Source organism: Cibotium barometz, chromosome 11 (genome assembly GCF_041138505.1).
Source record: "Cibotium barometz isolate CiBa-2024 chromosome 11, ASM4113850v1, whole genome shotgun sequence".
Classification (NCBI taxonomy): Eukaryota; Viridiplantae; Streptophyta; class Polypodiopsida; order Cyatheales; family Cibotiaceae; genus Cibotium; species Cibotium barometz.
Window position 1 is genome coordinate 41,931,488 of NC_141056.1, and position 131,494 is coordinate 42,062,981.

At 43.0% G+C, this 131,494-nt stretch overlaps 1 protein-coding gene across 1 annotated transcript; it reads left to right on the top strand.

Moving 5' to 3' along the window:
- The first annotated feature begins 61,180 nt into the window (after positions 1–61,180).
- Positions 61,181–121,152, top strand: LOC147634184 (Small GTP-binding protein). The gene is given in 13 exon segments (XM_086805334.1): positions 61,181–61,588; positions 72,684–73,443; positions 75,838–75,994; positions 102,108–102,162; positions 115,675–115,742; positions 115,850–115,954; positions 116,151–116,199; positions 116,201–116,227; positions 116,363–116,408; positions 116,411–116,474; positions 120,206–120,346; positions 120,459–120,518; positions 120,611–121,152. Coding segments are annotated over 13 exon segments (1,962 nt in total). The 5' UTR covers positions 61,181–61,324; the 3' UTR covers positions 120,777–121,152.
- The last annotated feature ends 10,342 nt before the right edge of the window (positions 121,153–131,494 follow it).

A 131,494-nucleotide genomic window follows, 5' to 3' on the forward strand; every position in this document is an offset into this window, starting at 1 on the left:
TGCCAAGAAGAGCAAATGTACTTTCTTTACTCATCAAATTGAGTATCTTGGGTTCATCGTCTCCAAAGATGGCATCTCAGTAGACCCCGCCAAGGTCAAAGATATTCTGGAGTAGCCACCCCCTAAATCAGTTCGTGACGTTCGTGGGTTTTTGGGAATCACGGGATGGTACAGGATTTTTATCAAAGATTATGCCTGGTAGCTGCACCTTTGACGGATCTTCTTAAGAAGGATTGCAAAATAGTGTGGCTCTGCCAATCCATCAAAACAGTTTTGATTAGCTCAAGGTCATTATTACTTCTGTCCCAGTCTTGAAAATTCATGATTTCACCAAGGAATTTGAAGTGGTTACTGATGCCAGTAGTCTAGCACTTGGTGGTGTCTTAGGCCAAGAAGGAAGACTAGTCGCTTATACTTCCCACCACAAGCTAAAGAAGCAATATGAAGCAAATTATGCCACCCATGATTTGGAGCTCTTAGCAGTTGTTCATTGCCTCAAATTATGGAGACATTATGTCTTGGGGGGCAAATTCCAGCTTGTAACTGACCACAAAAGTTTGAAGTGGATCTTCACCCAGCCTACCTCAACAGCGGCAAAGGAGATGGATTGAAATTCTACAAGAATATGACTTTGACATCAAATTCTGCCCTGGGAAAGATAATGTGGTAGTAGATGCACTTAGCCACAAATCTTTCTTAAGTGCAATTTCAATGCCAAATAATCCCATACTGGTCAAGGTGGAAGAAGTCTCATCTCATGATACAGATTATCAGAGGATGATGAAGTTAGTAGAAGAAGGGGGAAATTCAGAGAAAGAGAAGAATCTAATCAAGGGATACTCCACTCATGAAGGAAAATGTTAAATTCAGACTTTTTACGTTTCACTATCGTCATACATTTGTGGTCATGGACTTCCTACGCCAACCTGATACATATGACATAATATTGGGATGACCCTTCATAAGGGAATCCAAATTAGTGCATGATTGGGCCTTGGATCATGTATATGTATGCAAGGACTCACAATTCTTGAAGATTGATCTAAGAGCATGAAAATCACACCCCATGGAAGGGCAATTGTTCGGTAATGACTCGGCCACAAAACGGAGCGAACCACATCCCTTCAGGTATGCCAACCTACAGAGGGGGAGACCAAGGATGAGGAGGAAATGAGAATGTATGCATCACTACCTCCCTCGAACTTCAGTGAAAATTGGATGCATGTGTTGGGTACCACTGATGTAATGCAACCCAAGGGAACCCAATATTTGGAATCTAGAACCGCCCCACGACTTCTATCTGCATGGTTAATTGGCAAACCATGCATGAGGAATCAGAAGGGGAGACATCAAGTACAAAAGGTAATGTAACACGAAGCCGTAACCACTGTTCAACGTCTCAGACGATGACAAGACAGAAACGGTACCTAGCCCAGCGAAACGCCCTACTACGAAGCAGACCTACGGATGCCCAATGGTTGAGATACCTTGAGGCTACAAAGGTACATGATGAATTCTCAAAGGATTGGGGTGAGGAGTTAAGCAAAATATCATTGGAAGGGAGGCACCAAGAGAAAATAACCCTTCAAGAAACCGATACACCCAAGCTTACAAAAGTGAGATGCCGAAAATGCAACAAAGCCTTAGCTGAGGTAGAGTGTGAGGCCAAGAAGATCATGGTAAAAGCCAAAAAGGACAGCTTTCAGTACCCGACCATTTTAATAACTATATAGTAGATGATCAGAGAGTGGTCCGGCTAACAGCCACTACTAGGGTAAAAGAGGAAGGGATGTCGGCATCATACGATGGTCCGACAGAAGTCAAGGAGGTTGATATTGCGGGACCAAGGGAAGAAGCATGGCCCGTATATATTGCTAAGGATTTGACTTCTGTAGAGGAAGAAGAACTCATTGCTCTCGTCAAGGAATATAAGGATTGTTTTGCCTGGAATTACAAGGAAATGAAAGGGGTACCGCCGGAGGTGGTACAACATACGATTCCAATCATGGAAGGCTCAAGATAAACCAGGTAGAAACCATACCAAATGAATCCAAAGTATGTAGCAATTGTAAAGGAGGAAATTGATAAGCTCATTGCTGCTTTTTGCAGACTTTATCTATGAGATCGAACATATGGATTGGTTGTCACCTATTGTGATAGTGCCTAAAAAGAATGGGAAACTGAGAGCATGTGTTGATTTTAAAAAAGTAAATGCGGCCACTCGAAAAAGGACCATTACCCATTACCTTATACGGCTTATACGGAACATGTCTTAGAAAGAGTGGCTGCTGGGAGGGAAGCGTACAACTTCTTGGATGGGTTTTTTGGGTACAATCAGGTGTCCATAGCACCAGAAGACCAACACAAGACAACCTTCAACACAATGTGGGGGACATTTGCTTACAAGGTCATGCTGTTCGGTCTCACAAATGCCTCGGCAACCTTTCAACGATTGATGTGCACAGCTTTAAGGACTACTTGCAAAAGTGGTTGGAAGTGTTTATTGATGATCTATGTGCACATTCTTGATGGGAAGATCATTTGACTTGCTTGAGGAAGGTGTTTGAACGTTGCTGATTATATCGGATATCATTAAACCCCTTGAAGTGCCAATTTTGGGTCAAGCATGGTGTGATATTGGGGCACATAGTCTCAAAAAAATGGTATATCCACTAATGATAGCAAGGTCAAATTGATCCTGGAGCTACCACCGCCTACCAATTACAAAGGAGTACAAAGGTTTATGGGTCATGTGGGTTATTACCGATGCTTCATCATATTTTATGCTGAGATAGCCAGACCCTTGTACAAACTTCTAATTGTCTTTGAGTGGACCAAGGAGTTTCAAGAGGCTTATGATCGTTCCGAAGCAAGCACAGCTGTTTTGTGACCCCCCAATTGGGATCTCATATTTCATGTACACATCGATGCATCAAATTTCACTATTGGTTGTGTGCTAGCCCAACCTGGTGAGTTCAAATTGGACTATCCAGTTTGCTTCGCTAGTCGTCTCAGCAGTTGAATGATGTAGAGGTGAACTACACCACTACAGAGAGAGAGAAGGATTGGCCATGGTCCACGCAGTCAAGAAATATCGACATTATCTCTTGGCCAACAAATTCATATTTTTTGTAGACAATCAAGCCTTGCTATATCTAGTGAATAAACCTTGCACTACGGGAAGAATCACTCGTTGGCTATTATTGCTGTTGGAATTTGACTTTGAAATTTAGAATTTGGAATTTGACTACGGTAAGGAAGGGAACACAACATGTGTTGGTTGACCACCTGTCCAGAATTCCAAATGGAGAACCAGCTAACTGGTGTCGATGATGACCTTCCTGATGCTTGTTTATTCAAGTTGGTAGATCTCAGAGTATCTAGCTTATGGTTTTTCGTAGGACATACCCTTGAACAAGGATAAGATGCAGAGGCTTATCAAGCTTGTGGCACCATATTAATTGATTTTGTTGGAGAGCTATATAGGCTAGGCAAAGATAATGTACTCAGAGACGGTGCGTAAGAGAGGATGAATTCGTGACCATAGTGGAAGAATCTCATTCAGGGATAGCAGGCGGGCATTTTGCTAGAGAACTTACAGCTTGGAAAGTGCTTCAAGGTGGACTTTGGTGGTGCACTTTATTCAAGGATGCCATAGAGTTCATCAAAAGATGCGAGGAATCCCAACATTTCGTTGTTCCTCAACAAAGAGACAAGATGCCACTAACCCCCATTATTGTAAGGCAACCATTTGAGAAATGGGGGATAGATTTTGTGGGACCGATTAGTCCAGCGGCACATCCATCCCAAGCCCACTACATAATTGTGGCCACCACGGACTATTTCATAAAGTGGGGCAGAAGCCAGAGCTTCAAAGAAAGCTGATGCGTGAATAATTGCAAAATTTGTATATGAGCAAATCATATCGAGATTTGGCTGCCCCTTAGAATTAGTGAGTGATTGCGGCTCACATTTCATCGATGAGGTTATTAATCATTTGCTTGCAAGATTCTTAGTAATCCATCAAAAATCCTCACCTTACTACCCACAGGCCAATGGTCAAGCAGAAAGTACCAATAAGATTTTGTGTACCATCTTGACAAAAACATTGGAAGCAAATCGCACAGATTGGGAACATAAGCTGACAGTAGCTCTTTGGGCCTACCGCACATCATATATGGTAGTGACAGGATATACTCCTTTTTTTCTAGCATATGGTGTGGAAGCGGTTATGCCCATGGAATACCTAGTCCCAAGCTTAAGGATTGCTGTACAAGAGCGACTAAGAATGCATTAGCTGAAAGGCTAATTGACTTGGAAAAACTGGATGAGACCCGGTTGATAGCATCACATGGGCTCATGGTCGAAAAGTTACACAGGAAACACTGGTTTGATAGAAACCTCAAGGAAAAAGAATTAAAAATGGGGGACCTTGTCCTCATGTATGGTGTGGGAAATGCTAGGAAAAAGAAACTTAAATACCAAGGCCTGGGACCATTCCGAGTATCGAAAATCACACCTCAAGGGTCTATCCGAATAGAGACAATTGACGACATCCAAATGGAGGGCTATGTCAATGGGAGTAACTAAAAAAATATTTTAGACCATTGACCCAAGAGATGCTCTTGCAAGAACACCTCTTAAAACAACAGAAACAGTAGTCACGTTTGAGACATTCACGTCCGAGACAATCACGTCTTAGACATTCACGTCTTAGACATTCATGTCTGAGACATTCACGTCTGCAGTCTCACGTCTGAGACAGTCACGTCTTAGACATTCACATCTTAGACATTCACGTCTGAGACATTCACATCGTAGACATTCACATCTGTAGTCTCACGTCTTAGACATTCACATTTGAGACATTCACGTCTATAATCTCACGTCTGAGACATTCACGTCCGTAGTCTCACGTCTGAGACATTCACGTCTTTATGTTTCATGTCTACTCTTTCACGTTCCGACCATTCACTACTTGACGCTTCAAAACCCACCCATTCACGTCATGATTAACATACTAACACTACATTATTAACCCCCCTTTAAAAAAAAGGAAAAAAGAAAAAAATAACTTCCACCAGTCATTCGACTGACTGTACATGTGATGATGCATATGTTAGTTTCTGAATCCGAGGCACGAGAGCAACCCTCAACAACACAAGCAAGTAGTGCTACAGGGTCACCATCTAGTCAAAGACTACAGAGCGCCAGCAAATTAAAGACCAACTTCTTGGGCCCTTATGCCCAGTCATTATAGGGAACACTCATCATTCACAGGAAGGATGTCACCACACCACATGGAAAGGTAACTCTCCACCAATGCCATAATAAAGAGTGCCTCCATCTATTAGAAGATGCTGAAGTCAAAGCTAAGCTCGACAAAGTCAGCCTCCTCGACAGAATGGTAGAGGGACTACCCCTAGGAGTTGACACCGACCTCTGTGCTGAGTACGTAAGGACATACAACAAGAAGACAAAAAGAGGCAGGATTACAAAGGTGGATGGCACCACGGAAGAGCTACTCATCATAGAAGATTTAATCATAGAATCTTTACAACTCTCCCAGCCGTATAGTGAAGGCACACAGGCACACTCTTGATACAATGCTAATCAAAGAAATGCTAAAGAGAGATTCTTACAACTCAAATGGGGTGGAATACGAAAACATCAAAGATGAATCCACCGAAAAAGCATGCAGAGCAATGTCATTAATGATGCAAATAAAGCCGGTTTGACGGTACAACATGGTAGGCTTGAACAGGATAGCTAAAGCTTATGAGAGGATAAGGAGGAGGACTAGGCCTATTATCTGCATAAGGAGATGGAGAATTATTTAAAAACACATCAATAAAAAATCAACAATCCTTACCTCCTAACGCAGGTACTTAACCATGTGGCAACCAAAGAGGCCTTTAAAAGAGCCAGAACCAGAGAGGAGAGTCTATAGCTAGCTATCATCCCTGACCAAACTTTAGAAGCCACTGGAAGGATAGAAGAGGGGCAGGCAGTGTTAATGGAAACGCAGGAGCTCATCAAGGAAATAAAAAAGGACCGACAAAAGAAGTTAGACAAGAGGATGAGAGGACTACTTGTAGACGTCACAACAGAATCACAACAGCTAGAAGAGGCAGGGCAACTGAAATCAAAACATACCAAGAGGCCCTGCAGGAAAAGCTACTAAGCCCACTGTATAGGAACAACAACAACATCTCACCCCCCCAATAAGCCCCGTACAGCTCATCTTCAAAGACCTCTCTCCTCTCAAAGATTCACAACTAACAGATACATCAACAGAGGCAGCTCTGCGAAACAAGCACAAAAGGACCATGCTGTGGAAGGACCAGTAATCAAAGAAGTACCAGTTGCAACACAAGTACTGGAGGATCCAGCAAAATCTAGTAAGAGCCAATGCTTGCCAGATCCTGCCAGTCCAAGCAAAATGGGAAGGTTGGATGATAAGAAGCCACTGCCGCCGCAACTTGAATCTTTCAAGGACATGGATTCACAACGTTTCACCAGGATACATTGGAAGGATTAGAGGCACTACTCCATGATCCCCTTATAGAAATAGGTGCTGACACTAGTACCAACTAGGAACAGGAGCAAAAGGTGTGGTGTTACCATTTATTAAGAACACACATGTTACATGACAGGAGTGCCGACCTATTGAGGAAGCAGCTAGAAATTGCCAATGCACGAATACAAAACGTAAAAGCAAATCTGGCGGCAGCAGAAGACACTCATAAAGAAGTGATCATGAAGAGCATAAAGGTTGCAGAAAAACAAGAAACCAGATACAGTGCCTTGGAAAGCAATAATCTGGTTTTAAGTCAGACCATTGTATAGAAAATCAATGAAAACGTTGACTCGAATGCAAGGCTAGAGCAAGCAAAAGAGCAGCTTCAAAAAGAGATTGCACACACACAGAGCCTCTCAACTATGCATGCCAGGGAAATAAAGGAGTGCCAAGATAGTGCAAAGCATAATGAAGATATGCTTCAACAAAAATTAGAGCTCCTAATGGCCCAACTAAAGGAAGAACAAGAAAGAGTGCAAAGTCTACAAACAGGAAAGAGAACAGGCTAACAAAGCGCATGCAAAAAAAAAATCAAGGCCCTCAATGAAACCATTGTCACCAACCAAGCAGCAACGCAAAGGAGTCAAGAGATCATATCACAACTGGAAGTACAATTACATGATACACAAAGATTGGCAGCACAATGGCTAAATCATATTACTGAGGCACAACAATGGGAAGCCACTACCATGAGAGCATAGGAAGCTATAACAAGAAGGTTTGAGGAAATGGATGATGAGAGAATGATTCGGGAAACAGCCATCTCCAACCAACTCAGTAATGCTGACATCTGCAAATGCAGGATCTGGCCCGCCAATTAGCCGCACAAGAAAGGAGTCAATGCCCGGAGCCCACAGATGATCTAGGTACCCTCCTTGAGCGCGCCTCAAAATTGGGACAATTGCCAATAACTCCTCGGGCCCCTCCTCAAACTCTACCTTGTTTTTGTCTACACTGACACTCTCATTACTTCAGTATGATATCAACTTAGCTGAAGATATAGGCTTAGAAGAATTAACCCTAATTAAATAAAATACTGAAAGGGATGCTCACCCAACAATCATTATGGGTATTTTAAGGGGGGACCTTATATTAACTAACCCTCAAGACATCTTCTTCTATCCCTTGCATCCTATAGTCCTCAACCTGTGTAGTTGGTGTCGTGTGTTACAAAATTCTAACATCCTAGACAACAGTGTCGAAAAACTCGATCTGTTTATTCCAACAACGCCAGCCAACTACGAGGTGGTGGCTAATACTTATCAATGGGTAATTATAGTCATGGGTGGCTAGAGGTATACAATACTCACCAACATTTAATTCTTTGTGAGTCCACCTTATATCACCCGGTTGGCATACTTAAGCTCTATACCAATATACACAAGCATTTAGAGGCTATACCAATGTAAGCTATAATTCCTGGAATTCAAAACTTTTTTAAAGCTCATAAGCCTAGCCACCCACCCCCTAGCAATGGTCAAGGCGAAGATGAGGGTCCATCTTCAGTTTCCAAAAACACTTACCCTGTATATTCTAATATTGCCAGTAGGCTTCTTCATCCTTATCCTAGCACGCCCCCTACTTCATCTTCCCAAGTTGACTATATCTACTCTTCCTTCTCTCTGCCAGAATTAGATTTTCCCACTAACAATCTCGCCCCTGGGGACATATTGGCACCTATCCCATCTCCAGCACGGCAACCTCAAGAGGTATGTAATCTGCCTCCACACGATAATGTTGTGCCTTATACTGAACAAAATGTTTTGGATTCCTTGACAGTTGCAGAGTATGAGATGTTTATCCAAGAAGGCAATCCACTCTTAAAGCCGAAGCTCATGTTCAAAGTGCTGATGTAGATTACTCCATTCGATCCTACCCGCCACCAGATTATGCCAAAAGCATATTCTGTACTCACACCCACAAGGCAACACTATGTACCCTCTCCATGCCACACGTCCGGAATTAGAGGAACTACTTCCGTTGGTAGGAGAAGGAACATTGTGGGGAAATGTCACAAAACACACAAGGCTAGCAAACCCTCATCTCTCTGACATCCTGGAAATTTGCCTGGTCCCATTCATGATTAGCTGAGGAAGTGGCATCCTATGCATACAAGAGGTAGATACACCATCATCCACACAAATGAAGAAACGCCACAATTGCCAAATTTTTGGAGTCCAACCTACATGGAGACATGAGTTTCTAATAGTTCCTGAATACAACAGAGTTTACATGTGTGTGCCACCAAGACTGTCGACTGGATGCCGCTGGAGTTCCAAAACGCCACCAAGACTGTCGACTGGATGCCGCTGGAGTTCCAAAACGCCAAAAACAGGGACTCTCATGTTGGCTATAGTTTTCCTATATTCAATCCAGCAACATTTAGCAATATTCAAGAACAATAACAACAACTTCTGACCTGGATCATGGCTTGGCGTAGAATACCTGATCCTGCAATTGTGGCCAGTGTTAGGTTCATGAAATTATTGGTGGTCCTCATAGATCAACCTAAAGAACCTTATGATGGCTTTGAAGCATAGCATCTACATTTCGACATGAACTAAGGGCCTTCAGACAGAGGGATGATGCTGTATTACCACCGCTTAAGATGTCTTCTTGCTTATATGCATCTGACATTTGAAGACATGATCGGCATTGGATTCTAGAAGTCCCACTCAGCATTCCATCAAACACTTCGAAAACTCTAGTCCAGATGTAACTTCTACCGACATGAATTCGGTGACCAGGTCTTTCGACCTTGGTAACAAGTTCTGAGGACAGAACCTACATCAGGAAAGGGGGAATGTTAATCCCATTCGGATTAACAACATGATCCTCAATTGAGGACATTAATAAGTGTCATGCAAAGGCACTATAAAGGTTGTACATTATGAGATATTAGCCACCCAAGGCCTAGTTAGTAAGTTTTGGGCACCCAAGTTGGGCCAATTGTATATAAGGTATTTTCTCATAATGAAAAGTACACAATCCCCTTTGTGCTATTGAGAGCTCTCTCCTTATGCTTTGTGAGAGAGTGAGAGCATTCTAGCATTGTGCCTCTTTCATGCTTATGTGTTTCATGCTTGTGTGTTTATGCTTGTGTGAGAGAGTGAGAGAGAGTGTGATTGGTCTATGTGATGGTGCGAGTGACTCCACGATGACAGTGTGGAGGTGGAGCTTGGAGTTTGGAGCTTCACAAGCAAGCTTGGAGGCCTCAAGGGACTTGAGATCAAAGCATTGGTAAGTACCCCATGACGGTTGTGTTCTATTGCTCATCCACTAGGTGAATGTTTAGAGTTCCCTCTTGGAGGTGTCTTGTAAAAGTGACTCCCAAGTACACATATGAGTATGCAATCTCCACTGGGCTACCCATATAGGTGAAACTCACTTGAGATGTGAAAAGAGGGGATGTGTTGAAGACCATAACCTTATTTTTCCCAAGGTTTATTATGAGATCCCGCTATGCACACAAAAGTCCTGTAACGTGTCAAGATGCCTCTGGAGAGTCTGCCAATAAGCATAATGTTATAAGCATAATGTAGTATGGAAACAAGGATGCCTGCCTAGTGATACGCCTCCTCCCCCTCCTCTATCAATAACGGCTGAAATCTCGTAGATATAGAGGCCAAACAGGGTGGGGGATTGTGGGCATCCTTGCTTCACTCCAATGGTACTAGAGATCTCCAATAATCCTCCTAGGCATCCTCCTAGGCATCTCACCTACCCTATGACCAACTCGTATAATGCCATGATCCCCCAAATCATGTCTGCTGATGGTACCCCCAAATCCTGGAGTCTCTATAGTAGTCTGGCTCGAGGCACTGTATCAAATGCTTTGTGGAAATCTACAAAGCAATAGAGTAAGCCCGCTGGTGTCATGCTTTGGCCTCTTCTATAATGGCTTAAAGGGTGAAGATGTGATCCAAAGTAGAGAATGACTTGCGATAAGCCTGCCTACCTTGATGCTCTGTATGTATGTGAGGGATGCATTTTAGGCAAGATATAATGGGCATCATTCCCAAAAATATGCATCACTTAGGGCTATCCAAAATTACAGCTTGTACATAGTGATGTATGTGGTCCCATAAGGACACCATTAATTGAGTGATATCTCTACTTTGTGACTTTTGATGATGACTACTCTAGGCACACCTAGTTGTATCCATCAGAGGTTTTTACATTAGGCACTTTGTTTCTATGGGCTAAAAATGTGTCTTCATGTAAAGTTGGCACCCTTTGTATAGATCGAGGGAGTATATGCTAAAGAAGTTTCTATGTATATATGGCTGAAAGAGGCATAAAACATCAAGCACAGTACCTTATGCACCTCACAAAAATGTATATATGGTTGAAACAAGCATAAAACATCAATGCACAATACCGTATACACCTCAACAAAATGGTGTGGTTGAGAGAAGAACATATCTCTCATGGAGATGGCACGTTACATGGTTAAAGGCCATTATTCACCTCATGCTTTTTGGTTAGAGGTAGTTATGTGTGCGCCACTTATGTGCTAAATAGATGCCCTACCAAGGCCTTATAGAGAATTACCCTTTATGAAGCTTAGAATGGCAGGAAGCCATCTATGGCTCTTTGTATGTATTTGGCTGTCCTGATTATGCTCTTATGCCTAAGCAAACAATGCAATAAGCTTGATGATAAGGTAGTAAAATGTACTTTTACGGGATACAACTTAAAAAGCAAAGGGTATAGACTCTATCATCTGACCATAAAGTAGATTTTGGTGAGTTAGATATGTTCTCTTTGTTGAAGTTTAGGCCATGCTTTTATACAAAGAATAATGAAATGTTTGCTCACAAGACATCTTTGAGACACTCCTATCTTTGTACAATGTTGGGCATCAACCATATGTGGAGAAAATGAATGCTCAAAAAGGTGTTGCAAATTAGTCCCCATACTAGCTAGAAATTAGCTTGAATTTTAGCCCACCAATCAGTGTATTGATGCAATTGTGGATGAGGAAAGGGTAGCCATACATGCATCCAAGAGTATGCCAAAATGGTTGGTGTGCAGACATTATAGGATAGTAAATTAGCTACTCCTTTACCTAGTAGGATACATACAGGTTCTTATCATTTATCTTATTCTTTTATGGATCATGTTCTCATTTCTAGTATATACAATGAAGAGAAACCTGCTTCCTTGGAGGAAGAGCAAGAAAATGACCATTGGATACAGACCATACAGGATGAGTATAACTTAATCCTAAAAAATGACACTTGAAATTTATCAAATTTACATGATGGTGAAAAGGCCATTGGTACAAAGTGGGTTTATAAGCTTAAGCATAGTGTTTTGATTGCTCCAAGTTAAGGCTTGTTGTAAAGTATTATGCTCAAGAGATGAAGGGCATAGATTATGACGAGTCCTTTCCATCCACGTCTCATATGACTACGATTAGGTGTATCATTGCCTTCAACGTATCATGGTTGGAATGTACATCAGTTGGAGATCAAGAATGCCTTGTTGAATGGTGACTAACATGAGGAGGTTTATGTATCTCAGCCTCATGGTTTTGTTGCAAAGGGAGAAGAATCTAAAGTATGCAGGTTAAGAAAGCTTTATATGGCCTTAAGCAGGCTCCTAGAGCATATGGTATGAGAAGATAAGTGTATACTTGGTTGACTATTGCAAATGGTCAACCAAGTATATGACCTTAAGCAGGCTCCCAAAGCATGATATGAGAAGATAAGTGTATAATTGGTTGACTATTGCAAATGGTTTTTGCAATAGTCTAACTGAGAGTACTCTTTATGTAAAGAGAGGAGTAAATAATGTTTTTTGGTGATTGTTTTATTTAAAGATAGCATGTTGCTCACATGCCCTAATGAGGAGAAGATTTCAACCTTCAAGGCTAAATTACATGTGTTATTTGAGATGATAGATTTGGGCTCATTGCATTATTATTTGGACATTAGTAGTATATTCAAAGTCCATAATACAAAGACTACTGACATGGTTTGATCTTGAAGACTATAAGCCCATTGCTACACTAGTAGAGAGGTTTTGGCCTTAGTCTCCATGATGTAGGTGAACCATTTGATGCAGCACTTTATCAGTGTGCTATTGAATGCCTTATCTATCTATGCTAGACATTCAATTTGGGGTCTCCTAGTTAAGTAGGTTCATGCATAGTCTTGGAAGTAAGCATTGACAAGTTGCTAAGCGCGAGTATTCAGATACTTACAAGTCACTCCATCTATTGGCTTATTCTATGCTAATGGGGGTGATGTCCAATCGCATGTTTTTAGTGATTCCAATTAGGCTGGATGTTATGACACATGAGTGTCCACTAGTGGCTTTTTCTTTCACCTTGGTGATTCATGTATATTATGGCTCAACAAGAAGCAGTCATCAACAGGGCCACTTTGAGCTGTGAAGCTAGATTCCAATTGGGTAGTTGGATGTTATGACACACAAGTGTCCACTAGTGGCTTTTGCTTTCACCTTGGTGATTCATGTATATCATGGCTCAGTTAAGAAGCAGTCATTAGCAAGGTCACTTTGAGCTATGAAGTTGAGTACATGGCATCTTTTATAAAAACTCTAGAGTGTGCATGGCTCAGTAAGGGCCACTTTGAGCTGTGCTGGATGTTATGATACACGAGTGTCCACTAGTGGCTTTTGTTTTCACTTGGTGATTCATGTATATCATGGCTCAGTAAGAAGAAATCATCAGCAGGGTCACTTTGAGCTATGAAGTTGAGTAGATGGTATCTTTTATAGCAACTGTGGAGTGTGTATGGCTCAGATATCTTTGGCAGATGTTAGTGTGTTGGATAGTAGTCTTCCCTCCTCCATCTTCACTGGTGATGACAAAGTGCATTAGACAGTTGCAAGGAATCTAGTATTTAATGGTTGCATAAAGCACATTGGGGTACATTATCATTATGTCAGGGAAAGGCTTATTATTATAGGAGAGATTAGCCTCACTTATGTCTCTACACACTAGAATGTGGTAGATATGTTCATGAAGGCTGTCTCACAAGAGAAGTTTGAAGCTTTTCATAAAGCTTTGGGCTTATTGCCATTTGGGGATTGATCAGCTATAGGAACTTTATACATGTTCACATCATCACTACATCACGAGGGGTTTGTAGCCATTTATATGGTAGTAATGTGTGGACATAGGCTAATAATGGGTTGGGGTACTTTTTTCCTCTTTAGGAAGTTTTTTTTCCCGAGCATATGTATGCACTCTTATGAGTGTGCGTAAGTGACCGTATCATGTCACTTCACTTGTACTTCACTCATTCTCATTAATATACTTTGAGTGTTATGTTTCCATATATCTCTCCTTGCTTGATGCATCTGTGTGTGTGTTGCTATTTTGATCTCCACTCCAACACCCTCGACCTTGCATGTACCTCCTAAGGGCTTTAATGCATGCAACCTTTGCTTTGACTCCAATTTAACACCGATAAAACCTCACCTTGGCCAATATATTCTTGCCATAAAGAAGCCCAAAATCAGGCTATGAGCTTAGGGTATAATATTATATCATATCAATAAGATTCAAATTGCCATCTACACATGTAAATCATTGCATGGTGGTCTTGGTGCTCATTCTACCAATCACAAGGTGGGACTGCTTCTATCAACTACCTAATTTTAAGGGTCCCACTTTTCAAGAAGGCCTCGTATATGAATAACTTCTACATCACCTATTCCTTTCATGCCACCTCAATAAGCTGCCTACCACGAGGGCTACCTAAAGCTGCCTACCCCCACGAGGGCTACCTAAAGCTTCTCACCAATATAGCCTCCATTTGAGTTGATCCCAAACCATACTTCTTAACCAGGCAGGCCATCTCAATAAGCTACCTACCATGAGGGATACCTAAAGCTTCTCACCAATAAGCTTGAGTGTTTATGTCATACATCTTCACTAAGGTGTCCGAAGCCTCCTTGGGCATTTGCGCATCCTATATATGCATAATCATGGAACCTGTCACACTGATGAACAACCAATACAATAACTTTTTGGCTCTTTCATGCCATTCTTTATATGCTTGCACTTGTTGAGATGTAGGATTTTCTTTACCAATCTCTAGATCCTTTTCATCATCACACCCCCAATATCCTTTTTCCATAAGGAAATTGGTCATCCAAAACTTCCATGCTTGGAAGTTATTCTTGTTCAGCTTCTTGCTCATAACCTGGAATAGAATGTTATACATGATTACCTGAGCATCTTACCAAATGGTACTTTCACAATACTTCTACACTTGCTCATAATCTAGAATAGAATGTTACACATGATTACCTGAGCATCTTACCAAATGGTACTTTCAAAATACTTCTACACTTGTAGTAACATGTAATCTCAAATAGAGCGATACTCTAAAACCTATTATACTATAACTATATGTGTGAACCAGTCACATAAACATACATCCACTATTAGCTTAGGAAGTAACTTGTCTTACTTTTATTATTACTTTTATCATAGCTTAGGAATAAGATCCCAAAAGGCATGCCAGATTGGAGTTTCTCAATCTAGACGATTATTTGCTAATGTATACACACAAAAGATATATGCAGAAGGAGGAATACACAAAGTCAGTTTTGCATCTTTGTTTCGCAATTTTGTGCTGATGTATACACACAAAAGATATATGCAAAAGAAGAAATACACAGAGTCAGTTATGCATCTTTGTTTCACAATTTTGTGTGTACGATATGTAATGTTATGTAATCTATGTGATAATCATTTGAATGTTTAGTAATGTTGTAATTATGTTTAATGTTAAATTAGTAAACTCTATTTTGGTTTATCTGCCAACACTTTTGGCGATCCTGGCAATCAAATCCCCACACATGCTCTGGTTTATGATCGGAGCATCGTGCAAATTTTACATGGATATGGCATGGGTACATTTTCTACCCTTGCCCATTAAGTTGCAGGGGATTGTTCAAGTTCTCTTAGGACATCCTTTAGTCTGTCTTTGTTGTCACTCATTCCATGATGGTGTTTGTCATTTTGTCTTACATGTTGATGTGTTCCCCTTATGTGAAGATGTTTCACCTATTCTACATGTCTCTATTTTGTTAATATGTTTATGGTGTCGTTGATCACATTGAAGTGACTATATTTTGTGGGTGTTCTGCCCTAGGTTTGTTAGAACATCTTCCGTTTTCCATATTCAAGCTAGTTTTACCCCTTATGTGTGGCTATCCACGGCAGTCTTCCCCATTCATGCTCAATCGGATGTGCAAGATTTACTTCTTCTAGAAGTAGAGCATGGAAATGACTCTTATTAAGGTACTATCCATTGCTGGATCATCATTCATTTATGAATGGACCAAGATCGACATTATGATGCTGCAAGGAGCATCGGCGTTGTATAGCACTAGATAATCTATGGGAGGATGTCCCTGTAGATAAGGAATATAAGGTTGTTGAAAAAGACAAGGTACCCCTCATTGAAGAGGAGGATGAGCCCAAAGTTATAGAAGATACAGTCAGTCAACATTTGGATAGCCACTACCTAGCACATGCCCCCCATCATTGAAGAGGATGAGCCCAAAGATGTTGGGGTTATGGAAGATATAGTTAGTGAGCATTTTGATAGCAGCAGGCAAGCTGGCACACGGACGATTACCATCCCGATTGACCTATTCACTTCATTTGTCCTTGGCTTGGGCTACTCTGGCTCTGTAGCCTCGTATTATGCTTATTTTTTTAACCTCTCTTATCTCAAATTTTCTTGCTTTTTCTTACGTGCCTATTCCAGCATGTCTTGGGTTAAGGGCCCAAAGTATTTATTGAGTTTTCTACCATTTATGTAGCCTTGCATTTCAATGCCATCAATTGTCTCAATGCAATCTACACCTTTTGGGGTGTGAGTTCCACAACTCTAAATGGTCCTAACCCTCGGTTTTTTTTCTTCTTCTTTGAAGAACCAACCCTATACATAAGTACTAGATTGCCTCATGTAGCTCCTTATATTTCAAGTTGTGGTCAAACCACCACTTATGTTGGAGCTTGTTGATGATCATGCCATCTAGAGAAATTACTCTAGTCTCATCGAGCTTTTTTGATTCAACCAATCTTTCCACTAGAGCATTCTTCCTTAGGCATTCTTTAATAGCTATCCTCAAGCTGGGCACTAAATATTACATAGGCATCACTGCCTTAATTCCGTAAGCAAGCCAAAAGGGGGTTTGTCCCCTATGGCTACCTTATAAGAGGTTCTATAGGCCCACATTGCGACTGTTAGCTTATCTTCCCAATCATTTTGGTTAGCTTCCACAGTCTTGGTCAAGAATTTATTCAATTTCTGCATGCCCGTTAGCTTGAGGGTAGTAGGGTGAAGACTTACGGTGTATCACCATAAATTCCGTCAACAGGTGCTCTATTACCTTGTTGATAGCGAGAGCCCTTATCACTGAATAGATATAGGGGACATCCAAATCTGGATATAATGTGCTCTTATAAACGTTTAACTATTGTAAGAGAATTTTCTTTTTGTCTTTGCCCCTTTTATGAAATAGTCCATAGCCACAATTATGTATCAGGCTTGCGTTGTTGTGTGGCTGGGCTTATGGGTCCAATGAAATCTACTCCCCATTTCTCAAAGGGTTTTTTTGCATGATCAAAACTAATGGCACTTTATCTTGTCCACCATGGGGAATGTGGAAGCGTTGACATTCGTCATAGTGTTTGATGAATTCCATGGCATCACCAAACATTGTTGGCCACCATAACCCAACTTGCAAGATTTTCCTTGATGCTGTTACTTTGCCTACAAAATGTCCTATGGTGATTCTGCTATGCGGTTCTTCTAGAATGGTTAGAAATTCATCCTCCTTGACACATCGTCTCAACAAGTGATCTTTGCCTAACTTATACATTGACCAATGATTAATTGATAAGGTGCGGCTAACTTAATAAGTCATTTCGTATCCTATCCTTGTTTAATGGCTTATCTTATGGATATCCATAGGCAAGACACTCGGATATTTCTTCGCTCCATTATTCTGGTACTAGATCTAATTTGAATGGGGATGTATCGATAATTCATCATTAACACCAGCAGGGGCAACTTCGCCGCTTGCCACCATGACACATGTGGTTTGCCCAGTACATGTTGTGATCCTTTTCTTAAAATGATAGTAAAGTTGAACTCCATGAATAGTAACAACCAACATATAATTTGACCTGTCATTATGCAAGGCTTGTTAACCAGAAGCAACAAATCTTGATGATCTAGAAACAAGATGAACTTATTAGCCATAACAAGTAGTGTCTATACATTTTCACTACATAACCATGGCTAGTCCTTCCCTTTTCGTCATGGTGTAATTCATCTCAACATCGTTAAGCTGTTGACTTGCGAAGTCGATCGGGTAATCCAATTTATGCTCCCCTGGCTAAGCTAAAACACACCCAATTACAAAGTTTGATACATCGATATGCACATAAAACACAAGATCTCACCAATTTTGTGGTCTCAAGATGGGTGCACTGGCTAATGCCCTCTTTAATTCATCGTATGCTTGCTAACACTCTTTGGTCCATTCAAATACAATCAAAAAATTATACAATGGCTTGATGATATCAACGTAGAATATGATAAACCTCCGATAATAGCCAATGTGCCCCATGAACCGTTGTACCCCCTTGTAATTTGTATAGGTGGTGGTAGCTCTAGGATGAATTTCACCTTATTATCATCAGTGGAGATCCCATTTTTTGACGCAATGTGCCCCAATATTACTCCATGATTTACCCAAAATTGGCATTTTAAAGGGTTCAAAGATATGCAATATAATTGGCACACCTTTCAAACACCTTTTTTAGGTAAGCCAAGTGGTCTAACCATTGCAAATGTACACAGAGATCATCAATAAATACCTTTAACCATTTCTGTAGATAATCCTTGAAGACTCTACTCATTAATCTCTAGAAGATTGTAGGAGCATTGGTTAATCCAAATGGCATGACCTTATATGCAAAAGTTTCCCAAGTTATGGCAGTTTTACGATGGTCCTCAGGTGCAATAGATACTTGGTTGTATCCCAAGATCCCATACCAAAAATTGTAGGCTTTAGCGCTTGTCACTCGCTCCAGAATGTGCTCTGTGTATGGCAATGGATAATGATCCCTGCGGGTCGCCACATTTACCTTCTTCAAGTCAACACACATGCGAAGCTTCCCATTTTTTGTGGGCATGATCATAATTGGTCATACCCAATATGTATGTTCAATTTCATAAATGAAATCTGTAGCAATGAGTTTATCAAAAATTTCCTTTATAATTGCTCAATATTTCCAATTCATTTGGTATGGACACTGTTTGATTGGCCTTGAACCTTCCATGATAGGGATGGTATACTACACCACTTTGGGTGGCACTCCCTTCATGTCCTTATAACTCCAAGAAAAGCAGTCCTTAAATTCCTTTAACAGAGTTATCAATGCCTCTTCTTCTTACATAGTGAGGTCCGTGGTGGCAGTGAAGATAGGTTTGGGACAAGCATCTAGTATTAGGACCCTACACAATGATGATAGTAGCTAATGATCGTCCCCGTAGAGTAACCAGCAGGCAGCAACAGTAAGAAGTGCCCAGGACTCTATAGAGAAAAAGAGCCTATGAAGTAACACACTTCAGGACCAAATGATACAAGAAAGCATCTAGTATTAGGTGCAAACAGAGAGGGAGGTGCTCCCACATCAGTCACAAAGTAGTTTGTTGATAGGGTCACCCACTACCGCCACCCAAAGCAACAAACGTATTTTTTGTGGCTATTAAAAATATTCTAAGGATAAGATGGTTTGGTATAAAATTCTCCTCACAAAGGGGTTTTCACTAGGGGAGTCTATATAAAAGAGGCACAAGCATTTCACTTGTACCCTGATAAGAGGGTCTTCACATGCATTAAGGATCAAGTCCACTTGCATTGCATCAAAGGTTTCATTATTATGAGGCAAAGAGTGCCATATTTTGTAAGGGAAGTAGACACTCCCATTGAAGCTAAAAGCTCAATTGGTAGTAAGACCCTTCTCAACATGACAAAAAGCACCAAAGGAATAGGTATGCTTATTAGGAAATTATCACACATTTTGGAAAGCATAAATGCACAAAACATTACTCTAAGCAAGCCTAAAGCACAAGTGCATGAGATAACCATAGCACATAATAGCATGGCACCCACCACACGTAAAGATTTAAAGGCATTAAAATAAATTAAGTACAAGGCATCATGCGAAGAGCTTCATGTCCACACTAAAGAAGTAGTTAAAAGCCAAAGTCAAAGTAATAAGGAGCAAAGACCAAGAGCCAGGGAGCCAACAAGAAGAAGAAGATGCCGTTGACATCGACATCGACATCAACATCAACAAATCATAAACAATAAGCATAAGTAATCAAACCACTACCCTAACCTGAATCATATGTTGTAAAAGCCACCAAATAAGTAGACAAATTGATATGTTTTGAGAACACTCGACCATTAGAAAGTAGCCAAAGTAGCACCCTAGGGGAGTGAAAATCAACTCGACCATCTCTTAAAAAGCCTCTGAGCTACAGAGTAACCAAGCCAAAAGAGCCTTTGAGCTACCCAACCAAGTTAGAAATGGGGGGGGGTGACGATACGTTATAAACCTTACATGCAACCACCTTGGAGTAGCCTAAGAAAATGGCACCAAGGGGGGGTGTTGAGAAATGCCGTGCCATTGAGGCACAATGAAGAGATAGGGAGTGAGTATAAGTAGCCAAGCAAGAGCAAAGTCTAGCATGAAGCCACATGAGCAAACATAATTATCCCACGTTGATGTGCAAGCCAAAAGATGTACCTCCTCATATAAAAGGGGACCATTTTCAAAGCAATGAACATACCACTTGCACACATCTCAAGTCTCTTTATGTATCTAGATAATTCATCTTGGTGTCTACTTGTACTTGAGTGCATCTTTACTAGATAATTCATCTTGGTGTCTACTTGTACTTGAGTGCATCTTTACTAGCACACATTCATGATGAGTTTTCTTCATTTCTATCCACCTTAGATTAGTGTTGTCATTAGTGTAGGATTAGTTTAAGATTAGGTAGATATCTTGTCATTAGGAGAGCTTGATCTGTGTTTCTCAACACCTTTCATGCTCATGTCCATATCTAAGGATTCCTTAGGCTAAGCCCATGAGCCCTCCAAATAGTGTTGGAGATGAAGTGTCCTTCTCCCCTGCTCTGCCACCTCTCATTAAGAAGATTTTCCATGGATTCCTCACTACTTGATGAAACAAAAGAGTTAAGCCTATGCAAAGAAAACACACTCCTTTTCGTGTTGACAGTGTGAGCTCACCCAAGGCTTCTCTGGTAGGAGAATCCCAACCTTATCTCGCCAGGGAGATGTCATCACCAACAAGCCTTCTCGACCTTAAGTGTATGAAATTGTTTTAACTGGCCAAAATTTAAGATTTTCACACACTTGGAGTCTTCAAATTTGCAACTAATAGTTTTTTTGCACAATCATAGCACATGTCTACAGAATCACGGTGTGATTAAAAATCACAGGCATGATTTCAATAGAAATCATGGAATCTTTTCTAGGTATTCTCAAGTGTTTACCACATCCTTAAACCCACCTAGTCTTTGGTCCTAAAAAATTACTAGTACTTAACAAAGTGCTTCCCTAATAAGAAGACAAACTTTCATTGACTCTACCTTAAGCGAGGAGACTTGGAAATAAATGAGCCACAAAGAGCATAACCATATGGCTAGAGGAACTAGGGAACCCCTAGAGGCATCGTCCTCCAAGCCCTAAATTCATCAAATAGGCTCAACGAATAGCACCATGAACTTTGTGAAAAGGGAATAACCATTCATCACTCTTTGGGAAGAGCTTAAGTGAAGAAGCATGGTACAAGGACCATCAAGGTTTGTCCGCACTCAAAGAACTCAATACATGTTATACACTATGCTCTTTCAAATCCTTGAATTAGGAATGGCGCAAGCTACCTCCACCATATGTAGCCCCGTTATCTCTTTGTACCAAATGAGACACATCTCTTTTATAGTACCCCATAGCCCAATCCGCACATGGCAACCCATTAACCAATCTACAAGCACACATAGTGCAAGCAAGAGTACCACTTCTCCAAGAAGCCCACTTTGGATATTTCTTTAGCATATAGCCAAGTTTTAGTTCCTCTCTAGAGAATAGGGAATGTGGGGAAAGGTAAAGAACCAATCCTAGAAACCACTTCCAACCAAGGCGTTGTTTTCACCATAGAAACCATCTAATGAATCCTTAAAGTAGGCATGCCCATAACCTCAGAGTTAGGTAAGCATAGGTCTAATGCCATTAGTAATCATATAGTGGGGCTTGAAAATTCAAACCCAGATGCAGATGCCCATATGCACAACCATTCCCTTACCTTCCACTACCACGCGTATATGCAAATGACATGTTATCCTAAAAATGTTATGTTTAGGATAGCATAGAAAGTAGGAAGGGGGTAGCCATGCATATAGAACTGAGAATCATGGGATTGACTAGGAATAAGGCAATCCATATCTCAAAGATGATGACTAATTTTAATGGAAATGGTGATCGCATCCAATGCTTGGAAAAGTTTAAACAAATCTATGACCATGGGTAGGATTGATGATCTATGCCTTTAGACTTTTCTCCTTGAATGCAAATTGGCCAATGGTTTAGGTCACTAAATCCATTTGAAAATGCCACATATGAGGTCTTGACACACACCTTCATATTCAACAAGCAAAGCAAAATGGAGTCATATTGCTCAAATCTATAAGCTCAAGCAAGAGGAAGAAGAATTTATTTACAAAACTAGACTCCCATAACAAAGCCAAATATTTTCATATGAGATGTAGTCCACGAGAAAGACTAGATGACTTAGCACTCATTGACTGATTCATGGTTTACCTCAAGATTAAGAGGCTTCACAATCATCTCTATAGGTGTAGACACTCCATCTTTGATGAGTGTTGTAGGCGAGGCAAGCAAAGCACTTGTTGTAATAAGTGGACTAGTAGATAATATGCAAAATAGGAATGTAGAAATCCTCCACCCAAACTAAGAGATAGGGGATACATCATCCAAAGCCTCTACATCTAAAGGATCCAAACCATCACATAGAGAGGGATCTGGTCAAGGACATGAGCATAGATGAGTTAGAAGCAGAAAGTTTGCTCACAACAGACTAGGCTAGCATTGGCAAGGTTAGGCACAAGGGTAACCTCAAGGCAAGCCACAATAGTTCCACAAGCCATATAACCTCACTTATTCCTATGAAGATATATGTTTTGGACCACCAAACCCATATAAGCATAGAGTGTCTGATGCTAAGGAAAAGGCTAATAGTTTTGTGCTCACAAGACTGCCATAGGAATTCATTTTATTTTTTATACCAAGGAAACCTAGTAGGGTGGACTACTAGAACAGACAAATGCTCCCAGTGCCAAGGCAACCATTAGACCTACCAGCCTTAGTAGCCACTCTCCTTAATCGTGGCACAAAATCCAATGCCCATATCTATCACAACCCCTTACCAAACATGGATGTATAGGAGCATCACAATTTCCATACACACTTGTGATATTACTAACCCAACCAGTGCCTCCAAGAACCACACTAATATAATAGTACTCAATAACCTTGCCTATAAATTTAGAGACCTAGGAATATGAGATCAATGAGTACTCAGATAAATAGCAAGATGACCCAATTGAGTAGTATAATATCAAGAATAGGCTCCAAGAGATTTCCTTTCTTCATATACAAGGATTCTCACTCCTCTCTACCCTTGCACTCATACACACAAGCACAAGAGGAACATACACGAAGATGAAGTACTCTCTCCTCTCAACTCTCTCTCTCTCTCTCTCTCTCTCTCTCTCTCTCTCTCTCTCTCTCTCTCATGTACACACTACTATACACACGAGAGAGCAAGGAGATAAGAGCTAGACTCAATTAGCACAAAGAGGGATTTGTCTTTGCATTATAAGAATTTGATATTTATACAACTGGCCCTTATTCACACTTGGGCACCCAAAAATTAAAAAGAGATGAACCAAATGATTACAAGATTTACATAGGCTTGGGCATGGCTAGCCATTCTCATAATTATAACCTTTATAGTGCTATTTCATGACACTTATTATGCTATCTCATATATAGCTTATAGATGCTAAGTTATGGGATTAACATCCCCCCCTACCTGTAGATTTTGTCCTCGGAATCTATTGCTTGTAGGGCATGCTGCCTAGGTTGGATGTATAGGAGCATCACAATTTCCATACACACTTGTGATATTACTAACCCAACCAGTGTGCCTCCAAGAACCACACTAATATAATAGTACTCAATAACCTGCCTATAAATTTAGAGACCTAGGAATATGAGATCAATGAGTACTCAGATAAATAGCAAGATGACCCAATTGAGTAGTATAATATCAAGAATAGGCTCCAACCAAATTATACCTACTTATTTCAAGATATGGTACAACAATGAGTGAGAGACCTTAAGAATATGCCATTGTTCATGGCATAAAGACACAATGTTCCCTCACAAGCTCTCTACACCTATTAATGGGCTACACTACCCCTCTCCAAATGTAATGGATAATGTTTACCTTGATGTTGGGAACTTGTTGGCTCTAAACTCTGATCTTTGGAAGACTCCAAGTTACACTAGTGGTTACTAGCTCTGCTCCTTTGCGTCCTTCCTCAAGCTATCACCAAGAGATTTCCTTTCTTCATATACAAAGATTCTCACTCCTCTCTACCCTTGCACTCATACACACAAGCACAAGAGGAACATACATGAAGAATGAAGTTCTCTCTCCTCTCAACTCTCTCTCTCTCTCTCTCTCTCTCTCTCTCTCTCTCTCACGTACACACTACTATACACACGAGAGAGCAAGGAGATAAGAGCTAGACTCAATTAGCACAAAGAGGGATTATGTCTTTGCATTATAAGAATTTGATATTTATACAACTGGCCCTTATTCACACTTGGGCACCCAAAAATTAAAAAGAGATGAACCAAATGATTACAATATTTACATAGGCTTGGGCATGGCCAGCCATTCTCATAATTACAACCTTTATAGTGCTATTTCATGACACTTATTATGCTATCTCTCATATATAGCTTATAGATGCTAAGTTATGGGATTGACATCCCCCCCTACCTGTAGATTTTATCCTCGGAATCTATTGCCTGTAGGGCATGCTACCTAAGTATTCCTTATAGTGGCTCTTCATTGTCTCTAGATAATGCAAAGGGTTCTTTGTAGAGAATATAGCTTCTAGAAGTTGGTTTCTATCATGTCTTCAAAGGTATTATGCATGTATGATGGAACAAGTTAGAGCATGTGGTAATAGTACATAATAGCACTATCTAAAGGCCTTGTGTGTTGAGATCATACTTCATGCCCTCGCGGGTTGTAACTATGCATGTAGTTATCCTGGATATCAATGAGAAGAGTAATGAGGTTGAAAAATTTGATTGTGGTGACTAAGGCTCGATTTGGGATGACGCTCCATGTGTGCACCCTTGTGAGCATAAATTGATGCTACTTTTTTAGAGTTTCAAACCTGCTATGCTGAAAGTAAAGAAAGTTGTAAATGAAATGTGAATCCTGGGCCTTCCTTTCCTTAAACTCTATATTAGTAAATCTTATTTTAATTAGCATGTACAATGGATCAATTCTAAGGTGTGATGGGGACTGCCCTAGGGTGATTTTTTTTGGCGAGCAATTACGAGCGAGTAGTTTTGCAAAACTGGCAAGCGGTTGAAATCGTAACACACTCTCTTTTACTCTCTCCCTCTCTCACACACTTTCACTCTCTCCCTCTCTCACACACAATTCATGAAAAACACCAATAAGTGTGCTTGGTTGAAATTGTAACACATAGGACATTTTCTCTCTCTCTCTCTCTCTCTCTCTCTCTCTCTCTCTCTCTCTCTCTCAATATTGACACATGTACACACCAACACATTTCACACTTCTACAAGATATTGATAAAATTTGCTTCCATACATGAGACAGTGAATATAAAATTTGCTTCCATACATGAGACAGTGAATATAAAATCCTTTCAAAACAACAATAAATGTGTGTGGCAACCAATGACATGGTCATCTCCATGATTCATATTCCATGTGAGGCACTAACACTACTTGAAGCTGCATGATCTTGTTAGTTTGTGTTGGGTCGTGGAGGTCCCCCCCCAATTTGGATACTGAAATGGGTTGATCATGTTAGCCTATGGTGTACCATAAGGGTATGGCATCATTGCTGGTGTCGTTTCTACTCCTGGTGTGGTGGTGGATAATAAGCAAGTTGTCGGGTTGTATTGGTAGCTCCAGGTGGTGGTGGTGGATAGTAAGAAAGTTGTCGAGCTGTAGAAGTAGCACCATATGGTACTTATGAAGCATGCCTTGGCAACCATTGGGGTTGTCCACTCCAAGTTTCCTCCAACAAAATTTGAGGTTGCGTACTTGCTTGAATATTTTTATTGGGTTCTTTACCTTGAAACCACGTGGAACCCATGTCTATGGGCACATCTTGTAAATCAGCCAACTCCTAATTATAGCACAGCCAATCATTTTCTATGCTTATACAATGTCGGCGAAGCTCCTTGCAAGCCTTAGCTATGTCACTAATCCCTGCAAAGCAATCAAGTAATAGTTCCCCCTCCATTGTGAAAGTACCAAGGAGCCACCTGCCAAAATGATGAAAAACTTAAGATCAATGTCTTACATTATATCGAATCATTAACAATAAAAAGTGCATAGTGTGTATTCTATACCTCGTAATCTCAATGGGTCGCTTAGCTGCACCCCGTAGTGGTAGAAAGATAGTTCAAGAAAAATCTTATCAGACTCGAACCTTGAATCAGACTATGACCAAGACCAAACTCCTTCGTTAGTTTCGAGGAAAGAAGATGTGACCAGTTTAGAAAAATACACTCAAATCTCCCGCCAAATCTGAAACTAAGTTGAGACCCTTCAAACTGATCTGAGGGTCAAGGTTACAGAATTCAAGGAATTCTGTTTTGAAATTCAGTATTACGATCATGAAGTTTTGGGGATACTGATTTAAGATATACTCATTGTATTCAAAAGAAAATCAAATTGAAAACTTGCATAGAAACCCTGTTTTCTTAAAGGATTGTCTTATGCCAGAATGCTAGAGGGAGCATTTGGTATGTGTTTTTCTAAGGGAAGTTCAGTTGTAACAGCTGGCGGGGAGTGTTCAAAGGACAGCTCACACGGCAAAGCCTGACCAGCCTCGATTAAAATGGTGCGCTTCGGGTACGATGGACAAGGGCCGATGAAGCGATCCCTGAGTGAAGTGCCAAGAGTGAAGTGCCAGGACACCTAAGGAGGATATTGGAAGGTTCTGACTAGGCGATGCACGGGCTCGCGGTGCCTAGGACACCCATGCGTATGTCGTGGAAGATTGTATGATGGACAAATGATTATTGTAATCTATTACTGGATCTCGTTGCTGACCAGCTAGTCTCAACGGAGAGTCCAGAGTGATACTGTTTTTTTGAGAAACAAGGACTGGATGCAAATTTTGAGTTATGATATCTGTAACCAATAACTGTTTGTTTTATAAGTCAAAGTTTTAAAGAGGAGTGTGTGCGTATTTGTATTCGAAAGCAAAAGTTAAGAAAGGTATTCAATTATGGGTGGGTGAGTAATTGTCTGGTTCTACCGATTCCAGTGGTTGGGTGGTGGCTAACCCATGGGCCGAATGGGGTTAGGCTAGAATCAGTGGAGTTTTAATAATGAAATTGATTAATAGGAATACACTTAGAACTCGAGTAGTTAAATAAAAACCTGAAGACTTTCTCAAATGAATAGATCAATAGCTATGCCTGATTTCAGTTAGGAAAAAAGCGTTGATTTCTTCAAGTTAAGTCTGTAATAGTTTTCCTTCTATCTAGTTTAATCACGTGAAGGATAGTTTAGTCTCTTGACCCCGTTAGAAAATTCGTTTAAAAAAAATAAAAAATGTGGAATCGTCCCCGTTTTTCGGGCAAGGAAAATTTTCCCGGTTTCGTTTTCGGTTTCGGAATGACCACCAGATTAGTCTCGTGTCCGGACATTCGTGGGCGAGGCCCTGAGGAGTGGGAAACCCTGCCCCGCACAAGAGGAAGCTACTTCCGCCTGCTAACAACCGAGAATCCAGTGCGCGGAGGGGACAGTGGGATCTCACAGCTGGTATTAGAGCGTTGTAAACTTATGAAACAGTAGCAGAAATTGCCTAAAATTTTAAAGTAAAATCTGGGGAATAATGTTTTCACTTGCTAAGATTATGTTTGAAATGAGTTCATAAAATGAAAACTTATAAATTGAATTGGATTTTTAGAAGGATACCCCAAATCTGTCTAACCTTCCTGAACTTTGCCTTTGATCACCTTTGCCTTTGAAAATCCCATCAACTCCGCTACAACCCGAGAAATCAGAGTGAGACTCGCTCATCACTTTGAGGATCTATACTTTCCTGATCCAGTAGAGCGATGTCAGCATGTGTGGTTCTCTGGAGGGCGATGTATTAACGTCAATACCAATCAACGTCAGAGACTCAAATAAAATATCTCGCTAGCCATGATCTTGATAAGGCTAGGAGTTATTCATTATGTCTAACTCTATAATCATTTGCCTTGGAATTTTAGAATTTCTTGCCGAATTTTTAGACTTTTGAGCCGCTTTATTCCTAGGAGTAGAATTACAGCACCTTTATCAGGATGAATCGTGTATATCATAGCATGTCTCCATCGCAGTATCACCTTTTTATGCATACGCGATTACGGCAGTGACTTTTGGAGCCGAGACGCTCTATGTATATATCAAAAACTTTTGATAATAAATGATGTTTTGCAAAAGATTTCAAATTGATTTCGTGGTTGTGAATATTGGTTAATATAATTATCAGAGTGAATCTTGTTTTTAAGAATTATGATGGAATAATTATTGTTTAAGAAATAAATCTCAAAAATTAAATAGTCATAAATCCGATGACAAAGTTAAGTTGACAAAAATCTCGTTTTGTCAGAATCATGAGGCGCGCGGCCTGTGCTAGGCAACCGAATCCTCTTACCGATGATGAAGAGTTAGATCCTCTTACCGATGATGAAGAGTTAGATCCGGACGTTCGTAAAGCCCTGCACCGATCCCAACCTTTGGTCCATTTAAGGGTGAAGGGGAACAGTTTTAGGAGAAACAGTGGAAAAATGGATCGAGGCAATGGAAGAATATTTTGATGTAACCGGTTGTAATGAGGGAGCAAGATGGCTCTCGCCAGATTGACAATTGTGGAAATAGCCAGGGTCGCATGGAGGAACCATTGCGAGACAAACCGTCTCGACTAAAATACCTAAACCTGGTCAGATCTTAAAGCTTACCTCAGGAGGTTCTGTCCTCCAAGCTTCCTGGAAACTAAAATGAATGAGTTCTTGGAATTGAAGCAGGATAGCCGAACAATTAAAGAATACCATCAGGCATTTGCCCTTCTCCTCAAATATTCTCCACTTTTGCAGCTGATGGCTAGATTCATTCGAGGGATGAACGAGCCATTAGACACTTTAGTGAAAAATGCCAAACCAGTCTCAACGGCAGAACCTGTCAGCAGAACCTGTCAGAATGGTAAAGGACTTTGCCAAGGCATTTGTTGTTAAGGTCCTGCACCCTCAAACTTTAAAATTTTCCAAACCTCGGGAAGTGCTTCAAACTTTCCACCCCCAAAGAGACAGCAAGGCCTAAATCAGAATCAAGATACTGGGAGATTTAGAAGTGAAGGAAGACCCTTCCCTCTCAGAACACTTTCTTAGGAGCCCCACCTTTTTCAAGGATTCAGAGCTTAGAAGTGAGAACATGTGTTTTGGATGTCAGGGTTTAGGTCACGAGCTTAAAGACTACCCGAGTCCTGCCATGTCAAGAGGACAGGGAAGTCAAGGACCCAGAGTGTAGAGACCAGTCCCTTCATATCAGTTGTCTCGTCAAAATAGGGCAATCCCAAGAGGAATCTAGCTCAACCATCTGTCTCTGTTCAGAGTAATCTTAGAACTCCCTCCCAGAACTGGGGTAACCAAAGAGAAAGAGTTCCGCCCCAATCTGCACAACAGCCAGAGCAGTTACGATAGCAAAAGTAGTGGAAGAGGAAAGAAGTCAGATTTATGCTGCAATTGAGAACCAAGGGCCAAATCGTCAATTCTCTATGCCATCCATACTCCATCTGAGTATAAGGGTAAGCCATTTAACCTTTTGATTGATTCAGGCAGTACTCATTCATTTATTTTCCCAAGATGCTTGCGTAAGCTAGTCTTAGAATAGAAATCAGGGAAACCTATGCAAGTTGAATTGGCCAGTGGGAAGATCCTTTTCACTCACCATGAGAAAGATCGTATTCAGTTTAAGCTAGATGGGAATGTAACTGATTGCCAGTTCAGAGTCTTACCTTTGGGAGTTTTCGACGGAATCCTTGGAATGGATTGGCTCCACAAAAATCAAGCTGACATTCACTGTCACAATGGAACCATTTCCTTTCGTGACCTTCACGGAACCAAAGTTTAAGGAACCGGAATTTCAGGATCCCCAGATCTACAATTAGTAAAAGCTTCTAAAAAACTAAAAGGACTTAGAAAGAAGCAACTCATTTATGTTGTCAAAATGAATCTGGTAGACACAAAGTTAAAGGCTAAGAACCAGAATGGTTAAGTGAGTATGATGATTTATTCCCAGCAGAGCTATCAAAGATGCCTCCAATTCGGGAAGTAGATCATGTGATAGAATTAACCCCCGTAGCCCAGCGCACGTACAAAATGCCAGTCCCTGAAGCCATTGAACTCAAGGAACAGCTTAGGCAGTTGTTAGAACAAGGGTTTGTAAGACCCAGTGTTTCACCTTGGGGAGCACCAATTCTCTTTCAGAAAAAGAAGGATGGAACGCTAAGACTGTGTGGATTACAGAGGTCTCAATCAGCTGACAGTTAAAAATAAGTATCCTATCCCCAGAATTGATGAGCTTCTGGAAGCTAAGTGGAACCCAGATCTTCACAAAGATAGATCTCAAATCAGGGTATTACTAGATCAGGATTAATGAGCAAGATATCCCGAAGACAGTCATCAATACTCTATATGGGTACTATGAATTTACAGTCATGCTGTTTGGATTGACAAATGCCCTAGCTACATTCAATTGACTAATGCAGGACATTCTCAGAGAATACTTGGATGATTTTGTTCTTATTTTCTTTGATGATATTCTGATTTACTCAAAGAATGCAGCTGACCATGAAGCTCATGTCCGAAAAGTTCTTGAGATTCTAAGGAAGCACCAACTCTTTGCAAAAAAGAGCAAATGCACTTTCTCTATCGACCATGTTGAATACTTGGGCTTTCTGGTATCCAAAGACGGAATTTCTCCAGATTTCGCATCCAGATTTCGCAAAAGTCCAAGCAGTCATAGATTGGCCTGAACCAAAGACAGTGAATGTAAGATTCCTCCCTCCAGCTTTTAAGGTGTACATGTGTAAGAACCTCCCCTTGTGATCTTGTTATTATTCCCCTCTTTGAAATAAAAGAAAGATTCTATTCTACCCTGTTTTGACCTAGAGAGAGAAAATATCTAGAAAGAGGTAATCCAAAATTGAGATATTTTTGGATATAAAAATCCTCCTAGTGTCTAAAATGGTTTCCCCTGAAACAAAAATTCAAAAAGAATTTACCAATGTGCATTTGGAATTAATTGAAAATAAGTATAAAGGACCTTAGCCTAAGGGTCTAGATTTTCATAAATTTTTGATTATGGTCCAATTAAGGTTCCTATGGGCCAATAGGATCAATCCAAGTGTGGGGAGGAGATAAATCCAATTTATAAAAGAAAAATGCCCAAAAATAAGTAAATGCCCACTTAAGATGAAGAGTTGACTGAGTACAAGGTTTATTAGTATAAAAAACTATGAATATTACTAAAAAATTGAGATATTTTGGGTATAATGATTCAATTTTGACACCTTGGTAAGGAGAAGGGGGCTCTTCAATGAGGCACCTATTTCACATGTGTGGTGGAGTTTTAAACTCAAAAATATTGTGATATTTTTATCTCTCCTCTCTCTTGGATCAAACCAAATCAAGAGGGAGCCAAAATCTTATCCAAATTCAGCTAAACTGAACCTGAAAAATTCTAAAAACTAGTTGGACTTGGTTAGATGCCTCCCTCACCTATAAATAGATCCTTAGCCCTTTGTAAAAAACTGAAATAATGATATTTTCTATTATCCTCTAAAAATCCTCTACAAATTGAAGAGATTGGAGCTTCTCTCTCTCTCTTCAATCTTCCTTGGAGTCTTCATCAACATACCAAACCAATTGATTGGTTGGGGGCCTCTACATTGATTAAAGAATCAAGCAATCTAGGAGGTAAAGTGTGGTTTATGATTTTTTTTTTTAAAATCTCCAAATGTTGAAATTCCTAGCATATTGAAATTAATGGGTATTTTATTTAAATTCAAAGATAAATTTTAGATAAATTTATTTTATCTATGAGAAATATTTAAATGGTAAAAGAGAAATTCCTATGACATTTGGAATTCCATCATTTAGATGGAAAAAGAGAAATTCCTAGCATATTGAATTAATGGGTGTTTTATTATGAGAAATATTGATGATAAAAGAGAAATTCCCATGACATTGGAATGCAAATAATTAGATGCAAAAAAAGAGGAATTCCCATGGCATTTGAGATCCAAGAAATTAAATGGAAAGAAGAGGAATTTTTAGTATAATTCAATTTATAATTATTTATCAAAAGTGAAAATATGGGTGGAATTGACTTCTGTAAATCCCATGAATTCTTTTATTCAAAAGAGGAATATTGAATATAACTGATAAAGTTGCAACAACTGACGGAGAGTCAATGGAGGATGTCTCGCGTAGCAAGGTCGACCGAGGTCTTGACCAACCTCGGTTCAATTTAAATGGTGAGCTTCCGGTGTACGGTGGATGAGGGACCAAGGAAGTGGCCTATGAGTGAAGCGCTAGGTGACCTACGAAGGATCCTAGAGGGTGCTGACCATACGGTGCTCAGGCTCTGGGTCGTCGAAGATACCCACACGTGCGTCGGGGAAGATATTGGAACAAGGAGTAAGAGTTGTTTTCTGAAACCGGGCATGGATCTGGTTGATTGACCTTGCTGGTCCTCAACGGATAAGTCCATGGCTCTTTTATATGGATCTGTTGGTTGATCTTGCTGATCTTCAATGGAGATTCCATCTTGATTTTTATAAATGAATATATTGTCGGGTACTCTGAGCTAAGAACTATCGAAAAAGGCCCCTGAGGGGGACAGGTGGTGAGCGTTCTGGTTGCCAATGATACCATAGGTACACCAATGAAGGAATGATTGGAAATTAGGATTCAACCGGATATTTTGGAGGATTATGATCAGTGACACTATGTTTTCATTAAATGATTGTTTTAAAGATAGCTGAATCTATGAAAAAGGCAATTTCATATTGGGTGTGTAAGTGGTGTGACTAGCGTTAAATTTGCATGAATATCCAGCTAGGGGGCCTGGGAACTCTTTTCCCTAGTACCCGGGACAAAACCTAACCAAATTCCTAATTGGATCCCATCACTACAGTGGTTGGGTGGTTGTTTAACCCATGGGACTGGATGGGGTTAGGCTGGACTGATGGATTCGTAAAATGAGACTCAATTCTGTTATAGTACGATAGATGAAGTAAATCCCGGGTAGTAATTGTTCTATGAAAAAAGAATCAACGGCTGTGTCTCTCGATGGGGAAAAAAGCGTTGGTTTCTATGATCCAAGTACAAGTTTCTTCCTTGATTTGACCAAGTAACTCACAAGTTCGGTCAGATCAATTTGGTCAGTAAAATGACCCTGACTACGTGAGAGTAAAAATATCCTAGAGGAATCGCCCGTGCTTTTTGGGCGAGGGAAGTTTTTCTGGGTTCGGTTTTTGGGGAAGAACCGAGGGATTAGTCTCTTTTCCGGATATCCGTGCCCTGAGTGAGGGATCCTGTCCCACCGCGCAAGAAGTGCTACTTCCGCTGCTAGCAACCTCGAATCCAACCATTGCGCGGAGGGGGCAGGGATCTTTCAGCTGGTATCAGAGTGAATTGACTAAAGTGGATCAATTGAAAAGACAAAAATGTCAAAAATTTGTGAAGTAACAATAAAAGGTTGTAATTGTGTGATAAAATTCATACAAATTGATATTCAGAATGAAGATTCATAAAATTGAAAGTGGGTTTTCAGATGAAGTACCGCAATTGTATGGAAATCCCTGACTTGCTTGAGGCCTAGTCATGATGGTATTTATCTTATAATTCCAAGGACTGTGACTACCCGTATATACCGAGGGTATAACTGCAGCTCTTTACTAGCAGTATATACAAGTAAATCTAAGACCTTGAAATTATAAGTAAAAAGGCTATCCAAATGATGAATTCGAATGTGGTTGATATGATTTTAAAATTTTGGTTGAGAATTGATGAGTTGAATTGGATTCTGATTGAAAAAGATGATTCTTGAATTTTGGTTGAAAAAAGCGATCAGTTGAACAAAGCCAAAATGAGGATGAATGGGACGAGTCCCTATGATGATGTTCATAACTGGAATGATGAAAATGACTTCAGCAAATCACTACAAGATTAGTGGATTATGCTCCATAGATTGCTACTATTAACACTTGACCTAGTGGATCCAGTTGGATGACAAATTAAAAACCTGCATAACTGAAACTTCCATGGAGGAATGTTCAGATGGAATTTTTGGTCTGATGGACCATTATTGTGTTAAGAATATGAATGATATGTTCTGAATGAATTGTTATCTGATAATCAATTCTATATAAGGGATCTTTATCCCATGATTATGTGGAGAGCTGCTCAATCTAAAGAACCCCATAATCAGTTGGATCTAAAGTCGGATTTGAATTGTAAATAAAAGAACTTAACAAGAATTTTTGTATTGATAGGATCATGGATCGAGGTCGTCATGGTAGGAATGATAACCCCCAACTCGATGAGGAAGAGCTTGACTTGGATGTTCGTAAAACTCTTCACATAAATCGTAACCTGGACCTTTCAAGGGTGAAGGGGAAAACTTGGGCGAGACTGTGGAGAAGTGGATCGAAGCAATGGAAGAGTACTTCGATGTCATCGGGTACAATGAGAAGAGCAAAATGGCTCTTGCAAGGCTGAAGATAGTAGAAACAGCCAGAGTAGCATGGAGAAACCACTGTGAGACAAACCGTGTGGATCAAAACACTCAGACATGGAATGATCTCAAAATTTACCTAAGGAAGAGATTCTGTCCTCCCGGCTTTTTGGAAACAAAGATGAACGAATTCTTAGAGTTAACCCAGGGGAGCAGAACTATTGAAGTATATCACCAAGTGTTCGTCATGCTCGCACGAAGCATATAGAGGTCCACTACCATTTTGTCAAAGAGAAGGTTTGGCAAGAGACGTTGACCTTGTTTATGTCAACACACAGGATCAGGTCGCTGACATCTTCACCAAAGCATTGGGTACAGAGAAGCTCCCCAGATTCAGGGCTTCGCTTGGTGTAAAAGAGATGGAGTTGAGCTCGAGGGGGAGTGTTGAGATATCGAGCTCATCTAGTGAGGCGGTGGACACTGATGACCCGCTTGGGGGATAGGCCCCACACTTATACCATTGGCATGGTTGGTGAGATCATGGGGTGATATGCGGCCAGTGGGATGACAGGCTATGTGACAGCCATTCTATAGACTGGCATAGTTATAACGCCAGCTCATTTAGTTGGGTTCACACTATAGAGAACCCTAGTATGTATTTGGTTGAGCACCTTTTCATATGGTGTGTACTCCTATCTTTGTATATGGTGTGTTGAGTGTTGAGTGAAGAAGAAGAAGATTTTCAGCCTCTCACCTTGTGTGGTCTCTTTTAGGGTTTTGTGAGTGTTGCAAGAGCTCAAGCTCTCTTCTCCCCTGCATCTTTTCAGAAAGTAGATTCCTCAAAGGATGAGCAAGAGGATGACACTTCGAAGGATGACTCAAATGCAAAGTTAAATTTAAAATCCAAGCACAAGAAAACCGAAAAAAGAAAAGCTGGAAGCTAGAGAGTGTCAAAGAATGCCTAGTGGCAGAGTGGGCTAAGCTTTAAGGTGTGCAAGTGAAGGGGGAACTGGATATGGACTTTGATAGGATGTCTAGTGCACACAAAGCTTTTAAATCAAGGTTAGACCAAGGAGGAATGTAAGCTTACTCCCTACTATGCTATATGTCAAACCACCACTCATGTTATGAAGGCTTTGCCCTGCTAGTACAATCGCAGAGTGCATCGTCCTCGCAACATCAACAGGCAAAGCAAACCCATGCTGTAGTTCCAGTCCAACAGATAGCACCAGTCTCACAACCATGTCACTACAGGCATATTGGGAGGCTCGTTCTTATGGATGCAATCATGGTGGTGCGACAAGCAAGCATACCTTTCTACTACTATTACTACAAAGTAATCAATCATCATAAGATGGAGGTCTCAAAAGAGGTCTACAAAAGATAAGTGAAAACAAACATAAGTACTAGAGTACTATGTATAAGCAGTCCATAATGTGAACACAGTAAATAGGTGAGTTGGCAAGATACGTATGCCATAACTCAATTAGGCCAGGTAGGTGTAGTCTAGCTGGTAAGATATGTATGCCATAACTTGATTGGATTGGTTAGGTGTAGTCTAGTTGTAGAATAGCAAAGATCTGTCGTGTTAGCTACTAAATGCACCAGTGGTGTAAAGGTGGAACAGTCACACAAGCACATCGTGAGTGTGTTATCTCGTGTTGATCTTAACATCTCAACACTCCCCCTCAAGCTCAATTCTATCTCCAAGACTCCAAGCATAGTGCAAAATCTACACAGCTTCTCTACTCCCAAGGCCTTGGTTAAAATGTCAGCTACGTGCTCCTTTGTGTTGACATATATGAGATCAACATCTCCTTCCGATACCTTCTCTCTGATGAAGTGATAATAGACCTCTGTGTGTTTAGTCCACACATGAAACACTGGGTTCATGGGGCCAACTGTCTGCTAGTAAGGTTGTCACAATAGATGATAACATGTCTGTCCACATGTAGTCTTAAATCTCCAAGTAGCTTACATAACCATGCTACCTCACATGTTGCTATCACATAGCACCCCTGTACTTTGCCTCTGTACTTGAGAAGGCAACCATCAGGCAGCTTCTTCTTGCTACTCCATGTAACAACACCACTCCCAAAGGAAAACATAAACCCACTAGTAGATCTTCTGTCTAAGATGCTATCCACCAAGATGCTACCAGCCCAATCTGCATCAGTGTATCCATACACTTGCAATTGTATACTAGCCTCATAGAAGAGACCATAATCCACTGTGGACCTCATGTAGCGTAGTGTGCACCTCACACTATCCATAATCCACTATAGACCTTACATAGCATAGCGTGCGCCTCACACTATCCAAATGTGGCTTCCGGAGAACCTACATAAATTAATGCTCTAACCCAACTGTGTAGTTCATGTCCTACCTAGTGGATCATCATGTACATCAATGTATCCATACACTTGCAATTGTATACTACCCTCATAGAAGAGACCATAATCCATTGTGGACCTCATGTAGCATAGTGTGCACCTCACACTATCCATAATCCACTATAGACCTCACGTCGGCGTAGTGTGCGCCTCACACTAATGTGGCTTCCGGGGAACCCACATAAATTAACGCTCTAACCCAACTGTGTAGTTCATGTCTGGCCTGGTGGATCATCATGTAGATCAGGTTCCCCACTATCTTCCTATACATGTGGCATTCTCCAAAATCTCACCTATATTTACACTCAGCTGGCCATTTCAAGAATACAAAAATGGGCTTATAGCCAGCCATATCATATTTGGACAACATGTCCAATGCATATTCTCTCTGTGATAGCCATATGCCCTCGGGTATCATAATGACCTCAATGCCAAGAAAGTATCTCATCTCACCCAAATCCTTCATATCAAACTTCTTCTTGAGGAGACCATTTGCATTCTCAACTTCCTCTTCATTGTCACCCCCAACAATCAAGTCCACCACAGAGATGGTGATGACCATAATCCCCTTATCACTATTTTGCACATAGAGTAAATGATTAGCATTTACCATAGACTCAAATCCTCATAACTAAGTGGTTCTTCCAAATATACTTCTTCTTGGCAATTAACCATGCAAGAAAAAACACCTATAATTGAGAAGGTGCATTTTATGATTCTAAGGTAAAACTCTCAACAATGTCACATGTTTAGCGAGCGAAGGATAGGTAAGCTTTTAACTTGAATATATATGGCACCACCCTTGGGAAGTAGCTTGAGGACTTCGCTCCAAATCCCATCTATCTAAGCTATTGGGATCACCAAATATTACATGGTGTCAATTAGGAGGTTACACTCCAAAAATCATACGATTTTGGAGCCTCATATGATTTTTTTAATGTTTTCAATCTTTTTGCATTGGTTTTGGGAGATTCAGTTTGAAAGTTTTGGAAGGGAACAACCTTGATTTTCTTGGTTGTTTGCATGATTTTTAGGCCCAAAAAGCCTTGGATTTATTGCATGGAGTCAAGGGATTACTTAGCCTTAGGTGTTAGGGTGAGATTCACTCAAAAAGCCTTGTCTAGAAGCTCCAATCTTGTGGATTAGAGTGTGGAAAGTTGTGTTTCTTGTTCATGCATTTATTTTAGTAGCAATACAACACATGAAATCAATAAATAATAATAATCATTAAAACATTTCATTACTTGCATAAACCCTTTCATTAGGATTAGGAACATAAAATAACCCAAAAACAAGTCTAAGATACCAAGGAAAACCAAAAAAAAAAACTTATTACACAAGTAGGTCTCTCATGTGTGAGCCCACATACGCAAAAATCAAGTGTGATGAACCTACAAGGACAACCTACATGCATGTGATGTGAGACTATCTAGATGTGTCACGAGCCCACAACTAGATGTGATATGAGCTTGGTCTGAGACACATGATGTGAGCCTAGGAAGCTACACCTAATATTATAATGGGTAGTTAACACCACTTTGAAATACTTATACGGACTCACCTACCAATGTCCCAAAAAAAAAATTCATTAGAAATTGGCACCAATTCAAATAAAATTTTGTGTCCTTTAATAATCACTATTAATTATTATTGTCAAATGATCCTACTTACCACTTGGAAAAAAGTCCCGCATGAGCCTAGCTCACCAAATTGTCATACATGATGTGAGCCATGTGAGCCTACCAGATGTGATATGAGCCCACCAAATTTTTGTGGGCCTAGTTCATGAGACTTGTGTGAGCCTATTTTATCAAAAATCACATGATCCTCTTTCATCCAAAATGTGTGAGACAAGAAAGTCATAATTGGACAACACGAGCCTTACTAGATGTGATGTGAGTTAAGCTCACCAAACCTGCATGAGCCTACATTACCAAATTTTTGTGAGCCTAGCAAGTCAAAACTGTGTGAGCCTAGCTCCTCTCGTGACACTTGCATGAGCCAAACAAGTCAAAAATTGATGTGATGCAAGCCTAACCAGACATAACGTGAGCACAACCAGACGTGACATGAACCTCCCTAGACATGATATGAGGTCACCAAACCTGTGTAAGCCAAATTCATATAAACTCGTATCATGAGACCAAAAAAAGGTTTCAATGACTTTAAAAAAAGTCATTCATCTTTTTCCACTTATACAATGCCACCATGTTTGGTTCCCCGTTCTAGGTTACTTGAGTGGCCCAATCCTAAAATCACAATGTTTCATTAATGTGTTATCAATACGCTTGACTCTTTTGATCTAGCCATTAACTAATCAAGTTTTGTTTAGTCTCATTAAGTGGTCCAATCCTAAAACATAGCCATCTAGCCATCAAGTGGTCAAATTTCGTTTAGACTAATTGAGTGGTCCAATCCTAAAACATAGCCATCTATCCATTAAGTAGTTTTATTGCATTTAGACCACTTGAGTGGCCCAATCCTAAAACTACAACGTTTCCTTAATGCATTAATTTCCAAGAACATCATTATCAACAATCGTGACCAAACCATAACTTTTCATAAATGTGTTATTCTCTAATAATGACATTGTAACTTCTAGTAACGTCATTATCAATACACTTGACCAAACCATACCTTTTGATAAATGTGTCATTCTCCAATAATGACATTATAACACCAATTGAATCTTTTGATATAGCCATCAAGACAACCCCTCAGTGATGCTAGAGACCGATTCATTGAAGAGAAACTCTTTGATGCAAACCTGGTCCATGAAAAATTACTAGAATCAATAATTCAATTAATTGTAGTGCACATCAAACCGTACATCCTTAAACCCACCTAGCCTTTAGTTCTATCAAATTACTAGTACTTAATAAAGTGCTTCCCTAATAAGAATGCAAACTTCCATTGACTCTACCTTAAGTGAGGAGAATTGGAAAGAAATGAGCCAAAATAAAAACGAGACTCATCTCTTTTATTACATCCCATAGCCCAATCCACACAGGGCAACCCATAAACCAATCCACAAGCACACATGGTGTAAGCAAGAGTAACACCTCTCCAAGAAGCCCACTTTGGATATTTCTTCAATGCCTCTCCAAGGAGCCTACTTTGGATATTTCCTCAATATATAGTCAAGTTGTAGTTCCTCTCTAGGATAGGGAATCTAGGGAAAGGTAAAGAACCAATCCTAGAAACCACTTCCACAATTGAGGTGTTGTTTTCACCACAGCAAACACCTAATGGATCCTTAAGTAGGCAGACCCATAACCTCAGAGTTAGGTAAGCATAGGTCTAATTCCATTAGTAATTGTATAGTGGGGCTTGAACATTCAAATCCAGATACAAATGTTCATATGTACAACCATTCCCTTACATTCCACGACCGTGCATATATGCAGATAAAATGTTATGTTTAGGATAACATAGAAAGTAGGAAAGGGGGTTTGCCATACATATAGCACCTAGAACCATGGAATTAACCAGGACTAAGGAAATCCACATCTTAAAGATGATAATGGCAATGGTGATTGTATCTAATACTTGGAAAATTTTAAACAAGTCTATGACTATGGGAAGGATTGATGATCCCACCAAGATCTATGCATTTAGACTTTTCCTTGAACGCAAAGTAGGCCAGTGGTTTAGGTCACTAAATCCACTTGAAAAGGCCACACCTTCATAGTCAACAAGCAAAGCCAAATGAAGTCATATCGCTCAAATCTATAACCTCGAGCAAGAGGAAGAAGAATTCATTTAAAAAACTAGACTCCCATACCAAAGCCAAATATCTCCGTATGAGATGTAATCCATGAGAAAGACTAGATGACTTAGCATTCATTGATCAATTCATGGTTAACCTCAAGATTAAGAGGCTTAATAATTATCTCTATAGGTGTAGACCCTACATCTTTGATGAGTGTTGTAGGCGAGGCAGCAAGCAAAGCAGTTGTTGAAATAATAGTGGACTATGCAAGATAGGAATGTAGACATCCTCCACTAAAACTAAGAGATGGGGGATACATTATCCAAATCGTCTACATCTAAAGGATCAAAACCATCACAGAGAGGGATCTAGTCAAGAATGTGACCATAGATGAGTTAGAAGGAGAAATTTTTCTCACAACAGACTAGGCTAGCATTGGTAAGGTTAGGCCCAGGGGTAACCTTAAGGTAAGCCTCCATAAGCTAGATACCCTCACCTATTCCTATGAAGAGATATGGTTTGGCACCAAAACCATATAAGCATAGAGTTTCTAATGCTAAGGCCAAAGCTATAACAATTTTGTGCTCACAATTGCCACATGAATATATCTCATTTTTTATACCAAGGAAACCTAGTAGGGTGGACTACCAGACAGATGCTCCTAGTGATAAGGCAACCATTAGCCCTACCAGCCCTAGTAGCCACTCTCCTTAATTGTGGCATAAAATTCAATGCCCATACCTACACAACCCCTTACCAAACATGTATGTATAGAACCATCACAATTTCCATACATACAGTGATATTACTAACCCAAATAGTGACTCCAAGAACCACACTAATATAATAGTACTCAATGATGTCACCTATAAATTTAGAGACCTAGGAATATGAGATCTATGAGTACTATAAATAGCAAGATGACCCAATCGAGCAATATAATATCTAGAATAGGCTCCAACCATAGATTATACCTACTTATTTCAAGATATGGTACAACAATGAGTGAGAGACCTTAAGAATATGCCATTGTTCATGCATAAAGACACAATGTGCCCTCACAAGGTCCCTACACCTATTATAATGACTACACTACCCCTCTCTAAATGTAATGGATAATGCTTACCTTAATGTGGGAAACTTGTCAACTCCAAGCTCGTATCTCTGGAAGACTCCAAGATGCACTAGTGGTTGCTAGCTCTACTCCTTTGCCTCCTTCCTCAAGATGTCACCAAGAGGTTGCCTTTCTTCATATACAAGGACTCTCACTCCTCTCTCCCCTTGCACTCATACACACGAGCATAAGAGAAACATGTACCAAGAATGAAGTACTCTCTCCTCTTAACTCTTTCTCTCACACACACAAGACACACATAAGAGAATGAAGTACTCTCTCCTCTTAGCAAGGATATAAGAGCTAGACTCAATTGGCACAAAGGGGGATTGTGCCTTTGCATTGTGTCTTAGCATTATAAGAATTTTATATTTATACAACTAGACCTTATTCACACTTGGGCACCCAAAACTTAAAAAGATATGAACCAAATGATTACAAGAGTTACATAGACTTGGGCATGGCTAGTCGTTCACCTTTATAGTGCTATTTCAAGACACTTATTATGCTATCTCTCATATGTAGTGGAGAGATTCTAAGTTAACCTCAAAATGGGGTTAACATCCCCCCTATCTAATGTAGATTTTGTTCTCGAAATCTATTATCGTAGGGCATGCTGCCCTAGGTATTCTCTATAGTGGCTCTTCCTTGTCTCTAGAGCATGCAAAGGGTTCTTCGTAGAAAGTATAGCTTCCAAAAGTTGGTGTCTATCATGTCTAAGTATAGCTTCTAGAAGTTGTGTCTATCATGTCTTTAAAGGTATTATGCATGTATGATGGAACATAGTAGAGCTTGTGGTAATAGTACATAATACCACTATTTGAAGGCCCTATGTTGAGATCAAATTCCATGCTCTTATGATTGTAATTGTGCACATAGTTATCATGGATATCAATGAGAAGAATAATGAGCTTGAAAAATCTAATTGTGGCCAGAGCTGGATCTAGGATGATGATGCATGTGTGCACCCTTGTGAGCATAAACTATTTATGATCTCCAACACTTTGGATACCGAGTGGCCCTTTGATTGTTAAATTGTAGTCTATCCAAGTGTTTTGCTTCAAATTATGGTTTTTGACCCAAATGGCTCAAAGGCATGCAATACTTCTTTTCTCCATGCATGTGCAGATGGTGGGATTGCCCTGTCACCATCACAAATTTTTCATGGGTTCTATATCAAATGAAGCCTATTTTAGCAATGCCAACAAGTGTTTTGCTTCAAGTTATGTCTATCCAAGTGTTTTGCTTCAAGTTATGGAAGGGGCTAAGGTTAACCTTCTCGACATACATCTAGAATTTGGGTAGCCAAAGGTTGATAATTATTTCATTTTGGGAAGTATGTAATCTTTTATTGTATAATGGTTTTATATAAAAATAGTTATTTTTTCCTACATAGGGGTTGTATGATTCATTTTCTTTCATCTTTGGTAAATTACCTTACTATACATAGAAATATCCAAAGATAGCAAGTTTAGGCAAGGAGGTCACCAATAATATAGTGGGCATGTGAATAATGCATGGATCAAGTTTGGGCCAATTCAAGTTAATTTTATAGTGTTTTGAGGACTTGGATGCCATCTCACTAATGGTCACACATTCGATTTCGCTTAATGTACTCCATTACGAGCATCCATTAACAAGCATGAATGGGTTACCAAGCTTCAATTATTTAAACTCAACTTCAAGACAAAAGGTAGATGTTGCATGGATCTCAACCATTATGATGGGCGACCATCAATTCCAATGCCCATAATGGTACTAGTTATGCCTTGTGCATGCCATGGCTATCATTAGTGTATATAAAAGGGTAAATAATAAAGAAGAGGTAAAAAATAGAAGGGTAAAGAATAAAGGAGTAAATATACTAAAGTTCAATGGCTCGAGGACAAGTGTGAACCACCCATAACTTATCTTAATTTTTTGTATATGTCATTTTCTTAGCTTTATAATGAACCACTCATGCATTATCTTAAACTATGTACTTATCTTAACCATTTGTATATAAGTTATTTTCTTAGCTTTCTAATGAACCACTCATGCATTATCTCAAACTATGTACTTATCTTAACCATTTATATATAATTTATTTTCTTAGCTTTCTAATAAATTACTCATGCATTATCTCAAACTAAGTACTATACTCTTGTTTCTCTCTTGCTAATGGTTGAATCTATGCTCTAATGGTGAAATGCTTTCTTGGCTTTACACTATGCTTGTGTGTGACTTAGCTCCACTTGTTTTGGAATTGCTAATGCTAGATTCCATGCTGTAATGGTGAAATGATTTCTTGGTTTTGCAAGTGACACTATGCGTGTGTGTGACTTAGCTTCCATTGTCAGAATTACAAGAGAAAGAGTGAAAGTAGCTAAAGAGAAATCTATGTGATGGTCTATGTGGGAGTCTATGTGTGACACATGTTGCATAGGGAAAGTCTTGAGTGAAGAAACTTATTCTCTTGCATTCTTGAGTGGAATGGAGTGGAGTTGGGGAAAGAAATGAAACTTTTAACCTTGGGAGATGAGCTGTGATTGAGAAGTAATGAGGCATATAGTAAGTGAGTTGAGAGTTGAGAAGGTGGGTGGGATTCAATGGAAGAGAGAAATATCTTCCATTGTGCATATCTTAAGTGATAGAGAGAGAGATAAGCACTAACGTTACAAGGTGAATAAAGGAAGGAAGAAATTATAAACTCAAAGTCTACAATACATTGGCCATGTGGTTGTTGGACATGTCATTTCCAGCCCATTTTACTCCATTTTATGCCACTTTTTACCTAGATATTTATCTGATGTAATTAGGGATTTCCCCATATTTTTTCTAAAAGCTATTTTAGGCATTTTTATCAGTCGTGGACATTTGACCTCTAGCCCTACAGGCCAACTGGCTCTACAGATATGTATATAAGAATGGACATTGTTCATTCATAATTCATTTAATACTTTTCAATTTCTAGCTTAAGTGTTGGTTCTCTCTTAGCTATCTCCTCTCTCTTGTGTGATCTCTATATGCTTCCGCTTCATATTCACATATTCTCACATGGTATCAGAGATCTTGTGCTTCCACATATCAACAAGAATAGTTTTTACCCTGCGATTTATTTCCTCCTCTACTCCCTTGGTGGCTCTGTTTCTAGATCTATTTCGATCACAAATTAGCATTTTTCTAGCACTGATTTGGGCTTGTCTTTTGCCTCCTAGATAGCACTTCTTTGCTGCATTTTTTCTCCCACAGTAGTACCTTGCTCTGTTTTTTTCCCCCAACCTCTCTCCTTGCAATTTTACGCAATTTGTGTTTTATATTCTGTCCCTACCCCAGACTAGTGGTAGCATCATGCACTTGCTCCATTAGCCTCTCCTCCCTTACTGGTACTTCTAAGACCCTTCTTCAGGCTAAGGGCAAAAGCAAATGGCAGTCCATGGTTTCCACGAGCAACAAAGGTGACCATGAACCTGCCAAGAATCCTGCTCACAAGGAGCTTACTTGACATTATTGTGGTGTCAAAAGTCACATTCAACTTGATTGTCACAAGAAGAAGAGAGAAGATGGTTCTCCTAAGAAATCCCCCAGTCAAACCTCTTCATCCACCAACCAAACTCAAAAATCCTCTTCCACCAAGGAGACTATCTTCATCACTGATATTGAGGAGCTTCCCTCAGACTCTCCTATTCCTTCCACCTCACATCTTAGGACTATTGTTCATGACATTTGTCCCAGCTCTTCAACCGTGTCCATTGGTGATGCTTCCAAATTGGAGGCCTCTTCGGTTAGTAATGTGAGACTTAACTCTTCCCTGGGCTAGCCTTCTACCATTTGGGATGTGCTTCATGTTCTTAAGCTCTCTAGTAATCTCCTCTCAATTTTTCGGATTGCAAAGAAAGGATATGGTATCTAATTTAACAAATCCATCCTTGAGATCATCAACACCAACACCTTGCAGATTGTTGCCATAGGTATCCAAGAAGGTGGTATTTATCGGTTGACTTTGGTGGCTCTTTGAATGAGTCCCAATCATCTCATGTGGATACAAATTTGTGGCATGCTCACTTCGAGCATGTGAATTATACTTCTCTACAGCTATCTTCTTATCAGATGGTCGAGGGTCTTCCACCACTGAAACCCTCCCACTCCACTTGTGTGGCTTGTCTTCATGGCAAGCAACACCGAGAGGCCTTTCCTCACGAGGCTACTCATCGGGCTTCTCATATTCTAGAGCCCATTCATTTGGACCTATGCAGACCCATGCGACTATCGAAGGAAGAGCCATGTACTTTATGCTTACTTTATTGATGATTACTCACACAAAGTTTAGGTTTATCTCTTGGCAGAAAAATATCAAGCTTTCTCACGCTTCCAAGAGTGGGTGACCTTGGTCAGATTGCGACCACATAGAAGGTTTGACAAGTCCACTTGAACAATGGAGGATAATTCATCTCCAAAGCCTTCCATAATTTTTGCTCATAGAAAGGTATAAGTTGTCAATTTTCCACAGCTCACACTCCTCAGTATAATGGTGTAGTTGTGAACGCAAGAATAGGACTATTTAGGAGAGATGGCCTATACCATGCTTTCTTATTATGATCTTCCTCCCTCTTTCTAGGGAGAAGCTATAAGCACTCTTGTTTACATCATCAACCGTTCTCCTACAAAGGCAGTTTCTCATATGACTCTAGAGGAGTTTACTGGACATAAATCTTCCATCTCTCATTTCAAGGTTTTTGGTTGTGATGCATATGTTCATATCCCTGATTTTGACATATCCAAATTTGATCCCAAGTCGAGGAAGTGCATATTCCTTGGATATATCTCTCATTCCAAAGCTACAGGTTATGGGATCCAAAGTTACGATCCTTGGTGATTTCTCAAAATGTTCACTTTGTTGAACCCTAATCAGATGATTCTCGCTCTCATCCCGAGCTTACCATAGAGGTCCCTCCTCCTTCCTCGACCACCCCAACTCTACCACCAACTTCTCCACCATTAACTTTTTTAGCCCCCACCTCTCCACCCCCACTTCCTCGGCCACCCCAACTCCACCATCAACTTTTTTAGCCCCCATCTCTCCACCCCCACTTCCTCCTTCCCCAATTTCTCCTCGTCCTACTATTCCTGTGCAATGGAGGATTGCCCCCAAGATTCCACGATGGTGGAAACCACTGTGCGTAATTCTCATCTCTCTGATATGGAACTTCATCAGCTTGTTGATTCTTCAACACAGTCTTTGACATGTGCACAGAGATCACAAGTTTTTCATTCTTGTAACCTCGCCCCGATGAGCACAATGATATAGTCCTATGAGCCTACTATACCTAAAGAGGCTCTTGCTCTTCCTAAGTGGCGGGCGGCCATGGAGGTCGAGTTTGATTCCATTAAGATGAATCATATAGGGGAGCTTGTGGAGCCTGGCCTCTGCATCAACAAGTCATTGGGGTCAAGTCGGTGTTTAAGACCAAGTTTCATGCTAATGGATCTCTAGACAAACACAAACCCAAATTAGTTGCTAAGTTTTGTCCAAGTTCTTGTCTGATGGATCCTAACTCCCCTCTCCTCTCTTCAAGGCATGATCCCTCTCCTCTCTTCAAGAAGGCATGATCCCTCTCCCCTCTTCAAGGTGAGTACACGGTACTAGAGGCTTGTTGGTTCTCTTATCTATTTGACTCACACCAAGACCAAAATTTCTTATAATGTCAATGTTCTCAGTTAGTTTTCTTCCGCTCCTCAACATTCTCATTAGCAGGCCACTCTGAGGGTTCTCCAATACTTATATGGAACCTTGGGCTATGGTCTCTCTTTCAGATGAGGCACTAAGCTTGTTGGATATTCTAATGCTCATTGGGCACGTGATCAGGATACTTAATGATCCTCTTCTAGATATGGCTGTACTCTTGGTTCCAATGTTATTTCTTGGAGATCCAAGAAGTAGAATATAGTTTCAATATCGTCTACTAAGACTGAGTATCGTGTTTATCTAGATACCTACTGTGAGCTGTTATTGTTGTTCCAAATGTTGAGCAATATTGATGTACTCTCGTATTCTCCAATCTGTATTCTTACTAATAGCTAGAGTGCCTTGGTGTTGGCTCAAACTTCATCCTTCCATGGAAGGACCAAACATATTGAGTTCCACTTTCATTCATTCGTGAGCTATTCACTGATAGCATCATTACACTAGAGTATTGTCCTTCTTAGGACAACCTTGCTGATCTCTTCACCAAACCTCTTCCTCAAGGTACTATAAATCAACTCCTTACCCACATGGGAGTCAGACCCTTGTGATGAAGCTGAGAGGAGGCGTTGGACATGTCATCTCCAGCCCATTTTATGCCACTTTTTATTCATATATTTATCTGATGTAATTAGATTTTTTTTCATAATTTTTTTAGCTATTTTAGGCATTTTTATCAATCGTGGAAATTTTCCCTTGAGCCCTACAAGCCGATTGGCTCTACAAATATTTATATAAGCATGGACATTGTTCATTCAATACTTTCCAAGTTCTGGCTCAAGTGTTGGATCTCTCTTGTGTGATCTCTATTTGCTTCCGCTTCATATTCACATATTCTGGTGACCTTAGGAGCCTTGGTAGCATGGCAAACTTGTGTGCCTTATGAGTTGAAGTCTTACATACTTGAACACCTTAATGAGAAAAATTATTCCTAGCCCATGAACTCTCTTAGGGTAAAAATATCACCTACATTTAGGTGTGACAACCAACCTGCATTAAGGTGTGAGAACTAATATGTACTGTTGTGGAGTTGTCACCACACATAGTAACTTGGCACTAGCTCTTCTAGCTAAGTAAAAGATAGAAGACGGAGGATTGAGTGGGACACCCTCGAGAATTTTCCAATGGCACCACAAAGTGTAGCTACTCGGCTATAGATTGCAAATCTTGAGAAAGACATTTGTATACCTGTAAGAACCAGGTTTTAATAGTTAATAAAAAAATCAATGAAAAATTTCAAGGATGGTACAAAGAGGATTCATATTCCATGCTTATGTGGAGGTGCAGAGAATTAGAGTAGATGTAGGAGGAGAGTTGAAGCAGTTCTAGGAAAGTATAATGATGGTAATTATAGGGATGTTACTTTATAGAATTTATTATTTAAATATTTGATTTATGTTAAAATATCAATGTCTTTGAGCCTCTTACTTATCATAATGTTGCATTCACATTGTGCTCTTTATGTTTTGTTATTTTAATGGTTTTCTTGGGAAAAATGATTATGATCCACCTTAGCCTCATCCATATCCAAAATTGAACAAAATATAAGTCTTTAGTATAGCTTAGGAGTGATCTAGAATTTGCTTTGAATATCAAAGATTAGTCCTCCATAATCTCAAATGATTTGGAGGTTATGAAAATAAAAAAAGTTTACAATTTTCCTTCTTGGTTCAATGGGATTTATTAGATTATAGATCTAATAAATAAGGTAGCCTAGATCAAAGGATGGAGTATGTCATGGACCTATTAGTCATAACATGATCGGCATAGTATTTGAGGCTAGGCTTATACTAATGGGTGGTGTAAGATAGGGATGCTAAGGGTATTAAGAGACTTACAAGTGCTTATGGGTGTGGGTTACTAATGTGAAAATACTCATTTATAAATAGATGTGCTTTATATTCTGCTCCATGTTGTATAAGCAGGTTATTGGCTTATTCCCTTACAAGGAAGCATCACTAGGGATTAAGACCCAAGAGAGGAGGCCATGGCCCTGCACACTTGAACATTGGGCTTTGATGGAAAGGAACACCGAAGCTTGGGTGACAAGTGTGGTCATGGTATTAGTCTAGCTTCACGATGTTATAGATGAAGCTAAGGTTTGGGAGGTGAGCCACTAATCATTGTACTTGTTAGTTTATATGTGTGTGAATTTGTCTTGTCCCACATGACATTGTCCGAGCAGAGTTTGCCGCACCTCCTATGCTAGTAGAGGCCCTCTTCCAGACGATCTGCTTGATATAGAGGATCAGAGATATGCCATCAGATCGACTCTCACATAGAACTTTTGAGGCATCCAAGCAGCTCACAGAGAGTGGAGATAGGAGATTATGGTATTCACAGATGATACAGTGGCTCACTCAGCATGGTCTCGACGTAGATCACCTGCCACCTTTCCAATATGATATACATGCACCACACATCCAGCTCTCCCACAGTGAGAGGAACAGAGTCCTTCGACAGGATTTATGGTAGCGATACACTCAAGAGACTTGGATTACACCCAGTTAGCCTCTACTGCCAAAGATGCTATACTACAGAGATCAGTTTATGCGTATCTCAACGCGACGATCCGAATATATGGATAAGTACATGCCTCAGTGCCCGAGTGGTGATTGGCCAGCTCAGAGTGTCATCACACCAGCTTGAGATTAAGGCAGGTAGGGCAGCACGGATCCCCAGAGCAGAGAGGATATGTAGACTATACCAAGAGGATGTTGAGAGTGAGGCGCATTATGTATGCAGATGCAGAGCATATAGTGACATTAGAGAGAGATAGACCACCATCTTTAGTGGACATCCCTCACTCCACTAGATCATGGAATCCGCAGACCAGTGTAGATTTAGCCAGTTCTTACTAAAGACATAGTGCCACAGAGAGGCACTGATACGGACTCATACCACAAGGAGAGGTGGGCGACAGCTCCAGCTCATTGATTTCTTCTAGAGATCTATCCCTATGCCTACCCTAATACAGGAGGGGGTTACACTTTAGCGCACTGTAGACCTCCGAGCCAGACGGAGACCGAGAGCACCAGGCTACCAGACTCCCAGACTACATCAGAGGGATGTCACAGAGATACGGGCTCGACACATCAGCACCATATCCAGGAGCGGCTAGCTCACTTACACTCACACCCGGAGATCATGCTCTGAGGGATTTTTGCCTCGCCATCGCCTACGTATCACATATTACACCCCCATTATGGTACTGGTTGGAGCTAGACAGATCTGCATTGCATTCTTGTATACCCTATGCATATAGGTTGCATACTAAGCCTCTAGCAATAGTGCTCCATCCATCACACCCCCCCAACTAGCTCAGTACTTTCATAGTTTATTTCATGTTCATTTTGTCCTTTTTTTTTCTAGACACCTAGAGGACATTGACAGTTGTACATTGATTTGTCTCATAGGTCGAGTTCGGCCTCTAGTAGACGTTAATACAGCTCTCTCTCTCTCTCTCTCTCTCTCTCTCTCTCTCTCTCTCTCTCTCTCTCTCTCTCTCTCTCTCTCTCTCTCTGTCTCTCTCTCTCACACACACACACACACACACACACTTTTAGTGAAACCATTGTCTGATTAGAAAAAACAATGTACATTCATAGCTGTCCCAAAGTGGAGCAGCTGCTACTCAGTTTAGAAACATTGGGAAAACACTTCTAGTTACTGGAAGAAAGGCCTTCAATTTCATGAGAATCTCGGAGGGATTGTAAAAGGGCTCTTCAAAATTAAGTAAAGAGTCTGTATAAACTGGTAGCAAAGGAGAAAGGCAACCAAAAAGCTAGAACATTCACCCAAAGCGTCTCCCATGAAAATGAGCCCGAAGATGTCTGGACAAACCATCAAGAAAATCCCGAGAGTGATAGCAATACAAGAGAAGGTGAGGCACTGTCTCTAAAGGATGGGAGCACTACCTACGGAATGCATTGACAATATGCCTTCGTGTCAAAATCCTATTATTAATACACCAACCAGACATCTCCATAGAAACAGTCATTGCTTAAGGGGAAGTTTCCACCAAGCAAGAGATTTTGACATATGCCACAGGTGATTTGCATGATCCTCAATCCATGGAGGTAGTATGAGTTACCTACTATAAGCCTTGGAAGACAATTGGGCAAAAGGCACAAGAGTATATCCTAGAAGTTGCCTATTAAAATGCCAATCTTAAAGTCTCTCTCTCTCCTTAAGCATTGGGATTGGTTGAAACGGTTGCATCATTTCCAAAATGACCCTCCAGATAGGCTTGTGATGCATCCCCAAATTACATTGTCTGACTCCACGTGGAAAGGTGAAAACATAACCGTTTTCACCCACGATGTCATGTACATGACAAATACCCAATGTAGACAGATTGTATGCCTTTCTTAGTTGAGACAAAGCAAGCGGTCGATCAAATATCTTGCTCCAATGAATACTCTACAAAAACATTTACTTACCATGATTCAGAGGCCGATCAGACCATTGTAAATGACATAGTATAGCTTGCCAATCTTGAATGAGAGTAGTCAAATAATATGAAGAGCCTAGAACACGACCAGTGAAATGCTTAAAAGACTATATCATCATGATTAATAATCCAATGTCCATATGCATCTATTCGCATGTTAGTGCACATAGCTCCCAACATGCATCCCTATGGCTTGACTTACTCTTTAAATGCAGGTAGAAGAGCGATCTTCCTTACCAAAATATAATAATGAATATTAAGGACATTGAGCCCACCATGCATTTTAGGTGAGCACATAAGCACTTGCCTTAGCAAACGTAACAAATTTCTATCTGCTTTGGTTTTCCATAGGCATTCCGTTGCTTTAGACATGAAAATATCAATCCGTTTGTGCAACCAAGGTGGTAGCGGAAAATAAAATTGGACATATGCCATTATTATGGACTACACTATCCACAATTGCACATGTAGAGGCCATGTAGATAATTTCCAATATTCTATTTTAGAGTGCAATTTTTCCATCACCCATTGAGTCTTATCCTTCAAAGATAACTCCCAACCAATGGAATAACCCAGATGCCTGACATGACCATAAAATTATGATGCCAATCATAATTTTTCAAAGGAAGCAACTTTGATTTTTTACATGTAATCTTGTAGCCGAACCATAGAGGGATAGTGCTTTTGTGAGAACCCTTACATCAGCCTCTATATTCTTTGGAAAAAAGAAAGAGTCATCGGCATACACCTACGCCACAAAAATTGTGTACCATCCTCCATGGAGAGGCCATGTAGCTGCCTATATTGTGTTAGTTTGTCTATATAAAGGAGCATTGGGTGAGTCTTCGATAACGCACTAAGTGGATAACCCTGCCGAACAGATTTCCCAAGATGCCAAGAGGCTGAAAGTTCTTCACCCAAAATGCATTTAGTTCTTCTCTCTTGGTAAAGCTAGAAGATGACATTTTTCATTATAGGCACAAAACCTATTGTGTCTATTATCTGGGCTCATTGCTCAAGCTATAAAGTCCTAATGCACTGTATCAAAGGCCTTGGCTATGTCCACTTGCATGATGAGAACATTCCGCTGCGTATACTTGGCATATTCAATGCCAATATATACATTTGCTATATTGTCAATGATTTGTTTTCTAGGGACAAATCCACACTACTTTTTAAATGCAAACCTGCATGTAGGACACCCTTTATTCTATTAACAAGCATATTGGTGACCAATTTATATATGACAAGCATTAAAGAGATAGGAAGCCAATATAGCTTCACATAGCTATTTTTTGGGCAGTAATTTTAGCAAGCCTTTTTTCCATGAGCATGGAAACTGTCCAACATTCTAGCAATGATTTACCATAAGTAAAATTGACAATTTCAAAATATTCCAAAACATTTACAAGAACTCCATAGTCAAGCCATCCCAGCCTGAAGACTTCCATTTACCTAGACCTTTTATAACATCATCCAATTCTTCATCTATGAAGGGCTCATCCATATTATTAGCCTCTTGCCATGTGATGACAAGTATAACTTGTTGTAAGAAAGTTCTTGCGCATCAAGAGCCTCCCTGCTGGAAAGTGGGAGAGGTGTTGTGAAAATACGAGAAAAGTATTCATGGGGCAAGCATCTGCAAGCTAAGTTTTTTGTGCATGTCCAGGTACTACTTGTTCTTTTGACTTTTGCAATGCTTTGTTTTTGTCTGGAAGTATGCAAGCCTTTAAAAAAATATTTTGGCGAGTAGACAATTTTTAGCTTATGTTAACAGGTTCAGTTCATTATTGAGCTCTCTAAACTGGTTGATTTCAATGTACTCTTGCATTTTTTCTTGTTCTTTTTGTCCTCTATTCTCTCCCATGTAGGATCTGCCATAGTCTTGTCTCACACCTTTCATTGGCTATACAAATTTAAACCAAGAAATATCTATATCCTCTTGCTTGTGCATGACAGGGGGGATGTATAGCTGTACGTACCAAATCACGGAAATGAGCATGTGACAAATAACTATTGTTAATCATAAGCAACCTTTTATGAGGTAATGGACAATCATTGTCAGCCATGCCAAAGTATAGACTAAAGCCATACCGGCAGAGAGACGTAATGTGTGATCAATCCACATTTTACATGTGTATGCATCATACTGAGTAGCATTTAGAAGATACTATCTTTCCAAGCATGCCCAGTAATGCAAAACAACATTATGATGAAAAGTATAACCCTTTGAATGTGGCATGAGCTATGTCGACAAATCACATGCATCTAAAGAAGTCATTGTCTGCGTCCAATCTTGCTTTTCAAAACACATCATGTGAGAGTGGTGAGAGGTGTTACCATGAAATTCAGGCGGATTATTGAAATCCCCTATAACAAAAGCATTTGAAATCCATGGATATGTTTGTAAAGGAGCACCACATTGCAACTCTATATGCTGAGGTTTGTGATGCATAAATACTTATGCAAATTCATACAACTCTCTAGCAATCATACATTGCACCACAAGCCAATAACCATTTGGATCATTGCAAGCTAGTATAGGTTGTAACTCATGCCTAACCATTACAAGGGTGCCAAAAAAAGCTTAGGTTCTTGCATAGAAAAGATGATATACAGAGAAAATGTAAGGTTCCCCCCCTTCCAAAATAGGGGAAACACTTAAGATAGTCCACGAAGTCTTAACTTGGAGAAAATTTCCTACTCATCGACACCTTGACCATGCAGAGATTCAAGGATACGATTCATAGGTAAGACCTAATTCTATCCCGCAGGGGGAGCGTGGTCTTCTAAAAATCAAATCACCCATAGGGTAATTGATCATAAATTGGGCAACTACAAGACTTGATTTCTAGAGGCAACGCTTTTTTCCTCATCCATGCAAGGCACAGCCGCTGGTCTAGTCTTCTAGAATAGAATTGCCCGAGAACCTATTTATCTAACGTAGGGCTTTTACTTCATATGTTGGAAAGCTACCCGACTAATCGGGTCCACCCGTCCGTAGGATGGTGCCGTCGGGGCATTCCATCCTCCCACTTTCTACCCTACTCGCGTCAATTTGTTTTCTAATTAATCCTACCACACTGTTTGACATAAATAAACATGTTCCTTAATTAAGGCCCTTTTCACAAGGTTTATTTAAAACAGCCTTTTTCCACAGTACAATAATGCCAAGACAAGATCTAAAAGAAAAGTTTATACATGAATCAATTTTATACAAGCAAAACCGGCTCTCTTATTCTTTTCCTTTATACCGCCGATGATCTAGAATTCGGCCTTCCAGCCTCTACATGCTGGGAAAAACCCTACGGGACCATACACCTCATCGTCGGCGACCGGTTGGCGAGGACTCAAGCCGGCCTGTCACCCTCTCAGGCTCCATCGCTCGATCCTCCCGCCCCTCAGAGGGATGTCTGCGCACTAGGGTGGGCTAATTCACCGCACTAGCCTGGGCCCTCAGAACTAGGCAGCATCACAATCACTCGCCTCAATCGGCAAACCTCATTCTCCCAATGGTATGAGGGATACCATGGGCCAACTCCGAGCCTTACTAACGTCTCCGCCGTCCGGCTATACAAGCACAAGAACGGGGCAACATCAAGGCAGGGAGAGTTGTACCTGTACCTTAATTTAACCAAGATAGCAATCCATTTACTCAACTAAACCATAGGACTAGAATCCATGTTACCTTCTTAAGAAAACAATCTTTTTCACAAAGATTTTAGCATTTCAACTTGAGATTGCGATAAGACATTCTTTATTAAGGCATATGCTGTTGTTTTTAAAAGAATACAAACTTTAGATAGTAAATCAATCAAATAGATCACTATTAACAATTAATAGAGAAGCTGGGGCCATACCTCAACCCCTAAGAATGATATATAATTGAAAAACAAAATATGTATGTACCTCATAGAAATTTGTCGTTTATCGTTGCCTTTGCTCGTTAACAAGAGCTTTAGAACATAGAGTCTTCTAATACCTTCTCTTACGATTGAAATCATCCAATCATCCCCAAGCTTTATCTCCTCTTACTCATACTGTGACTCTTCTCTCTTTCTAAGATCTATGGCAAAATAGCCTTCTCTTACAGGGCTACGGCATACTTTTCTTTCTCTAAAAGAAAAGCTATGGAGTTTTAGTCTCTTCCTCCGAAAGAACATAGCAATCTAAGCTTCTTTTCTAAGATATTAGATAAGAATGAAGGGATATATACATCTCAAGCTCTAGGATTACCTTGAGGCTACTTGCTGCCTTCTCACAGTTTTCTCTGTGTAGAGACCCTGACAGAAACAGCAAATTGTTTCGGCCATAACTCTCTGATAAAAACTCAGAATATGGTCATATAACCAGTCAAAAGAACGGGAAGGCATCTAGTCTACAAGCTTGCGTGAGTAGAATAGGCAAAAATGTGTGTTTATAGCCACAAACGCGCCATCTTTAGAAACACATTATTTTTTTACATTTTTAGTATGCATGGACTCTAAATGTATAAAAGTACTCTAAATATGACCTCTTATCACCTAAATTCGAAATTCTATTTTTGGGGATACTTATCTCTTAATAGAACTATTCTTATGTTCTTATTTCTTTTAGGATTTTTGGAGCTAATATTTTTATTCTAACACTTTCCTAATGTTTCTAACCTTATTGTCTCACTCTTCTCTAAATACACTCTCTTTCCTTATTGAAATCTATATTAAAAGAGACACATACATACATGGCTTGGGAGGGACCTAACAGAAAACTCCTTGTCTTCCAGAAAAACTATGTTGATTATGTTCTTGCAAACAAACCACATAGGGATGTATAGTATTTACATTTAACCAAAATAGCCTCCATTTATGATATCTAGAGAAGACTCTTGTCTTCAAGCAAAACCATGCTGATTATGTTCTTGCAAGCAAACCACATAGGGATACACAGTATTTACATATAACCAAAACAACCTCCATTTATTTACATCACAGAGGCCCTGTATGTCGTAAGTAAAGCACTTGTTGGTATGAACATATTTACAATACAAGTAAAAGAGAGGCTACACCTCAACTTGCATGGTAGCCTGATTGCTAAAGTCACCATGGAAAGAGTGTTATGTAGCTTAAACATCAACCATATTTGTATGCAATGAATTTTTTGCACCATGAGCAAACAAAGAATCACCTCTCGCTATTGATACCCACATACCTACTCTTGTATGTAGCTTAAACATCAACCATATTTGTATGCAATGAATTTTTTGCACCATGAGCAAACAAAGAATCACCTCTCGCTATTGATACCCACATACCTACTCTTGTAATATTGCCTAAAGTATCAGAGTAGTCACGATCCAGAAGCTCCCTCTATCTAGTTGCGAGAGACCAGAGGCCTCTCTTCAGGAGTTATTGTTTTTTTGGGAGTCTGCCATGCATTAGAATCCAGTATATCTTTAACTTTTGCATTTACCACATGGGAGCCTATCAAGGTAACTTTTTCTTTTCCTTTATCCACGCCTGCATGCTGTAAGTGAGTTACATTCTTCTCTTTTTGAGTTTGTATTAAAGGTGTAGGAGTAACTGAGAAGAGGACATGGCCGTAACAAGCAACCACAATAAAAGCGACAGACATTCTGATTGTATATGTCTAAACATTTTACAAGTGAAACATGAACCCGCAAAATTTCCCAATTTAAGCTTAAAGAAAGCTTCATGTGTTGGGATTCCTTGCATTTCAACATTTATTTCTACTCTATTATCAGGCATTTGTTTATCTATATCTCAAAGGATACATAAAATGTTTGCATTGCCAAATCATCTAGGAGGGCACACAACCTTACCTAATGATTCAGCCAAAAAAGGCAATGCATGGTGCATATAGACTGGGATATCTACCACTTCCACCCACACAGGGCAAATGTGCTTATAGACTGGGAGATCTACCACTTCCACCCACACAGGGCAAATGTGCTTGATAAATTTCAGATAATCTTTGGTGGGCGACCAAGGGTAAACATGCACCATTTGTTGTTGAAAGAACAAACGTGACTTTTCTAATTGCATTTGTTTGTACTTAGATTTAGTGACAATCACCTCATAAAAACCTCTTGTTGTAGAGAGCAAACCCCTTCCATGAAGCATCCCCCAAGCATGGCTTTTATTCATGAACCAACATCTATTTTTGCAGGCATTTTACCAAGATCAAAGAGAACATGACCTAGAATTTTCAAATGAAAATCCGACATAGGCACATCCCATGCTTGTCGACTGTTTGCAAAACCATCCTCAAGAGTGTCGCAGAACTACTGTGGTTCGGATTCGCACAACGAAGAGGCTGCAAGTCGAAATGTAATTACTTGCATTTGGGATCAACAAACAATTCCCTTCTATGATAAGTAGATACAGATTGCACCATGAAGGAAGGGGAAGGAAAACACAGGCACATACAATAATCAACAAACACACAAAACACAAAAGATAGTACACACAAACACACAAGTCTAAAGAGAAGGTAGAGACAGAAGCAAAGAAGAAAAGGACAGAGGCGAAGGAAAGAAGAAAGCATGAACAAAAGTCGAGAAGAAAAAAGAGACGAGTATAGCAAACATGCGAAGGGCTAAGATCAAGTGAAAGAAAGTAGCGAGCACAAGTAGACAACAAGAAGACAAGAATGCATGCACATGCACACACGCAAGCTAGTAGGAAGTGAAGAGGCGGCGAGCAAAGGAGGAAATAGCAAGTAAGAGTTGGCACACAAGTGTACGGCAGATTTGGAGGACTGATGAGTAGATAAACATAGGGCCAGACCATACGAGTGGAAGTAGTTGAAAAGCATAGGTATGGCGAGCTCCACAAACCCTTTTCTTTCTCTCTCTCTTAGAGGTGGAGACTGAGGAGAACTATGTTTGCAGATGCTCGATGTATTATGAGATACGTGGGAGATTCCACTTCAGAGAGGGTTTTGGGCCATTATCAAGAGTCATCGACTATCCGGATCAACGTTGTCTTGGGCTCTACCTTCTAGAGCTGTGTAGACACATGGACTAGCTGCTTGGATCACGCCGACAATGTCCGGGCATAGATACCTCACACAGCCTCAGACCATGATCTTTTTCTCCCACATCTAGGAAGCCTCTCATCGCCGCCTGAGAGAGGAACCCACCTAGGACCCCCACCTCTCAGTCGAGTCATAAAGTACACATAAGAGCCTCTCCATTTCCCCGGGGTTACCATAGACCAAGTGGTTTAGATGCAGCGAGCTAGGTGCCCAAGACCTATAGGGCTACATAGTTGCTCTGCTTGTCAGCTCCAAGTCCAAGAGATGCTCTGGCGATATAGAGATGCCCACATAAGACATGTGGACATTGATGCCCTTTACACAGTTCTTGAGGATGATAACGAGACCACCAGCCACCCTAGCTTGATGTTCCTTGGACCTTGGGTCATCGTGCTATTGCATTCCTGAGGATGATGATGAGACCACTAGCCACCCTAGCTTAATGTTCCTAGGACCTTGGGTCATCGTGCTATTGTATTCCTGGGGATGCTACTTGTATTTGTAGCTAGTAGTCTTTTTTCCAGTGTTTTATTTTTACGTTTTACTAGGATTAGTGTAACACTTGCATATTTTGTAATACCTTTTTTTGTCTCATAGACCCTAGTGGTCTTTTGAAGATGTTAATAAAAGTTTCTTTCTCTCTCTCTCTCACACACCCACATGTGCATGCATGTATGCACGCATGCACACACACACACACACACACACACACACACGTGTGCCTACATGCATTCACCTAATAAGGTAATTGATAAGGTAGATGACTTGTAAGGATGTGTAGGGCTAAGATGCATTTATGTGTAGGGCTCAGATGCACTTATATGTTTATGCGTTTATGGTTAGGACATGTGACTAGATTGGTGGATTATTATGAGTATATATTTAACTTGGCAATGTAGTAGCATAGATAATACATTGTTTGCAAAGGAGGATTGCAAAGGAGGATGTAATAATTAATTAGGGGAATTCAAATCATCATTGCTAGCTCCATCTTGGCCAAGATCTTTGGGACATCATGGAATGTAAACTTAGCAGATAGGTGAAAAAAACAATAAGAAGCAAGTAGGATTTTGACTTGCATAAAGTATTATTGAACTCTTAGGGTGCTCATGGAAGTGAGTAAGCTCTAAGATACAAGCTATACTACTACTTTATAGACTTTAAAAAACCATTACATTGTTCCACAAGTAAGCTATTGGAAAAGGATGGCTATTTAAGGAAACTAGTGCTTGCTATTGAATATACAAACATGTAAAATGCCACATGCAAATGACTTAGCAATCACATTAGTGTGAAGCACAAAGGCTCTCTCTCCACCCACTCTATTTAGGCTTTGCACTTATTGATTGGAATGACTATGTTAGCAAGAGATTACAAAGGGCAAACATCAATGCATTTGCCATTATTGTTCTTCATCACGATGATCCTATGGTCACTCTTTAGAGTTAATGGTTACCACATGAAACAATTATATATGTATAAGGGTGTGGATAATGTTTGCAAAAGCCAAAAACAATCTTCATAAAAACTTTACAAGGGCCTCTTCCCATTGTTTGTATTCTATCAAAGCCGAAGAATGTGTTGGAATTCTTTAAGTTTTCTAGCATGAGAGTACCTTCAAAGATAGATGGTTGCAATGTGTGATGCTTAGACTAGAGGTATGAAAACACCTACACTATGCATTTGAGATCACATGTAAATCAGTTTGGGAGTTGGCCTTTAGAGGAGTATCTTTTTGATACTTTGATACTTTATGGAGCAGAAGTGGGATGGCTTGTGAAGTTAAATTACCTTATTGGTGCCTCGGTATTATGTTGTGGAGAAAAAATTGGGGTATAAATCTTGAGTTTTACCCCTTTTTTTTTGGGGCACTAATAGTGCCATTACATAGATCATATGTGGTCATCGTGCTCCTAACTTTTAATGCCATCATATATATATGTGGTGAGCTCACTTGGCTATCCCTTGGCTACAATGTATAAGAAGAATGCCATAAACTTGCTTAGCTAGATTTTCCATCGCAAGAGAGCGCACCTAGCATACCAATATGATACACAGTAAATGAGAGCCAAGTAGGCTAAGGTCGGCCTTGGCAGGAGCACAACAACAGCAATGCAGTGGCGCTCCCTTACACAAGTTTGGCGCTTGTTGTCTTCCACCGCGCAGGTTGGCAGCAGGTTCCACTTCGCAACTGCCGCCGCCGCACGCCTTCCTCATGAGATCGACCTCAAAGACTACCCTCCGGACGTGGCCAGGAACTTCTCCATCATAGCCCATATCGACCACGGCAAGTCCACTCTGGCTGATCGTCTTCTCGAGCTGACGGGCACCATCAAGAAGGGACATGGACAACCGCAATATCTCGACAAGCTACAGGTACGCCTCCACGCCCTTTCCTGAACGTTCTCAAAAGTTCGCTTTGTGCTGTGCGGAAGATGCATGGTTTATCTAAGCTTAGGTATGTTTGCTATCCACAACCATCTACTCTTCTCGGTTGATTTAGATCGATCGATCCTGCAAAACTTAGCCTTGCAGTATGTGATTAGAGAGGGCTGCACAGCAATTTGGGCCCCACAATATGCATGGTATCCAAGGATATCATTATGTTTTTAGAGTCCTTGTAACCTCGTGCCTTAGGGAACGGACATTTCGATGATTGCATTCTCTTTCATGTGTACGGGAGATATCCCGTGTCATCCCAACAAAATGAAAAAGTACTGAACTAAAAAGCTGAATCTGGGTGTGCAATAAGTACAATGAGTGGGGGAGGGGATGGAGCTCTACTACTAGGAGAATGCAAAGCTATATGCATGGAGAGAGAGAGAGAGAGAGAGAGAGAGAGAGAGAGAGAGAGAGAGAGAGACACGTCCTCAAAAAGGGTCTGTGAGACCAAAAAGGTAGTACAATGTATCCATGATGAATAGTGAAGCATGGAAAAGAAAAACTGTATGAAACTAGATACATAAGCTAAAGTATCCATGTGGATGCTACATGATGACATATGTGGTCATACTATGATACCCCCTTTGAGATTTGGGGCATCTGGCTCTTAGAAGGGATTTTGCAGTGACACCTTGTGTACATCAGATCCAAAGGATCATGTGTCCGTGTACGTTGTCATGGATGTGGCTAGGCCCCTTGTTGCTCCAATTGGGCCTCTGTAGTTGTGGTTGTGACCCAAAGAAATTTGTGTCGATTTACATTTAAAAGGAATCCTATTGACTAATGCTTGCAAGCATGTCAAAGGTTCAAAACTTGAAATCTCTTCCTTCTCACAATTAAAGATAGAGGTTGTCATATGAAATCTAGGGTATTTTAAATGTTAGTGTGGTTGGCACCTAATTACACATCATAGCAATATATGATATGAATTATCGTGAGCATAGTATATTTGTATCACGTGCAATGTCGAATTGTACTCAATCTTCTAGAATTAAATGACAAATATCATCGTACAAAGTCATTCAACCTCCATTGGGGTATCAACTGGCTTGCATTTGGTCATGCCAAATGCCTTGAGTATCTCATGTGCATATTTTTGCTAAGAGATGAAAATGTTACCTGGTTTCTACCAGACCTCAATCCCTAAACAATAAAGTCCATATTTCCATAGGAAATACTCCCTTTTTGGGAATCCAAGAAGCCATGCCAAACATAGGCACAGCAACCAACTATGTCTCAATAACCAATACCAATGAGATACATCATATACCAATGAAATAAATCATATATGATGTAACCATCATAATCCATAGTTGGTGTCGATTCCACCAACTCCAAGGAGCAGCCCCTCGTTTCCCAATCCCCAGTGTCATGTCAAACACATATTACTCTCTTTGCTTGCTTCCATGTACACACTTGCAAACACCAAGCCTAGAAATAAAAAACCGATTGACTGACCGTGCACACGGATATTGAGCATCCACTAGATTTGAGCGCAGACATCAAGTCCCCAGCATACCAGATTCCTGTCACCATTTGGCTACCCAATTGGTCCACCTGTGCTTTCTCATCATGTATGTACATTGGATTGGTGTCCATGGCAGTTGTATATGCTGGGGATTGATGCCACTCATGTGATATTGTGGACTGTTAGAAGTCATCTCCTGTCTAGTTTTATACACTAGGGCCTTTGTTGTGGGTGTGCCCGCCCTTATGAGGTGTTTTATCATTTTTCCCCACTTCTTGCATTTTTCCCTTATTTTTCATATTTTTTCTGTGGCTTGGGAGGCAGCTCATGTGCTGGCCGACTACTGAACTGGTCCACGACTCCATCAATGAGGTGGCCGATTGCTGATGATCTGGCCGACTGGAGATGTGAGCTGGTCGTGGAGTTTCAGGGCCAGTCGGCTGCCTACAGCAGGCCGACTGCTGATGTGGGGGCATATAAATAGGCCCCCAGTCCCCTTGCGTGATCAGATACTGGAGTTTTCTCACCACTTCAGTGACTTGGGGCTCACGGACCTATTGCAGACCCGATTACACTCAGCCCGCATGAGCTTGTTTGGTATAGGAGACTGGCGGGCGGATCCGGTCCACACCTCAGTTGAGGCGGTGCTTCTGATTCTCCTCCATGCCGCCCCGAGGGTGCAGCCTACCTTTAGATACATATATACAGAGGATTGGTCTCACGCCTATGCCCTGGACAGGGCGAAGGCGGAGTGGGGCTGGACACAGAGACAGGTCACCCTCTTTTTGGAGAGACTCCGCACCCGGACAGACAGTGATTATTCTCCCTCCAAGCCGGCGCCCAAGACTCACAGAGTGGAGGGCAGATCATCCGGGCCGGCTGAGAGGGGTGAGCCAGTGGAGGCTGCTTCACTTGCCATAGCTCATCCATGAGGATCCTCTCATGGAATATCCAGGGTCTCGGTGGACATCGCTGCTACATTGGTCGGGGCAGACTTCGCCAGGAGATCCAGAGGGCTCTCGTTGGAGGACCCATAGATATCCTTTTCATCCAGGAGCACCACCTTTCTGCCGGGCGTACCCGCACCTGCGGGAAGATCTTGCCAGGCAGGAGTCACACTTTTTGGTCACCGGCATATGGCTCCCAGGGGAACCAGGGTGGAGTATGCATCTCAGTCAGCGAGCAGCTTCTATCCGAGGTTGTGGACTCTGGCATTCTGGTCCAGGGTCGTGCGCAGTGGATCATCCTTCGAGTTGGGGAAGACCGCATTGGCTTCCTCAACTTCTACGCCCCTAATGGGGCGACCGGGAGAGCCGAGTTCTGGAGCACCATTAGGCAGTCCCTCCCCTTGGCAGACCACTGGTGCCTCGGAGGGGATTGCAACATGCTGGAGGATGCAGAGGACAGGATGGGGGGCAGCCAGGAGACCATTCATGGGCCGGAGCTCGTTGCCTGGGAGGAACTAGTGCTACAGGTGAGAGGCCAGGATCCGTGGACTCTCCCGGAGTTTGGCAGGTTGCAGGGGAGTCTATCTTTCTCGCGCTCGGATAGACGGGCCACAGGAGTTAACCTTTCCCGCATCGACAGGTTTTACATTGATGAGTGGGCTTGTGATAGAGGTGGCACAGTGGGCATACTTGCAGGCTCCTCGTTTTCAGACCACTTTCCAGTGCTTCTCCAGATCGAGGACCCCACGAGAGGAGAGCAGGGCCAGAGCGTCCGGATTCCAGATTGTCTCATAGAGGAGCCCGAGATTGCGATCAGAGTTGAGCAGGTCTGGCAGGAGCTGCAGTCCAGGAGAGGATCGGCAGCCAGCGATCTTGCCAGTGGCTTGCAGGAGATCAGCCAGATGCTCAGATAGGCTGCCTTGGACCGGCTGGAGGCCTTCAGGGAGCAGGAGAGGAGCCTACGGAGGAGTCTAGCGTCCCTCCAGAGACTCCAGGAGAGGGATCCTACGAGCCCTTGGATCTCAGAGCAGACGGAGTCAGCTCGCATTGAGATCAGATCCATCGAGGAGAGGAGGGTGGAGTTCCGATTCCATGCTCGGGCTTCTTTTTGGACACAGGCTGGAGACAGAGTGACTCGAGATTTCTTTGAGGCGACAGGGCCTCGCTTCAGACGAGAGGGTCTCAGGCGTCTTCGGCAGGCTGATGGCCAGGTTGTGGTGGATCCCCCCAGGGTTCGGGCTATAGCCACATATTTTTACAGGGATCTTCTCTCTGCTGAGCCAGCAGATGACAGGGTGAGAGAGGCTCGGGAGGCAGTCTGGAGCTTCACGAGACCGGTTGTGCCGGCCCATTTGCAGCACTCCCTTCTCTCCCCCTTCTCGGATACGGAACTGGAGGAGGCTCTTCAGGCATTACCTCGGGGCAAATGCCCAGGAGAGGACGGTCTTTCGGTGGCTTTCTTCCAGAGGTACTGGGGCCTCTTACATAGGGGCTTCAGATTGGCATTCCAGGAGATTATGGAGTCAGGAGTCATGCCGGACAGCATGGCAGAGGGGTTGATCCACTTGATCCCCAAAGAGGGAGGAGACAGACTGGAGATTAGACAGTGGAGACCGATCACCTTGCTAGGCACGGCCTACAAGGTCCTAGCTAAGGCGATCAGCAGGCGGCTTCAGCCTCACCTTCCGGACATCATCCACTCCACGCAGACAGGCTTCATCCAGGATAGGAGCATTCTGGATAACATTTTCTCTTTCTGGGAGGCTACGGCTCTGGCCAGATTTCGACAGGAGGATCTGGCAGTGCTCCTTCTCGACTTCGAGAAGGCATATGATCGGGTGGACTGGGCCTTCTTGGAAGGCACTATGGAGAGGATGGGCTTCCCCCCTCAGTGGATCCGTGGGGTCTCTGCACTCTACACATCAGCTCATAGCCAGGTGCTGATACAGGGCGTGCGCGGAGAGAGGTTCCAGCTCTCGTGCTCGGTGCGGCAGGGGTGCCCCTTGGCGCCCTTTCTTTTTCTTTTTGTGGCGGAGGCCATGAGCACTTTTTTGACGGCACAGGATACAGGTTTGCGGGGCCTCCAGCTTCCCATCCGCACCTCGGAGGAGCTCCTAGACTCGGAGTTTGCGGATGACACTGCTGTCTATCTTCAGGGAGGTGAGGAGAACCTCCGCCGCTTCGCCTTAGCCATGGACAGGTTTTGCAGAGCTTCGGGCGCTTTGATCAACTGGCACAAGTCGTGTGGGTTGTGGGTCAGCTCTATGCCCCCCCCGACTTGGAGGCCAGTTGACGGTTTTCAGTGGCTGCCTCCCGGCACTACAGTGCGTTATTTGGGATGCTATGTGGGCATTGACATATCTCCGGAGCAGCAGATAGCCCCCCTTCTTCTGAGCATTAGGAAGAAGCTTCTGTATTGGAGTACCGCTCGTTTATCTCTGGCTGGCCGAGTAGTTGTGGCCAACCAGGTTCTGCTTGCTACTATGTGGTACATCACTTCTTGCTGGGCCTTCTCTCGGGCGTGCATTGGCCAGGTGCAGAGGCTCATCAGGAACTTTCTTTGGTCCGGTGGCGACGGGCGGCCCGCCAGGGCCAAGGTGGCATGGGCGGTGATCACTCAGCCGAGGGAGAGAGGCGGCCTGGGCATTGTTGATCCTATTTGCCAAAGCCGAGCATTGCTTGGCAAGTTGGTAGTTCGTGGCCTCCTGCCAGGCGTTGAGCCGTGGAAGGAGTTTCTTGTTTCCAGGATGCTCAGCCGCACCCCTTCTCTTAGCGGCCCCTGGACCCCCAGCATCAGGTGGATCTTTACAGAGCAGCGATCCAGAGTAGTGGGCCTTGGGTTCGAGGAGCGTTTTGCAGCTAGCCTTCTGAGGGCCTGGGCGCATCTGAGGCCGTCACTCTTCCAGACTCCCCCGGGCACCGATGAGGAGCGCCTGAGGCAGCCTTTGATCTGGAACCCCTTGATTCGTCTCCCCAGTGGCCATATGGTTGGATCGCGGTCTCACGTGTCGTGGGGCCCGCTGAGCTCTGGCCCAGCCCAGTCCCTAGACGACTGGATAGGTTTTCAGCAGCTGCCTCTAGAGGCTCAGGAGAGGAGACTCAGTGGGATGAGGGGCAGAGAGTTGATGAGACAGGACATTGAGGCGGCCATCCCCCGGGAGTGGCGGACCCCAGTACAGGACCCTCCACCTCCACAGTGGATGGGTGTCTTTACTCGGCATGAGATCCTTCTAGCAGTCTGCGGCACAGCGGAGAGAGTCGCCCCACTCACTTTCGAGGTGGGAGAGGGTGGCCAGCTTCAGAGGACACGACTAGATTTGGATGGGCTCCAGGGATGTATTCTTCAGAGGGTGCGGGTGGTCGGCTTTCATCAGAGACAGTGGCATGTAGACCCCTCACCGGCCTCGATAGGGGAGGACTGTTCTTGGAGATTATGGGCTTGGGACAGCAGGCCTCTTATTCGCCTTCAGTGGGATCCAGGTGAGTGGTTTTGGCGAGATCCCTACTTGGCCCCTACCAGCCCAGGCATCCCCTTTTTTCAGTACACAGCGAGGTTGGGGCGGCGGATTCAGAGACACAGGATAGCGAGCACCCCAGCGGCGGCCGAGCATTGGCGGCGACAGGGGCTCTCCCCTGCCTTTCTTAGGGACTTCTGGCAGCGCCTTTGGGCCAGCTTCCGGCCCCGGAAGGTGACGCTGTTTCTCTGGCTCACAGCGCATAGAGGACTGGCTGTGGGGGCTTGGCTAGCTTTCGGCAGTCACCCAGCGTCCTGCCCTCGGTGCGGCCATGCACAGGAGTCGCAGCGGCACTGCTTATGGGATTGCCCACAGGCACAGCAGGTCTGGCAGTGCGCTCTCAGGATGGTTTTTGCAGGCTCACCAGGTGAGATGCTGGTGACGTGGGGTGCGGTGGCTTGGGCCACGGATAGCGGCCCGGCCCTTGGATATGAGGACGTCCCTGGCAGTGCGACCATCCAGGTCTCTGACAGGGCGATGGCGGTGGTTCCGACGCCAGACTTCTCTTCGGCAGCCCCTCAGGAGGGGGTCGGGCACAGATGGGAGATGATCAGCAGCATGACGGCTTGGCACATTTGGAGAGCCCGATGCAGGGAGGCCATTGACCGCCAGGCGACTCCACCGGCGGAGGTCATACAGGCCCTCTGGGTGGACATCATTCACACCTTGAGAGGACACTGGGGGAAACTCTAGGGCGACTCGGATCGCATGAGAGGGCGCCGCAAGGCTTTCCTCCGCACTTGGCAGCCTGGCCCTTTCCTCACCGCGAGGGGCGAGGATGTCACTTGGCACTACAGGCCTCCAGTCTGGCTTTTCTCACCTCCCACATGTACTACTAGGTAGCCCCCCCCAGAGAGCGGCCAGCCACGGGGGTGGAGCTCAGGTGTTCACTGTGTTTTTTATCCCTCCTTGCGAGGTGAGCTTTGTAGCCTTATGGCGTTTTCTCATTAACTAATAGAAGGATCTTTTTTCCGGAAAAAAAAAAATAAAATAAAAAAAATGACCCAATCCCTAGGGGATTGAATGAAAAGAATGATGAGCCTTGAGTGCCTTTTATAGGCCCTTGGGAAAAGAGAAGTGCTGGCCGACCATCAGTCGGCCAACCGACTGGCTAATAAATCCCAACATGCTATTATTTACAGCCGCCTTGCCATGTCTGGATGCCCCTTCAGCCGCCTTGGTTTCTGGTACAGCCGACCCCTCCTGGAAGCAGCCGACAGTACCCTTCTCATGCAGGTGACAGCATCCTGGTATTCTCCAAGTCCCCTCTAGCCAATCTGCACTCTGTGCTCCATAACCCTGGCTCTAATGGTCTTTTTCTGGTTACCTTCTCAGGGATAGTCCCTAAGAAGGTAACCAGAAAAAGACCATTAGAGCCAGGGTTATGTGTGTGTGCGCGCGCGCGCGCGCAGGCTAACTTCCCTCCTACCCAACATTGCTACCATGTGTTGGTGGAACAATAGAGAGCAGATGGTAGGGAACATGGGCACTTGAGAGGGTAGTGTGAGTTGCAAGTCTACATCGACAACCACTTGTTTGCAATACTGTATTCATATGCATTGGTATGGAAATCTGGTCGGAAATGCCCATGACACTATGTACTTGATTCTCCCAAGATCAATATACTTTATTTGAGGGACTTATGCCTTTGTGTACATGCCCGGAAATGCCTGGTGGAGTGTTCCATTGGGTCTGGTACTTCGTGTATTTGCCTGGAGCACGACTATTTTGGTATAGTCTCATGAACAGGAATTATCCATACCAATGCTGCATTGCATAGCATCTTTATGTGCTTGCTTGCAATTGAAATTGCATGCTGTTTTCATGCTTGCTTGACCAATGTGTAGTTCTAGGTAAGGGGACGCCCGCCTATGAACCGTGCGTGTGAAATTGTCTGCTAACATGGTTATGTGACATGTGACAGGTGGTAAGTATTGGTCATAAACCTACCCTTAGGAGTTACACTAATTTATAAGTGAGTGTGTATACACTTCATTAAGTTTTAGGTGACCAAAACTCATTTATAAATTATGACCAGCTTGGTGTTCACACACACACCGATGTCCCGAGGTGGACAAAACCCAATGTCCACTGCCCAAGCCTTATCCCCTTTATACAAAGGGAATAACCAGCTATGTGTCCTCTCTAGCTTGCTCCACAAAGCACCTGCCTGCCACCTACACTGGACAACTCACCACCTCACTCCTCTCTCTAGAGATAGGCACCACTTTCATGAGGGCATTTGGGCTGTATTTTTTGCACTTTCTCCTTCCCAACTCCATATCCAAGCTTACTAAGGTGTTTCCCAAGCTTCCAAGAGTGTTTCCGGGTGCTAATCACTCTCTTCTACACGCTCCCAATGACTGAAATTCAGCAAAACAGCTCTCTTTATTGCTGTAATTTCTGGTCTTTTTGTTGAAAACCCTAATTTCAACCCTCCTGTCTCAAGTTGAACCAGAGGGGAAGCTTTCCCAGGGTTCCCTTCATCCTCTTGAAGACTTTTGTCGCAAAGAAATGCGACAAATCGAAGATCTCATCATTCCAAGGACTTCCATCGCAAAGACTTCCGCTGTCATCGACTCTACTTGCAATTGGTAAGCTTTTATGCTTAAATATGGAAGCAAGTAGCAGGAGGGAGGAACCGGATTACAAGATCACATACCCTGTGTAGTGTTCTCTTGTCCTATGTGCTCTCTTGCAAATTGTTGCTAGTAGCTACCATGTGTTGGTGGAACAATAGAGAGGAGATGGTAGGGAACATGGGCACTTGAGAGGGTAGTGTGAGTTGCAAGTCTACATTGACAACCACTTGTTTGCAATAGTGTATTCATATGCATTGGTATGGAAATCTAGTCAGAAATGCCCATGACACTATGTACTTGATTCTCCCAAGATCAATATACTTTATTTGAGGGAGGGGCCGGCCGTTCCGGCTCATCGTGTGTCTCTTGTCAATTCAACAAATTACTTCTTGTATTGAGCATGTGTCCATCAAATCTTAGTGTATTTAAGTGTATTGATTAGCATTGTGTTCAACCAAGTTACAATTCCAGTATATTGACGCTTGGCGTAGACGTAAGTCCCTTTCTACAAGGTGCTAGTTCACATGACCCTTGGCATAAACATAAGTTTCTGGCCAACTAGGCGTTCATGTCCTTTTTGCCACTTGCACTCCATGTTGGTACTCTGACTACATATACAAATATTCATTTGTGAATAAATCAATAATAACCAAGATAGAGAATGCCATAAAACTCCAACCAGTTCAGTTCAGTCGATATAGCAGAAAATCAGCATATTCAGCCAGTACAAAATGGTATAAATGCGATGCAATAGGTACACAAGCTGGTACAGTAGGTACAAAAACCCCAAAACAGGCAATATAGCTGGTTTCAGCCGGTACATAGGTGAAATTAGCAGCAGCAATGGTATGTACAACAGTTACAACAGGCTTTGATCTAAGTACAGGAGTTGTGTATACAATAAGTACCGCTTGTACGGAAGTGTATGGAGAGTGGCAAAAGTGGTGTGCATCCTTCCGGAGAGTGGTGATGTAGCAAAACAATTCCTTTAATGTCAAAAAACCTTAGGAAAAACTTGTATTACATGTATAGCAAGCTTATCCACGTTAAAATGCTAGTCGACATCTCTGCTATAGAATCCCAATGCTGATGTCCACCATATACAATAACTCATGGGGTGCCCACTTTATAAATTGTCTTGTCCAATAAATGAATGTGAACACCTTTATATATGGGGTGCCGAAATAATAAAATGTCCAACCCCTTTAATAAACTAACCACCCACATTATAAAAGTGTGAATGCCCAACAAATACACATGTCCATTAAGTCTTTGGCCACATGCTTAATGCCCCGAATGTCCACAAGGGCTCATAGGGTGTGGGTGTGTTTCCTCGTGGACAAAGTCCAGAGTCCTCGCGGGTGTGCTCGTCACAACTTGTATTGGTAATCCCCCATTCTCAAAGCTTGTATGCAAATTTTACGAAGCTTCTCACATTTGATGACACAACAATTTTATTGGAGCATGTATAGACTGTCTACTTGAGCTCCAGGGTGCATGTGACAAGCACTAGATTAGAGTGAGTTCAAAAGAACCTTCTAGGAGCCTTGCTTGAGGAAGGAATGATTGCCATAGAGAGAAGAGTGGGTTCGGGTAGTTTCACATGGTTATAGGCTTGCAAAGGCATTGAACCACTCTGAGGTAACAGTTGTGGCCATGAGAGTATGGACGAGAGGCAAAATTAGCAATAATGTGTGATGCAAAGTGGTTCATATGGGCCAAAAAGGTGCTTGAAAGTTGCCTCCATGTAAAATTTCTTAGTGAAAAATTGGAAAAAGGATACTTTGACTTGCATTTAGTTGTCCTACTAATTTGGACTCTCCCCGCTTCTTTTTACAAGTCTAGGAGATCTACAAGGCTCTGTTTTGGGAGCAGCCTTCCAAATGATCTAGGCCCACAACTCCACAATTCCAGATCTAGCCTTCAATAACGTGTTAGCCAAAAGTGCTCAGTCTCCAGTCCCAGTTGAGTGCATAGTGAAGAATATGGCAATTGTAACGCTTTCAAGTTTCTACCTTTGCTCTTATTATTAAAGCATACCTGCAAAGGGGGATGTGGAGGAATCCATTAGGCCGGTACGGGCATACATAGACATCTGTCAACATTCTGTGTATGCACTTTTAAAGTCATCATCCAACTTTTTGGGCTGCTGTTGCAACTCTATGTGTTGTATGGACTGCAGATGACTGTACGGTTCTGTCGGTACAGATTGGCTGTTAGAGAGTTGGGCTGAGAGGCACCAACCTTTACAGGTCGTGACATCACCGCTTCTTTGCTGGCAGGAGAATTTATGGTGCATGTTGCGGGCAGCAGATGTACACGACTTGTCAGCGTAGCATTGTTAGTTTAATTTTAGTGTCTTATGTTTGTGGTGATTGAATTTGCTTAGTCCGTTCATCTATTTTTTCTAAGTCAACCATGTGCTACTGAGGTGTCCTATTACAGTCTCAAGTAAAATAAGCTTCTAGTTCCTTTGTCTCTATCATGTGATAATTCTCATAAGATTTTAATGCACAGGTGGAAAGGGAAAGAGGCATTACTGTCAAAGCGCAAACAGCAACGATGTTCTACAACTATTCAAGGGCAAAGGCTGATCAAGTGGGGTCAACTTTGCCCCTCGCTGAGAGATCATATCTACTGAATCTTGTAGACACACCAGGCCATGTGGACTTCAGTTATGAGGTTTCAAGGTCACTTGCTGCTTGCCAGGGGGTTCTACTTGTAGTGGATGCAGCACAAGGTGTTCAAGCTCAGACTGTAGCTAACTTTTACCTTGCATTTGAGTCCAATCTGACAATTATTCCTGTAATCAATAAGATTGACCAAGCAAGTGCCGACCCCGAGAGGGTTAAGGAGCAGCTAAAGTCGTTATTTGATCTCGATCCCAAGGATGCTCTCCTTACTTCTGCAAAGACAGGGGAGGGACTCACACACGTCTTACCTGCAATAATAGAACGGATTCCGCCCCCGAAAGGCTCTATTGCTTCTCCATTGCGAACATTGCTACTAGATTCATATTACGATGAGTACAAAGGTGTTATTTGCCATGTTGCCGTGGTTGATGGTTTGTTGCGAAAGGGGGACAAAATAGCTTCAGCTTCCACAGGGCAAAGTTATGAGATCATGGATGTAGGGATAATGCATCCAGAGCTGACACCAACAGGGTTGCTTTTGACTGGTCAAGTAGGGTACATTGTCACCGGAATGCGTTCCACCCATGAAGCAAGAATTGGGGACACCTTACATCATGTCCATACTGCAGTAAAACCTCTACCTGGTAAGGGCATGGATTGATAGTGTCAGTATGTTTGACATGATTATTGCTAAGTTGAAACAGCTTTTGGTTGCAGTGAGGTGTTGTTGCTTGTTTGTAAATTTATCGATGCTGTGCTCTACATTGCAAATGAACTACATCATGTACTGACATTTTTTAAAGATAATTAACCTGGATGTGCCTCATGTTTTCTCAAATGGCATCCCTACTTCCAAGGCATGGGTGGATAATGGTAGGTTGTTGTGAGAATGAGTGATTTATATAAAGTTGGAAACCCAAACTGATTTGATACCAACAATATGCTCACAAGCATTTTGATATTGTTGGTTTTAAAGGAAACAATTGCTTAAAATACAGGCCATATTAAGTGCATGGTTTCCAACCTCCCAGGAGGCCTCTAGTCACGAGTGTCTTCATACACATTTTGTCTCATGCTCCCTTAGGCCAAGGGAATGCTGTTACTACGAGAAAAAGTCCTAGGAAAACCTCAAAGCTAAGGAGGTGCGGCTCTTTCTTGGCTGACTGACATCTTTGTATGCCTTCTAATGTTCATTGTGGTTGCTAAAGATGCATTCCTACTCTAGGGCCAGCTTGACCTCTGCTTATCTAGAAGTAAATTTGTAAATACTACTTCCCTGCTCATCACGAAGTAAACATGTAAAGACCACTTGCTAAAACATGAGAATTACTGATATGTCAAAGTAATTAACTGTGAGATTGATTGCTGTCTCATACTTAACCATGAGAATTACTGAGTAACTGTGTCCCTGAACTGTAAAACAAGGCTTTCCAAAAGGCTCCTATTCACTTTGGATCCTTGTCTGAAACAATCTGCTCTGGAAGCCTGTGAAGCATGAGGTTTTTGCTGATGGAAAGCTTGCCACCTCCCGACTATCTGCACTTGACTTGCAAGGGCTACAGTGGGTATGCTTACCCATCCGATCTACAAATGTCAAAATACAGTTGTTCTGAAACCTGCTGCTCTTGGGAAGTCCAACCACAAAGTCCATGGAAATATTGTCCCATTGCAACTCCGGAGTTGGCAATGGGGGAAGCTTGCTTGCTGACTTTGTAGTATCCAGCTTTGACTTCAGACAAATCTGATAAAGTCGAGCACATCTTGCTTCATGTGGGGCCAAAAGAAGAAATGGGTGAGCCTCTCCAAGGTTGTTGCCATATGAACATCATATACCTCCTGAAGTACTCAGCTAAAGTCCCCATTCTTGACCACACAAAGGTGGTCCTTATATTACAATCATCCATCCCTGACGGTGGTTTTTTTAGAGGACTGGAGCAAGTATTTGTCCTTGATTGGTAAAAAAAGTTTTTACTAGAGCAGGTCAACATTGGACCGGATGAGGTCATCTTGGCAGATTATCTGCGAATCATGTTGCCTTTGCTAGTCAAATACTCGATGTGGATAGTGAAATATTAAAGGAAATTCCACCAATGAGCTGTCTAGGTTGGTCAGTGATGCTAACACCGAGTGAGTAGATACTTGAAGGACTATGTTCAGTAGGGATCTGGAATTTAGTAGTGATGAGCAGTTCCACCTTTTGCGAATGGCTTGCACCACTACAACAAGCTTTTGGTTATAAGTGGAATACCTCAACTCTGTACCGTGGAGTTTACTGCTCTCATAGACAAGTGGATGGCATTCTGCTGCAACATTGTGCTCCTGCAGACTCCATCCTTGCCATCTGAATAGACCTAATTCACACGTTCAAGGGCTATGCAGGAATGGAAGGCAGCTTCCTCGTGCATCTCAAGAGCTGGACCTTTCTTGTTTGGAGGTGGTGATGGGATTGCATGCTGTTACAGGTCCACTGTGTGGCTCTTCTTCTGACCTTCCCTCCGAGAGCTGCCAGCCATGTTGGGAGTCCCCCCCTCTCTTTTGACTCGTACTTGATAGAGGAATTGTATCTGTTGTACCTTGTCTGTACGACTAGAAGGATCCAAAAAAAAAGAAACATGTTTGCATTGGTCTATAGCCACCATTTTGTGTTAAACCTTTTCACTGTCTCCTGCCGCGTCAATTTTAGATTCAACTTCTGCCACTTTTTATCCCCTTGACTGCTTAAACCTGATCTTTCTCCTCCTTCTACTCCTTGTGCCTCTTTTTGTACTCATCTCCTCCTCCTGCTTCTGCTCCTGCTCCTGTTCCTACTCTTGATTCTCCTCCACCCACTTTTACTCCTGATTCACCTTATCTGCTTCTCTTGCTGCTCCCTGTATCCTCCGTGTGTGTCTATTTCCTTTCTCTTTTGTCCCTCATCCATAGGCCCACAACCACAAATTCACAACACTTAAAAGAGATTTTGATTTTTGAATTGTAATTTTTAAATCTGCCTTTTGGTTTGCTATGCAAAGATGAGTTTTTTATTCCAACTTCTGCAGGCTTTAAGCCAGCAAAACACATGGTATTTGCTGGAGTTTATCCAGCTGATGGATCGGATTTTGAAGCTCTCAGCCATGCGATTGATCGGCTCACTTGCAATGATTCAAGCGTATCTGTTACCAAGGAGACTAGTGGAGCACTTGGAATGGGGTTCAGGTTTGAACATCTTATGTATATACATGGCTAGTTCATTTTTAAACGAGCATCTCTTTTCATTTCTGAAAACGCGACTCTGTTTATCATATGCAACACTATCATACCAGGCCAGACTTCCTCCATATCATGGGTGCTTCTTGGTACACATGCTTTGCGTATAATCTAATTGCACGTTTGAAGGCTTAAGGAGAGGTTCCAGCATTCTTGGCTTTAAGGCCTGCATTCTAAGAGAGAAACAATAGCTTGGAATGTGCATCCTGGGTAGCATGCTGGATAGGACTAGTAAGATGACCATGGCAGGAGGCAGACAAGAGCATAGCACTTGGCAGATATGCCCTTGCAATCTCATTATCTTCCTTCAAACTCAACCGATATGGATTCTTAAATACCTGTTGGGCTCCAAGAACGAGTTTAATCTTATGATCAACACTCCTAGGCGGAGCTAACTTGTGAGGAAACACATTTGAAAATTCAACCAATATCTCATGCACAACTCTCCCTTCCTTTGAGTGCACATGCAAAAAAGATGGGAATAACTGTCATGTGCATGCACATGGACATGCTAATCCCTAGGGCAACAGATAAAGATAAGATTAAGGACCAGATTTAGGAGCTTCAGTAGCTATAAACAGGCATGGGAGGCATTGTGGAGGACTAGTGTTACCATTTGGCCACCCAATTGGTCCACCGTAATCGAAATTGCATGCCATTTTCATGCTTGCCTAACCAATGTGTAGTTCCGAGTAAGGGGATGCCTGGCCGTGAACTGTGCGTGTGAAATTGTATGCTGACATGGTTATGGGGCATGTGGTAGGTGGTAAGTATTGGTCAAAACCTACACGTAGAAACTAGCACTAATTTATAAGTGAGTGTGTACACACTTCATTAAGCTTTGGGCAACCAAAACTCACTTATAAATTATGACCAGCCTTGTGTTCACACACACTGATGTTGTACTGAGGTGGACAAAACTCAATGCCCACGGCCCAGACCTTATCTCCCTTATACAAAGGGAGCAACCAGCCATGTGTCCATCCTAGCTTGCACCACAAGTCACTTGTCCTCTCTACCTGACACCTAGGGTGGACATCTCATCATCTCTCTCTTCCCTCTCTCTAGAAGTTGGCGCCCTCCTTCATGAGGCGTTTTGGCTGTGTTTTCTGCACTTTCTTCTTCCCAACTCCATATGCAAGCTTGCTACTGTGTTTTCCAAGCTTCCAAGAGTGTTTCCAGGTGCTATTCACTCCCCTACACACTTCCAATGTCTGAAATTCAGTAAAATAGCTCTTATATTTGCTCTAATTTCTGGTTTTTTGGCTGGAAATCCTAATTTCAGCATTCCTTTCTCAAGTTGAACCATAGGGGAAGCTTTCCCAGGGTTCCCTTCATCTTCTTGAAGACTTTTGTCGCGAAAAATCGCGATAGATTGAAGATTTCAACATTCTAGAGGCCTCCATGGCAAAGACTTTCATTGTCATCGACTCTACTTGCAATTGGTAAGCTTTAATGCTCAATTATGGAAGCAAGTAGGAGGGAGGATCAGGACTCCAGGTTCACATACCCTGTGTAGTGTTCTCTTGTCCCATGTGCTCTCTTGCTGATTGTTGCTACCATGTGTTGGTGGAACAATAGAGAGTAGATGGCAGGGAACATGGGCACTTGAGAGGGTTGTGTGAGTTGAAGATCTACATCGACAACCATATTGTTTGCAATACTGTATTCATATGCATTGGTAGGGAAATCTGGTTAGAAATGCCCATGACAATATGTACACTATTTGAGGGAGGGGCCGGCCGTTCTGGCTTATTGTGCGTCTCTTGTCAATTCAGCAAATTACATCTTGTATTGAGCATGTTGTCCATTAAATCTCGGTGTATTTAAGTGTATTGATTAGCATTATATTCATCCAAGTACTCCATGCTGACGAGTGGTATCGGAGCATTCAGTGCTCTTTCACTTCTATCATGAAAGACGATCACCACGAACACTAGCTATCTCTACACTTAGAATACTATGGATATCTGTACAGTGAATGTTGAAGATGCCAACACAATAGGTGGGGACAATGAAATGCATGCTTCGAATGCTTTACAAGAAGAGCAAACTCATATGGTGCACACTAGGGAAACAGGAACATGTGGGATAGCCGTCCCGTGGTAAACAGAAAATGTAGAAAGAAGAGTCCATAGCCTTAAGGGCTGAACTTACTCGTATGTAGGCTCTTCTTTATGCACAAGAAGAAGAATTGAAGCTCTACTGCCGTGGGGATCCATTGGTACATGATCATTTGAAAGCTAAATCTTTTATGGATCATGCCATGGCAATGATTGCTCAAGAGTTGCACATATAACTGAGGGATGCAGCATATGCATACTTTTTTTTCCAGGAAAAAGATCCTTCAATTAGTACAACCACGACAGGCTAAATACAGCCTCACCTCATATAAGGGCGGGAGACAAATGATCAAAGGGAAAGAGATGCTTCTCCTATGGCTGGCCGCTCTGTGAGGAGAAGGCTATCTCATACAGGGAGAAAGGGGGGGGGGGGGAACAACCATACAGGTGGTCTGTAATGCCAAATGGGGTCACTGTCTCTATCTGTGAGGAAAGGGCTAAGCCTCCAAAGTCTCAAGAAGGCTTCCCGTCGCTTTCGCGTGCGGTCAGAACCTCCCTGCAGCTTCCCCCACTGACTGCGGGAGGGTGTGAATGATGTCGAGCCATATGCTCTTGATGGTCTCAGCCGGCAGAGTGTGGGTGCCCTCGATGGCCTCGTTACATCTAGCACGCCAAATGTGCCAAGCGGCTATGCTACTACAAATCTCCCATCGCGAGCATGAGCCTGGTCGCCAGACACTTGCCGGTGGGGTTGTGACTGGGAGACCTGAAGGGCAAGTCCTCCCCCGTTCTCCTCGTACGTCCTGACCACTCTGGCCTCGGTGGCCCAAGTGACAGTACCCTAAGTGATGATCCGGGTCGATGCCTTGTCCATAGCGAAGATGCGGAGAATCCGCTGCCAAATCTACTGAGCCTTCGGGCAATCCCAGAGGCAATGTCACTGAGACTCATGGGGGTGGCCGCACCTCGGGCAAGCTACTGACCGACCTCCGACTGCCAGCCAAGTACCAACCACCAGACTCCTATGTGCTGTCTTCCAAAGGAAGAGTGTGATCTTCCTTGGCCGAAAGCTGTCCCAAAGCCTCTTTCAGAAATCTAGAAGGAAGCGCTGTGATAGGCCTTGAGACTGCCAGTGTGTTGCCACTGCCGGTGTAGTATCTATCTTCGGCATCTGGATCCTATGGCCGAGCTGTGTTGTATATGCAAAGAAAGGGGCATCCAGAGCCTCCACCCGATCTGTGGGATCATGCCGAGTCTACTATCCAGGGTCCCATTGCAACTGCGTGAGAGGTCGGCACTCCCAAATCCATAACTGCTAAAATCTCTCCCTGGCCACCTTGGCCGGTGCTGGATCTATGTGCCATGCCTGTGCCCGTGCCCGAAAACCAATCACCCTCAGCCTCTACAAGGTGCAGCCTCTGAAATTCTCCAAGGGGTGCTCTGATCTCTCTAATCTGCCTTGTAATCCAATAGAAAAAGTGAGCAAACCATTGTCCTCATGTGCTCCATGGACCGCCACGAGGATATCCTGTCTGGTGAACATGCCTAGCCACACTGGGGGGGTCGGCTCTGGAATAGGAGTCAACCACTCTTGAGGAATAGCTGAGTCGATGTCGATGCTAAGCCTGTCTCTACCTCGGATCCCTATCATGCCTCTCTTCTTCTCCTCCTGAGATAACTGCCTGTTTACTATCCAATCTCCAAGAGACCTAGTGGGTCCCATGCTCAAGGCGTCCGAGGATATGTGCGGTCGGCGGGCCCCTAGCATGTGGCCACTGGGTAAACGGATCAGGGGGTTCCAGATCAAAGGCTGCCGAAGCTGCTCCTCTGAGGCCACTGGAACAATCTGTCTGAGGGATGGCTTGAGATGATCCCAAGCACGAAGTAGATTCCTATGACCTGGGAGCCATGGCTGCCTGCATCTCTCATTCTAGCACCATTGGGATACCTAATGTTGAAGAACCACTTAGCTCTGCGATTTCATGTCTGGACCAAAAAACAACACCTTTGGCGTTTTCCAAATCTGCGCTAATTCAGCACCTCTAGGACTTCCACTACGCTTTGATACCAACGGAACATGCCGAAGAACTGCCTGTCTTCAGAACTATGCAAACAGAGAAAAGAGAGAGATGTTGCTGAAATAGTAGTAGAGCTCCATCCCCTGCACACCCAGATTCAGCTTTTTTTGTTCAGTACTTTTTCATTTTGTTGGGATGACAGAGGATACCCCATACAGGTACTCCGATTTGTCTCATAGGCCGAGTTCGGTCTTTTGGAAGACGTTAATAAAATCTTTCTTTCTCTCTCTCTCTCTCTCTCTCTCTCTATATATATATATATATATATATATCAAGATGTGCATAGATGTTACCATTTGGAGGCCATGATTGGCTAGGATCTATGTAACATCAATGTCCCACAAAGCCAAGAATCAGATGACTACAAAAAGGAAGTGATCTTGCCTATTTATAGGCTCCTAATTACCCCTATACTGCAATTGGCGAATGTAACAGCCATCGGCCAAGTCCTTGGATGCATAAAATGCCAAACTACTAGTAAATGTCCTCCAACTTCTTCTGACTGCCTTGGGTAAAATCCCTAACATTAACCTTGGATGTTTACTGCCCCAAAAGGTGCCTAAACACAACCTAAAACTCGGGATTAGCATTCACATGTGAAAATAGAGAGAGAAGATGGAGAGAGGGAGAGAGAACTTTGCACACGACACACACACTGCGAGGGGAACAGGCCCCACCCCTTTCAAGAATTTATTGAGGAACAATCCACGTGCTCGCAAGCCAAGATGAATACATCAATGAATACAAAAGCAAACAAATATGCCAATGTAGAAACCCAAGTCGTAGTCGATGTCGAGGCACGAGATCCTGATGCCGAGCACACCACAAGATAGCCCACAAGATCTCTCACCGGGCCAGTACCAAATCCAATGTATCCCAAGCTTGTAAACAAGGTTCACAAGTGATAAGAATAGATGACGAAGCTTATGATGATCAATTGTAGTCTTGTTGCCCAAACCGAAGTAGGAATAGATCATGATCATGGCAACACGGCAAATGGCATAACAGAAGCAACGATCAGTTGGCGCACGCGGCTACATGACAACAATCAGTCAGCGCAGGCAGCGGTGGCGGTGGCAAATCAGTTGACAGCAGCCAAGCAGCGACAAGCAGTGGTGGCAAATCAGTCGACAGCAGGCGATAGCGGCGGACGGCCGGATCAACAGGTGGCGAAGCACTAGTCAGTGCAGTTCCACACAACTGCTCAGATGGCTGATGATGTGGTGCTAGCAATCGTCGACGATGAGAAACTCCATGCTCCAAAGAAGGTGGCGATGATGAGCTCCACATTTTGATGATGACATTCATGATGAATACCATGCTTTGTTGATGATGATGATCAAGAGAGGTTCATGCTTGTTTTATACTTGAGGGGGGTCCTGCTTTTTGCCAAAAAAACTATCCATGCTTTTAATTGTTCTTTTTACCTTGCTTTTGTTTTACTCTTTTTCACTTTTTATGATAAAATACTTACTCAAATATGGCCAGCTTTTCCAAAGTTCTTTGTGCTTTGCTTTTCCATCTTTAGAGCCTTGCTTTTTGGCCCTAGAGTTGCTTTTTGAAAAAGATGTTTTTTGCTTTTTGGTCTTGCTCCGTCCCCTCTTGCCAATGATGCTCCTAGTTTGCAGTCAACTCAGTTTGACTTTTTGCTTTTCTTTGCTTTTTGACCAAAACTGGTGCTTTTCCATGTGCAAACCTTATGGTCCGTGTCCCCATGCCTTCCTCCACTAGTCTAATGTCCGAGCAAGGGTTCCATCATGTGAATAGAGCTAGGAAGAAGGATGGGTGGCAAAACCACCTTCCCATAAACAATCTCAAACAGGGCTTTTCCCGTAGATGCATGCACTATGTTGTTGTATGCAAATTCCACAAGCGGTAAGTACTTCTCCCAAGAAGACTTCTAGTCTGCCACATAATATTTCAAGAGATCTAACATGGTTGACTTTGCAGCCTCACTTGCCCATCCATTTGAGGGTGATAAGCTGATGAGAAGTCCAATTTGGTCCCCATATTATCAAATAAGGCCCACCAAAAGAGACTTGTAGTCTTGGAATCTCTATCCCCCACAATGGACTTCGGCATTCCATGATGCTTAAACACATGTGCAAGATATATATTAACCATATGCTCAACTTTGATGGTCTTCTTGACCGGCAAGAAGTGAGCTTGTTTGCTAAACATGTCCACAATTGTCCAAATAGCATCATTACCCTATTGGGTCCGTGGCAAGTCCATAATGAAATCCATTGTAATACTTTTCCATGGCTGCGTGGGAATAGGCAATGGTTGAAGCAAACCTGGTGCCTTTTACCGATCAAATTTCACCTTTTGATAGATGATACATGCACGTACATGTGCCTCTATGTCCTTCCGCATACCTGGCCAAAAGAAATACCGCTCAATCATGTGCATAGTAGACACTATGCCTCTATGACCAGCATATGGAGGAGCATGGCACTCATCCAAAACCTTTTGCCTCATATCAAACACCACACATAGGCAATTATCTTTCATTAAGATAACTCTCTTTGATCACATATGAGGCATGTGCATGACTAGCCATCAAATCAGCCCAAATAGTGGCAAAATCAGCATCTATATTATGATACAAATCACGCATGGCAGACAAGTCTCCATGAGAGGCAATCGAGATAGCTGCTACATATGGCTTTCGTGACAAAGCATCTACCACTACATTCTTCTTTCCTAGGGTGTGCAAAATTTGAAAATGAAAGATAGAGAGGAAATTGGCCATTCTCATATGCTTCTCTGACAATTTAATTTAGGTAAGAAAATACCTCAAACTCTGGTGATCTGCCTTCACGGTGAAATCAGCCCCAAGAAGGTAATGTTTCCATATGGTTAATGCATGAATTACAGCCATGATCTCTTTCTCATAAAATGCCAAGAGAGAGCTCTCCAACATGCAATCTACGGCTCTCATAAGCCACGGCATGTCCTTCTTGATTTAGGACAGCTCGTATGCAATTTCTAGATGCATCACATTCCACACTTAATAACTTTTGCAAATCCGGAATGATCGACATTGGATCATGTGCAGTTGCATCTTTCAATTTGAGGAGTGCATCCCTCTCTACATCAGTCTATTTGAACGTAGCCTTCTTCTTTGTAAAGTCATGCAAGGGAGAAGCAATCCATACAAAGTGTCAAATGAACCTACGCTAGTAAGAGCATAATCCAAGAAAACTAGAGATCTCATGCACCACCGTTAATTCAAGCCAATTCCCAATTGCATCAATCTTTGCAGGATCCATCCGCACTTCATCTTTGGACACAACATGCCCAAGATAGTGTATCTCTGACAAGAAGAACTCACTCTTCTTTGTATTTATGAAGAGTTTATGCTTACGGAGTTCTTCAAAAATGAGCTCTATACTCTTCTTCGGTCTTGGAGAAGACTAGGACGTCATCAAAGAAGACACCTGTAAATTTCTTGTACCCACGAAATATGCGATTCATCATTCTATTGAATGTAGCCGAGGCATACAGAAGACCAAAACGCAAAACCAGATACTCATAAAGCCCAAATATTGTCCTAAAAGCAGTTTTATGTAAATCCTCGGGCACCACACGCACTTGATGATACCCACTCTTGAGATCAATTCGGCTAAAGCATGCCGATCCATCCAACTTGTCAAGGATGTCATCTATGCGTGGAATCGGAAACCGATTCTTGATAGTAAGCTTATTCAAAGCTCTATAATTCATACACATACGAAAAGATACATCCTTCTTTTGAACCAAGAGGACGGGTGAATAATATGGGAAAGAGCTTGGCTGAACCAAACCCTTCTCAAGAAGCTCATTTACCAGTTTCATGATCTCCTCTCTCTGGGTGAACAATCTCCACACATACGAAAAGATGCATCCTTCTTTTGAACCAAGAGAACAGGTGAACAGTATGGGAAAGAGCTTGGCTGAACCAAACCCTTCTCAAGAAGCTCATTTACCGGTTTCATGATCTCTCCTCTCTGGGATGCACTCACACGATAGGATGGCCTATTACGTGGTGAGCTACCTAGCACAAGATTGCATTGATCTTCCAATCGTACAGGTGGCAACTCATTTGGTCACTCATCAACAAAACAATCATTGTACTCTTGCAAGAATTTCAGCCTATCATCACTAAGAGTATTTACGTGCACGTTAGTTTCTTCAACATGATCCCGTACAAAAATTAAGCACGCAAAAACACCCTTTTTCATTACTTTCTTAATTTGTACATGAGATACAAGGGAAATGGTATCACCCTCTTCACCACCATCAATCGCATGCTCTCAACCTTTATGCATGAAGGTGATCCTCTTGGTCTTGTAAACCTTGCGCGGATCAATGCGTGTGTGCCAAGATTTTCCAAGCAATACAACACAACCATTCAAAGGCGCTACAAGAAAGTCCTCATGATCCACATAGCCTTGAATGTGTATGCGCAACTTGCCAATAATAGGCATAACCTGCACTTTGCTACCAACAAAGACAGCCCCTACTTCAATTTGAGGACCCATGTCCTCCACTTCAATACCCAAAGCAACTGCCATCTTTGTAGATATGAAGTTCTCAATTGCACAATCATCAAACATGAACAAAGCGGGCTGATCTTTAAGCTGTCCCCAAGCTTTACATACAACCTTGTCTTTGCTATCATGTGAAGTATTGCCCTGCACATCCGGAACTATATGCACATTGGACGTTGATGCATTCGAATTATCACGCTTCTTGTTTGGGCATGCATTTGCAATATACTCAATGCTACCACAAGTAAAGCATTTCCCCCCGCTCATATACTGCTTTTTCTACTCTGCAGTGAGACCATAGTCTTTCACTCGGAAGAGACGCTTCTTGGTAGACTTATTTTCAGTCTTTGGACCATTTTTAACTTGGTTTTGGCATTTTTTAGATGGTTGTCCACTATTTTGTAGGTTTTGGACAGCCCTCTCTTTGCCCTAGAGAGAGGGTTTAGCCTTATTGAATTGACTCAACTTGAGTTCCAATTGCTCGGTGGCAGTATTAGTTGGTGTAAGGTGTGACCAGGATACATTTATAGTCTCGCTTTGTATACGGGTTGCAATCCCGATTGAAACCTTCTCTTCCTTTCCGCCTCTGTGACATGCATAAATGGAGACACCTCGAAAAGCACTTTCCAAAACTTTTGCACATATGCATTCACCGTTTCCCCCTCATTCTACTTCACCCAATCCCACTTCATTGTTATTTCATTCAATGCATTGGGAGGCAAAACAGGATTTGGTGAAAGCTTCTCAGTAAGCCACCAATGAGCAATAGTACCTTTCATAAACATGCTAACATGCCGAATCATGGATTTTTTTAGTGAAATCCTCATCACTAAAAGCAATATCAAACTGGGCAATAAAAGCAAGTGCCTTTGATGCATCAAATTCTCCATGATATGCATCAAACTTCACAGATTTGTCTCCGGCTTTGAAGTCACGAGATTTGGATACAATAACCTACATCTCAACATTTTTTCTGCATGTATGTACATTGGGACAGCCCCTATGATTGGCATCATTGTAAGAACAAAAGGTGATGCATTAGGCATAGATACATGTGCCCTATAAGCATGAGGCAAGGCTGGCCTCTCAACACATACTGGTACATTTTCACCCATAGCTTCTCCCTCATGAGCACACTCGAGGGCATGAGTAGCATGAGAGGCACGCAGAATACCGGCATGATGCATCAACAGAAAACTACAGCCCATGTTGCATGTATTGTGCATGCATATTTTCAGCCAGCAATGGCATTTCGACCACTACCATAAACATTGCATCCTTCACGAGCTACATAAGGTACACTTGCATGGCGTGAAACCGCCGATGGTTCCTCTCCAATACCATGAGGATTCCTCCTCTTAGACATGTATTCTTGTTCAACCACCTCTGGGGATACCAATACATGGGGGATGGTTGCCTTTTCTCCATAGGCATCCTCGGTACAAGCCAAGTATGCACGTGCTGCGAAATTATGTGGTAGGGTGTGAAGGTAATCTCCTGCCGGTAAGTGGCGTCTCATCGGCAAGCTCCCGTTAGATCCCCCCCCAAAAAAAAAAATCGCTCGCATCGCATGTGCCCTCTTCCCTCCACCCGCTAAGCGCCTCCCCCACCCCCCCCGCATCGCATGTGCCCTCTTCTCTACACCTGCTAAGCGCCTCTCCACCCCCCCCCCCCTTTCCTTGCTTCACTGCCCGCCTCGCCCCCCTTTCTTAGCTTCGCTGCCCACATCCCCCCCTTTCATCGCTTCACTGCCCACCCCCCTCCCCTTTCGCTGCCCCCCTTATTTGCTACTCCGCCCGCCTCCCCCCCCATTTTCTTTCTTTTTTTCTTTTTTCCTTTTTTAAATTTTATTTTATTTTATTTTTAATTGTTATTGTGTGTCTCCACCCGGCTTCTCTTTTTCTTTTTTTTTTTGCCTCCCCCCCTCCTTTTTCCTTCTTCTCATTTCCTTACCCCTCTCGTCCCTCCCCTCCCGTGCAAGTTGTTGCTTCCCAGTTTCTAGGGGTTTTGTTTTCTCGGCAAGCTTTGGTTCATTATGGTCTTCACCCTCAAGAGGACTCCATGGCAGCCGCTCGGTCATCCCCGACCGAAGCCGCTGTTGCTTGCATTTCCTTCTCTGAAGTGGATCTTCAGGTTCTTGCCACGACTGTTGCCTCACTTGAGGCCTCCACCCTGGTCTACAAAATTCTTGGTAGCCACCCCACGTGCGGACAACTTAGGGATCTTTTTCAGGCCAGCCTCATTGGCGAACTAGCAAAGATCACCAATATTCACCCTCTGGGACGCGGATACTACTAGGTGGAGTTCGACTCGCCATCGATGTCGGACCAAGTCATGCAGCTGAGCCCCCTTGCACTGCGAATGACGCAGGCCTTCTTTGCTCAATGCCAGCACGGCTTCGATCCTTTGTCTGACCCATTGGTTGGCGTTTCGGGCTTCCCAGTGACCGTTTGCTTCCCAAGCCTTAGGAAGGAGTACCTTCCTCTTCTCCTGGTGATTGGTGGTGCCATCGAGAGAGTGATGAAGTCCCCTCCCACTGCTACCTTGGCTCTAGCAAGGGCAGCCCTCCGTATCTGTGTGGCCTCACCAGAGTCAGTACCGCATCGCATTTCTCTTCCTAGCCTCCGAGGGGATCCCATACAATAGCGCGTGGAGTATTCTGGCCTCCAAGGCCAATGCTTCATTTGCAAACAGATGGGCCATCTGGCCAGAGCTTGCCCTCAGCATCAAACTAGGAGACCGCCCCTGGTGGTTCCCCCTCATACTTCCCACTTATATCCTCACCAAGGGGCCAAGGAAGAAGCAGGTTCCTAGGCCGCAGAGCACCAGGTTCTGACCATGGATGACCCATCAGCCGGAGAGTAGCGGACGGTTGGCCCCCGCCCGGTCGCCAAGCGAGCACCAGACCTGAGCGCCGCCGCCGTGCGCGCCAAGCTTGCAGCATGCAAGAGGATTTGGTTCTGTTAGAGAACCGTTTCGAGCACTTATCACAGCACCCGCCCGAAGACGACGGGCCCCCTCTAGTCACGGAGAGAATCCCTCTGCACCCCCCCTCCCCCCCGGGGCCCGATGTGGCTGCCGATTCCTCGTCACGACTTCTCCTCTGGACCTCAGTGCCCAGTGGGGTAGGTTGACACCACCCTCTCTTCGTCGAGCCTTCCCCAGTAGCCTTCCTCTCCGATGGATACCTCTCAGCAGCATCCCTCTCTAGCTCTCTGCCTTCCCATTCCCCCTCGCCTCCTCCCCCACCTCCTCTCCCCCCTCCCCCACCCTCGCCTCCGACTATACCCGCGGTTGCTCCATTTGCCCCTTCCTCTTCCTCTGTGCCTACCATCCCCCTCCCCCCCCCTTGTTCCGCCTCTCCAGAGCATTCTCGTCGGCCCCCTGCAGCCCCTAATCCAGAGAGGAGACAGCCGGCGAGTTCCATTCATCGCCCGATTCATCGTTTCTCAGAGTCGGTGGAGATGACCATTGCAGCCTCACCAGTGAGGGCTCTCCCACCTGAGTCTCCAGGCGGGCCCCCCAGGATCTCAGGGCAACCTGTGGATTATAGTTTCTTCCGGTGTCTTCCGACAGAAGGGACAGACATGTTCGAGGAGACAATAGCCCCTATTCGGGTATGTGTGGTCTTCCACCACTCCATGCCCTCTACGCCAGAGAATGGCGCGATGATCCTCTTTCCCCTTGAGCACAGCCCCCAAGACAGTGGGATCCAGAGTCGGTGGCCGCTACCATTCCGGATCAGGCAATTGAGCTATCACATCATCTGCAGGATCTTCGCATCACCGACGTTCTTACTCATTAATGGCCTCTGGCCAGGATGGAACTTGGTGGATCAGCCCACAGAGACCAAGGAGGGGAGATGGTGTCCTCCAGCCTGGAGGTGCTGCTTTTTGTGTTCATGCATACCTCTCTCGTAGTACCTCTCCCCCTTCTTACAGATATCTCCATTGTGATCGATGGAGTACGGAGTATGCATACTCTCGCGCTCAGGCTGAGTGGCAGTACATGGAGGGCAGGATCCACGTCCACTTGGCGCCACTTCGCACCAGGACAAATTGTGACTATTCCCTGTCTAGGCCCACGCCCAAGACTCTTCGAGTGGAGGGCAGTTCCGGTAGTTCCACCTCACACAGAGATTGATATGAGGATTGTCTCATGGAACATTCAGGGCTTAGGGGGGCCTCAGTGCTTTCAGGGACAAGGCGTCCTTAGAGGAGAGCTGCAGCGAACTATGGTGGGGGGACCTATCGACATTCTCTTCCTCTAGGAGCACCATCTTACTAAGGGTGTACCCGCCGCTGCAAGAAGATTCTACCAGGCAAGAGTCATACCTTTTGGTCTCCATCCTTCGGCCCTTTAAGGAGGCAGGGAGGAGTGTGTCTCTCTGTCAGTGAGCAGCTTCTGCCGTCTGTGATAGGATCAAGAGTCATAGTTCCAGGACATGCTCAGTGGGTTACCATTCTGATTGGAGAGGATAGCATTGGCTTCCTCAACATTTATGCCCCGAATGCGGCTGCAGGTAGAGCTATCTTTTGGAGCACTGTCCGACAGGCCTTGCCCCAAGCTGATTTTTGGTGCATGGGTGGTGACTTCAACATGATAGAGACAACAAAGGACAGACTTGCACGGGCACAGCCTCAGGAGCGGAGTACTCTGCATGGGAGGAGATGATATTGATTCTTAGGGGACAGGACCCTTGGCATCTCCCACAGTTTGGGTGTAGCCCTGGGAGTCTTAGCTTCTCTCGATCGGATAGGCGGAGCACTGGCCCCAACCTCTCTCGGCTAGACCGGTTTTATGTCAACGAGTGGGCTTGTAGCCATGGAGGCATGGTTGGTATTCTGGCAGGCACTACATTTTCAGATCATGCCCCAGTTATTTTGTCCCTAGAGGACCCATGGAGGCACGACAGACATGCGAGCTCCAAGTTTCCAGATAGCCTCATTCAGGACCCCGAGATTTGTAGCCGGATTGAGCAGATATGGGTGGGATTGGATTTTTCCTCAGGCTCTCCAGCATGCACTTTGGATGATGGCCTTGGGGAGATCAATATTTTCTTACAAGAGGCAGCCCATAGTAGATTGGAGGGATTTCGGGAGCACGAGAGGAGTCTGAGGAGGGACCTAGCCTCTTTACAGCGTCTTCATCAGGAGAGTTCCCCAGACAGCCCGTGGATTGAGAGTCAAATCACTACCGCCCGCACGGAGATTCGGTCCATTGAGGAGAGGAGGGTGGAGTATAGATACCATGCCAGGGCTTCATTCTGGACTCAGGCCGCTGACAGAGTTACTGGAGACTTCAGCCCACACAGGAGGAGAGACAGTATTCGTAGGCTACGTGGCCAAGATGGAGCTATTATTTATGATCCCCTACATGTGAGAGCCATTGCCACGGATTTCTTCCGATCTGTTCTCACTCGTGCCCCATTATCCCCCCAGGTGATGGATGCGCACGAGGGAGTCTCGAGGCACACAAGGGAGGTGGTTCCCCCCTCCCTTCGGTCTTTCTTATTGACCCCTTTCACTTTAGAGGAGCTGGCGAAGGCAGTGAAGGCATTACCCAAGGACAAATGCCCACGGGCAGATGGGCTTCCTGTTTCTTTCTTTCTTCGACATTGGGACCTCATGGAAGGTGGCCTTTGCGCTACCTTCAATGAGATTATGCTCACAGGTGCCATCCCAGAGAGGCTCACAGGGGGCTTGATACATTTGATCCCCAAGGAGGGTGGTGATAGATTGGAGATCCTGCAGTGGAGACCCATCACCGTTCTAGGGAAGGCCTATAAGATTTTGGCCAAGGCCATCAACAGGCGACTTCAACCTTCTCTCCCAGACTTGATCCACGACACTCAGACTGGTTTTGTTCAAGATCGGAGCATTCTGGACAACATCTTTACCTTCTGGGAGGTGACAACTTCGGCAAGGTTCGACATGGTTGTCCTCTAGCACTGTACCTCTTTCTATTTGCCGCCAAGGCCATGAGTAGTTTTCTCTCCACCCAGGAGACCGGACTTCAAGGATTGCGCTCCCCCCCCCCCCCCCCCCCCCCCCGGCCCCCGCACGCAGAAGGAGCTGCTGGACTCAGAGTTTGCAGACGACACAACAACATACCTTGCTGGAGATGTTGGGAATCTCCAGAGATTCGCGGAGGCGATAGAGATTTTCTGTAGTGCATCAAGAGCACAGATCAACTGGCACAAGTCGTGTGGTTTTTGGGTAGGGTCAGCACCCACCCTGTCACATGCACTCTGCACTCAGTGCATGGTGACAACTGGCTCATCATCAGTAGTGCAACATTTGTACATTATTAGAAACCAGTAGGATGATATTTGTCGTACGTCATGACCCCATTGTACATCCTCAGTCCAGGATAACTCAGGCACGAGCTACTGTTGGGTTTTATGCTGTGTATGCACCCAGAGGAGTGCTAGTGATCATCAGTAGATTACTGGGGCACTTTTTACTTCAGTTAGTGGAGGTTTTTTCCCCCAGTTTAGCCTAGTTTCACTTATATTCAGTTTATAGGTGTTTTGGTCCACCCGGCACATTTTATGGCCGGACATGTGAACACATATCTTTAGGTCACTATTATGTGGCTATTGTACTTCACTTTTCATCAAGCATAATACACTAAAGTCGTGTTCTCTCTCTCTATTGGCTTCCACGCCTGTTTGAAGCTTCTCTAAACCCTAACCCTAACACCTCTGTTGCCTTCATTTGGTATCAGAGCCATCCGTACAGGCCATAGCCACCAAACACCCTCGCTGTCAGCTGTCCGTACGAATTCACTGACAGCTACTGTCATTCGCCGTACAACTTTGCCTGCCCGTACTGTTCCATCTCTGCGCAGCAAGACAGGTGCTTCCATACAGTCAGTGCCGCCTTCAGGTACTGTACCTGCCCGTACACAGACTGCGCCGCCTTCAGGTACTGTACCTGCCCGTACACAGACTGCGCCGCCTTCAGATACTGTACCTGCCCCGTACACCTGTCAGCGCCGCCTTCAGCATCTGGTCGCTTTGCTCTGTACAGTCCTCCGTACAAACCTGCGCAGACAGCCGTGCAGCATTCAGTGCTGCGTACCTGCTTCTGTACCAGTCGACTGTACCTTCTGTACATTCGACTGAAGCTTCAGTACTGTACGGCTTCGACTGTACCTGCTGTGATACGACTGCAACTTCCATACCTGCTTCCGTACAGAACCAGTAGATTGTACTTGCATAGTACAGTCAACTGTACTTGTTCATTACTCAGTACAACTATGGTAAGCATTACAAGTTTTGAATATTGGGCATTTTTATTTTCTCTGTGAAAATCTACAGGCAAATACAGGCAGACTTTCTAGCAAAGAACTATACAGGTTTTTTGCACAGTTTGGGTGCAGTAAATTTGGGCATTTTTGGGGCATTTTGGCATTGTGTATGCCATTTGCTGCTCTACTCAGTCATTGGTGCATTGAGCTGCACATTCAGAGGATTGAGAGTGCAGGCATATTTGGGTGAACTGTATTCAGTGGAGTACAGTTATTTTCAGGGTTTTTGCTATTGGGTTTTTTGATAAACAGGTACAACATTGTGCGTAAGCATAATGGCAAATCAACAGCAGAGTGATGTATTCACGTATTTGTCTAAGGAAGACAAATTGGACGGCACGAACTACTCCTTGTGGAGTTTTATGTTGAAAAATGTGCTTGTGGCAAAAGGTCTTTGGGATTTTGTTAGTGGTGATGAAAACCACGTCCAGGTCCATTGGCTCCAGAGACTCCTCCCCAAGGGGGTGCTCGTGGACGAGGACAACAGGTACAGGCTCCAGGGCAGCCATTGCCTGTTCAAAGAACAAATGCTCAAAAGACATGGGATGCCAGGGATGCACAAGCTTTGTCACTCATTGCATTGTCAGTATAGAGGTCCATTATACCTCATATTCGTTCAGCTGGTGAATGCGCTCCAATCCATCTAGCATGAAAGTACTTCAATAGAACTTTTCTTTGTCTACTGGAGAATGGTACACATGGTACATTATGTCATGGACTTTATCAGTTGGATGCATTTTAGCCAGTGGATCAGTCTGCTTATAATGCATTCACGCTTACTCCAGCTATGGTTGATGCGGAGTTATGGCATGCTCGCATGGGGCATGTAAATTTTGGTAGTCTTATGCTTATGCAGCGACATAACATGTTTACAGATCTACCTCTCATGGAGAAGCCTCCAGATCACATTTGTGAAGGATGTATTTTGGGAAAAATGCATAGGTTTTCCTTCCCACGTGATCAGGCTCTAAGAGCAACTGCAAAGTTGCAGCTTATACACAGTGATCTTTGTGGTCCCATGCAGACGAAGTCATTAGGTGGTGGGTCTATCCTTTGACACAGAAATCACAGGTATATGATGCATTTTTGGCCTTTGTAGCACTTGCTGAGACAGAGTCAGGATGCAAGGTCAAGACTCTCCGTTCTGACCGAGGGGGGGAATATATGTCACATATGCTGAATTCCTTTCTTGGGAGTAGAGGTATAAAACATCAGTATACTACTCCTTACACTCCACAGCAGAATGGGGTTGCAGAAAGGAAGAATCGGTCACTCATGGAGATGGCTAGATGTATGCTAAAGGCAAAAAGGCTACCACATATCTTTTGGGTGGAAGCTGTCATGTGTGCTTGTCATATTTTGAATCGATGTCCCACAAAGGCATTGGTTTCTATTACTCCTTTTGAGGCTTGGCATGGCCGCAAGCCTTCTGTATCGCATTTTCGTATCTTTGGGTGTCTTGCATATGCACACATACCCAAAGAGTTGAGGAGGAAGCTGGATGATAAAGCCACAAAATGCATTTTTGTTGGGTATAGCCGTGAGAGCAAGGGCTACCGGTTATATGACCCACTATCCAGGAAGATATTCACTAGTCGGGATGTGATTTTTGATGAAAAATCAGAAATATCCATGGCTGGTTATGAGGTAAATCAGGCTGAAAATGATGTGTTTGAAGGTCTACTACCTATGGAGTTTCATTCCACAGTTGGTGATCCAACTCATGAGGGTACAGGACAGCCAGCAAATGATGTAGGTGGTGCAGAAATTCAGCAGCAAAATGAGCCAGAAGCTGAACCAAATATGGGGCAGCAGGCACCACAGGTCAGACACATACCTAGATGGTATTTGAGGACATTACAGGACAGCCATTTAGAGGGTCCTCTTGCTGGTCGTACTCGTAGGGAGACAAGGACCAAGGAGCATGCACACATCATGGATTTGAATCTGGTTATGGCAGCCAGTTTACAGGATGATGATGAGCCTGATTCATTTGTGGATGCACGAGATAATGTGCATTGGAACAAAGCCATGCAGGATGAGCTTGATTCTATTAAAAGGAATCAAACATGGGATTTGGTTGATCTGCCCAAAGGCAAGAAAGCAATTGGTACTAAATGGGTCTATAAGTTGAAAAGACATGCAGATGGATCCATTGACAGGTACAAAGCTCGTCTAGTTGCAAAGGGCTATGCACAGAAGAAGGGCATTGATTATGAGGAGACATTTGCTCCTACATCCCGTATGTCGACACTTAGGTGTGTCATTGCATTGGCTGCACATCGTGGTTGGGTTGTTCACCAGTTGGACATAAAGACTGCATTCCTACATGGGGACCTCGAGGAGGAAGTTTATGTATTTCAGCCCATGGGATTTGCAGAACATGGTCATGAGGGGAAAGTATGCAGGCTGAAAAAGGCCTTGTATGGTTTGAAACAAGCTCCACGAGCTTGGTATGCAAAAATAGATGCTTTTCTACTCACTCAGGGATTTGTGAACAGTCCATCAGAAGCCACTCTGTATGTAAAGAAAGAAGAGACAGATCTGCTGGTCATCGGTCTTTATGTGGATGATCTCTTGCTCATGGGATCAAATGATGACAAAATTGCAGCTTTTAAGGAGATACTGCAACAGACATTTGACATGTCTGACTTGGGGCTTGTACATTACTATTTGGGCATACAGTTTGTGCAGGATACCAGAGGCATTGGGTTGTTGCAATCACGGTATGTTGCTAAACTTCTGGAGAAGTTTTCAGGATTGCAAACCTATTAGTACTCCTATGGAGCCTGGGATGAAACTGTCACTACAAGATGACAGTATTTCCTTTGATGCCACTACATATGCTCAGGCTGTTGGGTGTCTCATTTACTTGTGTAATACAAGGCCAGATATTCAGTATGCAGTCTCTCAATTGAGCAGATTCATGCACAGCCCGCGGTTGTCACATTGGCAAGCTGTGAAGCGTGTATTCCGTTATTTGCAGGGTACCTTGTCTCTTGGATTGCTTTATCCTGAGGGGGGTGACATGCAGTTATACGCTTACAGTGATTCAGATTGGGCTGGTGATTTTGATACCAGACATTCCACTAGTGGAAATTGTTTCTTTCTTGGCTCGTCATGCATTTCTTGGCTAAGCAAGAAACAGACCACAGTGGCCACTTCGTCTTGTGAGGCAGAGTACAGAGCAGCCTACACTACTACTGTTGAGTGTGTTTGGCTGCGTCGTCTCATGACTGATATGGATATTTCAGTGGAGGAGCCTACACCTATCTATACTGATAGTCAGAGTGCCATTGCTGTGGCCAGGAATCCTGTGTTTCATGCTCGCACGAAACACATTGAGATTCACTATCATTTTGTTCGGGAGAGACTCCAGGCAGGAGATATCAGTCTGATCTACTGTCCTACAGATCAGAATGTGGCAGACATCTTCACCAAGGCATTACCACGTCCGAAATTTGAAGCATTCCGCAGTGCTTTGAATTTGTTTCCTTTTGGTGGATGATGTACAGTGATCACATATCACTCCAGGGGGGTTTGTTGGGTTTTATGCTGTGTATGCACCCAGAGGAGTGCTAGTGATCATCAGTAGATTACTGGGGCACTTTTTACTTCAGTTAGTGGAGGTTTTTTCCCCCAGTTTAGCCTAGTTTCACTTATATTCAGTTTATAGGTGTTTTGGTCCACCCGACACATTTTATGGCCGGACATGTGAACACATATCTTTAGGTCACTATTATGTGGCTATTGTACTTCACTTTTCATCAAGCATAATACACTAAAGTCGTGTTCTCTCTCTCTATTGGCTTCCACGCCTGTTTGAAGCTTCTCTAAACCCTAACCCTAACACGTCTGTTGCCTTCAGCTACGTAGGTCATTCCTCAGTCTTAGCGGGTCAGTCAATCAGTCAAGTCCCTTAACCCACTTGGAGAGAATCATTCATGCATGTAGAGTCGGTAGAAGCCTTAGGGTTTGCATCAGAAAGCACTCTGCATCCTGCATAATATGCATTCATATGCATGTGCATCATTTAGAACATCCCAGAAACCTTAGGGAATTTACTAGGATTTATCTGGTATTTTTTCCATATTTTATGGTATTTATTTAGCATTTAATGTCATTTATAAACATAAACTTTATTAAATAAATGACCAGCCAACTTGACCAGCCCCTAGTTAGTATAAATAGGCTTGCATAGGGCTTAGTTCTTCATTCAGTCTTCAGTGTGCTAAGAGCTTTCCTCCTCAGCCCTAGGAGTACCCTTGCCTTCAGCCCTAGACTAGTCTCATCCAGCCCTTGGAGTACTTGCGTTTTGCTTCAGCCAACCCTGGTTCTCCAATGCAGCAGTTCAGCAGTCCCTACAGCCACCATAGGCGCAGCCATACAGTACATCCACAGGCCCAAAACAGCAAGCACCTCTGCGTTTTCTGCATAGATCATAGCCGGCCTGTGTTCAGTCCTCTACAGCCCTGCGTTTACAGTTCTACAGTAGCCTAGCCCTGCGTTTACAGTTCCACAGCAGCCATACAGTCTGCGTTTCAGTCCAGCATCAGTCCTACAACAGTATTCAGCCCTACAGACCTGCGTTTGCAGATTCCCAGCAGTTTCAGCCTTGATTCATCAGTCTACATCAGTATCCAGCATTCAGTGCATCATCCAGGCATACACCAGTCATCTGGTAAAGGTATTATATCATTCATAAGCATTTACAGCATTCTAACATAGCTTAGAACAGTCCACCGCCTTCTTTTCTCAGCCTCAGGTGTGCAGCCCTTCCTCATGCCCTTGGGAAGAGTGCATAGGCTCAAGATCAGTTCATTGAGGTGTTTCTACAGCCGTGTACAGTTCAGCCAGGCTTCAGATCCTCTGAGATCTTGCGTTTGGCTTATCTACAGTCCCCAGTCATTCTCTCTAAAGTAATAAAGCAAATACTATCTCTTTAGCGGGATAGGGGGCCCTTCAGTGGGTAATTCGGACCCAATCTGGTGTAGAGTTCTCATATCTCTCTCTCATATCTCTTTAAAGTTTGAATTATTAAAGTGGATTGCTAAACTCACAGAACTCAGGATACAGAAGACGGTGTGAGCATTTGTGTGACAGGATCTTCCAATACAAAGACTTCCGCTGCATATCACACACCCCAACTTGGCGACCAGTTGAGGCTTTCCAGTGGATCCCAAGGGGCACTACCTCGGTTGCCAAGTTGGCATTCATCTCTCTCCCGAGCAGCAGCTCGCTCCGCTTCTTCTAAGTATTCGGAAGAAGCTTTTATACTGGAGCTTGGCAAGGCTATCCCTAGCAGGCAGAGTGGTGGTGGCGAACCAGGTACTGCTTGCCACCATGTGGTACATAACCTCGTGTGCTAGGCCTTTTCTCGGGCTTGTATTGGCCAAGTATAGCATTTGATCCGGACCTTCTTGTGGGCCGGAAGTGATGGGAGGCCAACCAGGGCCAAGGTGACATGGAGAGTGATCATTCAGCCACGTAGTAGAGGGGGGCTTGGCCTCATCGATCCAGCTATACAGAGCCGTGTCTTGCTGGGCAAGTTGATTGTCAGAGGACTCCTACTCGGTGGTGAGCCTTGGAAGGATTTCCTCTTGGCTTGGATTTCAGCCCACACTCCGAGCCTTGGAGGCCCGTGGCCGCAGAGTACTAGATGGATCTTCACAGAGATGGGAGCCCGTGGTTTTTCAGTCCAACCTTTGAGGACAGATTCGCAGCCCATAGATGTTACCTTTTGGAGGCCATGATTGGCTAGGATCTATGTACATGTTGATATTATATATAGAGAGAAAACACTATTTTAGCAACATCTCTCTCTCTCTTTTCTCTGTTCATCTTTGCGTTTTTGCATAGTTCTTAAAACAGGTAGTTCTTCCGCATGTTCCATTGGTATCAGAGCTTGGTGGAAGTCCTAGAGGTGCTGAATTAATGCAGATTTGGAAAATGCACAATACAAAGGTGGCTTTTTTTTGGTCCAGACATGAAATCGTAGCCAAGTGGTTCTTCAACATCAGGTATCCCGATGGTGCCAGAGTGAGGGCAGCCATGGGATATAGAGCCCCCAGGTGGGTATCATGGGTTTTCCCAGATGCTTAGCCTGGTAGCCAAGGTACAAGGGTTAGGGGAGGAACAAGTGGTTGCAGGTTTTCAAGAAGGGATCTAGCTCTCAGCCCAAGAGAGGTACAAGTTTTCAGCCCAAGGAGGGGACGAGAAGAACAGGTGCACATTTTTCAACGCAGAACATAGCATTAGAGATTGGAGCAATCCAAGGTTGCAGCAGAAGGTTTTCAAGACAAGATTCAATTGGTCAAGTGTGCCTCAAGTTTGGAAGCAAGATGCCAAGGATGGAGTCCACATGTTGTAAAGTGATGATGTCACTCATCCAAGATCAGCTGGGTTCCCATCGGCAACAAGCTTAGTAGGAGGGAATGTCACATGCATGCTAATCCCTAGTTTTAGGCTGTGTTTAGGCACCTTTTGGGATAGTATACAGCCAGGGTTAGTGTTAGGGATTGTACCCAAGGCAATTAGAAGAAGCTAGAGGACATTTACTGCAATTTGGCATTTTATGTCTATTTTTAAGGACCTAGCCGACAGCTGTTGCATTGATTGACTGCAGCATAGGGGTAATTAGGAGCCTATAAATAGGCAAGATTACTTCCTTTTTGTAACAATATGATCTCAGGCTTTGTGGGATAGGTCATAGGCATAGTTTTGGAGGTCATGATTGGTTAGGATCTATGTACATCTTGATACGTTCATAGAGAAAACACTGTTTGAGCAACACATCTCTCTCTTCCCTTTGTTCATCTTTGTTTGCTTAGTTCTTAAGACATGTAGTTCTTCCGCACGTTACAAGAAGCATGGCAGGAAGTCACCGAAGGCTCCTCTCTATTGACAAAAGACTTTATCTTGCAAGAAATAGGCTCTGTGCGAGGCGGTTTCTTGAATTTCAGCTCACTTGCTTCACCGTCCAATATATCTCCATCGCGGATGCGATATGTAAGAGCTAGCTCCCTTGGCTTCACACCTAACTCCTTTGCCACGAGTCAAATGTGTGCTCCACCATAGATTCAGCTTTTGTGGCTTCAATGAGCTTGTGAACTTGTGGGTTCTCATATAAAATCCTCAATACCTCTTTCTTTGCATGCGGCTGCCTTCTCACATGCTGAATTTCAACCTTTAATGCACTAGGCTCATCTTCTTGCATGATCTCTTTGTCTTTGGACGGCTGTCCAACCTTTGTATAATCAAGAGCACGTGATATAGGTGCATCTCTGTCATGCATATATTCTGAGGCATGTGTCTCACTTGAATTCCCTCTTGAATGGGCACTGCACGACTCCTTGATTGGTTGTCCATAATGCCAAGTGCAATATTTACGCAGTGTCCGAGTCCACAAGATCGTTTCCTCACTGAGGAGAGGGAAACAACTGTGCTCTGATATGAATGTAATTCACCCGGTTGGGTGTAAGCACTACTTGGGCACCATCTCGTAAATAATTAACACTTAAACACTTATGAAAATGGAAACAACACAAGATAGACCATGCTAAAAATGAACAATTGCATAGTGACACCACACTGGGGCCGGAACCGGGGCCGACTCCCCCCTTCAATACCAAGTATATTATTGGAGTGTTTTATTTTTTACAATGTTTCACGGGCTCTTAAGCCAAGTTTTCCATAAACAAGAAATATGTGTGCCAAACAATATATTTGGTGATGATTATGTCGATATAGAGCTTTCCTAGCAACTTCCCACCCTTCACTGGAGTGAAACAATCTCGAAACTGGTGTTCCTCGTCCACATGTGTCATTGTTGTGCCGGTTTTAGCATATGGATTGCAGCCTCATGGTGATGGGAATGTTGAAAATGAAGAATTGGCACTGGGGGGTCGCGCTTGGGCAAAAACCAAGTAGCAACAATGGAGTCGTAGCAGAAGATTTTCTATCGCGTAAACATCAATGGACTGGTCACGGGCGCTGCCCACAGGCACAAACAAGAACTATGGATGCTCGGAACATTCCTAAATCAACTTGAATAACCCCTAGAAGGAGACAACTAGCTCAAAACTGGTTGGGCAACGCTATCGGCTGGTCATAGGTTTTAGCAAAGTCGATTTGTTGGTGTGTGCACCGGGCTGGGCACGTGTGACGGGCTGCACTGGGTGCTGCCGTGGTGGCATGGCTGGAGCACTTCCATGGAGTTGTGTGCTGGCATGGCTCGGGCGCTGTCGTGGTGCTGCGTGGTGCCTGTGTGTTGCCTTGAAGGCCCTTATGAAGGAGTTCTTGGACAATTCGATAGCCTAGCATGTATGCAAGCGATCTGCGTGACCTCTGCTGACCACCGTGTCAAAGCCTGACTCTGGATTAAGATCCTATTTGTGTGCTCACACGTGGGTGGTTGTCTGCCCAATTCACCCACCCATAAGACTAGTCTGTAGCTTTTGACCACCCACATCTGGATCTGCAGAAAAGAACACAACAGAACATTAAGTAAAACACGCATCTTCTTTGCTTCAAAAATAAATAGAACACCTCTCCTCACTTCCTTCTGGCAATGAGTTTAAGCAAGCTCTCTCCTCCCCCTTGGCTACTTCATTGAAGCGTTGGAGGACGTGTGTGTGTGCAAGAGCTTACTTGTGTGAAAGTGTATAAGTGCCCAAGTTAGCCTCAAGCTTCGATGCAGGATGCCATCCAAGGAAGGCAATTTACAGAAGGTCAAGATCGTGTGGACGCCCAAACTCATGAGAATGTTGGGGCAGGGCCATCCTCTATCCATGCTATCCCTACTTTTGCAGTCTTTGGGAGGTGCAAGGGTGGATAGACAAGTGGGATGCCCACTTTCATTTGTCCGAGCGTCCACCCAACTAAAAGTCACTTTGGTTAAGATGCAATCAAGAGCAAGGCATATATGTGGTTGTGGGATTGAAAGTCCAAGGTAGTCCTGCTCACTATCGATTGGGAAGACTGCAAGGAAAAGTTTGTAGAAACCTTTGCCCAACCCCAAGATGATTACACAAAGTTTGCTAAATTTTGTGATTCTTCTATGAAGGGAAGAACTTTTGAGGCCTATGTGAATGACTTAAGGGATTTGTTTCCCGCTTTCCCTGGTACCTCAAGTTTGACCACGGATTAGATAAAGATCACCAACATGAGGCTGCAAGTTAGGGTCATTTGACACGTGGCCTCAGAGAACAACTTCAAGGGGTCTCTTCCTCGCTTTACACGGTCGACACCCACGTGACCATGACCCGCTTGTAGCCAAAGTTTATGCAATGACAACCCTTTCACTAGCTTTGCACAGACACCTTTCATGTCACCTACACATCTGCATAGCACCCAAAGCATGTGCAAAGAACACACACAGAAAAAGCATCACCTCTTCCTCTCCTTTTTTAAAAGCATGAGTCTACTACACAAGCTAAGCAAAAGCAAGAACAACATACATACTAGGATTACCTGAGATGAAGTTTGCTCACACGCAATGCCAAGTGGCTCTGATACCAAATGAGACTGCCGCTAGATCTCCATGAATCTAGGTCAACACTGCGACCATGTCCAACACCTGAATATGGTGTCCCATACCACCACGGCAGCCCACCCCTCTGAGTGACGGCTTAGACAATGGTCAAGGCCTTGCTTGGGTCATAGTTCCCTTCTGAGGAATAGTTACTTGTGAGCCCTCAACACCCTTATATAGGCCTGGGGATCCAATAAGAGCATAAAAGCACACTTAATATTATTTATAGGCTTTCACACAATCCTGAGCCCATAAGTATCCATAAGTCACTTACATCGTACGCCTCCCTACACTAGGGCCACCCTAGGCATAAACCTAGCCTCAAATAATCACGCCATGACCCATGGGGCCATAACATGCGATCCCAGTAATGTGCTCTCAATGGATAGGAAAGGTCATACTTGAAATCATGTGCATGGCATCTTAGGGAGCAGAAAAAGCTGCTTTTGTTAGAGCATAGCACCATAGTCTGAACCAAAGTCTCTTGCAGTGTAGATGGAGAGGTGATTCTTTTGATGGTGATGATGGTCCATTGTGCAGGTGTGGCTTTTTGGGTTTGCTTCATATGGATGTCTTTCATCAACGACTTGAGCAGGTACAATTCAATCACTCACACTTTTAATGGTTAAGAAGGGAAAGGCCAAAGGAGACAGTGTTTTGTTTTCTTGTCAAATAAATGTTGTTGCATGCACGGAAGCCTTGCTGTTCTGATCCACAGCGTTGCTTATAAATGTACATAACTTGGGCCCTTGGTCAGCCCCATAGGGGTGACCTTTGGCCCTACGTGCTTTCTACTGGCTTAGGAGACTACTACTATGATGAATGACTGAATGATGGGACTGATTTATGGCTTTATGCTTATATATAAGGCTGGAGTGCTGGTCGGCCAGCTGATGTGGCTGTCGGCCTGCTGTGGACAAATATTAATAATATTATGCCTTTAAATGCTGTGCTTTTCACTTAATGCTGCCCAGTTGGTGCTGGCTTTCAGCACACTACTGCCACCTGCTGCTAGGGTCCCAGGGCTAGCTGCCGATTGCTACTGTATGGCTGCCAACTGGTCCCTACAACCTCCAATGCTGTAAATGATGATGGTAATGCTCTTGATGATGATGTACTGCTGGCAATGATTATGCTAATGATCTTATTCTGATGCTACTGATGCTAATGATGATGCTATTGCTGCTAAATGCTGACTTAAAATCAAGGATTAATGTTGTTCATGCCAAAGATTAGCCATGGCATGGGTGTGCACCTGACATTCCCCCTTGCTAAACTTGATGACGAGGTGGACAATGTTATCCTTCCTCCTTGGACTATTACCGATTTTGACTTTGACCTCGTACTTTAATTGACTTTGACTTTCATTGATATTTTTGTCTGAACACACTCCCGTTCTCCGCTTCCAAGTCTTGCTGAAGAATTGGGCATTTGTTCCACTGCTGTCCCCATGCCTGCTTTCCCTTACCCTTAACACAGCGGTGGGTCACCTGTTGGATGCCTGTTGCTAGGCCTTTGGAATTGGTTTTAGAGCTTAATGATGTACTGGTTGTGCGTACATATCCTGAGGGAATACTTCCTCTAGCTTCGCCTGTTTTGCAGACCACTCCATCTGATACCTTGCTGCATTCTTCTGTTGGAACTGTGCACCTTCCTTGTTGATAGAATGCACATCGGAAGATGGAAAGTGGAAACACAGGAGAGAGAGTGAGAGAGAGAGAGAGATGGAGAGGAAACATAGGTATAGACCTGCTATCAATATCACCAACCAAGAATACAAGTCTTGAACAAGAGGGGAGAAGGCCTCGTATGTGACGGACTACAGCAAACAATGCTAAGCAATAAATATGAGGGAGGGTAGACCCGGCTATATATATGCCCGTGTAGAGGCAACCGACTAGTTCAACACGACTAGGATAAATTCTCCATGACTAGGATAAATATCCAAGACTCTATAAAATAGGGATAAAATATGGGAAAAATATGTGAGGGGTGACCAGCCCCTCTAGCTAACATGGTCAGCCCTTAAGGCTAAAATAGGACACCACACAGGAATTTAGCAGCAAGGGGATGATGTCTAACACTTGGGACTATGCTTAGTGGGTGAGCCTGAATGCTGTGATATCAATGTTGCATGCGCGGAAGCCTTGGTGTATTGATCCACAGTCCTAAGCCTGATTAAGAACAAGATGTTGAAAAAACATGATTAAGACAGAGAGAGAGAAGAAGAGAGATTGGTGTTAGGGGTTTTGTGTAGTTAATATGGTACAAAAAGGTTGCTTATGAATGTACATAACTTGGGACCTTGGTCATCCCCATAGGGGTGACCTCTAGCCCTACATGCCTTCTACTGACTAGGAGACCACTACTATGATGAATGATTGAATGATGGGATTGATTTATGGCTTTATTCTTATATATAAGGCTGGAGTGCTGGTCGGCCAGTTGATGGGGCTGTCGGCTTGCTGTGGACAAAATATTAATAATATTATGCCTTAAGATGCTGTGCGTTTCACTTAATGCTGTCCAGTTGGTGCTGGCTTTCAACACATTGCTACCACCTGTTCCTAGGGTCCCGGGGTTGGCTACCGACTGCTATTGTATGGTTGTAAATGGTGATGGTAATGCTCTTGATGATGATGTACTGCTGATGATGATGATTTACTGCTGATGATGATGATGGTAATGATCTGATGCTGATGCTGATGCTGATGCTGGTAATGATCATGCTATTGATGCTAAAGACTGACTTAATTAGGGATTAATGCTGTTCATGCGAAAGATTAGCCATGGCACGGGCATGGACGTGACATTCCCTCCTGCTAAACTTGATGACGAGGTGGACATTGTTATCCTTCCTCCTTGGACTACTGTTGACTTTGACTTTGACCTGCTACTTTAATTGACTTTGACTTTAATTGATATTTTTGTCTGAATACCTTCACTCCTGATCTCCGCTTCCAAGTCTTGCTGAAGAACTGAGCATCTGTTCCATTGCTATTCCCATGCCTGCTTGCCCTTAATTGATCATGCCTGTTGCTAGGCCTTTGGAACTAATCTGAGAGCTTAGTGATGTACTGGTTCTGCGTACATACCTTGAGGGATTGCTTCCTCTAGCTTCGCCTATTGTAGACCACTCCATTTGCTACCTTGTTGCATTCTTCTGCTAGAACTGTGCACCTTCCTGGGGATTATGCTTAGTGGTTGAGCTTGAATGCTTTGATATCAATGTTGCATGTGCGGAAGCCTTGCTCTACTTATCCACAGTCCTAAGCTTAATTAAGAACAAGATGCTAAATAAACATTATTTTGTTCTTCGAATAAGTAGTTGATAGTGCATTTGCCCTATCAACTACTTATTTGTTGTACTAATTCTTTCTATTTGCTACTTCCCTTAGTGCTAGGCTTCATTATGGCTGAGTCTGCCTTGCATCTCTGGAGGTTTGATAGAAACTCAGTATGAAGGGCTTTGTGTGAATATATGCTCTTATGTGTGTGTGTGTGTGTGTGTGTGTGTGTGGAGTGTGTGTGTGAGAGCATATCTTGATAAAGAGTTCTACACCCACTATTGGGCACTGATGACGTTAGTGGGGATGTTGTAGTATCTAGTCCATACTATGCATAATAGAGTTGATAGTTATATAGTCTTGTGGGTTGACTACCATGAGTATATAACATGCACGTTCCTAAAAGGTGAATTTGGGCATGTTCCAGGATTCATCTAGGTATATAATTAAGCCGTATTAGCGGACATGCAGATTTCACATTGTGAAGTTTTCGTCCGAGTTGCGGCCAGTTGATATTGTGCTTATTCTTTCTATCTATATCGGTGCATTTGCCATATCAACTACTTATTTGCTATACTAATTTTTTCTATTTGCTACTTCTCTTAGCGCTAGGCTTCATTATGGCTAAGTCTGTCCTGCATCTCCGGAGGTTTGATAGAAACTCAGGACGAAGGGCTTTGTGTGAATATATGCTCTTATGTTTGTGTGTGTGTGTGGACTGCGTTTGTGAGAGCATATCTTGATACCACTCCACGGGCTATCGGGGGAGCTCTCATGAAGCCGCCGGAGAGAAGCAAGACCCCTCCTTAGGCACCTCTCCTACTCACGAAATCCCTTGCTCTATGCTCCCTCCTGCAAAAATCTGTTGATCTCACTAAGGCCCACATCCAAGGTGCACGTGGCAGGGCCTGGGATAAAATCCAATCCCGCCCATATCTGCTCTACCCTGCTGCAGATCTCAGGGTCCTGTATGAGGCTGTCCGCAATCCTAGTGCTTGCATGCATGTCCAACCTCCAAGGGGTCCTCGAGGAACAGAATAATATACCTAGATGAATCCAGGAACATGCCCAAATTCACCTTTTAGAAACGTGCATGTTATATACTCATGGTAGTCAACCCACAAGACTATATAACTATCAACTCCATTATGCATAGTATGGACTAGATACTACGACATCCCCACTAACGTCATCAGTGTCCAATAGTGGGTGTAGAACTCTATATCAAGATATGCTCTCACACACACACACACACACACACACACACACACACACACACACACACAAGAGCATATATTCACACAAAGCCCTTCATACTGAGTTTCTATCAAACCTCCGGAGATGCAAGGTAGACTCAGCCATAATGAAGCCTAGCGCTAAGGGAAGTAGCAAATAGAAAGAATTAGTGCAGCAAATAAGTAGTTGATAGGGCAAATGCACCGCTATAGATAGAAAGAATAAGCACAATATCAACTGGCCGCAACTCGGACAAAAACTTCACAATTTGAAATCTCCATGTTTGCTAATATGACTGAATTATATACCTAGATGAATCTAAGAACATGCCCAAATTCACCTTTTAGGAACGTGCATGTTATATACTCATGGTAGTCAATCCACAAGACTATATAACTATCAACTCCATTATGCATAGTATGGACTAGATACTACGACATCCCCACTAACATCATCAGTGCCCAATAGTGGGTGTAGAGCTCCTCCCGCATGGAGATCAGATCCATCGAGGAGAGGAGGGTGGAGTACAGGTATCATGCCAGAGCTTCCTTTTGAAGCTAGGCCGGCGATAAGAGTAACGGAGGGATGGAGAGATGGTATTCGCAGGCTGCATGGCCAAAATGGAGCTATTGTTTCTGACACCCTCCATGTGAGAGCCATCGCCATTGATTTTTTCCGATCCCTCCTCATGGGCGCCCTATCATCCCCACAAGTGATGGACGCGCGTGAGAGGGTCTGGTGGCATACGAGAGAGGTAGTTTTCCCCCCCACTCTACGGTTCTTATTGACTCCCTTCACAGCAGAGGAGCTGGTGGGGCGGACGGGCTTCTAGTTTCCTTCTTTCTTCCCCACTGGGATCTCATGTAAGGCGGCCTTCGAGTAGCCTTCAATGAGATTATGATCATAGGTGCCATGCTAGAGAGGCTTTCAGAGGGTTTGATACACTTGGTTCCTAAGGAGGGTGGTGACAGATTGGAGATCCGGCAGTGGAGACCTATCACCCTTCTTGGGACCGCCTACAAGATCTTGGCCAAGGCTATCAACCATAGACTTCAACCTTTCCTCCTTGACTTGATCCATGACACTCATACATGTTTTGTTAAGGATTGGGGCATTCTGGACAATATCTTCACCTTCTGGAAAGTGACAGCTTCAGCCAAGATGCCACAATAGGACCTCATAGTGCTACTCCAAGACTTTGAGAAAGCCTATGATAGGGTTGATTGGATTTTCTGGCAGGCACGATGCACCGGATGGGGTTCCCAGTGGAGTGGATCCATGGTGTTTCAAGACTTTACTCAGCCTCTCACAATCAGGTTCTCATTTAGGGAGCCCAAGGCGACAGATTCCCCCTTTCTCGCTCGGTCTGGTAAGGCTATCCACTGGCACCTCACCTTTTCCTATTCGTTGCGGAGGGCATGAGAAGTTTCCTCTCAGCTCAGGAGACGGGGCATTAGGGATTGCATCTCGATCACGCCCCTGCACCGCAAGTCCACTCATCCACATAGAACCTGTCAAGTCGAGAGAGGTTTGGGTTGGTGCTCCTCCTGAGGAAGGGGCCTGACTGACTGTGCTTCAGAAGATGGCTCTACTTGCTGCGGCGTTCGGGGCATAAACATTGAGGAAGCCCACGTAGTCCTCTCCAATCATAATGGTAACCCACTCGGCTCGCCTAGAGACTATGACACTTGAGCCTGTCACTGTTGGCAAGAGCTGCTTGCTAGCAAAAATGCAAATTCCTCCCTAAGTCCGCGAGCGGCTGAAAGAGAGACCAAAAAGTATAGCTCTTGCCTGGTAAAATCTTCCCGCAGCAGCGGGTACACCCCTCGGAAAGGTGGTGCTCCCGGAGGAAAAGAATGTCGATGGGTCTCCCAACTGCAGCTTTGTGAAGCTCTCCTCTGAGGACACCTCACCTCTGAAAGCACTAGGCTTCCCTAAACCTTGAATGTTCCATGAGGCTAGCTGCATATCAATCTCTGTGGGAGGCGGAACTATCGGAACTGCCCTCCAGTCGAAGAGTCTTTGGTGTGGGTTTTGATGGGGAATAATCGCAATCAGTCTTGGGGCGAAGGCGTGCCAAGTGGGCGTGGATCTTGTCCTCCATGTGTCGCCACTCTATCCGAGCGCAAGAGTAGGCATACTTTGAACTCCATTGATCACAGTGGAGGTATTTGTAAGAGGGGTACTGCAACTGAGATATGAAGAAACACAAAGAGCAGCACCTCCAGGTTGGAGGACACCACCTCCCCATCTGGATCTCTATCGCCTGAGCCTCCCAGCTCCATCCTAGCTAGGGGCGAGAGGTGGGTGAGCACGTCGATGATGTGTAGATCATGAAGATGGTGTGAGAGCTCTACTGCTTGCCCCTGGATGGTGGCAACCACTGACTCCAAATCCCACTCCGTCCCTGGGGCTGCACTCAAGGGAAAGGAGGAGATCATCGCGCCACTCTTTGGTGTAGAAGGTCTGGAATGATGAAACACCACACGGATGCGAATGGGAGCTACTGTCTTCTCAAAATTATATGTTCCTTTCACCGGAAGAAATTGTAATCCACAGGCAGCCCCAAGATCCTGGGGGGCCCATGTGGGGTCTCTGGTGGGAGAGCCCTCACCGAGGAAGTAGCGATGGTCATCTCTACTGGCTCCGAGAATCGATGAATCAAGCGGTAGACGGAGCTCGCCGGTTGCCTCTGATTTTGGTCGGGCGTTGTAGGAGGGCGGCGGGAGTGCTCTGGAGAGGCTGAAGGAGGGGGAGTGCAGGCTCAGAAGAAGAGGACGGGGTAGGGGGACTGCTGCGGGAAGAGTCGGAGGCGAGGATGGAGGATGAGGAGGGGGGAGGGAGGGAGGGAGGGGGAGCGAGATGGGAGGAGTTGGGAGTGATCCATTGGAGAGGGAGGGTGCTGGAGGGGCTCGCCGGGGGTTCAGTGGGGCAAGCTGGCCTCACTGGAAACTGAGAACTAGAGGAGTTGTCTCGGCGGGGTAACGGCCACCAAACTGAAGGGGTCGGAGGGACCCTCGCAGTGACTGGAGGGGGGCCATCACCGACGGGTGGGTGTTTTGAATATGCTCGAAACGATTCTCTAAAAGAACCGAATCCTCCTATACTCTACCACATTGGCGCGCACGTGCGCGGCGGCGGCACTCAGCACTGGTAGTCGGTTGATGCCCCAGGCGCAGGCCAAGAGTTTGCCACTCTTAGGTAGCAAAGTGGTCCGTGGTCGAGTGCTGGTGCTCGGCTGCCTAAGAGCTTGCATCTCTCTCTACCCCCTCGCGAGGATCTAAACGGGGACCTGCGCGCGCGCGGGGGGGTGGGGGGCTGGAGGCGGTCTCCTGGACTGGTGCTGAGGACAAGCTCTAGCAAATGAAATACTGCCTAAGAAGGCTTGAGTACTCCATTTGCCGAATGATGGGGTTTCTCTGAAGCAAGAAATGGATATGAGATGAGGCACTGTCTCCGGCGAGGCAATATAGATGTGAAGGGATGGATGAAGTGGCAGGGGGGGGGGGATTCCATCACTCTCCCAATGGCTCCACCTATCACTGGGAGAAGAGAAAGGTATTCCTTCTTGTGACCTGGGAAGCAGACTGTCACACGGGAAAGCCTGAAATGCCAGCCAGTGGGTCGGATGCTGGGTCGAAGCCGTGCTGCCACCGTGCAAAGAAGGCCTGGGCCGTACGCAATGCAACGTGGCTCAATTTCATGACTCGATTTGATGTCGCTGGCGAGTTGAATTCAACTTGGTAGTAGCCATGTCCCATATAATGAATGTCTGTGATCTTTGTAGGCCCACCAAGGAGGCTAGCCTGAAGAAGATCTTTGAGTTGTTCGCGTGCAGGGTGTCTATCGATAATCTTGCATACAAGAGTGGAGGCCTCTAGGGATGCAACAATCATAGCGAGGAGTTGAAGGTCCGCTTCAGAGAAAGATAAGCAAGTTATGGTAGCATCGGTCGGGAAAGATGGAGCAGTTGCCGTGGAGTCCTCCCGAGGGTGAAGACTGGAAGAGGCGGAGACTTGCCGAATGAAAAATGCCCAAGAGTCACTGAAGATGCTGCCAGATGAAGACGGGAGGGACGAAGAAGCCGGAGGAAGACGGGGTAGGCGGTGAGGCCACAGAGGAGGAAAACGAGGAGGGGGAGGGGGGGGAGGGGGGGGGGGGGCTACAGAGAGAAAGGGGAGAGGCACATGCGGGGGCGGAAGGAGGGAGGGGGGATGTAGGTGAGGAGCAGGGCTCAGGGAGGGGGGCAGTGAGAGAGCAGAGGGGGCGGTGTTGGAAGGGGGGGGCTCAGCACTACGAGGGGTGGGCGTAGGTGCAATAGGGAGTGCAGGCATGACGAGGGGGGGCTGGGTGATGAGAAGGGAGAGAAGAGGGGGGGGGGGAGGGGGACGCTGGTGAAGATGATGCAGGGAAGGGGAGGAGGCACAGGCAAACGTAGAGCGAAGGGGGGACGCAGATCCAAGCTACGATCATGATCCTACCATGTGTATGTCAGCAAAAGTGTTGATGCACTTCTACTGACTACATGATCACCTGATCCCAAATGAGGGAAGAGATGATTTGTACAGATGGTCGGTCAGATGGAGCTATTGTTGGCCTAGATTTGTTGTTGACGATGATGTGTAGGGGGAGTTTGCCTCTATAGCTCGCCCGAACACACCACTGTGGGGAGGGCTCTATAAACTAGCACCACAACACCAGCACAACACAAATCCAGAGCACCAATCAACTCAGTTGATATCCTTAATCCCTAAGCTAACACAGAAAAGCTCTCAAAACCCCTCAAACCGATTCAACGGACTCCACCACCTGTCCTCCCATGTCAGATCTGACCTCAGTAACTCTAATCTTCACTCCTACGTCCTCAGCTGACCTTTTCTGACCACCAGCTGACCAAAAACACTCCCAGTTGACACTCAGCCGATCAACTTTTGACTGTAAATTGAGTCAGATAGCTACTGTTGACCCAAGTCAGAAATATGTCCTCCAAGCTCCAAAAAGTCCTCTAGTATCAGCTACCTTCAAATTCCTGGCTTCCGAACTTCACTGATCCTATCAACTCTTCCCTTTTGACTTCCTGTTGACTCTAGAATACCTTCCCCTTCTATTTTGCAAAATTGACTGTTGCCGATTGACCTCTGATAGTCAGACCAAACCCTAAATCACTTCCAGACTTCACAAATGTCAAACAAGACAAAATTTACTCTTCAACAACATCAGCTAACTAACCGTGATATACAACGGATTCTAGCTGACTCGGCCAGATGCTACGAAGTCAAAATTTAAGCTTACTAACTGAGACTTGATTTAGCAAATCTCAGACCCTCACTCACACATGAATTCTCTCGATAATCTCAAATCAACCAACATATACCGGAGCATAAACAACTCTTCAATCAAACCCATAGGGAACCTTCTGCATATAGATGATAAAAGAGCATGTCTCAACAACCTTGAGACTTGGGGTTTAAATAGAAAAGAAAGATCATCAAGAACAAGAGGGATCCTCCACAAGTATATCCCAACAAAGCTCTTCAAGCCTTTTTCTTCAATTTCACAAGAACCAGCAACAAAGGGATCTGCAACCACACTCTGTAGACTTCCACCATCAAACACAACAAAGAATTGTTGAGCAAAGCTTTGGACTGGTCCAAGTTCTAACAGAGTTGCTATTCTTAGAGGTCCTAGGGTACCATAGCTTCCTACAAGACCCTCTATGACCTTCACACCCTTTGCTCTGGGCAGACCCAAACTTCCTCAGTCCAATTCCCGCCTCTTCACAAGAAAATCACAGTCGTCGCAACGACCTTCAATCCAAACAGGCCAAACAGCAAAAAACCCTCCAATAAGCTTCAACAGAGCCCGGCTTGCCCCTCTTCTCTTGGCTAATCTGCTCTCTTCTTCTCCCCAATGCGCCTCTCCACTCCTATGCTCTTCCTTGTTCACTACTCTCCATTCCCTACAATACAAAAGTTAACTGGACTGACAACAATAGTTCTTTTTAGAAGGTGGCCATGCAAAGACCACTTATTTCCTAAGGTTTCAAATATATCCGATGATTTATTTTAGTTCTGGGGTTGGGGTAGGCACATCTATTGGGCACTAAGGTCTTGACACAAAAAAACCCATCATAGTTTGCCCAACTCCCCTTGGTTAGAGCATTCATGCTCAACCACATGCTGTTGGCTCACTAGAATAGTCCTCAAGGAAAAGTAGATCCAGGTCCCAAGAAAAATCTCCAGCATTATTTGGAACATCTGCATTAGCAGGCAGATTGGTATCCATCCCTTCTAAATCCTTTTGAACAGTCGTGATTCGGCACCAGCATGGCTTGAGCCTGTAGCCATTTACCCTCGTGGAATGCAACTGATCATCCAAGTCAGCTAGCTGATGTGTACCATTCTCATATACATGGACCACTTTGAAGGGACCCTCCCATTTGATTTGAAATTTGGCTTGGAAGGTATTATCCAGTTTGTTGTTGTACTTGAGAACTAGAGCTCCCTCTCCCTCTTTAATACCTTTGTCCTTAACAGTTTGATCAAAATGCTCAGCCCTTTGATTGCTTAGTTGAATGTAATGGTCCAAAGCTTCCTCTCTAGCCAATTGCAATTTTGGGAGATCCAACAGCCTCTTTTCATACTTATCTAAGCCACTTTCTTGATGTTTCCAAAGGAATTGCAAACTAGGAATCTCCACCTCAATAGGCATCATGGCCTCTTTCCCAAATACAAGATGATAAGGTGAAAACTCAGTAGCTGATTTGATAGCTGTCCTATAAGCCCCCAAAATTGAGGATACATGCAGATCCCACTGTTGGGGATGTTCCTCCATACACTTGGTCAACAACATAGTGCATAGTTCTCCATTGAACCTCTCTACTAGCCCATTGCACCGAGGATAATATGGAGTGGAAAACTAGTGTGTGGTACGTAATTTCTGCATTAGCTCTTGTACAATCTCTCCTCTGAATCTAGGCCCTTGATCAGTCAATAGCTCCAAAGGCATGCCAAAGCTGGCACATATGTCCTCAAACACAAACTTGGCTACCTCTTTAGCTGTTATGTTTCTTACACATCTGGCTTCAACCCATCTTGTCAGATAATCTACTCTAGTTAGAATGTAGGTGTTCCCCCAACAGTAGTGGGCAAAGGACCAATGGCATCCAGTCCCCACTCTTTTTTTTTTTTTTCAGAAAGAGAGGAGCATCATGATGCCATGAAAGACCTGTGGGACTAGAGGAAAAAAAAATGCCATGGTCCCACTCCCACATAAATATAACGCGCTTTGCCTGCGCAGAACGAGAGGACGCCTGAATACGAGCCTAAGTAGCCATAAGAGTATGGATAATATCACCCCATATAGTACTAATACACTGAGACCCCAAAATCTGGATACACTCAATAGCCTTCGTGCATCTAGCTCTCCAGATCTGCCATGCTGTAATACTGGCAACAATCTCCCAATTGGTGTCAATCCTCTGTCTGGGGGGTGTATAATCAGAGTGAGGGACATCCTGCAGTCTCCACTTTTTAAAAGCTCCATAAGATATAATACTCTTCCTCAGCTCATATTGCAAAACCCTTCTGCCTTGCTGTCGTTTAGGATGGCTTGAACCAAAGGAAGATAATGCTTCCACTTTGAGTGCTTGTCATGGCTGCTGGAAGATCTGACTCCATCTGGCTTGACTATCACTCCATTGGGCACTAGGCATAGTTTGCAATCATTTAAGTGCCTGATGATCTGTCTTAATTGTGAACTCTCTCCCGTAAAGGAAAGTTTTCCAATGCCTAAGAGCTATCATCACCCCCAATAACTCTTTGTCATACACAAAATAAAATTTTTATGTGTCATTTAGTTTCCGGCTATAATAAGTCACTGGGCGTCCTTCTTGCTAGAGGAAAGCTCCTATGGCTAAACTGTTGGCATCAGTAACCATCTTGAAAGGATCGTTTCATGAAGCCAATTTGAGAATTGGAGACTTGGAGGCAACTTTCTTCATTGCATGGAATACTTCGAGTGCTTTGCCCGTGATGGACACTTTCTGTCGACATGTCTTCAATCCTTGTCCATATGCGAACTGTATGCTTGATAGAGACCTACAAAAGAGCAGATCTCCTGAGTATTTTTGGGAACATCCCACTCAAGAATCGCCCTTTATCTTTTCAGGGTCGAGGCTAATCCCGTTTGTACTGATAACATATCTCAGATAATGAATTTCTTCTACTCTAAATTCGCTCCTGCTCATGTTGCTTTGTAGCATAATTGTTGTCGAACGCCGTACGACACAATCGTATGGTATGGTATGTACGGTACGATATCGTATGGATTGTTTTTTTTCCTCCTTTTTTTGACCGTCGCTATTTCGACCCTTGGTGGAAATAGCGACGGCATCTGACTCGCCCAAGAAAAAGAAGCAGCAAGGTAGTGGTAAACCTAAGGGCAAACCACATGCCCATTCAAATTCTACCTCGTCTAAAGAGGGTGACAACAAGAAAAAGAAGAGATGCAACTATTGTAGAAAACCTGGCCATCTTATCGAGGAATGTAGGAAGGGCATTGAGAGTGAAAAGAAAAAGAAGCAGCAAGGTTTGGCTGCTACTGTGGACACTAAAGAAGAGGCAAACTTTGCTCATGAGGGATATGCATTAGTGGTTACATGCAGTTTGCCTGTTTCTTGTATGTCTCAACTGGAGATTGGTACTTTGACAGTGGTGCTTCTAAGCACATCACTTCTTGCAGAGATCTATTTGCCAATTTGCAGGATTCACCTCCAGGTGGCATAGTTATGTGTGCCAATGATGCCTCTTACTCCATTAAAGGCATTGGCAATGTGGAGCTAAACCCATGTAATGGGGATAGCTTTACTCTTTGTGACACTTTATATGTACTAGGCATTAAGAAGAATCTCATTTCTGTTTCAGCCCTTGCATTATCTGGGTTTAAGGTTCAGTTTTGTGATCATTGTTGCTCAGTGTATGACAGCAGAGATTCAGCTTCTCTTATGCTTTCTGGGACATTATGCAGTGGCTTATATAAGCTTGATATGTATGACAGGAGTACTTATTCTCATGATGCTATGATTGCATCCACCTCCCGTGTGTTGAGTGACATTGAGTTATGGCATGCTCGGTTTGGTCACTTGAACTTCCCATCTCTTGTACGCTTGCAGAAGCAAGGTATGGTGCATGAGCTTCCTTCTATGCAGGTTCCCTTCAAGCATGTATGTGAGGGATGCATCCTTGGAAAGATGCACAGGAATTCCTTTCCTGGGCACGCTGCTGAGAAGGGTTGAAGGAGGGGGGGAAGCTGAAAACACAGAAGCAAAAGAAGGGGGGAAGGGGGGTTGGGGGGTGTGTGTGTGGCTGTGTACGAGACAGCGCCCATCACTCTCTTTCTTAATGCTGCTATCCTTCTTCCTGACTCAGCCTTAAGAGTCTTCTCTTGTGTTTACAAGCATTGCTTTTTAAGTATTCTTTGCACCCTCTTTTAGTGCTTAATAGAAGCTCCATTTTTGTTTTTAAACTTGGGGGGAATTTTTGTGGGTAGTTAAGTGATCTGAAGACATTTATATGTTCACACAGGAGTACGGTGCTCAGGTGATTACGACTACGCCAACAGTCCCATACATATTTGAGTATGCTGATGGAAGGTACATTCAAGTCCACTTTATAGAATTCTTGCAGGCTTTCACTTGTCATACTTTTGCTATTTAAAATGCAGTAATACCCTTTGCTTTTCTTACGTTGCTGGTCTCAGTAAAATAAATGTGCAGAATCCAGCAGCATTGTCTTCTGCTCCTGGTAAAAGACTCACCTGTTCGTGGGAACCGATGGTGATAGCTACTATCGTCACTCCCAGTGAGTAAGCTCTCCACTTTATATCTAACCTACTTCTGTGTAGAGACAACTCATGGTAAATGAACATTTCATAATCTGGAACTTCTCGTAGGTTAGCCAACCTTTAGTTATATTACTTCTTCTAATCCAGTGTTGGACCCTGGCAAGGGCGGATCTTCGTTAAGAATTCCTTGAAGAGATTGATCCTGGTCTTTTTTCAGATATGTTGGGGGATTGATCACTCTTTGCTCGGAGAGGAGAGGTGAGCAAACTGGAGTATAATTTTATTGATAGGTAAGCCATGTGCACATCATTTCTTTTAGAGGTTTTTTTGAATTATATGCCAAATTTTTATTTCTGGTTTTCTTTTTCAAACAAAATTTTCAGTCATCACGTTTGTAATGGCTGTATTTACGGCATTGTCTGTTACCAGTCAACTGTTTTGCTAAAATATAAGCTTCCTCTTCGGGAAATTGTGGTGGATTTTACGATGAGCTTAAGAGCATTACGTCGGGGTATGCTTCATTCGACTATGAAGATGCAGGGTAATCTTTTCACCCTTCAGAGTGATTTAAAATCTTTTCATGCATATCATCGCTTGTAGAGACCACTTCAGAACCACTTTTGAATAGTATTGCTTGCCAGGCAGAGGTAACAGAAGATATCTCTGTTTGAGGATCCATATGATGCATGTACCCATTCCAGCAGTTTCTGCAAAGATGTAAGCAATTAACTTAGATGGCCTCTATATGCTCATTGATAATGGCTTCATTGAATCCAATTCAGACAAATTACAACAAATGTAGCCTTATACTTATTGCTGATATACCATCTTCTCAAAGAGAACTGCTATGTAGATAACCTTTTTTTAATTTAGAGATATTTTAACTAGGGCAAGATTGAGAAGAAATTGATGTGTGTTGTACACCATGAGTAAACTGGATGTTAAAGAGAGAGAAATGAAATGAAATGATATATTAACGTCTCTAAGAGGCTGTAATGGCCTATGAGACCAAAACTGAGAGTACATCTAAAGTTGGTATCTCATCAAAGAGAACAACCAAATGAAAATGGAAAGTACAATAAACTGACTGTCTTTCAGTTATAAGAACTGTAAGTAAGACTCCTAGATGATACTAAGTAGAAAATACTGGAAAATGTATATCAAGTAGATCCATGTATGCTAATCAGTTGAAGTGGTGCCCTCTCCTCAGATCAAATATCTCCGCCATGGGGCTGTCTAGAATGGAGAGGTCACAGAAGCGAGGTAGGCGCCTCCGATGCCGAGCAATAATGGCTCTGATCTGGCGATGATGAGGATGCCGTGGTTGGGATCCTGGTGGGCGTGGTCGACGAGCACGACATAAGATGACTGCTCTATCAGTGGTGACTCCTTGGGAGCGTGGCTGGTGCCCTGAAAGCCTGATGGAGGAGGTATTAGGAGGTGTGTGGGCTGGTGCTGGTGCTGGTGCTGGTGCTGGTGCTGGTCTTGGTGTTGAAGAAATCTATCAGGATCCTTTGTCTAGGTACATCATGGCTCGGTCTCCTGTCTACCAAGAGGGTCTCTCTGTGTCTCCTGAGCTCAAGTAGGAACAATCCCAGGCATCTCTGATCCTCAAACTCCATGACCTTGCATAACGGCCCAAAACCCTCTCGGAAGAGGCAGTGATATCTGCCTCGGATCTCATAATAGACAGTACATCGGCAAATGTAGTGCTCCTCTGTCTCTTCCTCCTGGTAGCATAGCTGACAAATGCGGTCATCCGAGATCTGATGCACATATCGCCCTGTCTCAATCTGCAGCTAGTGTGATGAGGTCCGGATCTGTCCAATGGCACAACGTATCCCATGTGATAGGTGTACATCCATGTATGCTGGGCGGGTAATAAAATCATCTGAAAATCATCTGGTGAGAGGTGCAAAAAATGGCTCTTGTAATGAGCCATTTTCGTGCCTAAGGGCTCAAGGGGACTAGTCCATGTCCTCTCTGTATCCACTATGACGATATCCATCCTAATCACGTGGTTCTCCTCTGAGCGGGTGAGATCCAAAAATGGACAATCCAGGTTGTACTGAAAGGGTGGTAGTGCCTCTATCCGCAAACCATGTAGGTCAAACCATGATCTCGTCTGAGCATACCAGCAATGAGTATCTCCATCCTCTGCCAACTGTATGGATGGGGTCAATGCCAATCGGGAGTACCTCTGCTGAGGGAGCTCCCACAGCCGATGTAAAAAGGTAACTGCTTGGAATAGGGCCTTGGTCACTATTGGTGCGGCACCCAGAACAACCCGAACAATCTCATGTGGTACCGATGATTTGCTCCGAATCATGCGGACAATCATCATAATCAGTGGTCTCTCCATTTGCCTCCATCCGTCATCCGTCCCTCTCTGAGATCTGCGATGTATGCTGGGCCCCCAAATTGGAGCTCCGTACAGGAGGGTTGGTGTGACAAGTGTATCAAATAGCCACAATTTGGTGCGCGGCTGCTGAAACTGTATGTGTGCACACTGCCTCTCGAGTGCCCCCTAGGTTGCATGTCCTCGAGCTAACCTAGCTGCTGTTGCCTCCTTCAGGGAGAAACGTGGTCCTGTGAAAGTAACTCCCAAGTAGACATATGAACTTGACGTACTCAGCTGGCTCCCCTCGGAAAGTGAACTGAGGCTCTGATCTCGTCACCCATGCGTGTGTGGTGTTGCACACCATGACCTTGGTTTTCCCAAGGTTCATTGTTGTCAGATCTCTATCCGCACAGAAAGCCTGTAATGCATCCAGATGTCTTTGTAATCCCTCCGGAGAGTCTTAGATTAGAACAATATCATCAGCATATAACAAGATGGGTATCAACACCCCTGCTAGGCATGCCCCTCGGCCTCCCAATCTGTCTACATAATCGGAGACCACATCAATGTACAGTCCAAAGAGGGTGGGTGATAGCGGGCATCCCTGATTCACTCCTATCGTGTTGGTCACCATATCGGATAGTCCGCCCGGAGCTTGGACTCTGCCTGTCACAGACTCATACAAAGCATATATCCCCCACTCCATATCCTCAGGTACCTCAATGTCATGCAATCTGTGCATAAGCCTGGCACATGGGACGGTATCGAAGTTCCATTTGGTAATGCGTCAAGAAATCCGTTGGCCTAAGCGCCCCAACGCATACCTCATCCTTGAGATGGAAGCGGGTGGCTTGGCATTCGCCATCATACCAACAATTCTGGGGCATGGTGCCGCAAGGTGACTTGGCAATGGAGCGGAGTGTGCATCTGAAGGAGGTGGTGGTAGAAGTGTGAAGGATAGTGGTGAGCTGGGATGTGAGGGTGGCAAGGGGGGCAAGAGGGTCTACATCCTGGAGGTGGCTTTAAATGTGGTCTAAGTAAACACCATCAAGCTCGTGATCAAAATGGAAAGGGGAAGACAGTGGTTCCGACACCATGATGGGTGGGAACGAGTGGTGCAGTACCACACAAAGTCTAAGGAGGGCCTTCATGTCGATGAGGGAGCTCATCTCAACATTGCGGCACATGGGGAAAGCATAGGCCACCGGGTGTTCCATGGTCTGAGTGGGGTGACATGGTGACTTGCGAGAAAAGAGCTAAGAGGGCGAGAAGAGGTGATAATCATCTCCATGAGATCAGAGAAATCCTAGATCGATCACCATTGAGGAGGTTTTTCCGTGTCAGGGGTGGTGAACGAGTGCAGGTGCGGAGGGCCATAGACGCTACTGGCAGCGAACTAAATTTTTTCTCTGGCCATATTTGGAAATATGTGAGAAATAAGGGCCCTGACTAAAATTTTCTTAGTAAGGCCCTTGACTGTGAAAATATGTCAACTGTTAAGTGGTTTTACCGGAAACTTTCCTGACCCATGGCATTGAACCCTCTGGTCCTCTAGTTTTGAGGGTTATTGGGTCCTGATAAATAGGAATACTTGTATTTTGTGACCAAGCTTTAGGGAAGCTCAGCATACCATCTCTTTGAAGAGGCTGGCTAGTTAACTCCAATTGAAGTCCTTTTTATGGTCTTTGGCTCTACCATTCTTGAGCCATTTATGTCTTTGGTTATTGACAGAGTGGTAAAGATGGTGATGGTGGGGCAAGGAATGTAGGAAGTGTCAACTGGAGGCTAGTTGGGGATTGAAGTGTGTCTGTTAGGATCATTGAGGGAATGCTGATTTTCTTTCTAGAAAGTGTAGCCAGAAGTCTAACAAATTTTCTTCTATATGACACAAGTACAGTATTTTGCATTTGAAATTTCTGAGTATTTTGCAGGTATCAGAAAGCAGATCTTGTTAAGCTTGACGTAATGTTGAATGGGCAGTCGGTTGATGCCCTTGCAGCAATTGTGCATAGCTCAAAGGCTCAGTATGTTGGCCGCAAGGTTGTTGACAAGCTGAGAAAAATCATCGACAGGTTTGCTGCATTGCCTTCTTCAACATTGTGGTAAATCCGGGGTAGAAGGAATGGGGGTAGTAAATGCATCATGTCTAAACCTACAAAGATTCTTTGCTTCATCATGGTACAGGCACATGTTTGACGTATCGATACAGGCAGCTGTTGGTTCCCGCGTGATTGCTCGAGAAACGTACGTGTCTCAACATGCCAACCTGTCATCTTGTGTTATTTGTGCCTATACTAAAAAATTTCCCTTCACTCTTTTGTTAAATGCAAGAGCAGTCTTTCAGCCATGAGGAAGAATGTGCTTGCAAAATGCTATGGAGGTGACGTGTCCCGTAAAAGGAAGTTGTTAGAGAAGCAAAAAGAGGGTAAGAAGAGGATGAAGAGAGTGGGATCGGTTGACTTACCACAGGAAGCCTTTCATCAATTATTGCAAAATAAATAAGAATAGATCATGATCATTGTAAGGCTGTATACAATTCCATGTCAAGGCTTCGAATCTCCATACTTAAGAATGGGAAGAAATAGATTCTAGCTATGTGTGTAGTGTTCTTGATCACCATCATGGTCAAATTGTGCTAGTCTTTCTGCCTCTCTGTTGGCTGGATTGCTCTGTCTAGTTGACTCTTGTGCAGTCTAGATCAACAGATTTTTTCTTCATAGTTTGATTGTATGTTGTGTTCTTATTGAGCCTTTTCGGTGGGATGGCTGTCTTGACAATCCAACATCAGACTGCCCTCCCTTACAAGTGACTCCCAAAAGGGATTGCCTTGTATTGAGTCATGTTAAGACAATGTGGATGATGCAGACTCTTTGAATCATTACTATGGTATCTGTGATTGTTCGGGGCTGCATACATGTCTACAGATATTGGGACGACTCTCTATCATCACTGAGGTGTTAACAAAGCCTTGCCAAGGTTTTCCCATATCATGGTCAGAGAACATACCTATTGGCAAGTTGGGAGACCCTAAGAATCCACACAACCATCTTACCACCATGATTGGGCACTTAATGGCAATAATATCTCACTCTGCACTAGAGGCACAGCACAGCCCACTGATTGGACAGAGAAGCTAGCCTTGGGTGGGACATGCTTTTGGCAGGATTGCTAAATATTGAGACACTCAAACATAGTAGAGCACGCCTTTATCCCAGAAAGCATCCCATGGGCAAAGGTGATCACCAACCTGAGACAGGTGGAAATGGTTGTCATTTAGACTTAAAACAACACTAGGTATAAGCAAAACGCCATGCTCGCACGGAGCCATAACTTTTGAGCAAGCTGCAGAGGACTCTTGGATTGAAAACATGGATGCCTCCATCTCTCTTCTCTCACACCCCCCCCCCCCCCCAAATCCCGCGATTTGTACATTGATGAGCATATATTTATATATGCATCCATGAAATGTGGATTGAAGTGAGGACTGTTGTCTAGAATGCTGGTACTTTGACCACTTTCTCATGCATTAGAAGATGGGAGTTGTTAAGTTGCTTGGGAATACATGTATATAGCATAGTATCTCATTACACACTCCATGTTGAGACTTGAAGAGGCATTTTCTAAGTTGTTTAGATGTCCCAAATTAGAGACAAAGGAATATCCCCTCGTTTGAGTTCTGGCAGATTATGCGGTTTGAGGGAGATTACATTGCTTGCTCCGAAAGGGTTTCATCCCTTTGCATAGGTATGAGACATAGGAGAGGAACATGATTAGGTAATTTCACTCTCTTTTTGCTTTGCACAAGTGAGGGAAGCTTCACTACTATATCAAGAGGATGACAATTTACCACAAAAGTCGCTCAACTCGAGTACCAGCAGAGCAGCCATGGCCACATGCTACCATTGCGGCCTCTAGGTCCCCACATGAAACTAGCAATGCATGTTACAGCTAGGAATTAACAAAGAAAGTCTCATGTGAGGACTCCTTTTATATGTCATTCCTAGGGTCAATGTGATCATCAACATAGAGCATGCAATTATATTGTCATTATGTACCTAGTACTAAACTTTAGGATTAGTGGTCTAATCTAGCAAGGTTAGGGAAGTCTTAGGATTAGGAGGAAGTAGGTTGATACAAGTGGCTAAGGTTATTCTTAATAAATCCAGGTGTACTAGCTATTTATAACAATGTAATTATTTTTAGCAATAGTAGGCACTATATAAGTGAAACATGGGGTGGTTGTTGCTATAACATCACTATTGTGGTTGGAGTTTGACCAAGACTCTAGCTACGTGTGTGGCAGAGCATAGATTGGCATGCGGAAGGACTGGCACAGATTTGTGGGAATCAGACCTAAGCCCTTGGCTTGGGGTGGTTCGAAGCATAGAACCTATGGTTGGGAGGTGAGCTAGCTTGCACCCCTCTTAGGGGGTTTGTACTATTCACTTGTGTTTTGCATTTAGGAGATCCGTGGGATTGTAACATTGGTATCATAGCTAGCTTGCATCTCTTAGGGGGTTTGTGGGGTTGTAACACTTGGTATCAAAGCAACCTAAACGTAGAAAATCACACGATGCGCAGAAACTCGTCTCAGTAAGCTTTTCCTATTTGAATTTGATGGCTCCTTCCATGGCTCTTTTCCCTTTGTTCGAGGGTTCCGTGGGTTTGACACCCACGAGGAGAAAACATAGGTGGAGGGAGTTTAGTTGCTTAAGTATCGAGAAGAAAATTCTCCTTGATTACTCGAATTCAAGGTAGATCGACCTGAAGAACTAGATCTAGTAGGTAGATATAAAGGACTAGATTCGGAGCATGTAGGGATGATCTGAGAGAGGAACTCAAGAGTAGTTGATCTCTTGGGAGGTTCAGATGGGGATACACAACTTGGAGACGTATGCCTTGGTGTCCCATCTAGTACGTGATATCTAACAGATTATTGTTCTGGATATTTGAGTGGGTCCAGTTGTAGAAGGGTGATTTCCTTCTGGGAAACAACCTTGACATGTAGGGAAGAATTTGTTGTAAAGACCATTGACTTGGGGGACCCGAGAGCCTTCTTTAGTTGGTCTTGCCAAGGTAACCTTGAGTTTGTTTAGATGAACTCTTGGATACGGATGTACTTTGGTGTTTATTTCATGATCCGTGTGTTGCCAAAGTGGGAACCAACATCTTTTGTGGGGATCCTAGTGATTGTAGGCTACCTAGTGTGAACCAAGAGAGGATGTGAAGGATCAATACCATGACTTTGATAGTGCTATGCATATTATGTACTTATCTAATTTTATTTTGCCGGTAGAATTATCATGATCAATAGTTCCTTCTTGCATCCAAGAATAATATTGGTTAGTCTTGGATAGATAAGACACCAATTGGGAAGCTTTGACGAGGGAACTTCATCAAGCATTTGTTTGGACTGCAATTCGTGTGTCACAATCGAGTGCTAGTGACTAGATTTGTGACTATTTGTAGTTGCATATTACTTTCTTGTATGATCATTGATATTGGCTATTTTAAGTTACCAACAGTAACCTTAGATCATGTATTTGATCAAGCACATTTCTTGGATGTGTGCTCAAGATCTCAAGGACGGTTTATTCAGTCATCTTTTGATAGAGAGGTTCTAGCTTTAAGCTAGGGATTCAATGTAGCTTCATGTGGGTAGTTATTTTATGATGAATTTGACTCACGAGGGAAGCATGTCTTGACATTTATCGAGAAGATTACATTGATGAGGTTTCTCTGTGAGCATGGATAACTTATTGTTGTCAGCATGGTGGAGATAGGTCATTGTGTCACATTTTCCTTGAGGTGCACTAGGTTCACTGGTGATACTTTTGGAAATATGCAGATTTGGGTTCTATCGAGTAGAGATCTCTTTATAGGCCTAGATTCAGATTTAGCTTACGGAGTTGGATCAGTACTAGGTTTTAGTACTAGAGATGTTACCTGAAGGAGATATGATAGGCAGGTGTGTGATATACACATCATTGATAGTATTACCTATACTTGATTCCCAGATACCTTAGACTCACATATGTACTCTAGTCGAAGATCATAGCAAATGTCGGATGGCATTTGTTTTGGAATTCTTGCATGTTGTAATGGTAGTGGGCTTTCCTTAGGGAGCATTTTGGATACACCTTTGTTTCATCTCAAATGAGAGAAATTTTGAGATGAGAGAGGGTATTACTCATTGCATGTAAGATGGGGTTCTTGGATAGAACTTTATTATCTGATGTTTTATCGTTTGGATGGGGCTTGAGTTTTTTTAATTAGTACACAAATACAAAGGTGGAGGTGGGTATTATGCACGATTCCTTGGAAGAGTTTAGTAACTTTGTATGGGATCTATAGTTTCTTTCGAGAAACGATACTATTCCAAGTAAAGGTAGCTTTCCCTAAGACTATCCTCTTGAGTTTTGAAGTCAAGTTCATACGGTTTACATGTGGTAGTATAATCAAGATTTGGCCAACCTTATGTAGGTAAGACATGGGCCCTAAGACATGGGCCGGTGAGTTGCTACAGACATAGTTTTACTTGAGGTAGGATTGTCGTGGATGAGTGTTCTACACTTATGGCAACCTCTTGGTCTTTATTTGGGACAAGATTTTCATAGACGAGTGCTATATATTTATGGTACCCTAGAATTATGGGAAGAAGTAAGAGGTATATCATATAGGGCAGATTGATGTGGTGGGCTAACTTGAAAGTCAGTCATTTAGGTGGGAGTTTGGTTTGTCAAGGAAGGATTGGGAAGGAATTGATCATTCTTGACTTAATCTCATGTCTAAAGGAGATCTTGTATGGAGTGTATCCTGGTTGGTATGAGATGCTAGAATCCACTACATAAAAGGTTTTTGGATACATATGTATTCCTATTTGGTTGATTTCTAAATTGAGGGAAAGCGGCAATTGATTTTAGAAATCAATTATAGAAAGGAAGGAAGAACAAGATTGAGGATTGCATGAGAGTGATATGTAGTTGCATAGTATTTGCAACTATGATTGGGTCTATGTTTTGGGTAAAGCAGTTATGCTTTGCTAGGTGTGAAGCTTCTTTGCTTCACAGATGTCTTTGGGTAAAGCGGTTATGCTTTGCCAGATGCTAGGTAAAGCTTCTTTATTGAGATAGTTTTGAGGATCTTGACATGCGTCCATATACTTTGTAGAGATCTAGATTCACATGAGATCAGGAAGGTTCTCGGATAGATTTATTCTCTCGAGAAGATTCAGTTTATATGTTGAAAGAGATTGCTAGCAACCTTAAGAAATCTTTCGGCGGAAGACTTGCAAGCTGAGGAGTGATGGATTGTAAGACGTATATGGGATGCTAGGATATATCACATATTTAGGTTTATAGGGTTCGGTTGCGAGGTAGATGTTTTAGCTTCTGATGGGGATTGGTGGATACTTAATTCATGGGGTGAGTGCACTAGCCTCTGATATGGCAGATGTCCAATTTATTAGCCACACCTTTAACGTGGTAGATGTATGGTTTACGGGCCATGCTTCTTTGAGAACAATATCCACGTTATTAGCTTTAATGGATGTTATCCAGAGCTATGTAGTGAGAGATTGATTGGTGGGAATATATCACTTCGACTTGATTCTACTAAAGAGTATTAATGTTGACAGATTTTGCTTGCATCTTGATTACCTTGACATAGTAGGCTGAGTTAGTACTGGAAGTTTCTCGACACTTTAGGCAATCAAAGTTCGACTGAGATAGGTTCCTACTCATGATGATTGTTATTGGAAGCTCACGATTGGCCCTCTATTAAAAATCAACTTGAAATAAATACATAAGCTTAAAATAGAAGAAAGCTCTGTACGCGACACAAGAATGGGTTAAATCTTTCCCACCATGAGAGTGGCTCACGTTCTCTTCATGGTGTATTTAAATATATTTCCTTGTACAAAAAGCAAGAGCCAAAAATACATGTAGCCAAAAATATGGATCTCCACATAGGGCTTGCATAAGCCTAAATACAAAAGTGTGAACACTCTAAGGTTCACTCTTAAAATAGAACTAATATATATCAAAATGTTGCACACTAATGTGTACTAAAAAATATCATTGGCATTGTCGAATAAATAATCGCCACGTGCCATGCGTCAATAGATTTTCATCGAAGCAAGCCCAATGGATCCATGCACATCCCGCACACTAACCCTGATCTTCAGTGACATTCACAATATAAGCTCAAAATATGTGACAAGTTAGAGGTGATCAATCTCGCTTGCACATAAAATAAATATCCATCAAATAAATCCATCAATTTCAAATATTGTGAATAATTCCAACATTCCTCCCTGGTGAAAAGCAATTGTTCTCAGTTGTTAAACACGCAATATCTCAAAGTCGTTACCTTTGCCTATTTAAACAATTACGTGCAATACCTCAATTTGGTGACCTTTGCACGAAAGAAAATAGCAAATTCAGAATATCCATCACAAAAATCCATAATATCAAAACCTCGTGCAATACCTTAATTGGATGACCTTGCACGAAAAAATGTGTGATACCTCAAATTGGTGACCTTCACACATACCAATGCCAAATACCAAAATAAACTACCAATCGTGTGATACCTCAAATCGGTGACCTTCACACATCAATATCAAATATCAAAATAAAATGATAGTCGTGTGATACCTCAAATTGGTGACCTTCACACGATTACACTGGTCTCAATACCAAGTGTAAAATTTACTACAAGTGTATGTGAAAGGAGTCGATCAGGGCAGAGTGTGTAGCAAGGGCATGATCTGAAATCCACTGTGATTCTTCTAAAGGATGGTTCTTGTACTTGACCAAATATCTGACATAAACATTTCCATTGTGAGTTGTAGTTTGCTCACGATCAAGAACTGCTTCTAGAACTAAAATATTTGTTTCAGCCCCTCTAAGAGAGGTGGGTCATCATAAATTGGGGTAGAAGTTGGTGTACCTTTAAAGGGTCTAAGAAGACTAATGTGAAAGGAATTATGAATATTCCAATGGTCAGGAAGGGACAAATGATAAGCATTATCATTTATCTTAGCAGTTATTCTACAAGGTCCATAAAATGGTGGAGATAATTTAATGGCTGGATGTTTTTGAATAGACTCTAAGTTCCAACCTTTAATTTGCTATCCCCAGCACCTAAGGTCTTATGACTTACAACAAAATAAAGTAAAAATAAGTTGAATGCATTGTATCTAAAATAATTACCCTTTATATAAAGAAATCATGTGTGTGTGTGTGTGAAATACTTATATATACATTAAAAATATTTAGACTAAATATATATACATATATATGGATAAGAAATTGTAACTATAACTATGAGGTATGAAAACAGTTTTAATGAATAATTGGGGAACATGGGAAGTAGTTATGATATATGCAAAAAATTTATGAATATGTGAATGAGTCTAGACATTCTAATCAATAAGTATTGTTATAGTAAATACAGTATGTTAGAAAAGAAATTCATAGTTAGAAAGTTGTCTAATTAGCGTTATCATATTATGAGAAAATAATAAATTACATATGGTCAACAGGGGCTAGCCGTGAGTTATGTGCATTATTGCATTCGCATTATTAAAGATGAAGTTTTTGGATCTCAATAAGCACGGATGGTCCAATTCATATTTTTCTTTCTAGAATAGAAGATATGAGAAGGTTCTCTTATTATTAAGGCCACTTTTAGTTTCGAGTTGTTTCAAGCTAGCAACTAGTTATTTTTAGAGTTATTTCATCTCTTTTGTTATCTAAAAGAGTCGCTTAGTTTGTTAAAAATAAAGATTTAAACACAAATGATTGTTCTTTATGCAAGTGTAATTAATTAACAATAAGAATGTGTGTGTGTGTGTGTGTGTGTGTGTGTGTGTGTGTGTGTGTGTGTGTGTGTGTGTGTAGAAATACATATGAAGTGTATTATCATATATATATATATATATATATATATATATATATATATATATATATATATATATATATATATATATATATATATATATATATATATGGATAGTGAAAATAATTGAATTAAATAGTAATACTAGATATCATATATTTATATATACACAAGAAATATTTGAATGTATATACATGTATAAAATAATATATACTGAATATTATATCAATGAATGGCAAGCCGAAAAAAATACGTCATAAGAATACCTAGATTGGTAGTTGGATTTGGAATTATGCGTATGTCGATTATAACGTGAGCACAAATTTTCTTTATAATTGACAAATCAGTATGCCAAATACCTTTGAATGTTGAAGCAAATAGAATGTGGATGCGACTATTTGCTCGATAATGTTGGTTTGTTGTCACTTTGATATGAATTATGATCGCATCTGTAAAAATCTCAATCTTGGATAAAGAAAGTGATTAGTAAATACATATTAATTGTGGTGTTTGTTGAAGCCGAGAAAAATTTCCTCATTCAAAAAGGCATGGAAAAAGTCACAAGAAACCCTTGCAATAAGGCCAGAAGTTGATTTGAATTTTTGTTGATGAAGAACCCAACCAAAACTATGTGAAGGAGGCTTAAAAAAGAAGCCTTTAACAAGACTTTTGCAAGATCTTAAAAAGGCTTAGTAGTAGCCTTTAATAAGGCTAGTTTTAAAAAACATATATGTTGATTCGATGCTGAATATATATATACATACATATATATATATATATATATATATATATATATATATATATATATAATACTTCTTCTTCTTCTTCTTTTTCTACCTCTCTCTCTCTCTTTCTCTCTCTCCTTCTTCTTTTTCTACCTCTGTCTCTCTCTTTCTCTCTCTCCTTCTTCTTCTTTTTTTCTCTTCTCTTCTCTCTCCTCTTTCTTTTTCTCTCCTCTTCTCTTTTGCTCTCCTTCTACTTCTTCTCTTCTCACAGCTCACCAGGAGACAAATACACAACCTTTTTTTTTAACAAGAAAAGTACGTGGCACAATTCTCTATGTTTCATGACTCTCTGGCTTTGATACCAATATTGGAAGCTCACGGTTGGTCCTCTATTAAAAATCAACTTGAAATAAATACATAAGCTTAAAAATAGAAGAAAGCTATGCACGCGACACAACAATGGGTTAAATCTTTCCCACCATGAGAGTGGCGCACATTATCTTCATGGTGTATTTAAATATATTTCCTTGTACAAAAAGCAAGAGCCAAAAATACAAGTAACCAAAAATATGGATCTCCACATTGGGCTTACATAAGCCTAAATACAAAAGTGTGAACACTCTAAGGTTCACTCATAAAATAGAACTAATATATATCAAAATGTTGCACACTAATGTGCACATAAAATATCATTGCCATTGTCGAATAAATAATCGCGTCAATAAAGTTTCGTCGAAGCAAGCCCAATGAATCCATGCACATCCCGCACACTAACCTTGCCACTGATCTGCACTAACATTCACAATATAAGCTCAAAATATGTGAGAAGTTAGAGGTGATCAGTCTCGCTTGCACATAAAATAAATATCCATAAAACAAATCCATAAATTCCAAATAATGTGAATAATTCCAATAATTGTTCTCAGTCTATCTAGCAAAAGAGAGAATACCTCAATTTTGGTGGAACATTGTGCATGTTTAGCACCAAGGCATTATTTGATTGGTCAGGATCTCCTTCTGATTATATTAAAATAGGTTATATTTGGTATGGGTGTCAACCCAAGTTTTCCTTGAAGATGTAGTTCTAGGTGTAGTCCTAGAAAGAATGAACTTGCTCTACAACCAATTTCACAGTTGTGCAGTTGGCAAAGGATATGGTATAGTAGGAGAGTTATATCATGGGTGTTCTGGCTTGGAAACGCTCTTGATAGGAATACTTTCAAAGGTCATTTATGATGAGTGTTCAAATATATGATAGTTCTGTAATTCTCAGAGAGGGAAGGTATTTTTATCCCCTTGGGTACAATGAATTATCAAATCCTGCTAAGATAGGCAGTTTAATTGGCTACGATAATTGTATTTGTGATGTCAGATTATCCGATTTCTTGGGTGTTGGATTGAGGGATTTTTGTGTTCCTCGTGAATTTGGTTCAAGTTGGTATGTTTTTAGTTCCACTAAGATAGTTGTAGGGACATTAGCTGCAGATTTAGTCAGTTCCTATGGTAGACTACTAATGAGTGGAAAGTGCATTCATGGAGTTAATTTGTTAGATGTAGTTTGAGTTTCCCTTGTTCGTTTCTCCAAGACTGGGAATGTCTTTGACTTGGGAGCTAGTTTGCTGGTTTACAGGTTTTCGAGTTTTCTTTCTTGGATAGATTTTGTTTCCAAGAGTTGAAACATCTGAGGAGGGGAAGTATGTTACATACCTAGTACTAATCTTTAGGAGTCTAATCCTCAGATGTTTTCACTCTGTTTTTCAAGTTTTCTTTCTTGGACAGATTTTGTTTCCACGAGTGGAAACATCTGGGGAGGGGAAGTATGTTACATACCTAGTACTAATCTTTAGGAGTCTAATCCTCAGATATTTCCAAGAGTGGAAACATCTGAGGAGGGGAAGTATGTTACATACCTAGTACTAATCTTTAGGATTAGTAGTTTAATCCAACATGGTTAGGGAATCCTAAGATTAGAGGAAGTAGAGGCTGCTAAAACAGGCGGCTAAGTCTCATGGTTAATAATCCCAAGTATAGTGGCTATTTATGACCGAGTAGTTATTTATAGCAATAGTAGCCACTATAGCACTATATAAGTGAGACTTGGATTATTATTATTATTCACAGAGAGTTATTCACTCAGTGGTTTGTGATGGACGAGGATTCTCGTTTTGTGAACATGATTAGATTCGACAGATCATAGAGACGGTCATGTCGAAGGCCTCAACAGGCAAGCATTTGTGGTATATCAGTGCTTGACTGGCATGGTTTATGGGATTTCAGCTTTAGGCTTTGGCTTGGAAGAGGTTTGCAAGAAGATGTGAACCTACGGTTGGGTGGTGATGTTACATGTATATATTTTATCATATTTTTATGAATTAATAATCAAAGAAAAATATGTTTGATTAAATGTGTGCAGGAATCGGCTTAATGGAATGTGCAAATGTGCACAAGATTATTATATGTACAAATGTGCACAAAGTTATTTTATGTAACAAGACCCATAGCAATTATATTTGGATAAAGGTTTTTATATGTATAAACCATAGGGATTTTGATATAATTAAAAATAAACCCAAAAGTGGAAAAAGCAAGGCC